This window comes from Numenius arquata, chromosome 8, assembly GCF_964106895.1.
Source record: "Numenius arquata chromosome 8, bNumArq3.hap1.1, whole genome shotgun sequence".
NCBI lineage: Eukaryota > Metazoa > Chordata > Aves > Charadriiformes > Scolopacidae > Numenius > Numenius arquata.
The window spans coordinates 37,337,998-37,470,075 of record NC_133583.1 but is presented as its reverse complement, the minus strand read 5'-3'; the positions used below and the strand labels follow the sequence as shown (position 1 = coordinate 37,470,075).

The 132,078-nt window shown below is 38.8% G+C and overlaps 2 protein-coding genes across 5 annotated transcripts; one reads left to right on the top strand and one right to left on the bottom strand.

The window, feature by feature from the left end:
- Positions 1-13,900: 13,900 nt before the first annotated feature.
- Positions 13,901-79,752, bottom strand: PTPRC (protein tyrosine phosphatase receptor type C). 4 transcript variants are annotated; one of them, XM_074151292.1, is made up of 32 exons: positions 79,710-79,731; positions 79,507-79,624; positions 45,008-45,103; positions 44,089-44,184; positions 43,700-43,726; positions 42,233-42,319; positions 40,814-40,846; positions 39,871-40,086; positions 39,293-39,394; positions 38,280-38,426; positions 37,317-37,445; positions 35,793-35,948; positions 32,983-33,176; positions 30,521-30,581; positions 29,660-29,768; positions 28,429-28,460; positions 27,022-27,137; positions 26,386-26,476; positions 26,213-26,289; positions 25,947-25,983; positions 25,411-25,508; positions 24,337-24,462; positions 21,296-21,453; positions 20,721-20,856; positions 19,882-20,031; positions 19,351-19,441; positions 18,856-18,989; positions 17,814-17,948; positions 17,366-17,488; positions 16,767-16,945; positions 15,961-16,096; positions 13,908-15,178 (listed from the first exon to the last, which is right to left on the bottom strand). In XM_074151292.1, exons 2-32 carry the CDS (start codon positions 79,571-79,573, stop codon positions 14,906-14,908), a joined length of 3,612 nt encoding a protein of 1,203 aa, XP_074007393.1. In that variant the 5' UTR covers positions 79,574-79,624; positions 79,710-79,731; the 3' UTR covers positions 13,908-14,905. The 4 variants fall into 4 exon arrangements, with proteins under 4 accessions (XP_074007394.1, XP_074007393.1, XP_074007392.1 ...); XM_074151291.1 differs by lacking the exon at positions 79,710-79,731 and adding an exon at positions 43,110-43,247 and having other exon boundaries at positions 79,507-79,573; XM_074151293.1 differs by lacking the exons at positions 44,089-44,184; positions 45,008-45,103 and having other exon boundaries at positions 13,901-15,178; positions 79,710-79,752.
- Positions 79,753-109,072: 29,320 nt separating this feature from the next.
- On the top strand, positions 109,073-121,336 carry ATP6V1G3 (ATPase H+ transporting V1 subunit G3). The gene is made up of 3 exons (XM_074152405.1): positions 109,073-109,154; positions 117,038-117,138; positions 121,163-121,336. Exons 1-3 carry the CDS (start codon positions 109,073-109,075, stop codon positions 121,334-121,336), a joined length of 357 nt encoding a protein of 118 aa, XP_074008506.1.
- The last annotated feature ends 10,742 nt before the right edge of the window (positions 121,337-132,078 follow it).

Below are 132,078 nucleotides of genomic sequence, written 5' to 3'. Positions count from 1 at the left end.
TCAAGCTCAAAACACCATGAATAGCAAAGGCATTTGGTTTGAAGAAAGCTTCCGTGAGATGGTCAGGGTAGACACAGCATAAAACTGTACCCTAGGGCAGAAAATAAGGTTATTCTGTCACATAATGATTTGTGTGTACATCTAAAACAATAGCTATGGGATCAGAAGGTTCTGTGAGCCTGACACAGACACCAGAAAGAGTCACTTATGACCAGTGTTATCTAGAAAGTATAATAGAAGAAAGATTAGGACCTAGAAGTCCTCTACTGTCTATCTAGCTGAGACAACATTAGCAAATCCTTTTTATTTAAGTGGTCAGATATACATATGTGGTGGGTCGACCATGGCTGGATGCCAAGTGCCCACCAAAGCCACTACTTCACTTTCCTCCTCAGCTGGACAGCAGAAAGAAAGTATAACATGATGCTCGTGGGTTGAGATAAGGACAGGGAGATCACTTAGCAATTACCATCGTAGACAAAACAGACTTAACTTGGAGAAATTAACTTAATTTATTCCAAATCAAATCAGAGTGGGATAATGAGAAATAAAACCAAACCTTAAAACACCTTTCCCCCACTCCTCTCTTCTTTCTGGGTTTAACTGTACTTCCGATCTCTCTACCTCTTTCCCCCAAGTGGTGTAGGGGGATAAGGAATGGGTCTTGGGTCAGTTCATCACACGTTATTTCTGCTGCTCTTCCTCTGAGGAGGAAGGACTCACACTCTTCCCCTGCTCCAGGGTGGGGTCCATCCCACAGGAGACAGTCCTTCATGAACTTCTCCAACATGAGTCCTTCACACAGGCTGCATGGGTCCCTTCCACAGGGTGCAGTCCTTCAGGAACAGACTGATCCAGTGTGGGTCCCCCACAGGATCATGAGTCCTGACAGCAAACCTGCTCCAGCGTGGGCTTCTCTCTGTGGGTCCACAGGACCTTCCAGGAGCCTGCTCCAGCACAGGTTTCCCGCTGGGTCAGAACCTCCTTCAGGTATCCACTAGCTCTGGCATGGGCTCCTCCAAGGTCTGCAGGTGGATGGATACCTGCTCCACTATGGACCTCCATGGGCTGCAGGGGGACAGCCTACCTCACCACCATGGGCTGCAGGGGAATCTCTGCTCTGGCACCTGGAGTACCTCCTCCCCCTTCTTCTTCATTGACCTTGGTGTCTGCAGAGCTGTTTTTCTCAAATATTCTCACTCCTCTTTTTGGCTGCAGTTGCTGTGTTGTGCAGTAATTTTTTTTCCTCCCATCCTAAATGTGTTATAGCAGAGGTGCTACCACCATTTCTGATGGGCTTGGCCTTGGCCAGTGGCAGATCCATCTTGGAGCTAGCTGGCATTAGTTCTATTGAACATGAGAGAAGTTTCTAACGGCTTCTCACAGCCATCCCTGTAGCCCCTCTGCTACCAAAACCTTACCACACAAACCCAATACAACATAATAGATTGTCATTTCATTTCTGATGCCATCTCTTCCCCAGAAAACACCACAGATACAGAGTCCAAGTATTGCCCAAATATCTACTGAAACTTATTGCATATTACATTGACATGAAAAAGTAATTTTCTCAGGCACTGACCAATTACATTCAGTAAATAAATTCCTATAATCTCTTTGATTCCATTACAGTAAGAAACTAATCCATAAATGAAAAACAATATAGCACTCAGAAAAGAAAAATAATAGAATATGTGGGGTTTTTTTCCCCAGTGAAATTAACATTATTCTAAAATATATCAAAAGAGAAGCAAATACAGGAAGATAGGAATTGCCACACCAGACCAGATCAAGATCCACTGTCCAATACAGAAAGCTTCACATGGAAAACAAAAAAGTTCTGCATTTAGAAAGTATAAGATGATCTTTCCACTCTCTCCATTACTGGTCCTTTTCTTAAACCAATCTGGAAGTCATTTATGTTTTCCCTGCTAATAAACGTTACTTTGCATGTGTATCCCAACTGACCTTCACTTCTGCTTACTGTCCCCTGTTCCTCTTGATGCTTAAGACTCTGTTTTCACTAAGAAATTAGAAATGCTTTTTTAGCTGTTAGTACTCATTAATAGTCATCTTTGAAATTTGTTACACCTGGGTTGCCAACACTATGAAACACATGTCTCTGACAGCCTTTTAATTTAGGTGTGTTCTCAAGAAAAGCATGTTCCAGCAGCTCTTTCACTCTTCACAGTTCCTGCCTGCCCACATTAATGATATGAATCAGCACTCCTGTTAACATGTCTCCCCATTAGTGCTGCTTCTCATAAAAATGTTTGGGTTTTTTGGGTTTTTTTAACACAGAATGTGTACAACACATTTTTGCTCAGAAAAATGTGGACATTATCTACTACTTTCTGAGCTACCTAAATCTTAGCTTGTATTTCTCCAGAGATTCCTGGTTGAGATCTTCAGCCTTGCATTTATATTCTATTAACTGAATGGAAACAGACATGTAAAGTTAATGGATAGCTCTGAAAGTCCTAATTCCTATTGTGTACTCGCTCTGCCAAAATACTGTAGCATCTAGCCCTGAGTACTTTATAGTACATCAGCAGCTGCATGGCATATAAAGCTATACAAAAGTTTCACCTATGAAACATAGACTTTGTTGTAGGCTCTAGAAATAACTGTACAATGTGAAGGATAGGGGCAGGGATTAGCTTGCCACAGCAAATCCTCTTTGCTTACCCCATCAGCTCTAGGTATGTATATAAAGCACTTTCTCTTATGCACATCTTGCTTCCTCTTTGGTTCCCATACAAACAAGCCACATAAACGTATTTTTTTTTCTGAAATGCTTGTTTGATCCCCATTACTGAAGATAATCTCACATTCTTTCAATGCTTTTTTATCTTACAATAACTTAACACTATTTCAAAGTATTCCTAACTTTCCAAATAGCCTTTGTGTCTTATTTCCCAGAGAGACTTGCCCAGAATCACACAGGAAGGCTATGGCAGAGGAAGGAGTTAAGCCTCCATCAGTGTTCCCTGGTGATTATACACCTCTCCAGGTTACTCTTATTTCCTCGAAGCTGGAGTTACAGTGCCTGGCAATAACAGATCTGATCCGAGAGAACCCCATTAGATGAAAGGCTCACGTTACCTGGAAAGATTATGTTCCCAAATTCCTTTCCCTTGGAAGCTAATGCATGTGAGTTTATATGCTTAACTATCACTTAGCTATTTAGACTTCAGAAATAAAATACAGACATACTGTTTACCAAACATTCATTTAAAGGATTCTGCTAAAGTAAAATCTAATTATTATAGATTAGTGAGTGTATAGATCAATCTTAGAGGAGATCTCTACTTTGATACACATCTACATTGTCCTACTTCTGTTTCCATTCTTAATATTTGCATGTGCAATGAGATGGGAAAAGGAAGTCAAGGGCAACATGAAAAGATTCTATAGGTACATCAGTGATAAAAGGAAGACTAGGGAAAATGTGGGCCCTCTCTGGAAGGAAATGGTAGACCTGTTTACCCAGGATATGGAGAAAGCTGAGGTACTCAATGACTTTTTTGCCTCAGTCTTCACCAGCAAGTGCTCTAGCCATACTGCCCAAGTCACAGAAGGCAAAGGCAGGGACTAGGAGAATGAGGAACCTCCCACAGTAGGAGAAGATCAGGTTCAATACTATCTAAGCACTTCCGTATTGCTCCAAATAAACTCAGTCGGGTACCAGGCACTATAGCTGCTCTGTCTTTGCAGTCTGCCCAGGCAAATCTGTCCTGCCTCTCAGCCAGGCTAATTTATTCTGATCAGAATGCTGGAATAACATTGCTATGTTGCATCTGACTCATGGCTCCAAGTTCAATGATTCAGCACTAGTTGAGATCTTACACTGCGTTCCACTGTATGATGCCTTCAGACACCCTCATTTCAGTGAACATACATTGTTCATAGACTCTTAATAACATTCCAGCTTTTGACAATTTTGCCCTAGTTATAGGGGAGATAAAAAGAAACTGCAAACCAATGTGTGACTCGTCATTTCCATTTTCCTCTCAAATTGTTAATTTCACATACATTCAGGAGGCCATGAAAGGTTTGGCACCAAATACCATGTTCTCCTTATCCAAGGCAACAAAGATTAAATAAGACTCTGCTTTATTTATGCAGAGAAAGCAAAGTCTGTTTGCTTTAGTAATATGTTCTTGTTATTTTTTTAGTTTGGGGGTAAAAGTTGGTGAAATTTAGTGCTCATAAAAACGAGAAATTACTTGTGGCCAGAGCAAGGTCTGGTGCAAGTGGACCCTGTGTAAACTCCCACACATGTCTCTGTCAATGCACCCCAGTCAGGAGTGGCAGTGAAGTCTGGCTGCTGTCCCAGTACTGGACCTCTTCTGAGGGGACAGTGCCAAATCTTCCGAAAAGGTCAGTGGTTTCCTTTATTGCAAATAGGTTTCAAGCCCACCAGAACAACGCATTTAATTACACTTCCCTGTTGCTTAACTCTGACAATGTTACAGGTACTTGTGTGTCCTCCAACTATGCTCATGTAATTGGCCCTATCTAAAAATAAATCATGAGGTAGCAGAAGTTGTATCTGTGATGATGGTTTGGGGGATTTTTTTGAATACATGCCAGTTTTTAATCTACTGGACAGAATTTTGATATAACAGGAGCCACTTCTAAGAGCAAATTCATGTTGTGTCTTGGTTTGATCTTTTACACACACAACAAAATCCCAAAAAACAACTGATGCAGAGGAAGAGAGCATTGAAAAAGAAACAGGTGTAAGACTGAAAAACAGTATAACCAGGTCAATAGGAATTTCCCACTTGCTGTTCAAACTGCGTGTCTGTTTGCCAGGCAATCAAGGCTAACCACTACAGATTCCCCACTATATATTACTGGCAGGGATCTTATCACTGAACCAAATTAGCAGGAAAGCATATTCTTAGATTGCCATTGGCTGAGGACCAATTTAACAGTAGGCTCCAGGTAAAACTTAAAACAGATTATTATTTGTACCTTTTTTTTTTCTTAAAGAAGCAGAATGTGAAAGTCAATACTGAGTCCACCACAAACATCCCCTGTGCTGTTCTCCACTTACAGGGCAGCAGAATCCAAGAGCTGAACTGTTCCAAGGCATAGTAGTGTGCCAAATGCACATTTTTATGTAGCTGACCTCTGTTTTCCCCTTGTTTTGGGGAAGAAGAAAGAGCTTATTACAGGAAGAAAACTTTCTGCGTAGAGGCAGTATTTGTGAGCGTCATTATCTCTGGTACTGAAGGGAAAAAAATATGTATATTGAATGTAATCTATTCATACTTGCTTCTCTTATTTAAGCCCCAACTTACTGCATAGCAAAATCTTTGGGAAAAATCCCACTAATTTCAGTTGATGTAGGGCAGAGTCCTGGCTCAGAAGAACTGTGTGGTCATATTGACATCACTGGACACGTCTAAGCAACTTTGTAAAAGCCATTTGTCCATAGAAGTGTTTTCCCTGTGCTCATAACATGCTTGTGGAGCAAAAACCCACTTTGGGAAAACTCAGGGAACTCAGGGAATTGCTTACACATTACCCTATTGGGTCAAAAATTTTGTTTTTCGAGAGAATGTGAAATGCATTGGGGTTAAAAAGCTCTTGTCTTATATAACAGATGCCAAAGGGCAGTCTATTCATTAGCCAAGACATAAAAGTAAAAAGGCTGCTCCAAGGCCTCAAGGCAGCACAGTTTCTTGAGCTGCACTTCATAACAGCTGCCCTGCAAAGTCTGGTTAACGTCATCAAAAATGCTCTTTAACAGAGAACTAAGATGACACACTTACTGTCACAGCTTCCCCTCTTTGGACAGAAAAAAACATCCTCAGTTTCCAGAGCTCTTCTTCCCAGTGCTGAACTCTGACACACTGGGCTAGTCCTTTACCTCAAAGTAATCACAGCAGGAAAATGTTCATTTAATATAACCTTCATCTCTCCTTAGTCCTTGATAAACAATGGATGCTCAGCTATTTGTTATAACATGTACTGCTGGCCCTGTACAGGTCAATCCTCTATGAGAAAGCTACCTTGATCATTTGAGGCAGCCTTGCAGAATGTCTATGCTTCAGTTCCAGAGGACAAGTAGGGAACCAGTATGAGGGAACAAAGAGATTGAATGTGTTCCTTCCTATCACATGTTTTTGTTAGGGAGCCGGTAAGAGGGAGCAAAGGGGCTGAACGTCTTCCATCTTATCACATGATTTTATTAATTTTTCATATAAGTGATTAGTGCATGCTGCATTTTTTTCTCTTAAATGCTGCTATAACATGATATAATTGGCTAAAAAAAATATTCATTTCTAAATCCGATGTATCCTTTTCCACTGAGAAGTCTGGCGGAACAGCCGGACACCTGCATTTATTTCTTGCATATAGCCCACTTCCCTGACATGGAGGCATAACCCACTCTCCTGGGCTGGGTTGCTCATGCTACCTTCTAACAGCCCTTTGTATGTGATCTCTGCCTGTGAACCACTTCAGAGGAGCCATCGGCACACAGCTGTAGCTGTTCAGAGCAGTTACCATCACACGGTCACTCGCTTGTGTTTGTGGTGTCTCTCAGCCAAGAGTGTCAGGTTGCAGGGGAAAGTACTGGCTGGGCTGTCTACTGTAGATCCAGCTCTTGCCAAGGAAACCTGAATAAACCCTATAAAAACATTCTTTCCTTCCTATTTATCTTAGATTTTTGAAGTTATAACTATTTAATTTATCAAACTTGATCTATTGAAGTATTTACCTTGGATGCTGTTGTACTTGATGGTTTTTGAGCAAAGAATTGACGAATTCATGATGACAGTTGGATGAAAAAAAATCGCAGCACCAGGAATTAAACTAAACAAACTCTTGATTTATTTATATTTTTAGTTACAAGCAAAAGCTTCAAGTTAAGTAATAGAGTGCTAAATGCAATTTAAAAAAATGCAAAGCAGAAAGAAACCAAAGCAAAAGAAAATTCCATAAATATGAGGAAAAACATAACCACCTGCTCCATCCAAACACTTTAGAGGAGAAAGGAAGAAGAGATTGAAATAGCTGTTGAATAGCAGTCATTTGATGACACCTAAGCATTTCTTTATAAAAAGAGCATGTGAGTGTGGGGCCATCTCAGTTCAAGCTGCCTTACTCCTTCCCCGACAGTGCCTCCTGCTAGAAGCATCCTGTCATGCAGCTAGCACCACTGCTGGCTTCATGCCTGCTCTGTTTTGGCTTAGCCAAGCTCCTCACTACAAAAAGGAGCCTACAGGAAGGCTATGGAGTGTATGCACCAAAGAAGAGATTTACAAGTACGCAAAACCTAGTCAATGGAGCCCAATATTCTTGAAACCAATCTACATTCATTTTGTCCATTTGTCCATGTATGGCAAGCTGTTTAATTTGCAGAGCACTGCTACTACTCTAAGAGTGGAACAGACTTTCCCATATGAATAGGACTCAGACCACTGTTTCACACGTTGTCATATCGTAATCATGCCTGTCACCCAGGCCTAGTGGCCTAGGCTTCAAGGTCTTTAAAACTCAAAACAGCTAAGACCAAAAAATTACTGTAGTCAAAACTTAACCACCTGTTTGTACTGTAGCTTGTCATGAGTTGTGATGTTGTCTAGATACATGTATCTATTGGGACAAGGAACCTTTTACTCCTCGCTTGGGCACAGGTGAGAAAAAAAGAGGAGTAACTTGTAGCTGAACTCTCATTAAAAACGAGAGAGAGAGACAGATGTCTCAGGAAATGACAACAATTATACAGCACATTACATAGCTTTGTCCTTCAACAAGAGACCAGAAAATGAGATGCGGTGCTTATTAATACATTTCTGTGCAGCAGTGCACACAGTTCGTGACTTCAAGGAGTACTGAATTAGGAATTCAAAATTAGCAAGCTTGAAACTGCGACTCTCCCAAAACACTGTCAGAAAACTGTTCCTGCAAGATGGAAATGTTGAGAACAAGATATCTGATTTGTGGGTATTTCTTTCGTATCTTATCTAAGATGAACTTTCAGAATAAAACCTCAGCTGATCAAATGACTGGAGGATTCACTTAGGATGCAGAAGATGCAGATATAGCTCACACAGTAGAAATGGGCCTTTAATGAAAATATACAGGAACATCCTACCTGTAAGTCAGTGAAGTCAGCTAACTTTCTTGTCTCTTACCTCTGTATACTTAATGCTTAACTTTAAATTCTGCACAGATCATCATAAACTAATACTTTTTATCAACAAAGTTTCAAGTTTTAGTCCAAATATTCAGTTGGCACTCAGATTCTGGCATTGATTTTACAAGGGTCAGTGGGTTTCTTGTCATCTCAGCATATAAGACCTAAAATATCAGCAGGCCTCAGAAATGATAAAGCAGAGCCCGTAGAATAATATCCCATGATACAACAGCTCAGCTGCTAAGATGCCGTGCTGACATCTGCTACCTTACCAACCAGGTATGAGGTCTTCATGAGTCAGTGTGTCACAGGCTCTAACAAATGCCATGTCATGACAAGTAATCAACCCCTGTGACATCTAGCCAGGTGGCATGAGCGCTTTACACAGCCAGCAGCTCCAAAGTGGAGTCTAAGACCATGAGAAAGAAGATGTAACAAAAACTTGTATCACGACACAGGCTAGGAAATGAGAGGCATTAAGGTAAGGAGCCCAGCGTAGACTTGCTGAGCAGGTATACCTGTACCTGGCCATGCTAATGGCTAAGCCTGACTCACCACCATGACTCCTTGGCCTCAGATCTGCTTCATCGCTTCATACCTGGCTGGCAAGCAGTCAACTGTGCCGGTTACTGTCACCAGACCTGCTCTGCTCACCTTATTTTGGCACTGTGCCCATGTGGTTGCCGTCCCTCCCCTGCCTGCCTTGCTTCACTCTCGAGCTGGGCTCTGCTCCCCTGCCAGGACAGCTGGTTCTTGCTTCTTCATGGAACCAAGGATAGGGGGGAAAGGAGCAGGGAGGATGCAGATAGAGACTGGGATGGGACAGGAAGGCTGTTGCAGAAAACAAATAACTCTTCAAGTCAATGAAATGCTGAATATCCAAATAATGAGAAAAACTAGAAAGCTGATATAAATATTCAAACAAGAAAAGACCACCATTCAGTAACTGAAGTGAGAGCTGCAATGGAAAAGGCAGAGACTTTGACTAATCGGACTGTGGAGATGAGAACGGGGCTATCCACTTGTGGGGGCAGAGCTGCCAGCCCTGCCTGGCCACAGAAAGAACCTTTCCACTCTGACTGGAGCAGGACAAGGCGCTATTTGGTAGTGGGAATGCCTTGCTCTCCTTGGAAGGAGGCATAATTCTTTATGGAATGATTTATTAATGCCATTTAAGAAATTGAATTCCTGTTCCATGACAATTTTATTTATGTTAAATCAATACATGAAGTCAGAATTTCATTTTATTGCTGAATAGAAATTATATTAAAAAAGCAGCATAGAAAAAGGAAACAATGATACTGAACTGGTTTAGTCTTGAAGTGGTTTCAATGACATAATGATATATTAAAAATAATATATGTAAATATTTCAGAGAAGAGCAGGAGTAAAAGGAATACAGTGCTCAGCTTAGAACAAGATATCGTTATTCTTAAAATGACATATTAACATTAGTAGAATAGGATGAAAATGATTCATAATTTCTTTATTTCCCCAAAAAAAGAAAATAAAAATTGTCATTTCTTGCCAAATGTCTGCATTTGGCAAGAACTCTATATTTGAGTGATAACTTTTTATTGTCATTTTTTTACCATTTTTCTCTGCAATTGAAGAACATGCACATTGACTTCTATGGCAACATCAGGAGACCTGACAAATAATTTTTTAGTAGCCACTGATGCCAGCACTGATTTAGTCTGTGACAACATGAGTGTTCTGTATGCATGTATACAGTCTCCTGTACCTCATCTGTAGTTTGGTTTTTGCAAATTCATTTTTGAAAACCACTCTTATGAAGCCCACCAGCCACACAATCCAATGTGGTTTCAGTGCTGTATTGCCCCATAAAAAAGTTAGCACAGGCCCATCATGTCATCCCTGTTTCTCCTATATTTCTTTTTTTATGCTGAGGAGCTGCCAAGTCAACAATTCACCGATTTCTGGTTGGGAATGTGATCTCACACTTAAGGCTATGAATGACGCACACACCCAAACTGTGGAGACTAAGTGTGTAGAGTTTGGCTAAAGCACACACACATGCTCTGAACTAGTGCTTGGTCTTGGATAGACACAATCTCTGCAGTTCTGTATAAACAAATGTCATCTCCGTTACCTCAAATGGCTCCGCGTTACGGAAATGGAGCAAGCTGAATGCATTGCGGTGGTGTTCTGAACAGAGCAAAATGTATTTGAAGAGTTTCAGCACAGCCTGGCGGGTAAGCTCTGAAAATACACCAGGTCCACCCCAAGGACTCTGTGGAGTATTGATGTGTGCGAGCTCTGGGTCTCGGCCACTGCCAGGCAAGGTCAGGCTGTCATGAGTTTTCATGTCCAAAACCAAAAATTTGATACTGAGTGTTAGAATTTGTGCAAAGTGAACTTCCTTTCTATTTCTTCCTATGAATGTTAGACTTATGACTACATTAGTACTGCCAGCCACGGTGGTGTGTAGTTGTGGGATTCAAGAGATAACCCAGCTGTAGTTATACGACTGTTCCTCTGAATAAGGTTTATTATATTAATTTCAAAAGTTCAGTAACATTATGCATTCCTGATGCTGACATTTCTGAGTCTGAGGACATAACTATTTAATAAAGTCCTATTTTTCACTAAGGTTAAAAATATAAGACTACTATTTTACAATAATTTGTACTAAGTATCTTTCCTGAATAATTATTTTTTGTCCCTAGGAAGGATATCTTCCGTTATAAATTTGCTTAGTACTTTTGTAGTCATCACCTTCCTTTTATTTGCATTGAAAAGGAAGATAGACTTATAAAGCTTTCGTATCAAAATTTATTTCTACCTTGCTGTACCTTTAAAATTATTGGACTCTGTTCTTCTTCAGAAGACTTACGTTTTTTTCTGAAGTAGAGTTGATGCATATAGATATGAGCTGTACTCCGTAACTGAAACTTTCCTTTGCTTCTATTTTGGTTTTCCCTACTCTAAACCACAGCACACTGGTTCTGGCAAACAGTTGCTCTATGTATGGAAAAATAGCTGGGTTACAGCTGTGTAGAGCCCTCGGGGAATTTCTGATATTCTTTTAGAGGCAATCTGGAGAATGTACAACGTCAAAAAACCTGGGCCTTTGCAAAAGCAAGATGCCTTGTCAAAGAGATAAGCACTGCTACTGCAGAGGGGTTTTTTTGAGGAATGTTAAATAAAGCATATAATTTCTAGCTTAATGAGACACCTGTCTTGAGCCACTATTCTTTCTTACTTTCTTTGCCATCTCACATACACAACTCATGAGGTTAATATTTCACTTCCCTTTGTAGCTCCTAGCTTCACCACAGCCCTGTGTCACAGACTCGCTAGCTGGCTCTGCTTGGGCCTCCCGTACAAGATTTAACTCGGCTTTCCTGCTCTGCAACGAAGTTTGAAACCCACTGCTTTTCTTCACTCTGGGCAAACTTCCTTTCCCCACCAGATGATGTCCTGATGGTGGCAGTGAGAGGTCAGGTAGGTGCAGACCCTCTGGGCTTGGTCCAGCCTCTCAGCCTCCTGCGTGTGGCCACCAGCTCCTTCCCAGCCCATCAGTTTAGGGTGAGGGCAAGGAAATGCTCCTTTCCTCAGTGGGGACCGAGCTCCCTGCCGCCGGGGACTGTGGGCTCTGACAGCGTCAGCCGCCTCAGGTGATGTGGAGAGGGTGGGTTCATGGACACCAGCTCCATGTGTGGGTAGGAAAAGGAGCAGGCACAAATGTGCCCCGCAAGAGCCCAAACACGGCAGGAGAAGCTGGGGTGCAGGAAAGTGACAGGGCTTTTGTCCTCTCCTTGAACAGCATCCCTGACCACCACAGTTCAGTGCGCTGGCCATTTTTTGTGTTGTATAACACTTATCTCAACAATCACAACGTGGCTGATTTTCATAATGTACAGTCTCTGAAACAGATTTTAATATCATTACCTTTTTTTCATTACAGAGCACAAGAAAACATATAAAAATCTAAACAAAAGCGAACACGCCATTCATTCCCCACTGCAGTTACCTGCCCAAGAAGAATCTTGTGGAGACTCTGGGATCCTTCCTCTTCCTGTCTTCCCACACCGGACTCCACTAACGCAGCACTGTCACTTTTCCATGCCCACTTTTCTATCAGCTTCTACCCTGCAAATTGTGGGAGCCATCCAGTCCCTTTGCTCACATAGGCCCTTGATCACTCTCATTTGTTGCTCAAAGTCCTCTCCCAGCTGAACTCTTGCTTAATTACTTTTATCCTGGACTTCAGATTATACAACACTTTCAAACAACAGCTAAGTCTTAGCTTGAGGCAGTGGTTAGCAGCCTTTGTTCAGCTTAGCTCTACTCGATAAAATAAAAATTTTGCATCTTACTTTGTGTGTTTGTTTCTCAGCTTTAAGGCTATGTTGTCTCCAGCCTGCTACAATGATGCTCTTGCCCTAACAGCCAGAACAGTTTCCTGGCAGAGCTTATTGGCTTGGCCTTCATGCCTCACCTGTAATATGCTTCACTGCATTCCTGGGAGACATAAAATTAAGCCTACAAGTGAATAAACCAAGTGACTATGGAGCATCCAGCATAATGACCACCTTCTACAAGCTCTGTGTCACCACCTTGTGGATTTTTGAAATTCAAATGACTATGGAGAAGGCCAAAACCATCCCTGGTACATACATAGAGAGTTCCTAGAAGGAATCAGAACTTCTTAAGACAGGTTCCCTCAATTTTCACACTGGGATTTAATGAGATTTAATTGTATGAAGTGTTATTTAATCTGAAAGTAATTAAAAGCCAAGAGCTCAGTTTATTCCCCTGTGACTGTATGGAACTTTACTCCATAAGTGGTTTACACTAGGCGAATGAGGGCAGTTTTAATGTAAGGCTCCATTTCTCTGATTAGGCTAAGAATTAAGACATGCATGAGGCAAAATTTAACATAGTTCAGGACTTTTCTTTCAAAATACATGTACAAATCAAGTGTTAATCTGTCAGGCATTTTTAAAAAAATATGCAGTCAAAAGAACATTGAAATCATTCTAGGAAACAATTTAAGCAAAACAAAATCCTCCAGAATTTTTACAGCCCAGGTGCTGTAGGAGCTTAAAAAGCTGCAGAACTATTTTTCAAGGAACTGAAGCGCATGAGTGCCCTCAGATTTACACAAATGAAAATTTGTGCCTAATTTTTGATTTGGGAAACATTTTCAGTTATTCCTAAAAGTGTGACTATTCTCTGTCTCCACACTTTTACAATAGGTAGCTGCACTGACTGCTTTACTTTATTGCCTAAAGTAGCTAGAAGAAAAAAAAAAAATTAGTTGTTTTCTGTCGTCCAGTGAGTGTTTGCTGCCATTTATTCATGCAATACTGCCGGGAAGTGCTTGTCTGAGCTGATAATTTTAAATTAAATATTTTATCTAGAGTAAAATTAAATTAATGTTTTAACCAAGTGTGACTGTATGTGTTGTTTACATGGCTCTCTAAGTATTTTCAATTATGTTTTGTAAAGAGGAGTACGCAGTGATAAACTAGGAGGACTGAATCTGCTGAGTGACTGCTCCTTTAATGACTTCAAGCAAAAGAAAAATGAAGTTTCTTTCCTCTCTAATGAGAGAATCATGACACTTACCTGGGCTCACACACAGTTCCCTAAGAATTAAATGGTGTGTTTTCCTACTGAAATTTGTAAATTTTATTGATTTATGGGATAGCACAATATTCTGTGCATTTAGAAGAAAATTATCAGTTTGCAGAATCCAATAGACAATAATTTCCACATTGCCAACTATTAATTATCCTTTTTATTTATTCTAGAAACAGCAGAATAAAATCCAGCAAGAAATACTAAAAATATCACAGCTGTAACATACAACACCTCATAATGAAAAAATAAAATTCTGTACCAATAAAAATCTACAAGGTTTGGAAGAAAAATATCTAAGTATTTTCCAATTCTGAAAACAGGTCAGATGTGTTCATAGAAGCAGTCCCTTTAAATAACAGTAAGCATAAGAAATAGATGTGCAAGCGTGCAGTATTTTAAGCTCTAAGAGTAAACAGAATGTGTTTTCTATCAGAATCGTTGCAATCATTCAAATGCCAAACTCCAAACCCTTCGAGTTTAACATTGAAATCTCAGATTAATATATGTGGAGCAACAAGGACACCTTGAGGCAAGTTAGAAAAATGCAAAAATTTCTATTCCACACTGATATGGGAGGACTTACAGATTTTCCATAAGCCTGAATTCCTTGGAATTGCCACATGATGTAGATGATAAACTCTTAAAACTGTTTGGCAAAGTCCCACAAATTCCACAGAGTATTATTAAAGCAGTGCTTGGTCATCACTCCTGAAATGCTAGAATGTATGCTTACCAATTAGGTTAATTTACTTCCTAATAGTTTTGAAGACAGACCTGTTTTTGCAACACACTAATCTTGTTCTGAGTTGCTTTTCTCCTTGTCACAGAAGTCAAAAAACTTTCTTCCCACTGCTCAGCATAGTATTGTACTGTACATATTTTTAAAAGTATAAAAATAGTGAAAAGGTTTCTGAAGAAGTATTAAATGCAAATCTAAACAAAAATTAAAATTTCACAGTTTTTTGTCACTCTCTAAAAGTTTCAAGTATTCCTTTAAATTTGTACCTTTGAAAAACTGATATAACATTAGGCACTTTCAAAGAAAAAGATGGGAAGAGGAAGAAATCTTATACTTCTTATTTTGATTAGATTGTTTGCAAATGGAAAAGCACTTTTTTTTTTTTAGTATAGCCTCTAGGTTAGAACTGGAGTTGTGGGCCCGTTTGTAGAGCTTTCTGCTCCCTTAGTGCTATCTGCAGCCTTAAAATCACCACATACTTCAGGAGCCTCATTTTCCCCTGGCGTTGGTGGGGTAAGATCAATAGTGATCAAATCAGTTTCCGGGTTAGTTTTTTCTACTTCACTGCAAAATTCAACTTTATCTTCCTGCTGGCTGTTCTTCTTTATTTGTCCATTCTGTGCAGGGTAGGTACTGGCAATGGTGTCATACAGAAATTGGTAATGTTCCTTAAATACAAAGAGAAGAGGTTAGCATGAATGGAATGCTCAGAGCCCAAGAATAAACCCACTCTTTCTCTGTTTTCTTAAATTTTAAAATGTAACGTAGTTGAACAGAAAAGACTGCGTATAAAGTAGCTTCCACAGTTTTTGGTGTACAGTGTTGCTTTTATGGTTTATTCTGATTCCATGTGTATATAGTCTCTGTAACTGCCTGTATCAGACATTCTAAGTTACCACTCAGTACCCTCTTGGTCCACAAAGTCCCCAAAATATGTTTTTTAGAGTACCTAAGTTGTAAACAACACATACTGTAAGAAGTCTAGGAAAGTCATCTAATGACATGCCCCATGTCAATGACACCTAGGTCTGGTTTGTTAGTAAATGTTTGTATGCCATAAAGACACAGTTCCTCTGGAGTGATTTAAACAAAAACAAGTTGATGGCTGCTAGCCTGTGAAATGGAGTTAGCCTCCTAACTCCACAGAATTTAAGGGACACTGTGCACGTACATCCCTGAAGCAACTGCAGAAACATCAATTTATGCAATTTGTAATTTTATAATATGCACCCGTCCACTAAGGTGTTACAGAATTGTAGCTCTGGACATCTCACAGACTCCTTCATTCTTATCAGTAACAGCCAGTTCCCAAGTAGTGGTGAGCAGCTGTGGATGTCCTGATTAGAATTAGTGTTTCCTACGCAGAAATGATACGTAAGGTTATGAGGATATTAGTGGCCATGATAGGCAGTATCACCATTTTTTCTGGTAATTCATAAGATTTACTTACAAAGGTGGAGACCACTCCCAGCCTGGTGCGACGCAGAGCTTTTACTACTTGGAAAACATCTATTACTTCTTCTACTTCTGCACTTTCCAAGAGGGTCATTAAAGCACAAAATACACCAGTCTTCTGTGACCCATCACTAGAAGATAACGCAAAATGTACATGTAAATTGAAAACGTAAAATCACAAGCCTTCTGACTAAATCTCTTTATTTCAAAGACTGCATAATGAATTGCATTTCCAAAACATTTTTTACTGGACTGAAATTGTTACAATTAAGAATATCTGTAGGACACTCACAAGACAGCTTATCTGGAGGCTACCTGGATCTCATGTGGCCACTTAAGAGGTATGAGAGAAATTAGAAACTTCAGACTTACAGCCTCAACAATTGTTAGTATGATCATCCTCTGGTTTAGACAGTATGTGAGGCTATTCCTGGAAATGGTCCTATAAAAGTGGGTTCATGTACTGGAGAGATGAACCTAAAAGCTCTGCTGGATCCTCATTAGTAGTATGCTACAAGAGCAGTTTGACCTAGCATTTCTTCTCAAAATATGTGTACCAGGCAAGAGCATCTAGCTCTAACCACCTACTCCACACCCATGCTTGCCGAAGAGACATGCTTGCTTTTCAGCATCACAATCAAAAAGGTCAAGCTTGAGCAATTCAAGGAGTCTTCTAGGCAGAGCTCAGTCTCCAGACACATGGAAAGACTTATGGGAAAAGGTAGGCATCCCAAGATTGCGGTTGCTACATATATCCAGACCTTAGAGCTAGGTTAAGGTATATGCTGAATTCAGACTCACCGGCAGTGGATAACAAGCGGGACACTGCGGGTACTCCTGTTGTCCTCAGTGACTGGTCTGACTGGGACTTTTTGTTTAAGGTTGAGAATCATGCTGACTAAATCTTTGGGGTTTTCTGGAACATCCAAGCCACTCCACTTGTGATACTGATACTGATACACCTTCTGTGTTTCTTTTGTCTGAAAAACATCAGTAGAGAGGTAGTCAACGTTCAGGTTAAAATAAAGATTTACGTAGTACATCTATTGCAGCTGATCTACAAAAGAAAAAATTTATTCCTGAGGAACTGCACATGGTGATGTGAGTTCTACCTCCTGAATATGAGGGAGGTAGATATCCAAGCTTTGCTCAAAGTACAAAAGACAGCTGACCTCCTGAGACTCCACTACCACCATCTCAGCAATTCACTAAATGGGAAATCAGAGCTATTTTACAGCATTTATCATGATTGGCTGCTGGTCTGGAAGATACAAATATTTCCGTTCCTTAGAGCAGGGGGAAAATGCAGTAGGAATTGTCCCTTCTCTTTCTTTAGATTAAATTTATAACAGGGAAACAAATTTAAAACTTCCTTTTGGAATTTGCAAAGAAGCTTTTACCTTCAGATGTGTAACATCAAATGCACGTATGGTATAGCTAGGACAACAGTTGACATCTGTCATTTGAACTTCTATTCCATCGTATGTTTGTTTTCCTTCTCCCCAGTACTGTGCACAGAGTTCCTAAAATGGATAAAAGTACAAGTCAGTGTTTACCATTCAAGCCTCTTTTCATTTTACTTCCACATGCACCTACAGAATGTATTGACTTTAAAGTAGTAGGAGCGTCATTGTATTTTATAATACAGCATCATATACTCTTTCCCTGAAAAAATTAATTAGAAAGTAAATTAAGAAGGTAAATAATAGAACAAATTATGTTGTAAATCCAAATCCCTCATCCTATGGAACACAGTTAACGGGAGGAAGGGAATGATAGAGTGCAGTGCAGTGTTTTCTTTGCATATAGAGGACCCTAAACATGTCAGTGTCAAGATGATGCCCTCACCTGATCTCCTTCTTTCAGGTCTGTCAGCATAACAATGACTTTGACTTTTCTTTGGAAGACCATTTCCCAGAAGTCACAGATAGTTTCCTGCAGTGGTCCCTGTGTTGCAATCATGGCTTTCGGACCCCAGTAACCCTAGAAAAGAAAATTTTAATATTTTTTCTTGAATTTATTTGAAAAGTGATTGTCAAGCAACAAAAATCATTGTCATTTAAAGAATGCCCAGTGAAATAAACTAATGAACCCTTTTGTTCACGGGGAAAACATCCCTACAACAGTAGGCAATGGTCTTACAAGAATTCTATGAGCCAAATGACATTAAACTCAAAAATTATTTCTACACAGCTGTCTAACTTGACCATTAAGAAGTTGAGTTTATACCACGCAAAGTTGGTGCACAAGTCAGTTTACACCAAGCTATCCAAAAGGAAAAATACATTTACTCTGAATAGATATCCTAACTGTGCAGCATTTTAAAGGATTCAGGTAAATAGAATTTAGCTACTAATTCCATTAAAATCAGTTACTTCATTAGTGACCAATACCTTCTCTCCTTCTTTTGGAGCTATATATTATACCAAAAAACTGATGGCCTCAGTTTTCACTAGTAGGGTTTTGTATACGTGAATAACTCTACCCCCATTTCACTAACAGGGAAAATATTAATATGTATCAACTTGTACATAGGCAGATGCTCACCAATAGAATTACGTGTCATCATGAGGCCAGTCTGAAAGCTAGTGGTTTTAAACATAACACACATACAGGCAAAAAATAAGTGTTTCTATGTTTAGTCTCACTATTTGAGACTGCACAGTCTAAGACCAAGTAAAGGGAAAAGATGCAGCAAAATGTAGCAGATAGAAGATTTTGATGATTAAAACTACAAATGGATTTGCCAATTGACTGTCAGATCTTTCTCCCTTATTGAAGTAAATGCTATTCTATTTGTGAAGCCATTAAGAGAATAAGAGCTCAAGCTAGAATATAGGTTTAGCTGAAGGATTGTGAAATATTTATATTGGATCCCCTAAATACATACAGTTATGAAGGAGGCATTGATGTATTTGCTTGATTCCTCACAGTCACTGTCCTCATCTGAGGAATCATCTGAATCATGGTCACCCTCCTTGTTGCATTCATCTTCATGCCTGATAGGCACTCGGTTAAAGTCATCTGCATGAGACAAAGTGTCACTGTCACACCACACTGCTGCTCAGGGATAGCATTAGAGGGGGGCTGTCCCTGCATGTGCAGGGGGAGAAAATAGAGAGGAAAAGGCCAGTCCTTTCACAACAGGCTGCAGAATAAAGGCCACTTTATTTGAAATAAACTCTCTCAATAATTCACATTTTTAAAAACTCATCTCTTCTTTTTAAACTTCTTTTATGAGAAGTTTCTAATTTTACAGTGTTGAGGAAATTAATAAAATACATCTCAGTAAGGTTATTTACTGTCCTTATTTTTTCAAAATTTAATAGGTTTTCTTACATAAGATAACAAATAAAATAAGGGAAGGTTAATGGAAAATACTTACATGGAATTATGTTGGCATTCCTATTTTTGCTTTTATTCTCCTCACGATTCCCAGTGTTCTGTGTCCGCCACCCTTTATAAGAAGGTAATCTCTAAAGAAAGAGGATGTTTGGTATTATGCTTGATTAAAATGTTTCCTGGGATCATTGTCCCCTCTGGACACCCACACCCAGTCTTCATCTCTCAGTGCCTCACTTCTTACTTTAATTCTTTAAACTTTGGTCACACCTGGACTATAGTTTAAAAATGCCTGCTATACTGGGCACAATGGCACAGGAAATCATGCACATAGACACAAGTAATTGTTGTGTGCTCCCCATCTTTGTTAAAAATATTAACATCAAAAGCAGGAATAAAATTTCATTGATTTACAACTTTTTTCATGAAGGTAAAGAAGCTGTTTCTGTGCCATAGAAATAAAATAGTACAAAAGTGATCTATTGTGTATTGTATCGGTTCCTCATGACTATTGTGCAAGGCACTTTTGAATGCAAGTGCGAGGCAAGGGCACTAGAATGCAATGCTTGTTTACCTGAAACTCTGCCTCCAGCAGGGAAGGATCACTCGGAGGATCTTTTCTTTTCAGATTGTTAAGATAGGAATGCAGTTCTGAGAGACTGACCTCTGTTTCTCCATACTGATTATATTCCACTAGTGCTTGATGGATAAGGATGTACTGTGACTGGTATTTCCCATTGGAAGCGTTTAAAAATGAAGTTATTAAAGAGTTAAAAAAAAAAATCATATCACTTTTTAAAACCATTATAAGAAACTATTATTCCCATGATGTTATAAGTGTTAATAATATTAAGCATTAACATTAGACATTCAATATAAGTATTAGAAATCAAAATGGCTTCCAAATAAGACATTTTGGAGCACATTTAGCGTGTTGGATGAAGTGTTCTGCAAATAAATCTAATGTCACTCAAGAAATATGCAACTGATTTTAAAGATCTGCAAAACACTTAAATACGTTAAAAAAGGGGAATTCCAGTCTGTAACTTTTTCTGTACTCTCAACTCAACTGAAAATCCCACCTAGATAGATAGCTTTTGGAATTTGATAATTAAGTTTGACTATGCAAGTTCAATTTTCCAGTTGTGAATTGTATGCCCAAAGCTGGATTATCAAATCTAAAATGTTCTTCTTGACTTCTTTTTTTAAAGCCTAAACTTAAAATGTTGAAGTTACTAAAACTGAAAAACTATGTTGGAAGTTTTTCTCTCGATATTTTTCAGAGCCATATTTTCTATGAAGAACTTCAATTGAACTGTAGCAGTAGCCAAGACTGAGCAGTGCACTTCTGAGAAATACTGATGAAGCCCTAGCAAAGGAAAGTCCTAAGTGAGAGGAGTTTTAGCAAGATACCTCAACTTGAACCATGAGGCACCGCTGCCGACGCAGCTTCACAACATAGCCATAAACATCCACTCTGCCTTCTGCATCCAGCCCCTCCAGCATGGCATCAATTCCTATATACGTCCCAGTGCGCCCAACACCAGCACTGCAAAGCACAAAGGGATTTGGTTATTGAAGGGAATGGCATCTCCCAGTCCCACTCTGAGAGCGGAGCAGTCAGTGCGAGAGCGAAAGTGAAAATGTGTAACAACGGGATATGGAGCAACTGAAAACAGTTCTTGCTGTAAATTAATTGGCAACACAAACAATGATGAGTTTGTATTTTGAATATCTTTTATTGACAGTAAGGCCAGGGTAGTCTCACATTTATCTGTCTGCTTTCCAAAAGTCCAAAGGTCTATGTGTCCTCAGATTTTATCGACCTGAATAACCTTCAGAAAACAGGCCTTTTTATGGATATTTGCTGCCTCATTCTCAAGTAATCACGTAACAAAATTTGGCATCAGCCAAATACCTTTACCAGCTCCCTGTTCATTTCACGTTCATTTAACATTAACATAATTTAAATATATATATATATTTACCTGCAATGAACCACTATGGGGCCACTAAAAAAGTTGCTGAGAGCATTAACTCTGCGTCGGAGTTTGAGAAGGAGATGAGGATCCTCAGGGACTCCGTGGTCTGGCCAGCTTGTGAACTGAATGTGAGTGACATCTCTTCCAGCTGTCCTTTCTCTTCCCTAGACAAAGTGAAGTTGTTTGGGTTTTTTATATATATATATATATATGTATGTATATATATATACACGTACACACAAAGCCAAAATCAAGTGCAGATATACAAAGCAGAAGAAAAATAACGGCAAATGTTGAAACGGAAATTTCAATCACTGTGTTGCAATGTTGTAAACCCAATGGTCTCTCAGCTTAAAACCTTTTTCATATTCAATATTCATTAAAAAATGTCCATGAATCAGGAATACACAATGCCTCCAACACAGGACAAGCAGGAGGTTCAAAGTGTTGCTAAAAATACTTTTTTCTCAGGTTAGCCTATGATCCAGAGTATAATAGGTCTCCCCAATCTATTAATAAACAACTTGGCTCTGCTTACTTCAAGGAATACAGGTTGGTAATTCTCTTATGTCTCCTAGGAGTAATCTGCTGAGGGTACAACAGATTTTAAGAAAAAAAAAAAAAAAAAAAAGACATTTAAACTGTAACTCAGACTTCTACGGTTTAGAAGTAGATAGAGGAAAACCTATGATTTTCAATGACACTGATTCTCCTAAGTCTCTTGATTAAAGCTGAAAGCATGTTAAGTCTTGAGTCCTACTTTCAACTGTTGGTGCTACATTAAAAGAGAGGACATACATTTTGATAACCACTATTATAAAAAACAAAGTGAGCAAGACCTCTTAATGGCATTCTTTTACTGGCCAAGTTTTAGTATGGCTATACGGGCATTTCCCCAGCAATTAACCCCCAAATTCTTACTCAAAGTTGAATTATCCAGTTGTGCCACAATTATTCATACAGTTATTTACCATTGTTTCAGAAATTATACATCGCTATTCCACCAGAACTGCACAAGCCTCCACTTTCTCACCAGGGACCACTCTTAAATTCCACAACCAAGATCAGTTTTATTTACATTAATATGATGTCAGCCAAACAGAAAGCAGACAGCTCTAAAAATATCAGTCCGCAACCTGCAGCAATCTCTCATTTCTAATGTCAGATTGTCCTAGTTACAGAGCAATATCTGTTAATAGCTAATTCTTAACAGCCTGATATTCTTACTGTCTTACACACTGAGTTACAACTTTCTTTTAATCAGACTTCTTCCTGAGTAAATTGTAATGCAACATGCATTAATAGGAAGAATCACAGAATCACAGAATCTTCTTGATTGGAAAGGACCTTTGAGATCATCGAGGCCAACCAACAACAACAACAACAAAAAAAAAAAAACCAAAACCCAAACCAAAACAAAACCCAAAACAAAACCAACCCCCCCCCCCCCCCCAAAAAAAAAAACCAACACCAAACCCAAACCAAACCAAACACCCACAACCACACACCACACCCACCCACAAACAGACACAAACCAACAGTCTCAGGCACTAGAGCATGCCCTGAAGTGCCATGTCTACACATTCCTTAAATACCTCCAGGGGTGGCGACTCCACCACCTCCCTGGGCAGGCTGTTCCAGTGCCTGACCACTCTCTCAGTAAAGTAATTCTTCCTAATATCTAATCTAAACCTCCCCTGCCGCAACTTTACACCATTTCCTCTGGTCCTGTCATTACTGGCTTGGGAGAAGAGGCCAACACCCACCTCTCTACAAACTCCTTTCAGGTAGTTGTAGAGGGCAATGAGGTCTCCCCTCAGCCTCCTCTTCTCCAAACTAAACATGCCCAGAAGAACAGGAAAAAGGCAGAATAGAAATTTCCAGCTGTAATCATGGATCAAGAGGAGTGGAGTCTGTTGCTTTGCTATTTTGCTGAAGATCTGCCAGCAGATTTACTCTTTGAGTCTTAATGCTTTTATCTATGACTTATGCTCCATTTATCCTCATTGATATATTTTTGCAAAGGGCCTGAAAGGAGCATTTAGCCTTAGACAGCAAATCTTGTTCTCAATTACACACAGAGCAACTAATGTGATTTTAGATGTATAAAAGAGAGCCATTAACCAGCCTTAATGATTCTACACAGAGCCAAACTGTAATTTTAAAACTTATGTGTATAAATGCACTCGAGATTACCAGAATTTGCAATTGTCCCACTGTACTATTGTCGTGAGGGTAGGTAATGGTGCTCTATGAGTCACATTGATTTTACTTGCAGAAGGTTATGCTGAGATACACCAAACCCATAAAATTTCTCTATGTAAGAACAAGCTAAATATCTAAGGAAACCACAGCGTACTAGTTTTCCATACTTAACAGCATATTAACAGTTTCTTCTTAAATGTAGATTCCAGGAAGGAAAATACATTTTTAAATTGGGAAATATGTCTAACATATTTCTTGTAAGGGATGACCCATCTAAGAAGTTTTCTCTTAAACTATATGCTGCTTACGGAAAAGCAGCAGAGTATCTTCCATTGATAGATGACTCTTCTCCACTTAAAAGGACAGAATCATAGAATTGTCTAGGCTGGAGGGGACCTTTCAGATCATCTAGTCCAACCATCAACGTAACACTGACAAAAACCATCACTAAACCGTGTCCCTAGAGCACTATTTCTACCTGTCTTTTATATACCTCCAGGGATGGTGCCTCAAGCACTTCCCTGGGCAGCCCATTCCAATGCTTAATAACCCTTTCAGTGTAAAAATTTTTCCTAATATCCATTCTATACCTCCCCTGGTGCAACTTGAGGCCATTTCCTCTTGTCCTATTGCCTGTAACTTGGGAGGAGAGACCAACCCCCACCTCTCTACAACCTTCTTTCAGGTAGTTGTAGAGAGCGATAAGGTCTCCCGTCAGTCTCCTTTTCTCTAGGCTAAACAATTCCAGTTCCCTCAGGTGCTCAATGATCTCTCAATGATACTTACAGACTCCAAATAGACCCCCCAATTCCAGTTAGTCTTGCACATTTGAATCAACTTACGTTTGTGATGTGTAGTTTCTGAATGATATAGTCTGGACACGTTTTACTTTCATTGATCTTCACAATGATGTCCCCATATGTTGCAGAACCATTCTCCATTGATGGCCAGTACTGGGCACATTTGTTCTATGAAGATAGGAAGCTAGGTGAGTGGCATGACAGCAAAGTGGCAGAAAGCTGAGAGCTATAAGAAAGTTTGATTTAAAATAGACAGCAACTCAGTATAGTATTTCTACCTTCTCACAAGTCTTGTTGTCTCCTGAAAAGGCTGTCACTGCTTAGGATGTCAGCGCTAAATAATTCCAAATATCTGACAATTCAGATCTCTGACCTGAAGTTTACACCCACATAAAGTGGCGAAAAAATCCTGTACACTAGTTGAAATAGTGAACAGCTACTGTTGCTGTTGAAGCCTGTAGAAAAGTTTTTAGCTGCTTTTATGGCTACTTTTTCAGTCTTCATGAGGGACGTTGCTCCTGCCTGGCTATAACATCGACTTGGGAATGCAGTAAATCTGCATGCTGCCAACCTTTTCATCTTTAAAAGCAGTTAAAACAGCAGTTCCCCTTCTTCCTGCTGTACCTGGAATAAGGAACAAAAGCAAGCCAGAAGCATCCAACCTTCCAGTTAAAGGAAGGGCAAAGACAATGGATAAAAAAAAAAAATATTCTGTCTAGCTTTTACTGGGGATGTTGCCAGGATATCAGAAAATAATAGACAGGAGAAAAATACAAACCATACTTTTTATGACAGGTCTGTAAGGAGCTAGAGTTCTACCTTGAGCCTTTCTCTGGGTTTATTAGCTGTAATTTGGAATCTCATCCTCTGCTACTTACAGCTGTGACTAAAGTGACATTTTCTGATAAGAGTAGTAATTCCATAAGGGAACACTATTTTGGCATGCTTTCCAACATAGATTCTGCCACAACAAGAGAACAACAAAGAATGAAAAAAAGTACTAAGAAGAAAAAGTAATTCACCACAGCACAGCAACCCATTCTATTTCAGACAAAAGAAGGATGGAAAGATGTATTAATGGAAGGATGGATGGATGGATGGATGGATATTTCTCACCCTCTTTCCTTCCTCACAGCGAGTCACCATGACAATAATTGTTGCCTTCTGTTCCCAGATCATTCTCCAGAAATCATCTGTGGTTTCATCCTTGGGGCCTAGCAGGAGGTATTTTAAGGGAGTTTTTCAAAGAGTGCAAGTACATGAAAAAACACTTGCCTTCTTGACATGCTTAGCCATGCAGTCTGAAAAGCTAACCAGAGCTCACACAAATAACAGCCACACGACTTGATTTCATTTTGACTGCTTGCCATTAGGATACAGCATTTTAAAAACCTCCTATACCCTTTTAGTGCCCAGCTGTGAAATCTGAAAACTTTCGGTGTAAAATTATACACCATGAGAAATCTGCCTTTGAAGTACAATTTATTCATCTTCACAAAATTCCCTAAGCAAAAGCTCATTGGTAACATTTTCATATTAAATTTCAAAATGTCATATTTTCAGTTTTTCTTTAAATTTACTAGTACTTTTTACTACTCTCGAAAAAAAATGGGTGAATAAAGAAAACATACTCTTTTGAGGTTAAAAATTACCTTGTGCAGCAATGTATTTTCTTGTTTCTTTAAAGCCCTATAAAAAGTACAATGTTATCAACTTTTAGAAAGGAAGCACAAACAATTTAAAAGATTTGCAATTTTAAAAATAAATTCAATATGCAACAGTCCAATAATACTGAATGCATTACAAAGATGGAAAGAACTCAAATGGAAATCTTCAAAGGCATTTGATGCATGAAATGTACAGACTACAGAATTTCTTCAATAGTGCCTAAGACTTTTTTGAAGTAGAAGTCACTCACATCAATATAACTTGCATTGATATAGTCTGATCCTGGGTCTCCTGGGATTTCTGAGAGCTCAACACGGTTATAATCATCTGTTTAAATCATTTGAAACAAAATAATTATATTATCTTATGGCACTGAGAAAACAAATATTTATAAAACATGCAAAAATTGTAACAAATACTCACATGGAAGGATATCAATGTAACGGTTTTTGTTCTGATTTTGGCTTTTTTTGGCCTCCTTTATTGAAAATTTAGTGAAAACTCTAGGAATACTCTGTAAAATACAATGTTTCTTTTATTAAGTAAATGTATATTTAAAAGAGCTTCTACTGACAGTCAAATGCATATGGAAGAAATTTGATACTATTGAGTCTGGAAGATAACATTCTGTCTCACATGATACTATTTCATGTATTTCCTACATTTAAAATAAACATTTTTTTCCCTTAATATAAATAATTTATATCTCCACAATTATATATTATTTATATCCCCATGTCTATGCAGTAAGGGAGAGTATTAAAAATATGCATTTAAAGGTAGTTTAGAATGGGAAGTATTTAGACTGTGTATTTTATACTTTTGCTGAAAAACACCTTCAGAGAAAAAAAGAAAATACCACCATCTTATAATGAGAGTTTGATAGCAAAATTAACTGAAGCCTTTCTGACCTTAGATGAGAATTCACTCAATTTTCTAGATTTTCTTTTTTTATTTTATTTATTTATACCCAGTGCATATACTTCAGTTGTGCTCTTGAACAGAATTCTTTCAAACACCTTGTCACAAATCTTGGTATATTTTGAGGCAATGACGAACCTGAAATTCATCCAAGAAAAGTCTTCCTTCATCAGCAATCTTCCTCTTGTACATGTCCAGCAATTGCTCTGAAGGTATTGGCTCTATGTTCAGAAGTTGCCTGTCATCATCTTTAACTGTGTAAATATGTTGAACATTTATCATTTTTGACTTTGAAAATGTGCATTACTTTTAAGTAAATGTGATTCTCAAATTGTCAGATAAAGTACCAAAAGGACAAATCTCTTTAACTATATGTGTGTTTATTTTAAAAAAAAATTGTGTTGTCTGAGCCAGCTGTGAGCAAACAGGCCCTGGGAATATTAGAACTTGTTCACCTCTGCTGCCCGACTGGAGACACCTCAGGAGGAGGCCACATGCTGGGACATTGCATTAACAGCGCTTTTGTACAACATGGCCATTGTCACATTCAGGTCACAGCAACAGCCCCAATACCCACAGCAGTTACATGGCCTTGCCCTCTACATCAATTTTGATCATTTATCATCACTCGTAAAACTGTGTAAACAGCCTACAAATGTAAAAACATATATTGCCTACTTTTCCAAATTTTCTCCAGCTTATTCTCTGAGTTGCAATAATCTGTAATATTATCTTCAATGATAAAGTAATGATTGAACAAGTTTTAACATCTCTAACTAGACATTTATTAGTTTTTCATTTACATTGAAAAGATATGTTTTTTAACAACCGTGTGCCTAAGTAAATGGATTTGAATATCAACACGGTATTACTTCCCATTTAATGTAGTTAATTTCTTGAATGTCATAAATTATTTTTTTCTTGAAGCTTTCTGGTAGTGACTGATTCTGTCTTTCTTTGTAGGCTTTGAAATGTGCAAAAACTTGCAGATAATGTTAGGTTTCAGTCTTTGAGATTTGAAAGCCTTCAAAATTTTACAGTAAAAAACAATTGGCTTATGTTTAAATTCTTGTTTGAAAAAGGTGCACAGGAAAACTAAATTCTGATTTGATTCTGAACTTACTCTCAGGGTTAAATATGTCACAACCATTGTCTGGGATAACAGACTCCTTCTCTATAGATATTCAAAACCCGCCTGCATGTCTTCCTGTCCAGCCTGCTCTAGGTGAACCTGCTTTAGCAGGGGGTTGGACTAGATGATCTCTGAAGGTCCCTTCCAACCCCTACAATTCTGAGATTCTGTGATAAAAAAATTGGGTTTGTAGTTAAATAATAAATGAGAGGTTTTCAAACACTAATAACCTTTCAGTTCATTTAAGTATAAATACTTCTGCTATGTATTTACTGAAGTATTTTCTCCAAATGAGGTGTTGCCATGTTGATATCTGTAATCTATGTATAGAACCTAGAATGTAAACAATCCAAAGGTGGCAACAACACGTGACTAACTTTATCTCCACTTGCTAAATATATAAAGATACTTACCTGCAACAAGGTTCACGCCTTCAGAAGAATTGCTGTAAGAAGCAAAAGCATCTGTAAAAGCTTTGACTAGTAAGACACAGATATGATAATGAGTTAAATATAAGTTTCATATGTAAACACCAAGACTACTCATAATGATCACATTAGAAGCTCGCTGTGAAACAAGAGTGCTACAACTGGGACTTACAGGCCCTATGCCTAGGTGGTTGCGGTGCTTGACTTCCTACTCTGAGCACTATTGAGAGGGAGAAGCAAGAGGGAGAAACATCAGACGACTTTACCACTTGCATTAATTTGTCTATACCACCTGTAGCAAATATGTCATTAATTTCTTCACTGGAGTGACTGCTCATACCACCTTTGTTTCTCTTGCTAAATAAGTGACAAAAAACTAACACATACCTAAAATATAATGAAATTAAGTTTAAATGCTAAGTAGCCTTGCTAAGAACAAGACAGACTCTCTGGAGCTGTACAAGAAAATTTAGTTTTTCTTCCCTAAGCATAACAGTTTGCATCTGAGCATGAGCAGTTCCCTGTACACCTAAGAGGAAGAGCAGGGGAAAACGAGGGGTTGGAAGAGACGAGTCCCCAAATTCTGCTGTTGCCAGAGGGCTGAGAGGTTTCTAAAGAAATTGCCACAACTCTTCCACCTCTACCAGCAGCTAATGCCCCCTCACACACTGCACCACCTCCCTTTGCAGCAACAGCAGCAGTCAGCCTGGCTTTCCAGGGCTCTGGCACAGTCGTCAGGGCAGGTACTGACCATTCTTCTATTGCAATCCACTGTCCTACCTAGAGATGACTTATATTAAACAAAGACTCCCTGAGAAACTGTTTTGGGTGAATAAGCATTTGAAAGAGTTCCAAGAGTGTGTATTAATTTCATTACTTTTAACTTAAATCATGAAGGAAAGGTATTCCAGATATTTGTGAATATTTTTTCACAAAACTAGTAACAAAACATTTTGTTCTATCAGATCAGTTCTTCTGTGCCCTAAGGAAGGGTATAGCAGAAAAATTTTAAATCCATTTAATTGTATTTGCATTTCCAGACAAACCACCAAAAATTGAGTTTCTTTCAAAAGGATTAAAAGAGAAAAGGATGTCTTTTCCCAGTATTAATGAAATACTGGGAACATTCTTGCACTACCCATTGGGAAATCTTGTGGAAAAACAGAAAGCCTCCTTCCCCATTTATATAAGAGAGGGAGAGAAACGTGAAGCTTACCCAAGCTTTTTTTTGTGAAGATCATAGATTTTGTACAGAACCAGTATTAAAGCAATTGATGTCACAATGATCAAGAACGCCAAGAATATAATCAGGGCTTTAGAATTATCTAGCAACAAAAAAAGAATACATTTATTATTTCTTGAATATATAATTAATGGCATTTTAAAAAATATTATTTTTTTTTAACCTGTGTACTTCCTAGAACAAAGGTTTATTGATTTATTTTATTATTTTTTTTTTTTGTAAAAGAACTAAACAATGAGTTTTAAGTGTTTAGTTTAAGTTTGGTATTCCAAAGTGCCCAAAACTTTTAAGCTTACAGAAAAGGAGGGAATTTTATTTCCTCACTAAGAAAATTTTCATTTCAACTCCTTATGTCCACCTGTCAAAATGCCACAACTCACTCACTGGTTCAGCATTACCATGGTTGTCTCCTGCTCTGTGTGACCTGTACACCTGAGCAGTGGAGCTCTCAGCAGTTCCCAATCTGGGAGCTGGGGATGCCTGACAAGTCACAGATATTCAGCTCCTGAAATGCAGGATCTGAACACAGGAAAAGAATCCTAAAGTGAATAATTCAAGTTAGAGAAATTAATTTCTAGTTGCAATATAAATTTTTCCTGAAGAAACCACAGCTGTGTAATAATTCTGAATTATGGTCAATGACTTGTCAACAGGAACTGTTACATTAATGCTGAATGAGGATATTATTTTTTCAAATGCAGATCGGCTATTAACTATAAAAAGAGGCAGTTTCAATTTCTACTTATGAGCAATCATAATGGAATTCACAATTTACAGTATTACTCTATACTATGCTAAAGTCTAAAAGTAAAAATGCTGCATATATTTACTTACATCTGGTTCTTATACTCTTCGTTACCGGTTGCCCTTTATGTTCTCCATTAGACACTAAGATCTGCGTGCAGTGGGTGAGAATAATAGAGATATTAAGATTTAACAAGGAAAAATTTCTGCATTTTTTTTAAAAGCAAAACACAATGGATATTCAAAATACATCCATCTATTTTCCACAAATTAGCGCCATTGACAGCAGGATCTGTTGTATGAATCTTTGTATAGGCATTTATAGTGCAGCTTGGGTTTCCATCTAAGTTATAGCAAGATCTAGATCCAAAAATCTGTAGATGACTGGGAAAAAAATTAGTGAAATAGGATATACACTTTACAAAATCAGAATCAGGTGTATCTCAAGGAAAAAATCAAATTTATCTCTTATCAAATCAAAATCAAATTTCCCAAATCCAAAAAATAACCACACAATATGTAGTAAAATGTCATTATTTTATTTGCTTCAACAGTAAACATACAAATAGTCTACTGAATTGGACATTGTAATACAAGTTCCTGTATGGGAAGTAATTAATAAAAGGTTAAATTATAGAAGTCAAAATAAACCTTTAACTAAGCTGCTTTCTTACACCATTAACTTTTGGGTATTTTAACTAGTGTTAAAATACTAACTTTGTTTAGATGTGTTTATATTTCATAGTATATTTTACATTTATCCAGTCATTTAAATTTCTTTAATAGAAATTCCTATCAGACCTAATAGGCAGGTTGAAGTTTGTACATCAAATATTTCACACTTTTCTTGTGAAGAAAAATTAAACTTAAAAATGTAATACTAAACAGTGAAGAATACTAACAGGATTGAATAATAGGGATTTTACTAGTAATATTCTTCTGCTGCAAATCATCCAAAAGGGGAGGAGAAAGGCTTTCAGCACCATTGGTGACTGCAGGCTGAGTTCTTACTGAGCCTACCCGATCCCTTAAGAGAAACCTCTCCGGAAGACTCAGAGGACTGTGTCCCAGCTCCCACCCTCTGCTCTAAAAGGCCGATGTGTTCAAGGGGTTGATGGTTTCTCAATTTTGCACCTGGGAAGACAGCCATGGTAGGCGGCAACATCCAGAGAAGTAGTAGAGGTGGCAGAAATTAGCAAGAAGCTTCTCAAATAACAAAAGCCAGAAACCTAGTGCAGCAGTCGGGGTAAAAATATCACTAAACCAAAAAGTATGCTGGGTAGACTCCTGTTTATTCCCCAAACAATTCAGTGTGCAGAGAGAAGGGAATTGTGACATCCACCAACTCTCGGGTGATCTGGTTGGTTTTTTTTCTTGAGCCTTCTGTAACTTGACCCAGAATCCTTTCATTACTATTTAAGACCATAAAACTTTCTCTTTTTTGAGAAGAATTGAGAAAAATAGGGCTCTAACCAGGGTTTAGAGCCAAGCAGAAGCCAATTTCTTCTATAGCATACCACTCACTGCAAGTGGTATATAAAAAAGCTTACAAGAGTGCAGGGGTCTCATACTATAGGGGCAACACAAGCATCTTTTTCTCCTACCTCATCTTTATTTTCCAAATACAAAGCTCTCTGAGAAGAATCCGTTGGACAGATACTGACAAAGCCTTGGAACAAAACCTAGATTACTCAAGTAGTAGTATCAAAATGATACTGCATTTTCTCAGAAAGACACAGAGAAAAGAGGAAAAGATTGTGGGAAATGAGTGAAACTGGTTCCTAAAAGCACTAAAACTACATCATTCCTACTGGGGACTTTCTTACCTAAACTTTACTGAGGGCAGCTATCAGAATATAAAAAATATTCCTACTGGCCACATTAAGGGGATCACACAGACCATTGGCTTTGCAAGCAACAAATGCCCAAAGGGTGAAATGCCTGTAGGAAGAGAAGGTAGCAGGAGACCTTCAGGAAAGTGAAGATTATAAAGAGAAGATGATATATTTTGTATAGAAACAAAGACTGGCTTGTAAAAGAGTGATGGAAGGACACCTGAAAGGATCTGAACTGGTTTACACTAACTAGTCCCTGAGACATCAAAAATCTTCACAGTGAAAAATTCTGCACAATTTCTTTCTGAGCAATTATCTCAAGACTTAAATCCCATATTTATCCTCTGATTGACAGACACATTCATTAAATGAAATGTGTTATAAACACTAAAATATCAGTTATACTTAAGAAACTATTCTAAAACTTATGGAAACCCCAAATTTCTCTCTGTCCCAAATGCAAACAATCTATTCACCTTGTATTTTTCATTCTGTCAGAACCTATGTGGAATAGCACACAAGGGACTGATTGATAGGCTAGGCACATATGCATTTTATTTCTGAGGTAATAGCTATTTCTTTGCATCTGTGGCCTCCAGATCCACAGGTTAACTCCTTTGCCACTATATTTGCCTCTTTTCCTAAAATCAAGTATAATATGCTTAAACAATGAAAATACAGCAATATTTTTATATTTAATTTAATAAGCCTACTTACCGTAAATGTATACGTTCTCAAGTACAAGAGATTGTCTTTTTTAAAATCACAATTATTGGATTTCTTTTCTCCATTATTTTCCCAAGTCAATTCAAATATTGTTTTTGGTCCATACACTTGTTGCTTTTTGCATGTAATTTGGACAGCATTATCAGCTGTCAATTTTGCATTAACTTCAGTCACTGGGTCCGGTTCTGTTCACAAAAGAAGTGTTACTGGTTCTATTCTCATCACTTCAAACCAAACATTCCAACAGCTGTACATGTTCATGTCTGTTTGTTACCTTCTCTCTTAATAATTTCATACATTTTTTCCCTTAAAAATTTCAGTCCCAATTTAACAAGATAAATAAAATCAATTTTGAGTTAACTGTAGGCTTATCAGAACTGGAAAAGATGTGAAGCAGAACTGAAAAAGCTGGGAAGATCAGAGCTCTACTGACAGCCAGCCTGCAAAGATAATATGATGGCAACTCTCTCTCTTGAATCTGACATCACTTTCTCATTTGAGAAACATGGGAGAACAGACAAGACGGGAGCAAACAGCTTTGTGTGTGAGTGTATGTTTCAAAACTTCTGTAAAAGAAATTTCCTACCAGGAGTTACCAGCATATTTTAGTATTTGGAATAGTATCCTTTGGCTTAAATTGTCATGTTGTCTTAAGGCTGGCCTAAAACCACAAAAACATTTTACTTTTTAATGATAAGGAATCTGTTAAATCTAATCTGCGTTTTCTAACTCTAATTTTGTATGTTCTAGCAAATGGGTTTCAGACTTGGGGCACAGCCCAAGGGACTTCTATTGAGAGCTTATAAAATCTTTCAGAAAGTAAATAAACTTCTGTGTAAGGCAGTTCCATTAGCCACATTTCAGTAGAACACCACCATGGAAATTTTCTTCAAAAAAATCACTTTAATTTGCAAGCTAGCATATTAAAAAAAGAAAAGTAAAAGGCAGTTGCTTTTTTCTTCATATGAAGAGCTAAGATGTGTGATGCTTTATGAGCAGATGAAATATCCCATGTGGGGAGTGGCAGGGTATTTTACTTGTCTGAGTGTGTGATTACAATGTATCTGCTAATTTTTATTCACAGGGCAGATTTGTTAGATTCCTATTCAGCATAATACTGAAAGACCTGTGACAGGGAGAAAGTGAGCATTTCTGGAGGCAATGTGTTTGTTGAAGATGAAAAAATATTTTATAAAATGTAGGTTTTTTCTACTTCTGAGGAGTTGTGCTCCACTGATATATTCTCTTGTTTAAGAAGCCATAAAATTCTTCCATTGTCTGCTTGATCATGTTATCAATTGCTGTAACTGTTGGAGAAGGTTTAACAAATACCATTAATTCATGAAGGCAAGCAGCTTGTTATTTTCTCAAAAAATAAGGGAACTGTGGTTCCCTTTTCCAGACCCATAAACTTATATTGTGGACTGTAATCTTCACCTGAGTTATTAAAATATGAGTGGAGCTGCAGAAAGTGGGGGCTCCAAAGTTTGATATGCTCAAACCAGATTGTCATACAAAGAAAAATCATGATCATGACCCAGAGTAATAGGGAGATTCCAACATTTTAATGGATTGTCTACAAAAATGCATAAAAATGCTCTGTATATTCCACAGAAAGGTAGGATTCAAATTTAAAAGAATAGTCTGCCAGAAGCCCCTGTATTTTCCCAAGCTTAACAAAAAAACCCAAATAATAAAAACAGAAGTCAGATTTAATGTTCTTATATATCCATTTCTATACACTTTTCAGAGTGCTAAAAGCAACAAAAGATTTATTTGTTCCTGCTACTAGGGAAAGAAGTCACCACTTTAAATTATCATTACATCATTAGCACAAAAATAATATTATCTTTTTTTAAAAATAAAAATCTTTTTCTTATTCAGTGGAATTAAAGGGAATACTAATTTAGTATCTTACCAGGTATAAACCATTATAGTTTCCCTATAGTTGTATGTCTATACTAGCTGAGTCTGGAGGTGGAAGAACTAGAGCTAAAAAAAGTACCAGAAGAAATTACATAAACATGGGGTTTTGAGTGGTTTTGGGTTTTGTTTCTCAAAGAAGGAATTAAAGCAGTATGAGGCTCTACATCTGAAGATTAAAAGTCTGTTGGGTTTGGAGGTTTTTTAGCTTTTCTTGTAGTTCTATGAATTGAACATATATGGCAAAGAATCAGGACAACAGGGCTAAGTTTTTGAAAGTATAGTCCCAAAAAGATGCGCAGACCTTTCTGACAGCATAAGGGTTGGCACACATTTGGCATTAACCTAATGTGGAATCTTAGAAGCTGACTGCATATGCGTACATCCAAACTAACCAAAACCCAGTACAGCCAACAGTATTGGTGTAGCCTGAGTAATGCAGCTCTGCTTTAAGCAAACAGGCAACTGCAGAACAGAAGGTACAGTCTGCATGTCTTTGTAGCTTTCATGCCACAAAGAAAAAGTTCATATTTTTCATTCTCTTTTTATTTAATTTGAATCTTTTCTTTAGAATTCAATCTTTAGACACAATGCTTTCTAAAATCTTATCAAGAATTTCAAATGAATGTAGATTTTTTTAAAAAAATCTAGTATATATAACATAATACTAATACTAAATGCATAATTAAAAATAGAATAACATTAAGTAATTGAAAGAGAAACACTAATTATATGAATGTCAATAAAATTCTTTTAATGTTAATCAGTTTCTTGGCTAGTAGTAGTACCATATAAAATACAATGAAGTACAGTAAGAAAGTACATATTCCTTGTGTTAAGCAGTATTGTTCATAACAGCGAGCAAACAAGAAACTTACTTGCTGATCTTGTTGTGAAGTTATGTCTTCCAGTTTTTCCCATAATTGTTCTATTATATTTGTTGATTGTATATGGAGTCACAGAAACCACACCCTTGGTATAAGGTTCTAATTCATAACAAACAGCGTCGTTGACATCTCTTGCGACGTCCTTCTCTTTAAGAAAAAATGAAAAATGAAATTAATTAATGAATTAATGAAATTTATGTTAGAAGCATGGGAAATCTTACACTTCATCAGAGCTACCTGAAACCATTGTCATGTGTACTTCTATTTTAATTACCTTTTACTTGGTTGTTTTGTCTTGTTTACTAATGCTAAGTGAAGGCTCAAGAGAAGAGGAAAAATTATATTCCCCAATCAAAAACGTAGAAAGTTGAGGTTTTCTTCTGTTTTGTCATTTAAATGGGTGTCATTGTGTCATTTAAATGGGTGCAATTAAAAACTAACATAAACTGCATTGATAAAGAGAGGCTGATTCTTCTGTGTTCAGTTTGGGAAGGGGTTAGTAGACAGATGACAAAAGGACAAGTCTGCTCTGGTATGACACGTGCAAGCAGTTAACGGCCAGCAGGACAGAAAGGAATTGCACAAGAAGCAACGCGAGCAAAGCTATTTCCCACACTGCAGCTGGGGCTTTGGTGGCTTCAGAAATGGGGGAGCAATGGCCTTTCCATGTTTCCTTCTGGCTGCTTCAGATGTGACCTCCCCACACCCAGCATACTACCTTGGTCTGCTACACTGGCCAAGCCAGACCAACCACAGAAACTGCTGCATGGGGCTGCCACCCTTGTGGGTAGTGGTCAAACTCAGGGCATGGAGAGTGGGAGAGATTATTTGTATCTGGGGAGCACATGAGCACGACAGCCTTTCCTGTAGCAGTCCAGGTTTACAAAACATGCAGTATGTGAACAGAAAGAATGAATTAACCCAGGACCAGCTTAAACCTAAAATATATTTCCTAGAATCATGTTTCAGGCTCTTAATTTTCAAAACATCATTTTCCAGTCCTTGTTTTGAAGAAAAGCTCACACTTTGAGGAAAGCTCACCATGGAAAACATGATCCCAGTACAATGGATACAGACTAAGCCATCTAAATGTAAGGTGGCCTAAAACACCATATTTGAAAGGTGTGACTGTTTAGTAGAAGACAACCAATTGGGTTTACCCATCTAAACATGTATACGCTAACTGCCGTACTTGGGACCACCGACTTTTACATACATTGCTGTTACTCAGAAGGCAGGTCCCTCTCTTCTCAGAGAATATATTAACCACCTATAGCAGCATTTTCTGAGACAGAGCGCTATGCTACAAACTGATCAGACAACTGATGATCTTGTCATAACTTATTCTTAATACAAGAATGAAGGGCGTCAGAGTTGTGTCCTGAAATGGTCAACTGAATAACCATATGGTTCTACTGGAAGAACTTAAAAAAAAAACAAACAGGTGCATCATGCTTGGTGCTCTGTAAATACTAAAACATGCAATGATTTATTTAATACTGAAGTGGCATATACCTGTGCTTTGGTTGCATCCCACCTTATAGCCGCTTATAGGACCCTTTGAAATGTCGCTAGGTTTCTCCCATCTAACTGATACATTTCTGGCATAAGGAACTACTGTAAGGTTTTCTGGTGCTTCTGGATCTGTTGTAAAAGAAAAATAATGGGGAGGGAAGGAAATGTTTGAATGAAAATGCAAAATACTCCTCTTCTTACCTACTTTGATTGAGTTAAATTTCATTGAATACTAAAGCAAGATACAAACAATAGGTAATATTTTTCATAGTCTGTTTCATTCAAAGAAATTTTACATATGTGTAAACTGAGTATATGTAAAAACATCATATTAGAGTAACTTCGTAAACTTAATTAATTCAGGACAAGGTGAATACAGTAATATCACATATTATTAAAATTGACCAACATTTCCAAATTTTATACATTATAATTTTAACAAACTTTAAATGTTTGGCCTGATTTTTGATTTGCGGGTTACTTGATTTCAGTTGATTTCCTTTTTAATTAAAAAAAAAAAGTTAAGCTATTTCCAAGGACAATGATTTGGAAAAACACATCATTTTATCTGGAGACATCCTTTGCAATTATCTCATGTTTATTCAAATCAAGAATTTAACACTTAATTTAGACCTGGCCTGCACCATGGTTTTTTTTTTTGGTTGGTTGGTTGGGTTTTTTTCAGTCGTCATTCAAACTTTCTTATATTTGGCCATCTTCTCACTCTCAAAAAAAACCCAAACACAATCTCCAAGAGAAGGAGAGTAAGGCATCTGTGACTGCAGTCAAAAAACAACCACAAGGGCAGGAGACCTGACAGGAGGAGCTGGAGGAGAACCTGAGAGTGGCTGAGCATGCTGCTCAAAATATATCTTCAACCCCAGGAAACACAGATAGCAGGATTCATAGGAGGGTTTTCCAGAAATATGTGGAACATAAAGCCAAAATAAACATTACACTTACCACCATAATCTGTTTCTATAGTCAAGCTTTGGTTGACAACCTCCTTTTTACAACAATGTATGGTACCATGGCAGTTGTACACACGGTTGGGTGACAGACCCTTCAGCTTTGCACAAGCTGTATTTAATTCTGTAAAAACTGTTACATCTGTAGACACAAAAAGAGTTTTAACAATATTTTTCACAACTCCAAAAATGGTACCTTTTTAACTGGGGTTTTCTCTACCATGTTTATTCAATATAATTTGTAATAAACTATCATAATATTTCGAACAGAAAAGTGTACAACTGAATCCAATGACTAGATTTAAGGTTCTTTTAGACTAACTTAGTTTGCATAGAGCTTTACTTTTCACCAGTAAAACTCATATGATTTTACTTTCTCAGAAAACAGTTTTCCCACAGAAATCAAAACATTTCATGGAAGTCTGGCAGAACCCTGGAATGGCTTCATAGCTCTTCAGCTCCCTGAAATGTGAAATCTCCAGCCCCAGACATTCATCATGCGTTTTTCTGGGACACATGAGGACATCCAGCATCCATATCATATCTTCCCTAGCACACTACCTGCCTTTGAGCCAGCATCCTCAGGCTGGCTGGCTCCAAGAGCAGAGAGACTCTCGCCATCTAGGAGCCTGCAAAACCAGCTGTCTGGGTAGTCTGCAAGGGGGGATCAGCTCATTGCAGACCCATGAATTGCAGGATTTCCAAACTCTAATCTCCCTTTCAGACCATCAAGCAGAACCTCAAAATCCTCAGAAGTCTTCAATTTGTGAAGCTGATAAACTCAGGAAATGAGCTCTTAGGGTTTGAACTTTCCCCAGATCTACAGTGTGTGGGGATGGTAGTCCCTAACCTGGTGATCCCAGAAATTCTGAACAGCCCTCCCCTCAAACGGCACAATTGATTTAAATCTGCCAATCTCTCATCAAAAAGGTAACATCAACATTGCTTTTAAAAACAAAAGAATAAATAAATAATCAATTTATTTAAAATATCTTAGAAGCGTCTTACCTTTGCAGTTAAAAGTCACATTAACACAGTTAAATGACTTTTCCCAACAAACCTCTGCAGATGTGTTAGTTATTTCCCCAACTTTGAAAGGATCTTTGCTTTCTGAAAAGGATTAATATTATATGTGACTGTGACATTGGCTATATTGATTCTTTAAATAGAAATTTGTTCTATTTGTTGACTTGTTCTGCAATATGAAGATACAATTGGCACAGAACAATATATAAAGAATTTAACAATAAGTGGAAAGTAAAAATTGAAAAAGCCTACATGAGATAAAGACAATGCTGGTATTCAAATAATAAATTAAACTTTTAATCCAACAATCTCTTTAGTGAACAAAATATCCAACATAAATAATAGCTTTCAAGTGCTGGCTGATCTTGCTATTGCTAGCCATGCTGCATATGGCCAATGTAGTTAAAGTTCCTGTATTTTTTTTTGTTTTACATTTTTTTACATTCTACGAGAATACGAGAATAGAAACAAGAATAGAATAAGAAATCCAGGAAAACCAAATTACTGCACATCAAAAAAAAAAAAAAAAAAAGAAACTACTACAGCCCTTCTGTACCTACCAGGCAGAATACAAAGACAAATGTCTGGGCAGTTTTTAACTTCAACTGTGTATTCCTTGCATCTCTGAAGTCTTATTGTGCTGGAATTCACACTGACGGTTTTGTTAACCTCTGAAATATTATATTCTCTGTTTTCTCTGAGATTTTCCAGTGTAACTTCAACCATATTTTCCTCATCTTCTACACTTCCAATTGACCTATATTCAATATGATCATCTAAAAAAAAAAGATAAATTAGCAAAAAATTATTTTATGACAATTTTTAAGAACCATTAAATGGTTTATGGCAGCCCCGGCATCATATGTGTTTTAAGAATCAGAAAATAAAATAACAGAAAATTTCCTTAGGAAAATATTCTTTTATGTAATTCTCCAGTTAGGAAAACTTAAGAATTAAAAAGATGAACATTCCAGAACCATTTTTTAATCTAAAATGTCAGTTCAAAGTGAAATACTTTGTTTTGACACATTGGATCATTTGAACAGAAATTTCATATTTCCTTATTCAAAGTATTTCATAGCCATCTCATAATTAATGGCTATAGTCTATTCCTGAAAATTAGAAAGGAGAGGTCTCTCATTCTGAAGAGATATAAACCAATGTCCAAACTTTAGTTTTACTTTAGCTATGAAATGCAGTTTGCAGCATGTGATTATCAGCATGATGGGGAAAAATTAGTGAGGGCCTAGTGGAATGAAGGCAGATCTTTTCTGCAGCCCTGATATCAACAGCCTAGTGCAATTTAACGGAACTGTAAATGGAGATGAGAAGTCTAGAAATGTAATATGTTTAATCCTACTCTTCCAGAATTGGAACACTGTTCATAAAAAAATTACTGAGATGCAAACTGATGAGTTTGCTTTACTGATCGTTTTTCTGTATTTGAGTTTACTGATTTGGTCAAATTTCAGGACTGAGAAAAATAAGGCATTTCGTTCTTACCACAAGGTTCTTCAGTTGTCACTATGGAAGTGCCTATAAGAAGACAAAACAAAATAAAGTTGCAGGTCAGCGAGTTTGGGGTTTTTTTTCAGAGACCATTAGAGGAGGGTGACCGGTGCTGCCCAAAACTATTCCTTCATTATATTCAATACAAGTAATATTATCTAGCACTCCACTCACGTTAAAAAAAAAGGAAGAAAACATCAGCTACATACAACCCCATTTTTTAACTAGTTACTTTAGGGATCACATGTCTTTCATCATTTTCCAGTGACATCACTGACTACAAATCAAACTGCTTATTAATAGCATTTCTGCATACAAAGTTACACAACAATATTCCCAAATCACACAATCTCATAGAGGTATGATAAGATATAGCAGTTTCCCAGGATACGTATGCTTTGGAATGGCTAACTATAGTTATGCAGTATGCAATATGCGGTATGCAATGTCACTAAAGAAACAAAATTTACCTGCTTTTTTGGACAGGTATCTCTTACCTTTAGAAAGAGATTTATGCAACAGTACAGACAGTTTTACAACTATTTTTACACTGAAATAACCAAAAGAAATTATGAGCCAGTATTCAGAAAACATCTACAGAAGCTTGAGCAAAGAACTTCACCCTGAAAACAATTTCTTACTGTATACTAACGCATAATGTTACCAAAAGAGACTAATACCTAATTTTTTTCTGTAGAAGACAAGCCCTAGATTTGCTTCCCTCTGGGTTAGGAGTCATCTGGCTGAGTTGTGCCCCTAATGAGAGGGTAAACTGAGAGGATCCAGTGGAGACTTACCAAGATGGCTAGGGGCAGAAGACCCACAAGTAAAAGCTAAGCTCAGTCTGGCAAAGAGCTGACAGCAGCTTACACCCACTTGAAGGGCAGTTACAAAGATGGTAAGAGTCCAACAGCTGGATGTACACATATATTTTATTGACCTGAGTAATTCCTTACAGCCCAATTGCAATAATATCGTGGGAAAGTGCTTGCAATATTGGATCCCAAGAAAATGTTAATGTTGAGTGAAATGAAAGGGAAGCCACTGGAAAACAGAGAAGCGCACAGATCTGTGGATGTATTCATACTCCTTTGCTGCTTGGGCAAATTTCTGTCAATATCAAGAGGAGTACTGACACAGTAATTGACAGACTTACCCTCCTACTATACCATTGTGTGGAAATAATCTCTATTTTTCACTTGCTTGACAAGTAGCAAATTTGGTATCTTTAATATTGCTCATAAACTGTTAATAAGATTCCTAAAATGATAAGATTCCCTGAAGTTTAATGCAGTTGTACACCTAATTTGTATGCTTGTTTGATAAAAGAAATTCAAAATGAATTCCCTCATTCTAACATATTTTCTGTGCTTGTAGTATCATAATTGTGATAACTGTGTGCAAGTTTGTCACCTATAGTGTGAGTGGGGAAGGTCCCAGTGTTTGCTGGCATGCTGACTGGTGAGATGGTGCTGTGCAAGGATGTTGAACTGTAATCATCTGTAAGGAAATAAACAATATATCAGCATTAAAAAGTAAAATTCTTTATTTCATACGACTATGTCATCAGAAATGTCTTACGCTACATCCTTTCTCTGCTTTTTTTTTTTTCTTCCAGGATTTTTGTAATTTAGGAAAGAGTGCTAACAGGAAAATCACGTAAATATATAAAAAAAAAAAAAAAAAAACAGAAAATGGGTATTTAAATAGAGAGCAAGGTTTTAGGAATACACCACTTACTAATGAATTTTGCAATGTACAAGCATAGGGTTATTTTGTCATTTACGCATAATCCAGGTTGGAGTCAACATAAAAATGGTATTGATAATTGTGAACTGGGAAAATCTAAAGCATTTTGCTATGTTCTTACAGGAAAACATAATCACAAATAGTGATTTTGCTCTTAGAAACAAGCATTCTGGTAGCGTTTGTTTGCCAGATCACACAATTTGATCACTGTATTACCTACTATATCTCAGTATTTATCTCCCTGCTTATAAATAACTGACAGGTTTTGACATTCTCTTTTAGATCCATTCCTATTGTTCTTGCTTTGGCAACAGCCTCGTTAACAGCAGCTAGCATTTTGGTACTACTGTGATGATCACAAGACTTGGCCATCACATACCAGGTCCTGGAACTAAATCTGGTATCGCCACTATGCCAAATTGTAGATACCTTTTCTATTTGATGAACCATTAGCTGGACAAGACTATCCTGAGGATGAATTACTTAGTTTTCCCCTACAGTTCAGAGAGCAGTGAGCGGCATCTAAAGAAAGATGGCAAACCTGATGAAGTATTCTTGAAGGCAGTGGGAGTGTGTGTGGTGAAGGCAGCAGTGCTGCTGTGTGGTGGGTTGCCAAGTCCCATGGCAGGGACAGAGCCTGCGTGCATGGAGAGGTATGTGCTGTCTGCAGGAGAGGCATCTGCGATGAGAGGTACAGCACTTTCATTAATGCTTCAGCGGCTGCCCGTTCAAGGACACAAAGCTGCACACAACACAGGGCTGCTGTGCTGGAGCACTCTCGTACTGATGCACTGTGAATTTATTAGTAAGCAAAGGCACACCAAGCACTCAAGGTGTTAGGGGGTCCAACAGGTGTCAGCTGACACCTTAGATGCCAGTCTAATGCTTTCTTGGCACTGACTGTACCTCTTTCATGCTAAATGTTGTATTTTAAAATATACTCAAATTCATGACTCAAAACCAGTCTTGTCTAGTATTCTTGCCTCTTAAGACAGTGTATTTCATTTCATTGGGCTGAATGAAAGGGCATTACACACTCTTTGAGATAACCGTGTACAGGAAAAGGAAAGAAGAAATGATCAGAAAAAAAACATCAGTGCAGTTCTGTCACGTAAATTAAAAGTTTCTTACCTGGTGTAGTCATTGCTGACTCGTATCCTTAAAAAAGGAAAGAGGGGGAGAAAGTGTGAATTAAACTTCCAAGGAATTAAACACAATCACATGTCAAAAATAAAAAAAAGAAACATTCCTTCCTCCCAGCTATCAGCTGAGCTTTCCCCAGGGAATTACACACTGTTAAGTAGTATGTAGTAGCATGTAGCAACAATCAGACCTCCAAAATACCAAGCATATGATATATAGACTGATACTGTCCACATTAAAAACCACTTTTTCCTTGAGCCAGGAGTTTGTGCTGTGCAGCCTTAGGGGTGGAGACGGCATCAGGAAGGCTGTGGTGGATGCCAGTTCAGCTGAAACAGGAAAAGAGCAGCAATGCTGCAGTCTGAATCCACCGTTACCTTCAGCGGTGCCTGGAGGTGAGAGTGATGTGGAGCGTGCAGGTGGAGGTGACATAGGGGAGTGAGAGCTGGTAGTTTCCAGATTTTCATCTCCTGCTGTACAGTGGAGAAAAATATCATCAGGTGAGCAATGCATGAAAGTGAGAAGTTCATTGGAACCAGAAAGGCTTCCAGCTGCTCTCTGAATTATATTTCTCCCTCCAGCACTGGCAAAAAGAACACATTTACATTGTTCTCCAGTTTGTGCACAGGCTGTGCAAAACATCTGCTTGGATTTATTGCAAGAGCATGACTTGTGATTAGGCCTGCAAGACCACTAATTCCAAATTTTCACCAATTTTTCTGAGATGCCTTTGTGGCGAAGAGATTTAATCATACTTTAGCAAGGTGGGGATGCACTGATTTTAGTTGTTTTAAAACACCAGCTGAAGGGGTTGAATTAATATGCAGCTTGCAAAAAGCCCAGACTGATTGCGGTGGTTTTATTTTGTGTTGTTGACCCAGGAAGGACCCTCTTCCCTCAACCATCAGATACTGCTGTGGTGCCTGAGGAGCTCTGTGAATTGCAGGAAAGTGCCACCATCACAGCTCAGCATGAAACTCTCATCTGAGAGCTCAAGGGGAAGGGCCATCCATAAAGAAAACATGAACTCATAACAACAGCATGCTATAGCTTGAATTCTAATCACTTTCTTTGAAAAGTATGTTTCAAATCCCCGACTTTGATTTAATTTAAATAAAAAATCCAAATATGTCTCCATCACATCAACAAATCTTGCTGTAATATAATTGACCTCAAACAACATAAATTACCAAATTGCTTTAACTGGGATGGAATTAACAAATGTATGATAGAAGTAGATGCCAGTTCAGCTAAAACAGAAGAGCAGCTATGCCGTAGTCCTGAATCCACCGTTACCTTCAGCGGTGCCTGGAGGTGAGAGTGATGTGGAGCGTGCAGGTGGAGGTGATGTAGGGGAGTGAGAGCTGGTAGTTTCCAGATTTTCATCTCCTGCTGCACAGTGGGGAAAAGATATCACCAGGTGAGCAATGCATGAAGGTGAGAAGTTCATCTATAGCAGAAAAAAGGCCAATGGTTTGTATGGCTTTCTCTGAACCATGTTTCTCAGGACAGATTTTACTGGGGGATACGATTCTACATTTAACAACGAGTTTTGCAATACCAAAAGCTAAAACCCTCAAAATCTTTTGCATCATCACACAGCAGTGTATACAAGTACAAGCAATATCAATGAATAGAGTGTGACTTTTTGCTGAATGAAGAATGATTTTATTGGTAAGAACAGCTACCAGTACTGATTCTGTTGTCAAGAAAAATCCTACCTGTCTATAATTGTCACTATACAAGAGCTGGAAAGCCAAGCCTCAGCATTCTTGAAAGCCATTTACTTTCCCTAATATTAATTTCTAAATGGCAGCAACCTTCCTGGACCATCCTGCTGGTATTTAAGAATCTCTCAAAATAACTCCTATGTCCAAGTTATAAATTACCTACTGACTTGAGCTGGGAGTGATGATCGTTTCACACCTATAAAAACAAGCCTTATTTTTACACTCTGCTTTGAAATCATTATCCAAAACATTTTGCATTTGTGTAATGTAAAATTTCTGTCACAACAAAGAGAGAGAAAAATGAATGGCAATGGCTGCAACCATGAGTTTTTTCATATCACTATATCCTTTACTCATTTAGAGGATTAGAAGCTTCGTCTTTGGCATAAGAATCCTGAAAGCCACCCTGAAAGCATGCGTGTTCTTATCTCTCTCACCCTGAAAGCCTGCTATGCTTTCAGCAAGGAACAAACCTCCACTTCTTCACACATTCCTTGCTGTGACCATCCACAAACTTTCATCCATCTGGCTCTTCCTTTATCTCCCATTTTCTACTAGTTCTTTCCCACTATGTTTCTTTCCTGGATTTTTTTTTTTTTTTTGGCATGTGTGTTTTCCAGACAGTACTTCACTGTTTACAATTTTTCTGTAACTTCCACTTCCCTACATGGTACTTCACAACTTTTGTAGCTCTACTCTTTTGAAAATAAACTCCTTCTACCTTCAAAACAAAAATCCAGGTTTATGTGAAAAACCGCAGTACTTTTGAAGGATACATGTTCTGTTGCCCTGTACATGTGCCAGGGTCAAAACCATGTCTCTCATCTCTGACGCAGAAGCTCAACACAGGCAGATCTCCGAGGACTCCAAAGATTTTCTCCCTAATGGCCTAACAAGCAGCAACACACGTGTTGGTTGTTAATAGCCACCATGGATTCTGCACCCCGTATAGTTTAATGTATACAGTTACATTATACAATTGCTGCTAATAAATGTTCCAGTCCTTATTGGAGATTTCAGATGCTGAAGATTGTTCAGAAGACAAACAACCGCCATTAAAAACCATGAACAGTGACAACAAAGTCACCTGTAGAGAATAAGCATTTTCTTTATGCCCTAAACTGTCATGAAATGTGTATAAGGCATAAAATAAAAACGAGTGTAAACAAAAGCTGAAATCTTGTAAGTACTTTTCCAGTGAGTAGTTAAATTTGTTGTGGACTGTACATTATTCAAGATATCTCCCTACAAATTCAAATCTGCAAAAAGCCAGTAGTCTGATATTTTAAAGAAAAAGTATCAACAGAAGTCAAATGAAGCTCAGGTAAAACTACTAATGCAGAGCTAGCTGCTTCATTCTTCATTTATACAAGTGGGGAGGTGTGTTGCCTAAAATCTGGCCTGCCTATAGTTTATCTGAAATCATATGAAACTGTCAAAATAATATTGCTCTTAACTGTAAGAATATAATCTGTAAAAAATGTAGTAGACAGCAGACTAAATAACACGAGTTTAGAAGCCACTATATTAACAGCACTAATATCCTAACCCATTTATCTATATATATCTCCACTAAAACACAGGACCACCCGTATTCTTCAGAGCTACAGAATGTTAGCAGATGAAGCCTCCTAACCTGAGAGATGTTACAGGTAAGAAACAACAAAAATGTAGATGATCTTTTGAACTATCAATGTATCTTCAGCATCTGAAATCTCCAATAAGGACTGGAACATTTATTAGCAGCAATTGTATAATGTAACTGTATACATTAAACTGCCAAGAAACCTTGTAAAAGCTAACGTGTATATTCATCCATATTTTCCATGAGCAATTCATTTTCAATGTATCTTCATGAATTTTTAAATTCAGTGTTTTAAAGCAGGCAGTTGGTCACTCTAAATTCCATAATATGATTTTTTTCTTTCTTCAACTGGCTTATCAGCTGAAGAATCAATTATTCCCCCTCCTTCCCAAATCTTATTTTGGTTTAGCACATTAAATATACCTCAAGCTCAAAATTAACTTTCTGTGAGCATCTACACAGATCAACTTTCACTTAAATGACTTTTTCCAAGAAGAGAATGTAAGGAGCTGCAGAAAAAGCCCTAAGTGAAGCTCTGCTCAGAGATTAGTGGAACATTTAGAAATACTTTTTCTATTTCCTGGTCTGTAATGCAAACGTGATGGAGACAAAAATATATATTTCAAGATTCCCTTTTCCAAGTGAAGTAAGATAATATGGGCAAAAGAGGGCTCATAAGGTTGTCACAGTGTTGTATTTATGGTTACCTCATTCACTTCCTTAAGATTCCTGTGAAAGTCATTTTCCCCATCTTCTCCCTCGTAAAGTTAGGAATAATGTTACCAGCTTAAATATAAAGTGAGGTTTATTGCTCACTCACAGTGACAGAGGCTAAACGTTACACAAGATCATAGAACTCAAGGTGGGAAGTGACCTCAAGAGTCAGTCCAGCTGACCCTGCTCAGGCCAGTGTCAACTAGAGCAGATCACTTCTCAAAACAGTTTGGAAAATAATAGTCCTAGATTTCCCATTTTTCCCTCTAAATAATCACCGGCATTTTAACAACATTTCATGGCAGTTTTATGTCCTTCTAAGCATTTTAAAGGTCTCCTGCTCTTCTATAATTCCATTCTATTATATGATTTATTATAGCATTGGAATAGGATGCAGTTGAAAAGAATTCAATAGGTGGCACCAAAACACTAAAAAACTCCTCTCAAACAGCAAAGCGGATACATTTACCCATATAACCTTATTGAGAGATACTACGTAAATTGAAAGATAATGAAGAAGGATCCCAACACACCAGACTGTGTTACTCCAATATTAATAGGCATATTGATACAATTAATTTATTTTTCAAAAAATGTCCCACAGCTAACATATATGTCTGACTTAACCTCGGGTTAACAAAGTTAAAGTCAAAGTCAAAACCACGTGCTCATGTTTATATTCTAAAACATATCCCTGGAATCTTGAAGGCTGAAATATAAGACTGTCTTTAAAATTTAACAAGGATGTGCAACCCCAAAAAAACATGCTGTGTGGTAGAAAAGCCTGGTGACTACCAAACTAAGCAAGTTGGTCTGGGTTTAAACAGGAACTATCCCAAATCTTTTCTCAAATCTTAAACTGCATCCAGCCATAAGACATTTTTAAGATAATATGCATAGAATAGGCTCAAATAACCCAAGTGGAAGAATTAAAGTGTATGAAAAGTTCCTACTACTGAAGGAACTACTACTACTTTTCTAAGCTTTCCCTGTCCCTTTCTTTTGATTTGGCCACGAGTTGGTTCCTGCTTACTTACCCAAAAGATTACCAACTCATCAGTAAAGTTCGAGTGGATCCGGCCTTAGTCAGGTCCCCTGCAAAAAGATACAAGCAGCTCATCCTACGGGGGGATGGGAACTTGGCTAATTGCTTTCTTTCCCTTTCCTCTCTGGCTACCAGTCGGCAGACAGAGTGCAGCTGCTGCTTGAAAGAAAGGTTTTAGGTGGGATGACAGGCTGTCAATGAAATACATCTAAAACGGATGAGCTGACCACCTTTTGTCCTGAAAGTTCAAAGATAAACAGGCCCTGGGATTGGAACATGGGACTACCGTATTTTGAAGAAATCTTTCAATGTTCAACGAGAAGAGTAAATGGGAAAACTGTGAAAGAAACCAGGCCACAAAGAAAAGCCAAACACTCCAAACCCTAATGACAGCAGGCTGTACAGTTCACATTTGGAGGTACAGGAGCTGCTATATCACTGCTGCAGTAGTGATTCTGCGCTTGCTGCAGTGAACTGTGGTTGCACCAGTATAAGAAGTTACTGTTTACTGCTGTCTTCTCAGAAAAGTCAGAATAAAGTGAAAATGCTTTCCATTTGGCAGGACCAAGTGACTCAACAGAAGACAACTCAGACCTAGGATATGCTAAAAGACATTGTGTTCCAAGTAACTCCAGGCTCTGATCTTCTCGAGCAGAAGGAAGTGCCAGCATACATTTCCTGCGTGTGTGTGTTATTAAAGGAAACTCCAGCTGATAAGATGGAGATACTGTTGGACCTGCATTAAGAGCCTAAAAACATTGTCCTGCTTATATGGGCAAAAATACATTAGCTGATAACAGGGAACATACCTTTTAACTCTGTTCTGCTGCTTAATTTGCACAGTGAGTAAAATGGACTCAGGTTTGTATCTCCTGCTGGGCTGGGCAGGGGACTGCACTTAGAATCATGGAATCATAGAATGGTTAGAGTTGGAAGGGACCTTAAAGATCATTGAGTTCCAGCCCCCCCGCCATGGACAGGGACACCTCTCACTAGACCAGGTTGCTCAAATCCCTATCCAGCCTGGTCTTGAACACTTGCAGGGATGCGGTATCCATGACTTCTGTGGGAAAAATCTTCCAGTGTTTTACCACCCTCACAGTAAAGAATTTCTTCTTAATATGTAATCTAAAACTCCCCTTTTCAATTTAAAAACATTACCCCTCGTCCTATCGCTACACTCCCTGACAGAGAGTCCCTTCCCACCTCTCCTGTAGACCCCTTTAGGTATCCAAAGGCCGCTATAAAGTCTCCCCGGAGCCTTCTCTTCTCCAGGCTGAAAAACCCCAACTCTCTCAGCCTGCCTTCATAGAAGTGCTCCAGCCCTCTGATCATCTTCATGGCCCTCCGCTGGACCTGTTCCAACAGGTCCATGTCCTTCCTGTGCTGATGACTCCAGAGCTGGATGCAGTACTCCAGGTGGGGTCTCACCAGAGCAGAGTAGAGGGGCAGAATCACCTCCCTTGATCTGCTGGCCACACTTCTTTTGATGCAGCCCAGGATGTGGTTGGCTCTCTGGGCTGCCAGTGTGCATTGCTGGCTCATGTCAAGCTTCTCATCCACGAGCATTCCCTTCTCCTCAGAGCTGCTCTCCAGCCATTCTCCGCCCAACCTGTACTTGCATGCCATTAGCTCCAGCTGTCCCCTCTGGAGCATGGCAATATTGCATTCCTTGATGCACACAGCATAGAGAAATGTGGAAGCAAAGAAGATATCTTTCTACTAAAAGTGCATTTGGTCTAGCCTGGTACCATAGCAGCTGGCTCTTCACATCCAGCTGCACTCAGCGTGTTTTTGCCAGACCTGGGCAGGGGGCAGAGGAAGTAATTCTTCCTCTCAGCTTCATGTTTGCAAAACCATTGGCAGTCAGGTTTTTTTCTGTCAGGAAAAATGCTTAGTGATTCTGCAGAGCTGCTGCCCTTTTCCCAGGCTCTCTCCACCCTTCAGCATATTGGACAGACCCCAGCAACCCCCACCGAGCAGCGCTTCACACAAAGCAGCTAGTGTAGGTCCAGATTCTGTCTTCCCGCTTTTTACAGCTGAACGGCACTGTTTCAGCAGGGTCAGAGCTCTTCACATCTGCACAGAAAGCAACAGGATGTGGTCTACTTGTTCAGATGGAGTAAAGCTCTTTGAGGGGGTCTTCTAGCAAACAGCACAGACATTACTCAGCTCCACTGCAAGCCAATACTAAATTGCAAAAAAAAGAACAGTTCCTGGTGGGAGGTGAAGGGTGAGTAAGGCAAGGAGCCTTACAAAATGCTGCCAGCCACCCTTCTTTGATTTATTTTTAAACTTCAAGTGGGATAGGATGTAATTCACACCTACTTTAAGGCTCCCTTGTGCTGCCAGAACCAGCTAAAGGGACCTTAAAGTAAATGAGCATCAGGGCCAGAGATGTTACTGCTTCTTTTTCCTGCAAACATGAAATAAAGGGATCCATTGCTACTTTATAAATAAATCTGGGCAGACCTATGAATAGGCTGGCAAACACTTAAACATCTGAGTAATTCTATACCACAGAGGACCCCTCAAATTTTATAGGTAGGATCATGTGTGCTGAAGTGCTTTCATAATCACAGACTGCAGAATTGCACTTTATTCTTTATCACTAACTCGGGGGAAGAAAAAAAAATACACACAAAATTGTGCCTAGTTTCTGGACAAACTGCTGCTTTTTGAAAATTGATTAAAAGAATGCCATATAAAGTTCACATTAAAAATATATGAAATTTTTCATGCTCTAAGACAAAAACCAAATTAGTCATTTGAGTTTAATATGTAGAAAGTTGTCAGGTAACTTGGACATTTCAGAGGCTCCTAAAAAAAACCCTGTGCTCTTAGTCATTGAAGATGCAGCCATGAAATCACTTCAAAATTATCCATAATCTAATTGGTAAAAATCTTCATAGCCCTACAGCAATCATAGGAATGCTATATATTTACTGTAGCTGAGAATTAATACTAAATAAATGTTAGAATTATAATTCTCACATACAATATTGACAATATTTATTTTCACCAGAAATTAGGGATAAAAAGTTGAAACTGTAAATTTTAATTTGGCAGAAATTCTAAAATGCTTTGATTGATGCCATTTGTTTCCTTTTGGCATCAGGATGTAATATTCATTCTGACTGTTCAAAATTATAATTAAAAAAAAATTTCCATTTCAATTTCTTAAAATATTTCCTTTTATACAATTTCATTATTATTTGCCCTCCATAGTGGCTCCTTAACACACTGCAAACATCTCCAAAGGGCCTGATCCTGTCTCTCTTTCCTGGCACTTTTAATATTTGGTTGAAGTATGTATCTGGCGAGCCAAAGGCTTTTTCATTCTCAAGACATCTACCAGCACTCAGATCTGAATTGTACTGTGGAAGTACATAGTCTTCCTGCAAACCACACCTCAGGAATAAGCGCAGAGCTACACTGCAGCTAAATATGACAGGATGTGGTCTTATTTCTTTTATGAAAGTTGACCTTTGAAATTGATGCTTGTTCTTGGTTCCCAAGATCTAGGACCCTCTCCTTGCTGTCCAGCTTCCAGGATGGGAGTTGTCTCTCTCTCTCAATTTCAGAGTGAACTATAAGTGTTAAGCAGCATTTACAGCATTGGAGAAGGCAAAAAATTAACCAGCAAACAAGTACAAGGGCAACATCCAGAAGAAACAGATGGAATTAAGAAGAATTTATAGCTGGCAGATGCAAGGAGGAACACAATCTTGCAGGCTCAAGAAAGAGGAGGAAATGCAAACGTCAAAGTTTGTCAACATTCATCAGCTAAAACAAATTAATACTGATCTAACTTCTACTAACATGCAGAGCCTGTCTTAAGGAAAGGATAAGAAGAAAAGCACAAGAAAAACACTGAAATAATAGTTTTTTCTCAACTAACTTGAAATCTAATGAAATATTTCTGTGTGTAAAAAAAAGAATTTTCTGATTCTGATTATGCAAAATAAACGTAAGACTTCAATTTTTCCAGAGGAAAAAAAAAAAAAAAGCATAAAACCAGACATTTCCCTCAAGAAATATTAATTTCATGGAAACAACATTTGTTACCAATGATATCTATAATTTCTCAAAACCATAAACCTGAAGTAGAACAAAAACTAAAAGCAGAAAATCAAAAACGTTTTGCCTTGTACTCAGTTCTTGCAAACTTAAAATAAATATTCAGGAATATTGTGTATTTAGCAGGCAGAAGGAAGGTATTTCTATCAATTGCCCTGCACTTTAAATGACATCCTCAGACTTCATAGGGGAACTTTAACTACAGTAACCCACTTGTACAACTACAGCTAACGATGCCTTTGCTGCTCTGTGGTTTCTCTCATGCTGTTTACTTCTGTTTTTCTTCTACAGAACCCTACTCAAAAGGAAGAGGGTGCAGCGTACTGTGGTTTAGATCTTAAATGCTTCCAAATGGTGAAACTGAGTTACCATAGCACCCACATGCTCAAGCAATCAGACCTATCTTAGCGCTAAACCACAACTTCTCTAGAGCAGTCATGAAATTTCCCTATTAAACTCCTTTTCATCAAATTTGCATTTGTAATTATTTTTAGTTGTACAGGTTCATTAAGATGATACAGTGGGCGGTGGCAATCACTGGGATACAGTCCAGGCTGATTTACAGAGAGTACTTGTCATCACGTGAATTGTCTCCAAGAGGGAAGAATACCAGAGCCTGATGTAGCAGTTACTTCAGCTGTGAAACTTTGGCTTCTATCCACAGTCATTAAGAAACACCTATACCTGAGGAATGGAAGATTGTCTGTCATATTTGCTTGGCAATTTTGTGCTTCAAAGAAAAGCTGTGTTTGCTTTGCCTTTTGTATATTTTCAATATTTGTACATGTATGAAGTCAAGACCCAGATACCGTGCTTAAGTTGTCTGTTCTCAAGAGCCAGTCGCTAATTTTAGTTATGACTTTTCTAGCCCTATTCCTTGATAGCCCTTTCCCACATCCATCACGATCAGAAAGAAACACTTTCTCCATATTGCCCTGCTTAATGATACCAACAGGCTGGTTCTGGATTTGCTGAATGCATATTGTTTATGGCAAGCAGAAGGAGGAAAGAACATGCAACTATGACATTGTCCTCTCAATTCCTACTTGCATGTTTTTGCAGTTGTGGCCTCTATTAGTGCTGGTGAGCTACTGAGCACAGCTGAAGGCAGCTCAGTTTTGACCAGAAAAGGAGGCTGCAGCCTAGAACCGATTGACTACTGGTGAGAGTGTGAGGTAGAGAAAAACTTCTTCATCTCAGACTATCTCATTGAACCGTGGTTTATTTAAATACCTGACTTACTTCTCTACCTATCTCTGAGTTCCTTCAAGATAAAAGCATTATCTGGTATTGTGGATCTCTTCCTGACTGCACATTACTTTTTACATAATTTTGCCAGCAAAAGAAAACGGGTCCTTTCCTCTGCAAAACAGAAACAACTTGAAAATGTTTCTCTAAGCTATCTCTAATCAGCTCAAATATCAAACCATAAACAGTTTAGTACTGTATGAATAGCAGTATTTCAGCCACTGACAATATAAAACCTGTTGAAATCAGAAATGTCTTCTGTTTGGTAGAGAACTATTAGCATGAAGTCCTTGGATCAGCTTGTTACTTACTGGGAGCATTATGTCAGTGGGGACTGTAATCAGTGATTTTCAAAGAGATGCAGGTAGTGATTTTTAAAAAGAAATGAACATATATTTTTCTTTCAAGAAATGACATCTGTCTATGAGCTTTTCCTTTTTGTAATAATATTTTTCTCTGATTTGTTGCTATGTTAAAGACCTAAACAAAAATAGCTAACAGGCCTGGGGGAGCTGAGGGAGGAGTGCAGATGACAGAGATAAATAGTTGATATTCAGGTGCTCTGAACATCTATGTCTCCAACTGACATCACCTGGATTTGCAAATACTTAGCTTTTCTACAAAATAGGATCAAAGCACAATCCAAATGGAAAGAAAACACATAGGTTCTGAAAAGAGACCATAACATTTACTTTAATCTTTTTCTTTTTCTTTTTTTTGGAGGGAGAGGGGGACCTTAGATGCATGTTGTATTCTGAGCCAGTAGAGAGTTTTAGATGGAAGTCTGACTTTCAAGGTGAGGTTACTTCTTCTTAATTTAATTTTATTTATAATACAGAAATATCAGTATTCCTTAATCCCAAACATAACTGCTTGGTGCTGTGTTCTATGGATGCTGTATAAGACAACTTATGCCTCAAAAGGTTTCAGTCAGACAAGACGGAGAAATGGAAAGCAACATTTCCAGTGTTACAAAGGGAATATTAAGATTAAAAACCAAACTAACCACACCACCACAAAATTTGAGACAGGCATTCACAAATTCTTAGACAAAGTCTAAGCTACAAACAGGATCCCCAAATAACAATCTGGTGTTGTGTAAATTCACAAATCCGCCTTTTACTATCACAAATGGCTAGTCTATAACAAACCACTTCTTTGGTTTTTATGCATTGCAGTTTTTGTTTGTTTTTGTTTGTTTGTTTGTTTGTTTTTTAATTAAAAAGGTCATATAAAGGTGCCACAGGAATGCCATGGCTTAGCCTTGGCCAAGGACTGAGGGCAGGGCAAGCAGGGCTGAGTGGCCATGCCAGCGAGACCAGAGTGTGATGAACCATCATACTCTGCAACAATCCATCAGAGAGTAACACTCAATCCTGCTGCAAAGGTGTAGCGGGGTGTTCTGGGGGCTGCTCTGACACTCTGACAGCACCTGTCTCTCAAGACCCTCAGCAGTAGGGGCTGGGGACAGAAAGATCCCAGAGCCCCACAGGTCTTTCCAAAGATGCAGTCACAGAATACCTCTGTGTTAGTGACACAGGTAAATGTACAGGCAGTAGCTGCACTGTTCCCACAGGGCAGTTCTTCCCCTCACCAAAGGTGAAGCTCCCAGTAATTCAGCATTACTGCAAAAATCACACACTTCAGGTAGTGCCCTGTATACAAAAATTTCTCACACTTGCAGGAGATGCCAAGTGGCTCACAGGAGTGATGATCTGAGGACTGCAGTGATGTTTGCTGCTACTGAAGCATCCCTGTTATACAGCCCAAGGCTGGTGCTGGGAGAGTCAGCTGCTGTCTTTGATGAGAACAGGTCCCGTGGTTCAGATGAGCACACTGGAGTCAGAGTGAGGACCTGACATTATCTGCTCACAAGAATGACATGACCATTTAATTGAATTCACTGATGATTGTGCAGTTCAGGCTTCAAGAAAACTAGCTGCCTTATTCCACAGCAATGTGCTGTTGGTCTGTACCTCCAGTGCACAGTGATGGGTTTTACTGTGCTTAGTTACTCTGCCTGCACAGCCCTGGCCTTTGAAAGACCTTTAACTGCAGCAGAGGGGCACAAACCAGAATAAAGATGTAGTTATAGCAAACCCTCCACAAAAATTTCATTTTTCAGTGATCTGTCATTCGTGTTTCTACGAAAGCTTGCTCCGAGCTTAACAGGACCCTCAGCAGTCCCTGTGCTCCATGAGCCAAAGTCCCAGCCTCACATCTCCAAGCAGCAATGCTCTAAACTATCCTGCTAGTCTCAGTCATCTCTCATGACCCAGATTTCTTCCAGCATTAAGAGAAGATCCTAACCAGCACTGGCTGATAGACATCTAGCTTCTGTTTCTTAAAAGGGTAAGAAAGTACATAGAAAAAAAAAGAAAATCAGCCAGCTCAGTGGAGAACTGTTCCCATACCAACTCTGCCTGCTGGGCAGCTTCCTCGCCCTCCCGGGGCTGCCAGCTGCAGCCAGCAAACTCTGTTTTGTTTCAAGGGAGAATGATTTTACTTAGTTACTATCCTGACTTTTCAGGTCAGAAATGATCAGAATTTAATATCATTCATCAAATATGCTACTGAATAATATTTTTGTTGTTCATAAAATACTGTGACAAACAGTATTCACTGATCAACAGCTAAATCAACTGTATACTTGTTAGGGTATAATTTAAAACACTGTAAAATATACACACAAAATGTTGATAGGAAGCATTATATAAGGGTCAGATTCTACTACCATTACTCATGCAAAAATAATTTGAAAAGTAAATCATTCAGTGAAGCATATCAATAATTTTTATAATAATTGACCATTAAAAATTATTTTATATATTCCTATATAAATTAATATGGAATCATTCATTTTTTATCAAAAGCAAAAATTACCAATATTTACATTAATCAAAATTTCCTATATTTGATATATAACCTGAAATCCATCTTGTACTCAGCCAGTATGAGGAAAGTTGGGACTGTGACCAAGTCCTACCCAGGGATTCCACATTTTACTACTGTGTGAGTGATCGGACATACCCTCCATCTCTGTGCCTCTGTAACATCCCCTGCAAAGTGGAGATAATGGCACTATTCTACTAAGATGGCATATTGCAATTAGAAATTCATTAAAAATTATTACGTTTGCAGACAAGGGATCTGAAAGTGCTATAAAAAAAACAACCCACAAATGCTCACATCCATCTGATCACATAAACAGGAGCAGTTGTAGGGCTGCAAAGAGAGAAAATCCTAGAACTCAAGTCCCCCCCCGACTGCCATGCACGCACATACAACAGCCTCTCACCATATCAAAATCTGGATTGCAAAACCTGCACTCTGCCCTTTCAGGGAAGCTGAGCCAGTGCTATCAAGAAGGCATGTGTACTTCATGTCATGCCAGAAACAACGATGAACAGATTTCAGCAAGGAGCTGAGCACGCACAACTCCTGAATTCAAATAAAACTTTGAGTGAAAGTGGTTTCTCAATTCCCTCTCCTTCTGTATTTTTCTTTTGAAAACCAGATCATCAATTTTGGTGCCCAACTCTGGGCAGTTAACTGCATTTTAAATGTGTCTTTTTTTCCTCTTTCTTTATTTGCTATTTTCATTATGACAAACATGAGATGTGAGATCCAACTTTAACTAACAAACTATTGGATAATCATAAACAAAAAAAGGGGAAAACAGTTAATCTGATTTTGCTTTAAATCCTGTGCTGACCATTCTTTTCTGAAAGTCAGTATCTGCTGAAAGTTCCAGGAGATGAAAATAGAGGCTCAGAAGGGAAGGATTCCACTCTGCTCACAGGGATTGTGTGCCTCATATTCCAGCAAAGAACCTGAGAAAGCTAAAGCTCATGCTCCTCAGGATTTGAACAAGACTAAATTCAGTATTGCTTCAAATAATTCAAGGTAAAAGGAACATAAATAGCCTATGCTTCCATCTTTTGTACATGGCAAGCAATTTTCATTAACATTTCATAAATATTTTCCTTTTCTCCATTTTTATTATAATTTTTTATTTTAAAAATATTAAGTGAGCATTCTGGGAAAGAAAAGTAAAATAAAAGATACTAGATAAAGATGCTAGACAAAAATTTATTTAGGAAAGGAATTTTATGGACCTTTTAAAGTATAGGGACCCAGGGAAAGCCCTCAGGCCAAAGCTAAGAGAACATTAAATTTCATGCTCCAAATAATTTTATGCTCTTTGTATAGGCACAGCAATGCACAAGCCAGGAAATTCACCAGACCTGTAAACATTTCTGATGTCTAATAATAAGAAAGATGTATATAGTGGCCTTATACATCTTATGACAATAGCAAGAACAACTCTCACTTGGAAGTGGCAAGTCAGAAACCCAATTTGATCTGTAAAACAAGTATCAGTTTGTATACACACATAGATAGAGCAGTTTGGAAGTAGCATGTGTAACATCTTCTGTGAGGACAGATGGAAAAGCTGAAGCAGAAAGACACAGTATGTGCAAATGTGGGTAAGACTTTATTCTTTCAAGGTCTATAGCAGCATTTGGTTGAAATAGTGATTAATTTATGACCATGTGACCTGGTAAAATTAACTGCTCTTTCATATTTAACTAAGGGAACATATGAGAAATGTTGTGTAGATTAATACACTTGGAGATATTATTTAGCACCTATACAGCATTTCGTACATACGCCACACAAATTTGATAATATGTACAAACCAAAAAAGACAAAAAGTTCTGGTAGGTGTTCAAGAAAGCACTTCTGCACACAAATTCATCATTGACTTCAGTAGGAATTAAGCCATAGTTTGAATTAAGATGATGTTCTGAATCAGGGCTGTTACAGAGTCTGGCGTGTAAGCATGTAACAGATCCTTAATACCACCCCAGCAACAAATACAAATAGGAAGTAGCGACTGACTTTGTTTAATTCAGCATTCAGCTCTGCTGGCTCAGGAAGGCACGTGGGCCTTTCCTCTGCCTGCCACTTTGTGCAAGTAGATCGGCTCCCATGTGGAATCACCTGGATTTCCACAGGCTGCTCTGCACCAATGCACATGCTGTTGGGAGTACTTGCATAAACTCATCTATGGCCAAAACCCTGCAGGATCTACAGCACCCACAGCCAAGCTCTATGTCAATTTATCTGTTTTAACAACATTTCATACTGCAAACTGAAAATTTCAAGGCAGTTTCATTCATATTAAAATTCTGAAAGACAATTTATAATGGTGCCCAACATTAGCAAGGCAATTGAGACCACTCTACCTGAAGACTCAAACAGGCTGCAGCCTTTCAGTTAGGATTTTCAAGATTACCCTCACATTCAGAAAGTTTGAAAAAAATCTATAAAAAAAAGTAAAATTCTGGCTTCTAGATCCCCACTTTGTTGCACAAGACAGTTTTGTAGGAAATTCCATTGTCAAGAATGCATAATGCTCTGCCTATTGAAATGTCTGCTGCAAAATCAATCAGTTGTGCATTGTTAACACAATGTCATGTCTGGCTTTCCTTTTGGAAATAAATTATGTTCTTTATGTTCATTTACATAACCAAGACCCAAAGAATTAAGGACAGACCAACAGCATCTGCAGCCATGATGGTGTAAAGCAATCTGAAATAGTGTAGTGCAAGATAAGGCAGTAAACAACCAACCTTCTTTAGGTTGACAGGGCCAAATAAAACCTTGACAAAAATTAGTAAACTCCTAAGAAAATAAGGCACAAAGTTATCAGGGAATGGAACTCCGTACCCAGGATATAATGTGTTTCTGTTAGGGTATGAGTAGCCAGTCCTCTAGCTCCACAGCAGATGGTATAAAAGACAACTGAATTAAAGGCAGTCAATTCATTTTGGCAGACGTCTGGGGCAGATAGCTTCTTTTTTTGCTATGAAACCATTCTCCAAAGAATGTAGGAAATGGCACTGAGGTCCCTAATATCGGCTGCATGAGTTTACATCCCCCTGCTCAACCCTCCATCATGGGCTCAACCCTCCATCATGGATGACTGGGAAACTGGCTCTAGAGCAGGAGCTGGCTCTGCAGAGGTGAGTGGCTGATGGTTGAGTGGGATCCCACTGCATTGGTATCGTGGGGAACTTCTCAAATTAGACCAATTACACTCTATTTGACCATGGCTTTCTCCCTGTGAACAAAGGTCTACATTACATGAGGAATGTGGGTCTCCTGCCAGAGCATCTGCTCTCCAGCGAGGAGTGCAGGTGCTTTTACTTGTGCAAAAGTACACAATGCTAAAATGGCTTAATCACAAACCATGTTTTGTCTTTCAGTTTTAAGTTATTGTCAGTTCCTAATGAAAGTCGTGTTTTACCTCATCAATGTTAATGAGCTTCTGCACTATGCTATCAAACATGGTTGTAAAAATCCTGCTTCTGCAACTCGTTGTGTTACTGCCTGTTCAAGGACCTCTCTGTCTTTCTTTGCTGTACCCCGTAGTCATGTCCTTTTTGGATATGAGTCATTACAGTTAATCAGCCACATGGTCAAACTTCCATTTCAGTATAAATCAACTTCAGTTTAGATTTGAGTGGCTTAACCATGGGAGGGTTCCCATTGTCTTGTTAAGTTTCTGCCTTTGGACCTCAGGAGACAAAATTGAGAAGTCAATGTTGGTATTTACCCATTAGTTGCCCTGAAGTTTCACTTACTCTTCACATGCTGGTTTGGCAGAGATATAGAGATATCACATAGAGCAAATGAACCCCACTGCAATCCACCACGTCACTAGGAAGGGACAGAAGAATTATTTGAACACTTAAAAGTAACAAAACTGTTAAATGTGTTTGATCTCTAGTAGTTAACTTTGTCCAACAAAATGTCTTCATGTGTTCCTTCCCAGTCTCTGCATTAATGCTGACACAACAGCTTATGATGCAGTGCTGATACATCAATGGACACGGAGAGAGCTTTGGGGCTAGCTGTCTGCACATGCACCAGACAATGCTATTCTCTGCTTGGAAGACTTAAATTGCAAAAGCCATATGTGATTGGCTACTTCTTGCCTTTTGTTTTTCTGCCTTCCTCCTCACCCCCAGATGGCTAGAAGTTCCTGATTCTCTGCTTCTTCTGAAGCAGTTTCAGCAGCCTGCCTCTAAACTGCAATGGTCCTGTGTTCAAGGGGCTGATCCCTTCGTGTCTGACATTGTTCATTATCTTATCACCATGCATCTGCTTATGTCACACTCCAGGAAACTGGTCCATGACTCTGATGATGCCTCCACAGCACAAATATCCCCACCTAAAAGATGAGTCCAGTCTCCATAGCCTGAACACTGACCCAGTCTTACACCAGAATTTCACTATGAACTTGCAGTTGGGATGCCTTGATAATTTGCTATCTTTCTGCCAACTTGATCAGGAATTCTGAGATTTAGAGGTGACAAGATCAAAAAGATTGGTTCAGCCTTCTACAGAGATAGTGATTTAGATCTGCGTGCATGTCTGTGACATGCGACCATGGTACAACGTTTATCTTCCTGGTCTTGACCAAATTTCACTGGGGGAACAGTGTTTGATTTCAGGTAAACTAACAAGCTTAATAAAAATTTCTGTTTCTTTTCAGATGATAACCTACTAACTTCAGAGGACTTTCCTAAATAGACAGCCCCATTTAATAGTGTATTGCTAAAGACAGTTAAAAATTTAAGTTCCTACCATTATTCCTGCCAAGCACAAGAATAAAAAGAAAATTTCCATTTCCACCTAGTCTATAACTTTCTCTGAAATGTACATGTATTCTAGAAATAGAACACAGGTGAATGTTTTTAATAATTTAAGGCTGCATATTTAGTGTTTTTTGAACAAGGGTAAGAACAAACACAGGAACTAACAACAAGTAGAGATTGTAGATGTACAATAAGAGTTGCATTAGCTACGAGTTATGGGGATGTACTCATGGTCACCTGCAAAACTAATATGGCAGACAAGTAGCCAGAGCTTGTTTTTGCTGCTACTCTGACACCACCAGGAAGAGGCTGAGTTGCATCAGCAGAACTAGCTCACGAGGCACGCTTTCAACTGTACACAGTATAAGGGAAATCAAGCATAACTTTTTGAGCATTTTGATGTTTTAACAGTGTTTGGAACTAATGGACTTCTTTCAATTTCCTGGTAAATGGCAGCCTGCAAGAACTATATGGTGTCACAGGATGTGGGTGCCTTAATTTTATCTCCATTTTGCAGAGCACTGGTCTGTAGTTAGCAAACCAGCTCTCACCTCGCATTTTAAGCAAGCGCCTTCCCGTTCCCATGGCAAGGCTGCCTGTCAACCCGCAAATGAGTAAACTTCCTCACTGAGGTAAGGTGAATAGTAGCAGTGCAAAAAAATACCAACACTTCAGCCTACATCGTTTGAAAACATAAAATTTTGCAAAAGTAAACTATCAGAAAGTGTAGTTGCCCTAATGACTCATCTTTCATTTTTAGCATGCTCCTTTAACTACAAAACACCATATAAGCAGCCTCTACAATGACACAAGCCTCATGGTAGATCACGGTATGAGACAGTTATTATCTAAGAAATAAGACTCTTTGTAGGTTAGCTCCCGTGAGCATTTCACTGTACATAGAAGATCCAGTGGCTGTCCTGGATTAGGATGATCTGAGTTGCTCAGTACAGACATCCAAAGTACTTTTTCCTTTTATATTTCAGCTATTGCTATTTCAAGTATTCTTTAATTACTGGAGGTTGATTGATCTAAAGTCCAAAGAGCCTCCCTTTAAAAAGATGTTTACTGTAGTACACTGACTACCTCCACCTTAGCAACTGATGCTTAGGGACTTGGCTTTTATTTTTATTGTAAACTCATATTCATTAGTCCTTCAAGAAATTTTGGGTGAATCCCACATCATTCAGCTCTGAAGCTTACTTCCTAAAGACAACATAAACAAAATTTACGCTATTTCTTTCCTAAAAGGAAATCTAGCATCAAAGAAAAAAAAGGCAATGGGTCCCATTTCCTCTCTTGCCCACTGCTCACAGAAGCAAACACCCTGTGCAGCGCTGCTGCGCCCCCTTTCCCACACCACTAAGAGATTGTAGCCAACCCTGGTTTCTAACATTGCCTCACAGTTTCAAGCAGTGAACATTAATTTCTCCAGGGCCCAATGCATGAAAACTTTGTAAAAAGGTGGTCTTCTGTTTGATTGCTCCTATTACTTTTTAACAATCTAGCAGACCCACCGAATTATTCACAGATTTTCTCATACATTGGAATAATTTGTTAATTTATTATGGTTTATGTTATTTCCTGAATTCATTTCTTCTTCATTTTGGTAACTACAGCAGTTGATATTAACTTCAGTTAGCATCACTTCAGAAGGATTTCCGACTTCAGAAGAACACCACCTCTAGTACCTAAACAAACACCCATAACTCAGCTTTTATTTTTTTCTCTGGCATTACTGCTCCCTCTCCATTTAGGCTCAGGCACACACTTGCACAGCATGTTAACATAATTTCCTTACAGGTTCTGGGATCGCAGGTTTGGGGCTTTCTATATTTTCTTTCAATTCATTCTAAAATGCTTTCTCCTAGACCTAACTTCCAAACATTCGTCCCAGAGAACACTACTCTGCAGTAATAGCACTGGGGGTTTCAGAGGAGATCTTCTACTCTGTTTAAATTATACCTAGAAGATAGCATATTTATTTGCAAGACATTACATTTATGTAACATCCTCACATTTCTCACTTTCTAATACCAACTGTGCAGAGATTTATAAGACTAACTCTAAATACCTAGTTATAAGACAGGAGCTCTTTATGGTAAATCTCTACCAAGGCCTCAAACTGTGCATGGAGTCCTTTGGTTAGGTATACTGGGAGCTTGATATAACTGAGTGAATTAACTTTGTTTCTTTGTATGCCAGTTTCAGTCTAACTTAGTGGTATTTGCAGTGAGACTTTATGAATGTGTGCCTTGTCCTCAACAAAGAAGAATACCAACTCGATTACTGAATTTCAAAGTACTGGGAATGAAATGGAGAAGAATTTTTCAGACCAACTGTAAAATTGACAGAGGTAAAAACAAATTACTGCATCTGCATATTGTTACCTGTGCTTTTCTTAAAATAATATATATAGTCTGTAAAAAAGTGTCAGTTACAATATGACATTAAACTAAGTCTGTATTTAGATAAAAAGTGGTGACACTGCAACGAGAACAATCACTGGAAAAAGTACAGATTGTCTATCAGGCTTAGATACAGTATGACAAGAGGCATCCAAGTGACTTCAGATTTCATCCTTAATGCATCAATAGAAATGCATGACTATGTCTATACCAACAAACCTGAACACACTTCCAAGATTACAGGTCCAGATCAAGCATACCAGACACCAAAGGGGAAGCACCACCATCTGCCATACTTCAGTTGCTACGTGAACGAAGTCTAAATCTGCAGGGGGGAAGAGAGCAGCAACATGTGCTACGATGGCCCCCTGGACAGTTAGAGGGCCAAGGCTGCAAGGGGCACCTTAGAGCATATTACTACCTGCAGAAGAGATCCAGTCAAAGATGGTCACACCTGGGCATTTCACATCGTATTTCTTATCTACCTTATAATTTTTTAAGAATATTTTTTATTTCATAGCTTACGTTATTGAGCTTATGAAAAAGATTCTTATCAATACAAACAGGTTCTTTAATGTAAATCTAAAAAAAATCAAAAACCAATAAATAATTCTGTTTGCTTAACAGAATTACAAAAATTAGAGAACAGTAAAAAAATCTGTTGATTTCAATAAAGTTGCCCTGATAGACAGATCACAAGTATCATTGAAAATAAGGGTTCCTACCCTGGATTAAAGCTATATTTATATGAAGAAATACAGAAAGCTCATCCTGATTAATTATTGGTCTACTGACAATACAAAGCTACCGCAATGGACCTGGAAGTGTCCTTGAAATTCCTCTGGCGTGTAAATCAAGAAAGTGGCAGGAATTGGGTTTTGCAGAAGATGAACAACCTTTGCATCTCCAGAGAATTCTATTAACCACCCCCTAGTCCTGGAGAATCTGTACTGTATGATGTTTAAGCCTTTTTCTTTTTTTCTGTAGCATGCAGACAAGTCCTGTCCAACTCTAAGGAATCTTTTTGACTTCCTCTATTTTCCTCTTAGCAAGGCTTCACCTATGAAGAAGGCAGGAGCTGGGAGGGTGCTTACCAATTTGATAATTACATTAATAAATCCCTCAAAAGAAATATTAAAAACATGCACCAATAAGATTGTAAACACTGGACACTTAAATAATATTAATCTAATTATTTTTAGCAAAGAATCATCAAAGAACTGAAATTCAGAAAGCATTCTGGATATTATAACAACAGCAGGCATATGAAAAGTGCATGTGTCACAAAGATAATGAGCAGAGAGAACGAGCTGGGATCTATTTGCAATCAAACTGGTTTCTTCTCCAGCAACTGCATTGTGAAGCTTCTGGATGGAAACTGCAAACAAGAAATCAACATCCAACACTTCAAATACTCAGCATCACACACTGTCAGTCATTCCCAGCATTCTTCATTATGAGTGAAATCTCCTGTCTCAGTATGAGAAGAAGTCATAGGGATTTGGTTTTGAGTTTGTTTTTGAGCTAAAAGCTTTGAAGCACTTTTTGTTCTGAAACGTGGCATTACAATGAATTTCATGACAGATCATTTCCCTAATGATCACATTTCCTGTAGTGAGGTTTCTCATCTGCCTGTATGACTGCACCAACACTGCAATCACACGCACTCTGCAACACATTCCATCTCCAGTGCAGACGTTATTGTACGCTCACAGATTGAAACAGGACTCAAAGATATGTGTCCCTCTGACCTAAGACGTAGATTAGGAGTCTGCATGACCAGCAAGGCTAAACTGGTTTGATTTTGGGTTTGGATTTCTTTTACAAGGAGAGTAGATGGCAACTTTTATAGAAATCTGCCTCACTAAGACCTATCACTATAGTCTTGATCATGTTAAATCTCATTTGCATTTGCCTCCTGCAGTACCACAGTAATTCCAGATCATAAAATTAAATGCAGCTGCTAAATGTACTGACCCCTCCTGAAAAATTACTAGTGCATTGTTGTTTTTCCCTGCTCTTGATTTACTCTTGCTCATGCTCCAGAACATCTTAAACGTGCCACCCTTTGATCTCACCCAACTGTCCAAGCAACCCTTTTATTTGTGCTTCAACTTGATACTCCTGCCTGGAAGCAGGCAGAAATTTTCTTTTGAAGCTGACACTCATCTTCTCCCAGGAAGAAAGATCAGTATTTTCCCTCATGTCTTCCTCCACTAGTCTTTGCTGAATATCAGATTAAGTTCTTGTGTCCACTCTTTGGTAGGGTGACAAGTACTTTATGCAGAAGGTTAACCCGTTATTTCTGCAACTAACTGAGGTGATATACAGGCCTCCCTACCACTTTGCTTTTACAGGAAGTCATGGCTAACTGGGGAGGTCCCAATGGACTGAAGGGTGGCAAATGTAACACCCATCTACAAGAAAGGCAAAAAGGAGGATCCAGGAAACTATAGACCTGTCAGTCTAACCTCGATACCAGGGAAGGTCATGGAGCAGGTCATCTTGAGAGCCATCAAAACCCACATAATGGGCAACCAGGGGATCAGGCCTAGTCAGCATGGGTTTATAGAAGGCAGGTCCTGCCAGATGAACCTGATCTCCTTCTATGACAAGATAACCAGATTATTGGACGAGGGAAAGGCTGTTGATATTGTATACCTGGACTTTTGATACTGTCCCCCATACAATTCTCGTGGAAAAACTGGCTTCACATGGCCTGGATGAGCATACGATCTGCTGGATCAAGCACTGGCTGACTGGAAGGTCCCAAAGAGTGGTGCTCAATGGATTTAAATCCAGCTGGCAGCCGGTCACAAGTGGTGTGCCTCAGGGCTCAGTGTTAGGACCATTTCTGTTTAACGTCTTTATTGATGATCTCGACAAGGACATAGGGTGTATCATCAGCAAGTTTGCAGATTACACCAAGTTAAGCAGGAGTGTTGATTCCCAGGAGGATAGGGAAGCTCTACAGAGAGACCTAGATAGATTGGATCATTGGGCCAACATCAATGGTATGAATTTCAACAAGGGCAAGTGCCAGGTTCTGCACTTGGGCCACAATAACCCCAAGCAGCACTACAGGCTTGGGAAAGTGTGGCTGGAAAGCTGCCTGGAAGAAAGAGACCTGGGGGTTTTAATTGACAAGCGGCTGAATATGAGCCGGCAGTGTGCCCAGGTGGCCAAGAAAGCCAACGGCATCCTGGCTTGTATTAGAAATAGCGTGACCAGCAGAAGTAGGGAGGTGATTGTGCCCCTGTACTCAGCACTGGTGAGGCCACACCTCGAGTATTGTGTCCAGTTTTGGGCACCTCAATACAGGAGAGATATCGAGGTGCTGGAGCGAGTTCAGAGGAGGGCAACGAAGCTGGTGAAGGGCCTGGAAAACAAATCATATGAAGAGCGGTTGAAGGAGCTGGGACTGTTTAGTATGAGGAAGAGGAGGCTGAGGGGAGACCTCATCACTCTCTACAACTACTTGAAAGGACACTGTAGAGAGGTTGGTGCTGGTCTCTTCGCACAGGTAATTAATGACAGAACGGGAGGGAATGGCTTCAAGCTCCAACAGGGTAGGTTTAGACTGAACATTAGGAAAGAATTTTTCACAGAAAGAGTGGTCGGGCATTGGAATAGGCTACCCAGGGAGGTGGTTGAGTCACCATCCCTGGATGTGTTTAAGAGGCGTTTAGATGTGGTGTTGGAGGATATGGTATAGGGGAGAACTTTGTAGAGTAGGGTAGATGGTTGGACTCAATGATCCCAAGGGTCTCTTCCAACCTAGATGATTCTATGATTCTATGAATAACTCCGCTTTCTCAAAGGTACTGATTTAAATAAGTAAAATTAGTAAAATCTTAGTAACATATATTTTTTCTCAGGCAAAAGTCTCACAAACATAGTTTGAAAGCTTCTCTGGGTAAGAATTTTCTGAAGGAACACTGTAATCATTTCAGTACTGCAGCTCTAACCATTATTAGGATATGAATGAGATGCCTTCCTGACTGGAAAAAAAAAATAATGTATTTTTCTTAATTAGACATTGCTTCTTACCCTCTGCATTCGTTCTGCACAATATGCTTTATCCCTAGAAAAGAGAGATATTCTCAGGGACTTCCCTGAGCAAGAATTCCTCCCTCTCTCCTTTAAGAATTTCCTTTAATCTTTGTTATAAGTGGAAGAATGATAGTATTCTGCCTACACTTCCTGGAAACTCAGTCTAGGCCTGTGTGTCTGCTTTTTTCAAAATATCCATCAAAGGTCAGGTAATTTTCCATACTCATCTAGAGACAAAGATGCTACCTATCTTGATGAATCAGTTCAAGAGTGTTAATGCTTCTCCCTCAAAATGAATCAGATATAGTCACTAAGAAAATGAAGGACTTTATTTCCATGACTATAAGTATGCCCAGAATTACAATCTTATCAGATTTCACAGCTTCTTCCACTGTGGTCCCCAACTCTATGAGAGGGCACAGTGCTGCACTCCCCAGGCTTTATCAGCTGGACTGGGATGTGTGTATCTCCTTGCTCAGATCCACCCCTTGGGGTTAAGGGAGTACTGATAGCATTAGGACATTTTCATCTTCTGTGTAGGACAGTGCTAGAAGACTTTCTTCAATGAGTTTTACAGATATTTGCTGACAGCACAGAAGTGGTGAAACGCAGGGTGTCTGGCTGCTATTTCAGGCTTTGCAGTATGATGTAAAGGCTTTCTATCAGTTTTTCATGTCTTTCTCCCCATCCTTTCAGCTGCTCTCTTCCCCACTGCCATCTCAAGTCCCAGCATCCAATCTCTTCTCCCAAATCAGTTTCAACATTCTTCCCCTGATGCTTTGTGGTAGCAATAGCTGTACCATCACATCCTGACTCCTTGTCCCACAACATTGATCTCCCCTCATTCAGCTTCATTTCTGATCAGAATTTCTTTCTGAATGTTAATTCTTATAACTACAGAAAATTTCACTAAAATCACACCTATTGCATCCACTAACACTGAGTGTTAGTGACAACACTAAGTTCTGATATCAGCCATAAATTAAAAGATTTATCATACTATTAATGATTGCAGTGCTCTTCAAAGACTACAATAAAGACTTTAAGTGATTTTTTTTAAAAAGGATGTAGGGTTACATACCTGTTTCCTGCTACCTATGGTTGCTCATTGCCACAAGGACAAGCTGACAAAACAGATAGAGCTCAGATTTTACCGAAAAACAATATTATTAAACAGTTATTACACAATACATCAGCTTTGTTCAAGACTCTACTCACAGCTGTGTCTTACAATCAACTACTGTAAAGGCAAACACAGCCATTCCAAACCCTTAGCATTTCACAACAACATCTTTTCCTTTAAACTTGCAGCCATCTAGAACCCAAAGTCCTCATGATCCTAAACTCCAACTCAGCAAATGAATCACAACCAATTCCAGAAAAAAAAAAAAATCCCTCTGTAGAGTTCAATAAATATTTCAAAAATACTGTAATATGGATCCAGGTCACAGTTGAATTAATTGCAGGCAATTCCCAGACCCTGTGTCTACAGAGTTCACCATCTGATATTTAGGAAACATGATGTCGTTCTCTGCAACCCTGAAGATCAGTTCTGTATTTCTTTCTCCTTGCTTTTTTCAAGGGAAAAGAGTCAGTGTGTGATTTAATTTTTTTTCAGTCTAAATAAATCTGTTAGGTCAATTACAGGTTAAAATTAATTTGTTATTGTTATTACTATTTATGAGCACTTAGATATGAAAGTGCTGAACACAACATAAAAATTTTCTTAACTGAACAGAATGTGATCCCTCTCTTTCATATATAGATGCTGTTCATGTTACCTCAGCACCTGCTACAAGAATTGAGAATCAGTGGTGAAATTACATGCTCTCCCATACAAGAGAGTGAACGCACATGTGTGTTTGTAACACATCATCTACACATTTTGTTCTTTGTTTACTGTATTTCACTCATGGGTGAGAGAATGCAATATGTTAATGAAAGGATTAAACAGCTAGAGAAAATAATCACTGCAAATAAATATAGTGCCTTTTATGTGACCTGTTTTTTTACTGTTTCTATATAGCAAGAGAGGAGCTTTGGAGGACTGTAAGTTTTTACCTGCAGCAGTTTTATCATTAAGAATTATCTTCCAGGAAGGTGTGCATCAGTTGTTGTCATGAAAAGAAGTTATATGAGCACAACGTGAGATCTGCAATACATGGACCTAAGTAGGAGAGTTTATTTTGGATCCAGGGAATAATTTATTCAGTTGCATGCTGCTTTGAAAAAGAAGTTGTATGTCCCTTTCTCAGAAAAGGAAATAAATAGCACCAGGGGATTATGTAAGCTCTTTGGCTGGGCACATACACTACTATTACTTTTTCCCTTATCTGGCTTTCCTGTTGCCTCTGTACTGTTCCTTTTTAAGAAGTATCCATGATGTCCAGAGTCAGATCATTAATGCTTTGAGGACAAGATCATATTTCATCCTACATTTGTACAGCACCTGGCCCAATGAGAATGCTTGATCATGGCTGTGACCATTAGCCCTACTATACACACAGTCACACATGCACAGAAGCAGCTCCTTCCCGACTTTCCAAGTGTTCAGTATTCACAACCTCAGAAAAAGTTTCAGAAAAGATTAACTTGCAGCTGCACACTCCAATTTTTCACATAATCTCAGTGACCAACACATGGAGGTCTGCTGAAAATCTGATCACTTTCTTCTATGAAAAAACAGTTCTCAAGTGTTTTGGAGCTTACAGTCAAAACTGGGGGTGTCTCCTCCAAACAGCTTTCTCAGGGCAGCTAACAGGAAAAGCAGAACTTTGAGGCTGAAGACCCCCAGTAGGTTTTAAAAAAAAATAAATAAAAAAAAAGGTGGACTTTATTTTCTTGTTCTAATATAAAGCCAAAGAAAATTCAACAAAATACAGTAAAAAAAAAATCTTTATGAAGATAAAATAAATCCTGTAAGACACTTGAAAGCCTTTTCAGACTTTCCACTGACGTCACCACTGAGGTGAGACATAGGCAAACAGCAATTCTGTCACAAAGAGAAACAGAGCATCAACTGCGGAGAGAGCAGCTTAAAATGGCCTATCTGACATGCTCAGCATTATTAAACTGTCTTCATTGCTCAGTGAAGAGTGTTTTTAGCAGCTGTGGTTTGCAAGCAATCCTTCCCTTACCATTTAAGGCACACTTCTGCAATGACGACACACTTGTTGACACATCTGGAGCAGAATCACTTCCACATTGTAAATGGCCGTTTTCCCAACATTAACACAAAAACTTAAACCAGCTACTGCGCCAAACACTTGTCTGTTTATTCTGGGTGGTGCAAAACAGCATCTTGGCAGGCCCTTAAGCCTAGTACTAACCACAGCAGGAAGACAAATGCAGCTGTTGCTTTTTTATTAGCTTTTGGAATAGTCTGATCCTTAAATCTTGGAATTCTTCCTGAACTATTCTATGATTTCTAATGAACTTAATACATCCTGTGTTGATTCAAAAGGCATCTGAAGGTGAGATTTCCATAAATGATATGCCTCTATTATCTATTTTAATACTTCTAAATCCTCATGGCCAAACTGGTCGATCTTCAGAAAAGTATAAAGTGCTAAATTCAGGAGGCCAAACACTACTGGATTTTATGAAAGTTTCACCTCCAAGTATTACAAAACCTCCAGGTATCACAAAACCTTGATCCATTAATATCAAAGATAAATAACTTTTTATAGATCTCACATTCCTTTCCTTGAACTGCCTCCCTCGCCTTCAATGCCATTCCACTGTAAACCTTCTGAACTGTAAGTGTGTGAGTTGACACTTGGTTAAGGATTTATTATTCCTAACGTTTTCTAAGAGTGAGAGTGAGTGCACAGGGCAGCTCTCAGAAATGTTTGTTTCTAAGTCATTTGATTAGCAGACTAGGTCAGCAAAATCAGAAATGCTACTAAGTTGTACTAAAGCATATTTCTTACTGCTGTTTCATATCTTTCCCTCAAACCTCAGCCACATTTCATACTTCAGACCAACACACTAGACAACAGATGCATGGAGGATGTAGAGAAGTCTTTCAGTTCTGTTGAGGCAGCACAGTTGAGTAAAGAAGCATTAATGAAACTGCAAACAAGGCCAAGTTTTATTGGGCAGTCCCAAGTATCATAAAAGTTATACTTACACACACAGACACAGATACATGGCACAGGCGTGTACACTGACACACATTATTTGGGGGTGAGGGAACTTGTATATTGCTTACAAGAGACCTAGGGCAACAATCTCTCACTGCCATCAGGGACCAAGTAAAAAAATTACACATAATTTTAAAAATCTTTCATTATCATTTAAATTCTTCCAAGAAAGAGTGGTATGAATAAAGAAAGTCTCCAGATACTCTATCCAAAACTCATTAAAACCAAAAGATTTCTCTAACATATAGGCATGTGATTCTGCATTTATTTTAGACGTCTGAGGTCTATCTCAAGAAGATTAACTAAACTGCTGCAGTAGCAGCAATGGTCATCTTCCCTTGGATTATGCAAGCATACATTTTTAAATCATATGCTGATAGAATCAGCTTGGCCTGCATTTCTCTAGAATAGTTGGTTTACGTTTCTAAATGCTACCATTGAGACTCCTAAAACACCTAATTTACTAGACAGGTTCACTATTATATTTACCCCTAAGTGTGGAGGATGCTTTGTAACATGAAGCCTGTTGCAGCTACGGTCCATTCAGCACACCTTCTCATCTCATCCACAGACACAAGAAGTAAAAATCTGGCAGTCCTGTTCTTGTGTCTCATAAGGACTCATTGACCAACTTCAGTTATTTCACCCAATATTGGTTAAAATGGAGGCTACAGTTGATGTGATCATGTTTTAGAGAATTTCAGATTTGCTGACAATAAGCACAGTATGGGTTGTTCTTACTCAGCACAAAGTATCAGCTCCCCATTGACAACACCTGTGTTTTAAGACTGAGAACAAGGTAGAAATTTATGCACAGGTCACTTGTTTGATACTTTTCACTTTCCTTGCTCAGATACACTATTCAAAATAATCTAATGCACAACCAGTTTCCTCAGATTAATTTGTGGTAGTTTACAGGTTGCAAGAGACAAGTGTCCTTCAGAATATTTAAGGAATTTGGACTACATTTTGTAACAAGGTATGCGATACTATCTTCAATTTAACAGATGATGAAACTGAGATCTGGAGAAATGAAAACGACTTAACACTTCACACCAGGAGTTTCAGAGACAGCCTAGACTGCAGATGACTTCTGTCTCTTAGATCTTATTCTAGAAGCTTGACTATGCTCTGCCGTTTATCTTGCACTTTTTTTTTCACCTACTAAGGTCTTAGCTCACAAGCATCCAGAAATAGTTCAGGGACTAATGCTATCTTAAATATTCATTCACAGCTTCTGCAATGTATAACATTACCTGGACAGGCTTTACTAACCATATATTTTTGTACCATCTCAGCTGAGGCTCTGCATTGTACTACATTTCCCTGACCGTAAAATCTTTCAGCTGATCTAGGATGTATATGCTTTATTTAACAAACTGCTATTTCCTTATACGTTGTACACAAAGCTTCATTGTATGGCTTCATTTTTCTGTTACATAGCTAGTTTGATTATTTCTTTTTTTGTCAGGAAAAGAATTTATTTCAAAAGGCAATTAAAAATATTGGTCCATGGAGTCCAAAAAATGTCATTCATGCACAACAAAAGATACCTCTAGAGTTCTGTGCAGGGAGGTGGGATTATGAATGAAGAACAGACAGATTGTAAGAGAAGTCTTTGAAACTAGAGAATAGAAACCCAAGCAAGCAGGCTAGCCGAGGAGGCACTGACACAGAGGGAATAACTGGAAGAACAGTACTGCAAAGTAGTGGTATAAAAGAAAAGAAAAGAAGTGGATCCTGTTAGCTATACAACAGTATGGATAATATAAGCTGGCACTGAAGTGCTCACAGCTAGTTTCTAAAATCCTGGCACTGAAGGCCCCAAACAGCTTTACTTGAAAGGGAAAGAAGCCTGGAAATAGATAAAATGCTGTAACAGTTACTGAAACACCAGTGAACAAGATCTGTTTGTCAGTGTACAGATAGCCTGGAAATACATCAGGACACACTGCACAACAGCTACAGACAGTAAAGTTGCCAGGGAAAAAATAGCTTTTGCAACTGTATCTGTTACTTTAATCTTGATATTTACAGAAGGAAGTTAGAGTTTTGCCACTTCAAAGCTTTTTACCATTTTTTGCACAGAAGTGCTTTGGGGCCTAATCTGAGCTTTGAAGAAAGTAAACTATTCCCCAAAAAATGTTTTGGATGTTCTGTATTTGCTAATTTTACCTGAAATAAATACCTTCTTGATTTCTAGTTATGCACAATTAAAGATGAATAAATGTGAACAACACCTCCACATGGTGCAGAAAGCAGCAGAGCTTAGGGACAATTGCTGTCTCCCAGGCAGTACTGGCAGTCACAGCTCCAGCAGCCACCTCAAAGGGCACAGACATCCAAGCCCAGCCCTATCTAAGCTGCCACATTCCTGTAACGCCAATGTTCTTGCTAGGGTTTGAAAGGAGTTCACTTACAGCCACAAAGACCTGAACTCAGGCTAGCGAGCCTTGCCCAGCACCTGATGCTTTCCTACAGTGCCTTTCAGTCCTCTGCTGTCTCGGGTCCCTTTCTGCAGCCCCTCACCGCACTGAGCTCCTCTGTGGTCCTCACCCCCAGGGCAGGCAGCACAGGAGGAACAGCCACCCAAAGAAAGGTGAATGACAGTGCCAAGACCCGGGGCACGTCTGTGCTGCAAAACACGGGGTAATGCAGACATGCTCAAGCTAACTATAAATGAAGTAGTTTAAAGAGTACGCAGAGAAGTCAAGCCATGACAGCAGAGAGCTCATTGTGGGTTAATTTACTCTGCCTTCCTGGTGGGCCAGAAGTATGCTTATGAATATTAACTCTTAAAACCAGATCAAGAACGTAAACAGAGGACAGAACATTTTCATGGCCTGCTGTTCTTGTTTCCTTGCTCCCAGCATGGTACAGTATATACCACAATGCAGCTGCAAAGAAAGAGAAAACAGGATAATTTTCATGCACTGTATACAATGCATTCACAATTTCAACGTGGAGACTGCCTACTCGTTTAACGCATACACAGACTCCCAGGGAGGCAGGCAGTTCTGCAGATAGGTCACAGGAGTCAGAAAAACAGAGCTTGATTCCTCATAGTAGGAACATTTTGAAGTCACTTCATCCTGTTTCCTCCCCCCACTTCTTCTGTCTTATCTCAGTATATGTGCAATGTTTCTAACCCACTCATTGTTGATTTGCACTTCAGAACCTAAATATACAGATGTAAGGTCACCAAATTAAAACTAAAACTAGAGGAAATGGTTCCAACATAGCATGCCCCTAAGAGCTTGAGGATTTTCTTTAGAACTGGTCTCTGCATGGCAGTTTTGCAGCCTTAGGTCCATACTGGTAAAACATTCTCAGTATGTTAATATACTGATGTGAGTGAATACAGAAGGACTAGCAAATGCCTTTTCCATACTATGTAAGAAAGACCCATTAGTCCAGAACCGAAGTCTCTTGTCCTATCTGCAGTTAAAATTAATATACCACATCAACAACCCAGCCATCTGCTCAGTAGGTTTGTGCAGGTCTAGGTGAATGGGTAAAGAAAATTACATGTTTAGTCCAAATCACTAGCTAATTCTAGTCCAGAAACCATGTAGCTATGCTAGTGTGCTGCTGTGCTCTGATTAACGTGTCCTGCTGGTGGCTGAAGTCCACCACCATAATGAAACTCAATGGCTTCCAGTTTAGAACTGGCTTGGGCCCTGCCAGCCCAGCAAGTGGGCAGGACTGCCTGCACCTCTGTGCATACAGAAACTCTGTCTCTGTTGATTTTGAATAAAGTATGGGGACTGTGCAAGATGTGAAAAGCAGGCAATTTGTTTCAAATGATTAAGAGGTCCCTGAGTGCAGGACTGTGGTGTATGTATTTCAGACAGCCTTAAGTGCGCCACTAAAAAAAAATATGATACAGCCCTAAACAGAACCTGCAGTTGGGCATCCATAAGAAGAAAACATCAGAGGTGGTACTCTAAAGCCTTCACTTCTCTTTCTTTTACCTTATACCTATCTCCTGCCAGAGCAATTCCCCTTCTCCTTCATCCTACACACAGAATGATCCAAGACCACTAAGTTCCGCTACTTAAAAATTAGGTCTGCCAGAATCTTTTCAAAAGGATAGACCAATCTGTGGAAAACCTGTTCACTGACAGTCAAATCTATAAGATTAGCTACACTGATGCTGATGTCTGTGTGAAGAAAACATAACACTTCTAGGTGGAAACCTCCACAGCTGTTGGGCATGGAGACTGCACGGCCCCAGGTTTCATGTGCTTGCCAAAGCTTAGTACTTTTAACCTGGAAAATAAAAAAGTCACACCCAAAACTATCAAGCAATTATTTAGTTTCCTGAAATAAAGGATGTGGCTCAGAAGTGGGTGAAGGCTTTTGAAAGCTGTCAAATTGCTAATATTCTTGTGGAGGGCGGGGGAGGAACCTGAATTAATGATCTCATGGAAAAAAAAGTGCTTTTCCTGCAAACATTTCATTTTTTTTTTTTTTCTAAATGGAAGCAAATGTTTTTTCCTGTTGTGTTTTTGGGGTTGTTGTTTTTTGTTGGTTTTTTTTTGGGGGGGTGTTGGGGTTGGGTTTTACTGGCTGGGTTTTTTTAACTGCGTTGTTTTGGGGGCTTTGTTTGGTTTGGTGTTTTTTTTCATAAACAGGCATTGATGCACTGTATCAGGTAAGTTAGCATAACTTTTTTGATTGGGAAGTCAGCCTAGATATTAGAAGGTGTTATGTTACCGATCTTAGACTAATGATTTTAAGAAGCACACATCTGGCAACTAAAGATTGACTAAAGAACTAAACTAAAGGACTAAGAACTAAAGAACTAAAGCTAGCTATTCCATGTAGGTAGAGATGAAAGACTGACAAATAGCGCACAAAACACTGCTGAATTTAATGGCGTGTTTCAGCAGTGCAAACGTTTACAAGGACAGATCGAACTCCAAGTTTGGTGTTTATTGGTACCATATATTGGTATGTGTGGGTACATCCACAAATACTACTAGTCTTCTATTTCTTACCAGGATAACCAGATGGATAAGTGTCTTTTATCTGGGGGATTTAGATAGTGAAACAGCCTTTTTACAGGATCTCGATATTCCTAACTTGTTTGTTTGTTTGTTTTAATGTAGTTTGATGCTCTTAAAAGTCGCCTGGTGACTACAGGAAATTAGAGATGTTTCATTGGATGGCTGTGCTTGTGGTGGAAGTCAGACAGCCTTAAAATTTCTCCTGCTAGGTCTTCAAAATCACTAGGTACAATAGGCTCTCAGAGAATAATAATAACAATAATGACACAAATCCCAAAGCCCACCCAACACTTACTAGCAAGTGCCTGAAAATTGTTCTTGCCATAAAACCAAAGGCTACACCACCTTTTCCAAATGTTGCTCTTCCATTAACAAACTCCTCCCTAGAAAATTGCCCAGTCTCCCAGGCAGAGTACGAGGTAATCTACATAGCAAAGATGAAGTATAATGGTTCTGTCACCCTGACAGGAGAATCAATCCCTATGCCAAACTAGATAGTGAAAACAAGATCTGTGAGGTTGAGCACTTGATACTACAGCACGAGACTGCTAATTGGTTTAAAAGTTCTAGACAGGAGTTAAAACTTATAATTTCTTTGAGACTATTCTGTTTAGTAGACGTGTGTAGAGAGGAGCTGGCTTGAGCTAGACTACTGCGTGTGGACAGAGAAAATAACTACTACTTGAAATAAAATACTGCTTCCCCTCTTTGTGTCTTCCAGCCCTGTCTGTTAGCTACCACATTGACTGATTGCGGAGGTGGCTGAGAGAGCAGACAGTAACCTGCCCTTTCTGGAGAAAAGAGAGCGGTGGGAAGTCTCAGAAAGATATAAAATGGAAAGTAGGACAGCAGATTTAAAAAAAAAAATAATAAAAAGGACGGGAAAAGCAAGAGATTTTTTTCTTTTCCTCTACAGTATAGCATTCACTTGTTTTCTTACAATACCCAACAGCTACCAACCAGATTTATTCAGTGCTGCCTCTCTTCAGAGACTTTGAAGGACAAGAGAACTAATGCTCAGGCTTCAAATGCTCTTCTTAGCTGGTTATCAACTAAAAGCAGATCATTTTCTTGCTTGCATCAGTATAAACCTGGAGTTACTATAGTGACATGATGATAGAAGCACGCATAAATTCAATGTATGTGAAAAGAGGTTTCAGCCCTGCATATAATTTGCTGCCATTTCAGAATATATGTTTCAAGCCACTTTTTAGGGTGAACATTACTTTAGAGAAAAGCTTTTTTGTCAGCCCACAAACTATCCCAAATTACACGAACTACCTAAACTGATGGGAGGTAAATATACACAGAATGCTGCATGTTCTTTTCAAGAAAATATTTTTTTAAACATAGATCCATTTTTTGTCTTTATATAAAGTGTTACCTTGAAATTAATTGCTGTTCTTGCTACTCACATTATCTGTCACACCTAGTGTGTTTTGCAAGATCAACCTCTTGGCCTCTAACTTTCTCTTATAAAATTTTAAAAAGTCAAGGAAAAAATTAACCTGCAGTGGGGTAACTAGACAGTTAAAAATTTTGAAGACTCTTTAAGAAGAAGTTTTTATAACATCAATAAATAATTTCTATTTTATAAAATTAATATAAAATAAGTAATTTCCCAACTGTAGTGATTAACTTACGATGTTTAGATTTTTTTAATAACCCTTCTGCAGCAAAAATCAAAATTTGAGGAACTGCAAGCAGATTCTGAGATCAGGGAGTGGCTAAAATGGATGGAAAGATTTTTTTCTTGATGGATTTAAACACAGAAAACAGAGTACTGCATCATGAGATGAAACCAAACATAAAGACTGTATTGAACAGGTTCACATAAGATGTATTCTTTTTCAAATACCACAACAAATATTTCTTTTTAAATGGTTCACATAACTCTTGTGTACGACCATGCGGAAGACATTTTAGCCTTGTACGCTGTACATCGATCTTCCTGATCTAGGTTCTGACACCTTTGCATACGAATGTATTCTAGTTTCTGAAGAAAGATGTTATTTCTCCACTTTGCAAAACTTTTCATTTGTTTTACTTCTACAGAGGACATTAAAGGATCAAAATGAGAGAAAGAAATATCAATTGCTACGTACCTTTGACAAAAGCATCCTGTCTCAGAAATGCAACACCAAATGCTAAGAGTTTAAGCCACAAAAACATGGTTACTTCTGGAAATCAGGCGTATCCTTATGAAACAGCATGTGTCTCTTTCTGGAAAGCAAAATAAGTGTTATCTGTCTGCAAAAGAATTTCTCAGCAATACTTGAACCAAAAAGGAGAATTACTAGGCACTTACAATGCACTGCCTGCTTATCTGTGAAGGAGTTGCTTCCTCTGTTACCCCAAACTAACCACTCGCAAACTCGCTATGCAGTTTAGTGATGTCAGAGACAACTACTTCTTCAAAAAAAATTCTTTCAGTTTCCAGGAAGTCAAGAGGGTTTTTCTTAAGTTGCTGCAGTAATGCTCAGCTTCCTTAATTCAAACGAAATAGATTATTTTCAGCCATTTCTTTCCACTGAGGAGCTAAACAAGACTTAACTTTTCAAAGGACTGGATTTAACAAACAGTAATTCTTCCTTTTTGTATTCACCTTTCTATTGCCTACATGCACCAACTCCCTGCTATGTTATGGATGCTTCTTGGCAGTCCTGTTGAGAGAAAGAAACCCAAACCATCAGTCAACAAAACCCTTATACTGGCAACAAGACCTTCATAAAAAGATGCATCCTGAAGTGGAGTGACTGCTGATTAAATGAAAACCCTTTAAACATGGAATATACTTCTGAATCGTTCTGCAAGAATGCTATTCTAGATATGACAGTAATGCATAACAAACGGATAGAGAGAGTCTAATTCTGTTTTCTGTAACGTTCAGTGACTAATTAGGTAGCTCAACGCAATTCTTTACCATGACAGTGCCAAAGGATTGTGGTCCCTTTCCTGGAGTTGATGCAAGGCATGCCAAAGATATTTTCCCTGACTGCATGCACTGATATGGTACTCAACAACTTGATAACAAATGCCCGCTATACAGTAGATTACAAAGGGAATAAATATTGGGATTGCTTCTCTTATTGGACGTCTCAAAGGTTTTAAAAGGACCAGCAGAACCCTATCAGCAGAACCTTCCCTGATATAGAAGGGAAGAGAATGTATTTATGCTTATTCTTCATATCATTAAGTCTTTCAGAGAGTTTCTAAGCATCATACTTGAAAAAGTTGCACAAATTCACATAACAATTCACAGATGACAGGAGCCAATCAAACTCCTCATGAGATTAAACCCAGCTTCCACACACCCAACTTTGTCTTATAACACAGGCCAAAATCATAGCTTCCATTAAGAAATATATCTCCATATGAACTGACTGTAATAATAATTATATTGCAATGTGTTCAGAACAAAACTGACATAGTGATATCACTCTGACACTCCAGAGACTGCAACTTTGATATACAATAACTTCATCATCCTGGAGCTGTTGCAAATTGAGTTTGGACTGTAGCCATACATTGTCTGCAGCACTGACATCTTAGTCCCAAAGAATAAAGACAAAACCAGGATAAGAGAAGGGCTGAAGTGTGCCCTCTGATGAATAGAGTTCATGATATCCTGTGGAGAATTTCACATAAAGGCTCTCAACAAAAACCAGGCTCCATTTGTACCTAATCTTCCCCAGCACTTTTATACAACCTTCACTCAACTTTTCAAGCCATGTCCCCAAGACAAATTCCTGCACAGTGGACCTTTTCTGGCTGTGTGATATTTTCAAAGTCTCCATAGCGCTTAAATATTGCAACATATCATGTGTATTATTTAGTGATAACATCACACATTCTAGCCATCATACAATTTGGGTATAATATTATTATACTCATTTAACAGTTGAGAAACCATAAGCCATCACCTGTTAAAATTACAGAACAAAGTTACAAATGAAATTTATGGAGGATTCAGAGACTCAAATCATATATTGTAAGTCTCAGTGAAGTACTAAAAAGAAAAATCTCTCTTTCTGAGGGCAGATCCTTCAATCAGCACATTATTTCGGTGTCCATTTTCTGTCAATGAACCATTGCCCTGTAACTGAGAGAGAATAAACACCTTCACAGAAATTACATAGCATCTTTGACTTCAGATAAGTCTCAAATGTTTTAAAATTCCATCTGCTCACAGTGCATTTGAAATACAAATCTCAGTCTGTCTCTTTGATATTTGTCTGTACGGACGACTGAGGAAGAAATAAAGAATATTGTGGTACTAAAACAGTAGCTTTTCAAAGACTAATAAAAAAGCCAATATTTCTACTAAGAGAAATATGTGCATTTTAGTAATAAAGTCCTCAAAGCAGCTGCGAAGCTGGCCTAAAGAGGAAGGAACTGTGTGACAAGAAGCAAACTTGCTCAAGATTTCTCCCCTCATAGTAAGTCTTTTAGAGTAGGTAATTATCAATTACATACACAAAGCTAGAAGTTACACAAATGAAAGTTCAAATTTAAGCAAAAAACACAGAATCAGCCAAAGGGAATCAGTATACTCTGCCAGCATTTTCGTTAGTCAGAAAAACCTAAATGTCGAGGGATACAAAGCTGGGTGTATCGGAGGACTTCAGAACTGATGGGGCAGTCTCAGCTCCAGCGGTTAATAAAGGAGGGCAGTTTAGTTCCTCTCAGCCACAGGGAAGGTCAGGATATGCTTGCTGTAGACTTGCTGAGTGGAAAACCTGGTCCATAAAAGCAGTTGCTCCAGTAAAAGAAAGAAAAGAAAATGGTTTGAAAGGGAAATTCCTACAGTATAGGGCTGGCTGATGGAGAGGATATAAACCTGTTTCATTCTTCTGTCAAGAAGAGATTGCTTGGTTTTTCCAGCTAAGGTCACTGCATTATGAGCAAGCCAAAGAACAGCCTACAAAGTATGGAAATTTCAGTTCTAGTGTGGTTCAGATCTGTGCTGGAAACAATACTATAAAGATGCTATAGTAGGATTTTATACTCATCATCTTATATTGTGCTCCATATCACATAGATTCAGTCAGCAGCTTTCTATAAATTGATATATTATGGCTACACCAATGTATTTACATCCCATATATTATTTCCTATCCATGGCTCAGTCAGAATTAAACACAAATGTGTTTACGGCTATTAGAATACATACAGTCTTTTCCTAAACATAAACCACAGTCTTCTTCCCAAGGATAAACCCAAAAACCCACTTTTGGGGGAGATGGAGTGGATTAATTTACTCTGCTTGCAGATTAAGCAATGAGCTACTAAAAGAAATCCTTTCTCAGGACACAGATTTAATTTTCAATCAGCTAAATGATTATGTCAGTACGTAACTATAGTAGTATACTTCACCTGCACTGGAAAGAATTAAGGCCAGAACCATCAATTTTTTGCTACTAAGGATATCTAAAATGGCATTAAAAAATAGTGTAGATACTTAAGTTACCCATCTGTTTGGAAGTCTCTCTCTTTTGTAAGTTATCAAAAGAGCCAAAATACCCAAAACAAAAAATCAAACCTGTAAGAAACAAATCTTTCCTTGTCTGATTCACATATCTTGCAACACAGTACATTTATTAAATTACCATAAATGTCTCCATATTATATGCAGTTAAACACCAGCTCAAAGGGCAATTGTATCACAATTACAATAAAATTCTAAAAATATGAAGTGCCAATAACAGTTTTCTTCTCAATTTACGTCTGAAAGTTTTGAAAAAGATCACAAATAAATGTCTCTTGCTTCATACCAAAAATTTAAAGCACAGAGCCCTTGAAATATAGAGAAAAAAAGGGCAAAGTAGAAAGAATTAAAGCAATATGTTCTTGCTCCAGATGAGTTGCAAATTTTGTTATGAAGCAATTCACATAAATTTACATGAAAATACATTGAAATCATAATCATAAAATAATCAGTCTATACTAATTAATTTCAAATGGTTTATGACATAAATGTTTGTTATATGACATTAATTATTCCATTTGAAAATATTTCTATGCTGAAACTACCATATATTTGCAGATAAATTAACTATCCCAGGTCTATTCTAAACCTTTTTAAATAAAAAAAAAAATTCAAAAAGGAAACAACAAATGAGAAACAACAAATAACAGAAACCTAAAACGAGGCTATATGTAGGCTATATTCAGCTTCAACATCTAAAATACACCACAACTGGGTTTGGTTGACAATCGCCAAAAAAAATGTTTGGCTCTATTGTAAGAGTGAAATTAAGTCTCAAAGAAACATACTATTAGATTCTGTATATTCTGATACTCTATCCTTGCAATAGATTTCTGAAACAGATAATGTAAGGGACGGGGAGGGGGGGATCAAGTTATTCTCTGGAAAGATGCAATGAAAATTCCCACAGTTTTTGATTTGCATTGATTTACACATGATTCAGATGTCCCACATGAGAATAATAAATGTTGAATAAGGAGATGATGATAAAGATATCATCAACCCTCATTCCCAATTTTCTTTCTCTCCCACCTTTGTAGTCCTTGGCCAGGTCTAATAAATGATCACAGCATTTCATACAAGCCCTTGAAGGAAGAGTCCCCCTCTGGAAGGGAAGTATTTCCCTTCTAACCATGTATCCAGAGTTCTTGGCAGAGTGACTTCAGATAGATGCAAAGAGGAGTCTCAGCACAGATGTACCTTTCAGTGCCAGCGCTAAACTGTTTCCCTAAGCAGGGAAAGGGTGAGGGCAAATGTTCCTCCTCCCAGGGCTGAGCCTTAGCCCTAGGCCTAGTCAGTTGTTCCCTGGTTAAGCCAGGATGGAGGTCTCGTTCTCTCACTGCTAATGAGACCGCAGCATCAGAGCAAGGAGTTGTGATCCTCAAAACACTACACACGCCCATCCTCTTGCACAATCTCTCATAATACATCAGGCAAAAATGCTCTAGTTAGTGATTGGTCCTAATAGTGCAAAAGCTCTGCCCAGATCTCAAACAATCTTAGAACTTGCTGAAAGAGATCAAGATCTCTAATAGCCTCCACAGTCACTGCCGACTTCCTTCCTACCAAGGGGTGTTTCTGTGGCTCTGTTTTGTAAGTTGTGCTGCACAAAGGCATTAGATTAAATACTGCACGGGGCATGGTGTGATACTCAAACACTACTACATAAAGCATTTCACACTTTTTGCTTCTGAAGGCATCATTACTTAGTGCTGGTCCCGCTTGGCCAGGTCTTATCACTGTGTGTAGGCAAAAGCAAAGCAAAGGAAGAAAAATTCATCTCAACATGCTTAATTCTGTGCAGATTTCATTTCCCAGAGTATTTCACCAAGCTCACGGGGAATTAAGTCATCCATTAAGGCAATTGTACTCAAGTGGGAAACTTGCAAAAAGGGGCCACAGCACTGTCAAATACATTGAAGAAAAGGGAAGGACAAGCAACAACTGGAGAGTAAAAAGGTACTCACGTAGGCCAGATTAACATAAGCACATTTTCATAGCTCCTATTGCTCTACAATAACTTTACTTGGGAACAGTTCAGGGTGTGTAGCATCTCGCTCTTTTCAGTACAGACTCCTGCCTTATTTCCTCCCTCTAAGTAACAGTGACGTGTGTTTGTGTGAGAGAGAAAGCGAGGGAGAGAGGATGGCTGACCCCTCTGCCCTTGAACAACTCCATTGTATGCTAATACAGATAAAAAAATCCCTTACTGTTCTTTGGGGAATCGTAGGAGCTGGTTCCTATTCCAATGAAGAGTTAAAGTAGAGAACAACCATAAAAATCACTACTTTCTACCCTAGAGGCAGGGAGAGCACGAATTCTTCATCCACGTAGACTTTGAGATTCCCGTCTTCTACCTCACAGAGTGTTCTCCAAGCCATTCCCTATCTCTGCCTGGTACCACAGGGCTGGGAAGAAACAGACTGGAAAGATGGAGTGGAGTGAAGGCAAGAGTAATAGTAACTAGGGTATGAGTAGTGTTTTCATATAGTCAAAAGTCAAATAAATTTGTGTCTCAGGTTGGATTGTCACGGTTTGCCCCCAGAGGATCAGGCCCTGTATTTGTCACCAGGTACCAAATAATAACCATGCTTACCCTGCACACTAACACCTACGGGGCCCGTGTCACCCCAATGCTATCACTCCTGCTGCTTGCTGTGTCCAGTGCCATAGGAACCATGACAAAAAGATGTCAATAAAGCCACACTCTTTTTGTTCTTTCTTCACAAGATTTCATGCTGCTCAGTTTCACCATATTCATTTCCCTAAGAGTTTAGCCAAATAATAATGGGACATTCATCTTCCTCACCTAACACAACTTCCAAGTCCCGATTCTCAAAGTCAACATGGTGTCACTTTTGCATTCATCACAAAGAATTTTAACTGGGATGCATTTTTGTGGTTTTTTGTTTGGTTTTTTAATTCAGGAAATGGTGTTCTTCACTGGTACCTAAACCTCATTGCTGTTTTGCATTAACATGTTTACAAAATGTTGTATAAATTAGTTTTCTCAAGAAATGTGTTCTTAGGAAGCTAGCTTTGTTTTCTTTTTGTCTAGAGACCTTGAAAGAATAAAGTACAGAGCATGTAATTCAATAAAAATTAAATTCTCTCCATACTCCATACATCACTTGGATTTAAAGTTATTTCACTGAATTTCACTGAATTTTTTAGAGTTGGAAGGGACCATAAAGATCATCTAGTCCAACTCCCCTGCCGAAGCAGGATGATTATGCACACTTTCTTTGTTTTGCATAATTTTCCTTGCATAGAAGTCAGCTTTTATGCCTCAGCTCAGTTACACTGATATTCACAATGGCTGCACATCAGAATTAAACAGTTTCACAGAATCTGAAGGCACACACCTTAAGCAAACACTAATGACACTGGATAAATTCATCCCAAGGGCAATTCTGTTAGATCAAGGGAGGTACCTCCATTATGCATTTCATCCTGTAAAATTAATTTGACAGCCTTACTGTGAAAACATTGTTCATGCTAAAGAATATATGTTATAATGTTCTTAAATTTATGTTGAATATTTGCTAAGGAACTCATTTTGCACATACTTTTTCAGGCTTGTTGGCAATTGCCAAGAACTATTTCTGGAAGAAAGAAAACATTTTTACTTAATATGTCATATTGGATTGAATTTTTTTAAGGTCAAGAGTAAACAATACAGCTCTTTGTGCAGGCATCCTGCTATGCTGCAATCCACCCCCAGGCAATGATGATTTGACATCTTCACTTCATATGTTGCCTGCATGATCTATGCTGTACCTGCTCCGGACAGAGATTGTATTTTGGTATCCCTGAGGCACTATTCACAGTCTGGCCCAAAATGAGCAATAAGTCTATGATAAGCTCTCAGAAATGCCAGACACTTACTTCTTGCTTACATATAAAATCATTCCAGGGTAACACTAGGCACAGTTACTGTGAAATGGGTGTTCTTGTATAGCTCCATTTAACATGCCCCTGTAGAATTTGGTACCCTTAAGACAACATAGCCATAAGCACTGAGTCAGATTTCTGCTGAACATCTGATCCTCCTCCTGGTTTTGAATGGGTGCTGGATGCTGAGAACAACTCAGGATTTAGCTTCATATACGGCATTCAAACACTGCATAATGAATTAGTTCATTTCACACTATGAAACATCAAATAGACATTTTTACACACAGTCTCTTTTTTTCATGTCCTTCCATCATCCATTTTGAAAGGGATAATGAAAAGGAGGGACAATTATTTAAATATTTGTTATCCATGGACCACTCCTTGTTGAACTCTCATTCAGAGAAGCTCTTCACCATTGGCAGATTTTTCCTTCTCTTACTCCAATTCTCCTTTGTTTTCCAGTTTCATTTCTCCTAGTGCTAACCTCTAGATTTCTTATAGACATTCACATAACTTCATCTCAGCAAATGAACAACCACAGCTTTAAAAAGCAGTGAGCTGAATGTCAGGCAGGGAGCTGTGCTCTGCACAATCACACTGAAACTCAGGAGTTGTACCGCAGCTGGAGGTGAGAAATAAACTCCCTCTGTGCAGGTTCCCCCCATATCACCTTCACCAAATCCACCCTGCCTTTAGCAAAACTGATTACTTCCTTGCTGATTGCTTCTTATTAGCTAACCTGTGTCTGCTAGTTAATCTTCCCAAATTATATGCAAAATTATACACAACTACATGACATCCTGCAGTAAATGCTGTCTTACCTGCACCATACAGAAAGCCATAGTTGTTCCATGTTTGTAGAAGACCTCATGTAGAACATGACTCAAAGCAATAGTAACACCAGCCAACACAAAAGAGCCACACAGGAAAAAAAAATGCCTACAGAAACAATCTTTCCCAAAGTATTTCCATTCTGGTTTCAAAATAGCACTTGTGTGCTTCATTGCAGTTCACTGGGCCTTCCCTTATCTCTTGGACATTGTTTCCTGAGTGCTCTGTAGCATACTTGAAGACAGGTCTGTTTATTCTGAAGCTAGTGTTTGAAATAACCAAACAGGGTGGGAATTTTAATTTTTTTAATTTTTTTTTTTTTTCTTAAATACAACTTTGCCTGGAGTAAGCCAGAATCGGTGTCAGGGCAGGCTACTGAACCTGTGCTTTGGGCTATCTTTCTACAATATAATACTTCTAAGCTAACTGCTGGTTAGTCTGTGTTGTAAATGAATGGGCCACCTTGCTTTCTGTGAGTTCTCTGTACATTTTTCAGTTTTTCCCAAGTCTCTTCTGTGACATTAACTTATGTATTACTTGATTCTAGTACTGTGTTATGCTTCCACCTGGACTTCTTCCACCAAGGAGACCAGATTCATTGTCATACGCTATTAGCTGTGGTCTGCAAGTCTTCCCAGTGTTTTGCTATCTGTCAGATAACAGTACTTATACCCAAGAGTATTTGTCTTCATATTTCCAATATGATATAAGATAACTTTTTATCAAATGTTTTCCTAACATCCAAACTATGATTATTTTTTGGATGGAAATGTATTTCCACAGCTGATTGCAGTCATTATGGTACAGAAGCACAAAAATAGCCATGAGCAATGTATATACAAGCATAAACCACAAATATTTACCTAGAAGGCTGGTCTGCTTACAGTGATGCTGTTGGTCATCTTCTGATAGTCCATATCTTACCCTTCTCCACATTTTGACACGATTTTTCTCTCTGGGGCTGTCCAAATGAGTTAGATAGATGTCTCCAAAGATAAGCATGTGGCAGGCATTACTTCTTCCTCAGTGGCTTGTCAAGAAACTGCTTCTGTAAAGCTAAAATAATCCAGAAGATTTCTATAATCTTAACTGATAATATGCATCTTTGAATTTGAAACAGTTAGGAAACCAGACTGATCCCATAAACGTACCCTGGACATCAGGGTCTATGTCACATCTACCTCCCTCAGTTTCCTTCCTTTAAGCTCTTCATTTTATGTTTCACACACACACACTGTAAACCATTTTAAAATGTGACAACTTCATAATCTGATACTCAGAAAAAGTCTGCCTAAAGATACATTGGATGTCTTTTGTTCATTCTCATGCTATAAACAATGAAATAATTAGCACAGGCAGTAAATTCAAAGCTTCTTTAAAGAAAGAGTTATCAAAACTGGAAGGAAACATTGACAAAAAGTTCACTATAAGTGAAGATAAACTTTTCTGAGAAGTTTCTGTTGCATGCAAAGACTTCTGAAACATTGAAAATCCCATAAAGCTACATCCTGGGACACACATTTTTGAAAAATATTTTTAATGTATTGCCCCAGAAACACTTTCTTGGACACCTTCAGTCTTGTGAAAGTCCATGTACCTTGCTTATTTGCTCCTTTAGTAGAAGTGCTAAAAAAATCTGATATTACCAACCATCTTCCCTCACTGATATAAAATGAGTCAGTGTTAAAAAAAAAAAAAAATTTCTCAATACAGGTAAGAAATGAGGGAAGGGGGGGGCAGAAGTAAAAAATACACAAGATGTATTGCAGTAGCATGGAAAGAAGGTTACTTGCTGCATGTTATATGTACTTCTTGACCAAATATTTCAAATTGATTAGTTGTCTGCAATAACAGTTACATTAAACCCAAGTTTACCAAACTATCAGCCTTCTCATTTTCTCTGCTACCTCCATACTGATTTTATCCTTTCTTTTAATCAAGAATTTTATTTGTCCTGGGGCACAGAAAAAACTTACTGCACATTAAAAATTACAATGGAAGAGGAAAACTGAAGACAATACTATATTATTCTGGAAAAATGAGATCTGCAGTTAGGACCTGGCTTATCTTTTTAGATGTCTAGTCTGAATGAGAACTGCAGAAGGTAAATCTCAGCAAAACTGACAGAGAGACTCAATTAAGCATTTCAATTTTATTAAAAGGATTAAAATGAGTATTATATAAAGTCATTTACACAATTTCAAATGCTTCTCTCTCACTTCTTGATAATGGACACAATTAAAGTCAGCTAACAGAAGTGTAGAAATATTGGAAATATATACTTTTAAAGCAAGAGCCAAGTAAACAGTAGGCTCTTGTGGGAGACACAAACTGTGGCAGAGAGCCAAGTAAGTACTTGAGTGATTTTTAAAGACAGGTAACAGAAAAGGCTGTACTCAGAAATTAAACACTCTGAAATAAAAAGATTTGTTTCATTATTTTTGTTTTATAGCTCATTTTTATTTCACTGTAGTATATTTTGTAATAAACACTCAAAAATGTTTAGCACAAATTAGTTATTTTAATTGTGTCAGAAAAGCTCAATAAACATATTGCTGGGGCCCTATAAACACAAACAATATGTTTACTGTATACAATGCAATGGAATAGCCAAAAATAGCCAAAAGAGATAGGGAGGAGGGAAAGCTTGTAGAGTCTATCATCCTGAAACAGTCCATGCTGTGATATTCCCAAAATACCTGGAATTCTCAGAGTATGTAAACAATTGACTCACAGCAGGAGTAAAACAGTATCAGATTCCTTTAGTTCAGGAAAAAAAAACCCTTTCATGTGTCTCACAAATAAATATCACAATTTCACAACAGCTAATTTTATAATTTGTGCTCATGTGTATGCTGCCAAAAATCTAGTCTCTGACAAAAAAAAAAAAAAAAAGGTCTAGTATCGCTATTGTTTCTTCAGTTTGTTTTAAAAAGTGATAAAGTCTTAGTAATATAAATTCTGGCATAGCAAGAACAGCTCATTTTGCCCACATCTAGCTCAGGCTGATATACAAACTGAGGTAATGTGCTCTTCCCCTCCCAAGATCAGCATAAAACATTTGCACATCCTCTTTCTGCCTTATAGTAAGTGTTATTTCCTATACTTACTAAGTTAGGAAATATCACAGAAGATGAAACTCCATGCAACAATTATTTGGCAAGAGGCTCTGTCTGTCCTCTTCTCATAAGAGGATCAGCTTTAGAGCTTGTGACATTCTGAGTTAAAATACAGGGGCATTATTTAAAACTGGGTTTTACTCAAAACAAGAAAAACTTCTTAGATAAACATTGCAAGTTCCTAGAGCAAAGTCAGTCTATCAAGCCTGTAAACTGGTAAACAAAAAATAAGGATTTTTCTTCAGACAAAAGTATAGTGAGAAAGATACCAACCTTATTTAAATTTGACACACACCTTTGTTTTCAGTTTGCTGATGTTCAGCAAGTTGCCCTGCACTGATCAATGGAGACTCATTCTGGAGGGGTGAAGTTTCTGTGACGGATTTTACCCCCTCATCCAGCACAACGTCATTTTAGGTAGAAGAGACCAACCACTATGAAAAAATACAGATTCACAAAGAAGCTTTTTCTAAGAAAAGTAATTAATCTGTTAATTTTCCTTTACTACTTCTACTGTAAACAGGAACATAATTTAAAGACAGATGATGACAGCGAACAAAATAGGACCAGCCTGCCCTCCACTGTCTCTGACCCAGAAAATCCTTTGTGTTATTCCTTGCCTTTGGAACCCTCCTTTCTCCAGGTTTCCCGTATTAGCATGAAAAAAAAATACCTATCAATGTCTAAACTTTCTCACTACTGTTCACAGATAGCTCCCCTTCTTAAAACATAAACATTTAAGGTCAGACTTATACATCCTTCTAGCTGGAAATAATATCTTTTGCATATTATTACAATATTTGGACAGCAAGAGCGCCAAATACTAGTCCTGTGGAAACCAAGTTCTAATCAAACGCTTGAGTTTGGGGTGAGGTTGGGAGTTCAGTCTTCATTCCCTTTTGTCTGCATGAGGAACACAAGCAGTGTGAGAAAAGAGAAGTTCCAAAACGAGGTGGGAAGAGCTTTTCTCTGCTCTTTCCACAGTGGCCTCTGCTCTGCTCCAAGGGGTAACGGGAAGTAGAAAAAGTGTTTTTGAGAAAGCCTGTTTTTGATATATGTCCTAGGTCAGTGCTGAACAGTTGAGCAGGCTGAAAATGTACATATTCTTTGTACAACCATCCAACCATATGAACTTTCTGAAGATCATGCAGGAATCAGCACAAATCTGACTCAGTGCGTATGGCACTGTCTCAGGGGCAGCAAATTCTAAGGGGGCATGTTAAATGGAGCTATTCAAGAACACCCATTTCACAATGCCCACTTAAACCACTTTACTGCTGATAATACTTTTTATGCTGTGTTTATCAATAGTTTATGTATTGGAAGGAAGTTTTGTTTAACTGCAACATTAGGTACATTTAATGCCTTTACTGTCATTTAAGCCATGAAAGATCACCAGTGGTTTTTCAAGACTGTCAGGTTAAGACTGTAACACCCCGAAAAAAACTGTAACTGAAGTTGATGTAAGTGAAAAACAGTAAAAACTCCTGACTGCTGTTTTCTCCTTCGCCTCAGCTTGGCCTGCAAAGTGATGCTGCTCTCAGCTTTCCAAGATGGTTTCATTTTCTGGTTCCTGTATGATAATTACCAAGGCCCAGTAAAGAGGCAGAGTTGCAAATGCACAGCTGAGGACCTGAATATAACCTTTTTTCCAGCTAAGTAAAATCCAAGCTACAACGGTGAAGCCACAGTTTTGCTCATGTTGTCTTCTGTAGATGTCTTTGAAGACAGACTTTCTGGAGATCCGCTAAGGCATTTTGTTGCAGCCCACTGCAGGCCCCTGAAGTTAAGAAATACTTTAGGAGCTGAAAACAGCAGTGTTAATATCCAGCCCCCTGATCCCCAACCTCAATTTAATATATTGAAACCGTTATGTCAGTGCATGCCTTCTTACCTTTGGATTGTTCGGATAAAAAGGTTGGTCCTTTGGGGACAATCTAATTAATATCTTAGATTTCATTTTGTACACCAGAGGTACCAAGCTCCTTGTCACCAGTCTGGCTTTGTACCTGAAGTGCCACAGGAGCCAGCGCCTTCTTACTGGAAGTAGAAAAATTCAGTGACAGATAAATACTACCCAAATTCCTCATCTAAGGATACTTCAAAGATTCAGCAAAACTTTTTCAGTCAGTGCCTCAGGTTCTTCTAAATTGATAAGCTGGTTTCTTAGCTCTTGTCATGATACATTGGGTGATTTGAAGTTTGCACTGAACTAAAGCACACATGACACTTACTCCCAGGTCCTGCAGGACCAACGAACCCTGCTCTGGGGCAGTGGAGGGGTTGCAGAAGTGTGCAGAAATTTCAAGTTCTGTCCAGTCCAAGTGCTGAGAGCACATCTCTTGCTCTGCCTGGCCCTCCAGCAGCTTTTTCAGCTTGTTGATGGCTTCCAGTTGACAAGATAGAACTTGAACAAAATGCTCCATTAGATAGCCCTCCCTAATACCCCTTTTTCAGCAGTACATTTGATGGCATGTATGTTATGTCTCAGTGTGTTTTGGTTTGTAGTTTAATCGCACATTTCAATCTACTTATTGTATACAGAATTGCTTGTATCTCCTCCTTCCCTTACCAGCTAGTGAGGCATGAGGTTGGGTTTTCTACGTTTAGAAAGCCATAGCTGTTGCTTTATGGCGATTTCTGCAGGATTCTTTGGAATAATTTGAACATCTTCATCTTTGAAAGACATACTGTATTACTAGTGCAGAGATCTGTGTTAACCTCCTTGTGAGCTGGGGACAAACGCTGACAGAGTCTGTCTTTTTTCACCGGATGTCCCCTAACCATACTACTGTTCAGGGAAATGCACACTTTGATTAATCCAGCTCTGTGCAGCACACGTGTTCTGTATGAAAAATGCAAATGTGTGTGGGAAGGAAGTGGGAGGAGGAGAGCAGAGGAGAAAAGTAGATCATGAAGTAAGAAGTGGTGATCACTCAGAACAATGGAGATGAAAGTAAGATGCTGGTAATAATCCCAGCAGAGAAAGCATGAATGCTGGTACAATGAGCTTCACTATATCCAACTCCATCTAGGTGTCAGATTATTGTGCCCTATACTCACCTCTAAAGGCATTTAGGAACTCATAAGGAGTGTTCCAAAGGTGCACAAAGATGCATCCAGTGATGCACAGGATCCTCAGTGTGTGTGCAGTTGTAGATAGGAACATGTATGAGTATGTACACATGTACAAAGTTGCAAAATAGTTGTTATTTTTAGCTGGAAGGGTTATCAGGCTAAGGGGATCCTTTATGTGTTCCATGTTACACAAAAAACTCCCATCATATACTTGTTTTAAGCAACTCATATTGCCCAGCTCAGCAATGTTAATGTTCACATTTGCCACAAAAATGAATGTTGATAGCATTTAAAGGATCACTTCTTGGAAGATTTAAGCTCTAAGAACCAGAGAAATTACATATCTAGCAAGAGACCTGGTAACTTAGATTTATAGCTTGACCTTGAATGATGGGAAAAGATTTTATGACATTCCAGATTTATGATTCTCCTTCCTGGAGACCCTGACTAAAAATGAGGCTGGACTTCAAGAAGCAAGTTCACTTCTGGTTTTCTTAACAAGATGGTGTCCTTGAGCTGTAGGAATCTTGCAACAATTCAACATAAACCAGACAAGCTTTCAAGTAATCTATGTGGTCCCTTAATTGTCTTATAGCTAAAGGCTTTAAATACAAGGTGAGGCACGTACTTCCTTATGTCCACAACTGCATACAGACACTGAGCAAAACTTCTAGCTTTCATTGTGAGGCTTTCTTGGGATTATAATATTCTTTTTCTCCACATCCAAACTTGAAAAGTCCTTTTTTCTTTCCATATTTGTAGCCCACAAAACCTTTGCACTATAGCATATTGGAATTTTCAAAATTATGTCAAAATAGCCATGCTTAGCTACAGAAAGAAATTCAGAGATCAATGTTTTAAAACCTTATGGCTTCACTCCTGCATAATGTGTAAAACAGAATCCTTGTCCTGCAATCAATAAAATCTTCTAGATAGAAGATTTCACTATAGAAAACTTACATACAACCTATTCACTTGACAGCTTAAACTGATAATGACAGACATGCTTCTAATGAATTATTTTATCTATTTGGGACTCAAGACAAAAGCCTACCTATATGTTATCACAGTTTTTTCTGCTACAGAGTTTTGCACCTCTCATTTATTTTATTTATAAAAGTACTGGAGCACATGATGAAGCAGCAGAGAATGAGAAAACTAAGTTTGTCAACGTAGACCAAAACAAAGCTCAAGGGGATGTTATTGCTGTCTTCTGCTACCTGGTGGGTGGTTATAGAGAAGACAGAGACAAGCGCTTCTCAGAGGCGCAAAATGATGAGGAAGAACAAGCGCCAATTGCATAGAGAAGAATTATGACTCTCTATTAAGAACCAAAATTTCACAAGGACAGTCATCCAGTGGAATGAGCTGCCCAGAGCAGCTGTGGAACATCCATCCTCAGAGTCAAAACTCAATTAGAAAAGATTGTGAACAACTATCATTGAAATAAGCCCTCCTCTAAGCAAGGAATACCGGCAGATGATGTCCCGAAAGCTTTGCTAGCCTAGGTTATTCTGTAACTCTGTAACACCATTACATAAATATGAACCAGAAGAGTTTCACCAAGTGCTGACCAAGGAGTGAGGAGTTGGTTTCTGAAATTTGATTGGGGGGAGAGAAAGGGAAAGTTGTGGGACTGTTTGGGGTTTTTTTTTTAACAGCTTCAAAAATTGAAAGATTACTTTACAGTTACTTTGCCTTTCTTAGTTTCCAGGATTAACTATAAAAACCTCAGATTGTTGTATTTGGTTTTGTTTTGGTTTGGTTTTTTGCAAAGGGTTGCTAGGAATAGATTTCAGATTATCAGAGGTTCTCTTTCTTATTTAGGGCCACTGACTGACCATAAGAAAAATGTATTGAGGCATTAGATGTATTTGTTTGAAATACCTGATACTGAAATTCAAACAATTCTTGAAGCAGAATTCCTAACAAGAAGGATTTGTGACAGGGAGTCTACAAGATTTAATTTGAAGAAAAAAATATGTGTTTAAGAGACCCACAAACCTTCAAAAGAACACCTCCTTCAAAAGGCCCCGCCTCACAGCTATAAGGGATTTTTTCAGAAGTTAAGGTATTTACATAAAGTGGAAAGACTTGCAAACTGTACAAGGCAATTACTGGAAACAGTGGTGTAGTACTGAACAAAATGGTCCTGATTTTTCTTGTTTTTTCAAAGAAATCCATTATTTCTTTCATCTAGACTAAAACTATAGGCCAAATCCTGTAGTCCTCACTAAAAAAAAAAAAAAAAAAAGTCATTTTACAGACCTCCTGCTGGTCTTCTGCACAAAGAAAATGAATACTCCAATGAGGTGAAGGGCAGAAAGAAAAGGAGCTTGAAAATGCAGTCCATATGGAAAGGAAAACTGCATTTAAAATGCACCCAATAAACACTAGAGATCTATTACTGTGTATCTGAGAAGCTTTGAAATTTTCACACTATTACTGACATTTATATAACTATCTATATGTGTCTATACAGGCACATACATGCACATGGATACACACACACTTCATTCCACAAATAACTATCCAGATTAAAAATCCTGCCCCTTCTTATTTTTAGTCATAACACATTGAAATGTACATACTCTTTTGTATCATTAGCTAATAGTTCCCTGAGACGGTGCTCTATAGTCTCTTATTGATGCATGTTTCAAATCAACTTTGTGAACATATTAAAACTATATTTCAGGAAGAGAAGGGTAGAAAAGATAAAAGATATAGATAAGCAGTATCGTCTAGTTAGGTAATTCAAAGTGATCATTGCATTTATTTCTGTTTTTTCTTTTAAAAACATTTTTTCCCCCCATTCTGGTTTACACATAAATACTTCTGCCTTCTGCATCCCACATTTATGTTTCTCATTATCTCTGAAATTAGCCCTAAAATGCTTCAGGAAGAGGGAGAAAGACTTCAAAACTATTATTGCAGCAAAGAGGGACTGGTAGAAGTTTTCATCAACATGTGTGTGCTTGTGTACGCACCAACACGTGTACACACCAACCACCACATTTCCACTGAAGATTCTTTCCTGATCTGCAGCTGCCTGTAAAGACTAAAGAAAATTCCACAGTGCAAAACATGGTAGAAAGAGTGTCTGATATTATTTTACAGCATCTCTCTAGATTTCATCAAGGGAATCTCTTCCCACTATGAATACAGTATTATCATTAGGCCTGCACACAATAATATATTTTACATTTTAATCTGGCAATGCTTTCCAGTGTGGCAAGACACCTAAAAAGTAAGATAAGTAAGATAAGGCTACAATATCTGCATTCATTCCCATTCACCTCCTTTAGTAACTATGAATTTTTAATTAATTAAAAATTTGATTCATTTTTAAAACTATCTTAAATAATTTAAAAATATTACTAACCATCAGTCAGTTCACACTAAATCAAATACACTAGCTCAATGCTTCATACTGTTTAAAATCATGTCACGTATTTGACCAACAAAAAATATAAGAATCCATTTTTCTATACGTCATGTCCAACATACAAAAGTTATGAAGAAAATAAAGCTTCTGTAGTTGCAAATATCTATATAGCTCAGAAATTTACATACATAAGTATCTCCTAATTATTAATTATCCTCCTAATTATAATTAACAAGTTAACTCTGAAATGCGAGGACTCTGAATTGACGCTATTTCTTGTGGGCACTTGGATGGTGAATTCTGATGGTTATGAATCAGTAAGTGAATACAGCTTTTTTTTTAATATCTAGAGTTTATAGATTTGCATACAGAGCTATAACTGAAATTAGTTTGTAGAGTTGTGCATGAAATTTTTTGGGGCACTTTAAATTTATATTTTTTTTCTTCTGAAAAGCCAGTCCTCCATAATCAATGCTATGCTTTTTATTGTTTCTACCATAAACTCCAATTTGCTCTTTTGATTTTTGGATAGATAAATGTAGATATTTCCTGTTTGTTTGATATGGTGTTTTGGAGATTAAAATATTTCCAGTATTTATTTTGTTTCCAAAAACAAAAGTATATATTTCTGATACCTTTATTTTATCAGTAATGATACCATGGATGATAATATAAAGACAGCAGAGCTAGATACCCCAAACCATGCAGTAGGGGGCGGGGGGAAAGTTTTTCAAAACTAATCTCTTAAGACAGCAGCACAACACAATAATCAAGTTGTAGGTAGAGGGAAAGATAGGTAATATGATCTTTAAAAAGTCAGTACCAATCACTGATAGAGACCTAGGCACATTCCATACTGAAACTGTTAGAAATTCTTCCAATTTTTATGGTATTTCACTAGAAAACAAACAAGAACAAAAAAAAAAACCACCCCTGGAACAGTCTATGAAAAAGAAATTTTTTACTTTATGATATCAAAAGTGAGGCAAAGATTTTCATTTATGCCACTCTGGACTGACCCTAACTGGCTTTTTTTCCCCCAATCATTCCATTCTTATGGGAATCTGAAATATTTCTGCTTTGAAATATTCTTTTTAATGTGAGGGTTTCCTCCAAACATGGAGCCTACTGCCACTCACATTCTACTAAAACTCTGAGAATTAAGAGTCTGTGTAATCACTGCAGTAAACGTAATGAAATCTTCTAGCCATTTCCCGATATTTTGACTTTCATTTTCTCAAATTTTGAAGTCTGACACTTCAAGGTTTCTGTGCGGAGGCTGTGATTTAGTAACATTACTGAAAAACGTAGGCCTGAAAACATTTAACGGAGCTCTTAGTGATTTCATAGGAGGAAATACTGGGGCCTAGCCATCTTCACCCGTGGATATTAGTGCAAGCTAGAGAACGCTAGCTCTAGAAAGCATTTAGAGACTAGATATATGCAGCAGTTTTCCCACTTTACATCCCTTGAACAAGTGCTAGAAATGAAACTTCACTCGTTAAAGTAATGTGGGTGCACTGGTTGCTCCCTGCAGCTGTTAGACAACCTGAAAGATATCATGCAGTATACAAAGGAACCAGGTCATCTCTGGATCATCTCTAGACCAGGACACAGATGGGCTACCTGTAGACTGTGTGGCAGAGGTCCTGTCATGCCACAGGACCCATGGTTCTTGCCTCTGGGGACTGAGGACGCTTCTTTGCTGCACCACTAATATGCTCCTTCAGAGCTCAAGCAAACTGCTGGTAGACAAGGAACTAAAGCATCTTCATCCTCAAATGTTGGTAGGATTCAATATGCTCAAATAGTGTTCCTGCAGAGAACTGTGAGCGTTCTCCTTGCAAAAGTATTTTTCAGATCAGTTTTCTGAAGTAAACACAGATTCTTTGACAAGGGAATGTGTTAAGATGTTATTAAGATTTGTGAGCCCAATAACAGCACAGCATACATCTAGCCACAGGCATAAGTATATTTTCACACAAACCCTTGGTTTATTGGTAACAAGCCTATCAGATACCGTCTGGGGAGGGGGAAAGTTCCCATAACCAAGTCATCCCTTTATATTTTTAATCTGCAAACTTCAAAACAGCAAGAATTTGTATAGAGGAAGTCAAAGTTACTGTAAAGCATCAGGTTTCTGAACTTCTTACCGCCAGCTCCCCTCCCACCCTTTAATTCACATACCTATTGACATAACTTTCTATTCTGTAGAGCCTTGCTATTTCTTCAGTACCATCATTGCTGTAATAACAAATGTTTCACATACTGTAGAACTACAAAAACAGAAATGTGAGAGGGTCAGAAGAAAACAGTGATATCAAAGATATTACAATGAGAGGAGGTAATTTGTACTGGGAAATTACAGGGAAATTATAGTGTTCTACCTGCAATGTTTCAAAACAGTGCCCAGTGTAATAACACATTCGTGTTTTTTTCTGGAGTACATAGTACACACATTTTTAAAAATACGTCAACTTGTTGATATTAAAGTTAGTTTGTACAACATCCAAAAAGCTTGACACTGTAACGTAACAGTTATTTGATGTACCCAGGTGAGTGCTCCCCCCCCCCCGGCCCCGACAAGGTGAAAGCCTTGCCTTTTCATCACCCTTTCTATCTCACTCCTTCTCAGGTGGGATTCATAGAAACACAGCTGTAGGAGCAAACGGAAGGGCTGGCAGTGCTATGCGTGCAGGTGGATGCAGAAGCCTGCCTGAAGGTCGTACTAGGCATGAGGCTCTGTTCAGCCTCTACTGGCACCTGCAAAATGCAGGCGCTGCTCTCCATACTATCACAGGTTATTTCATAAAGCCAGAGTCATTTTTGTTTTGAAGGCAAGGATGAGTCAAGTGGCCAGAAAGAGGTAGAAGAATAGTTTCTGAGATTCTCAGTACTTTGGCATAAGGTGTTTACCCCTACCTAGAAAAGGGGGAGAAGTAAAATGGGCAGCTGAACTGCTGTAATATTCTGAATTCTAGGACACATATCTACAATCGCTTCTGCCATTAAGAAGAAGATCTCAGGTGGCTTGGAAGGAAAAGATCCAGTAGGGCACACTGGCAGAATAAAAACTAGTACTTGTTAGGTCTTTACTAAGAATTTCAATAGATTTAATTTAATTTCAAGAGGGTTTTGAGAACCAATATTGTGTAGCCTTTTATAAGGGGTTATCTTACCATAAGCATGAAGCTGGTTTTTTTTAATGTATCTTTTGATGTTTTTCAAAGCAATGATTTTTCTTCTTTTGAGAGACTTCTATTATAGCCTGGGCCATGCTCTATGAGAGGAGGTTTAATCCATGCTGCTTCTGCTGTTACTCGTAGTGTCAAAAAAGAGCAATGTAAATATTCACAATATCCTCAGACAGAAATACAGAGAATAATTTCCTGCTTTCATAGTAGTGCAATTCCAATTCTTTCTCTAACAGCTGCCTAATTCATCTTCTCAAAGATGAACTAGGCAGCTGCTCAATTCTATAATAATTTTATCAATTATAATAAAATTATTATTGATAATATTTTATCTATATTGTCATTTCCAGCATCTTGTCTGACAATATATTTACTAGAGAAAACTTTTCATATTAACATTAACTGCATGTTAATGATGTTCCATTTTATACTAAAAATATAAATAATTAAAAGATTAGTAATCCTCCTTTCTCCTGTGATGACTTCAAAACAGCACAGATCAGCAGTCAGACATTCTCCTTTAAAATGCTGTGTGGCACCAGAAATCTTGTGGTTCTCCACAGGGCCAGAAAATACTCCCTGTGGGTAGACAAGAACTTCCAAAAAGTTCCCTACTGTTCAACACTTTGTTCCTCTATGTTCTTTGCATCTTCCAAGCAAAGTTTGACCCATAAAACTTCTGTGCAATAACCACAGAAATACAGAGCCAACATCTTCACACAGGAGCTGTGAGGGAGACATATGAGGCGCTCTTCCGTGGTGACCCCTGCTCCAAGATGCACTATTAAAAGCACAACTCCTGTTAGAAATGCACCTTTTCAGTCTATAACACTTCCAGGACAGTGATACACATCATTTTTGACCTATCTCTGCATCACCACTTCTGTTATTTTCCATCCCACACAGAGGACAATCTCAAACACTGGGCCAAATGCAAAGTTCAGAGCTGAGTCTCACCCTTCCCCTGAAATGTTGTTATGAGGGCCCCAGCTTCTCTGCAGCTGGCTCCCACCAGCTTCACCTTCATATCCCAGTCCCCCTACCTCAGACCAGGCCCATAACCCCATGTCTTGCTCCCTCACCTCACATCTTCCCCATCGGGTTAGGCCGGCAGTTCAATGCCTGACTAGGAGGTGGCTAGTGGCCTGTGACACAAGTAGTACAAGGAGAAGGGGGGTCTCTGCTAGGCCCCAAGCTTTACTGTGAGACTGGTCACCTCCTGCATTTAACCGAGAGCAGATAATCTATGTGGTGACTTTTGGATCCAGCGGCAATAGCTTCACAGAATCATAACATCGTTACAGATTGTCAAGTCAAACAGTAAATGTAAGAGTGCCAAGTCCACCACTAAACCATGTCCCTCAGCACTACATCTACATGTCTTTTAAATACCTTCAGGGATGGTGACTTGAACACTTCCCTGGGCAGCCGGTTCCAACGCTTGACAACCCTTTCAGTGAAGAAATTTTTCCTAATATCCAGCCTAAACCTCCCCTGGTGCAACTCAAGGCCATTTCCTCTCATCCTGTCACTTGTTACATGGTTGAAGAGACCGACAGCCACCTGGCTACAACCTCCGTTTAGGTAGCTGTAGAGACCAATAAGGTCTCCCCTCAGCCTCCTTTTCTCCAGACTAAACAATGGCAGTTCCCTCAGCCGCTCCTCATAAGACTTGTGCTCCAGACCCCTCAGCAGCTTCATTGCACTTCTCTGGACGTGTTCAATGTATCCGTGCACAAGTGCTACTGTTCTGTCAGCTGTAAGCATTAGCTAGCTCTAACTCTCCAATTGTGGTTCCCATATTTCCCTTCACAAGTTCTGCCATAGTATTTGCATCTTGAAGAGTACTATATGCATAAAGTAATGCTTTAAAAATGATAGTACTCTATTAGAAACACTGACCAGTTGATGACACATTGTGCCATTGCCCAAAATATGCACCAAAGCTGGATTAGACAAAATAATCTGATGCAATTTTTGCAGTGGCAGCCCTGAAAATATAAGGAAAATCTATCAGGACTGCCTTAAATACATGTCCTTGCTGTATAAAGCAGCAAAGTTCCTCACGGTAGGAAAACGTGAAGCGTCCTGCGCACAGACGTGCTGGCATTTTTTACATCCTGCATGCAGCAGCATAAATCGACCAGCTGTTAAAGAAGTCTGACACTAGAAGTTAGAACACATTCAACATGCTATAACTGTGCTTTGTTTAGCTAAGCTCTGAAATTACTTGCAAGTGAAGCATTCAAAAGAAAAGCAAAACTAATGGTGAATTTCAACCTTTTTTCCAAGCCCATAAGAGGAACAAATGTTTTTACATAAAACGTACAGAGAGCCCCACCAGCAGAATTGCTTTCTGCAAAGCAAAACTCAAACCCCTCTGGGTTACCAAGGTACTGGTTAAAAAACTTTAAAAAAAAAAAAAAAGTGTGTTTATTGCATGAAGGCTTGACAAGAAAAGTCCTTCCCTGTCTAAGATGAGGAACTGCCTGACATGCAAGAATTGCTACTCTTGCAACCACGTGAGGAGTGAGAGAAACAGAAAACAGAAATACCAGAGACATGATGTAAAGTGGTGAATAGGCTAAAATTAGTTAATGTTCTGATTTCTTTTATGAACGGAGGGTAAGTTCTATTTATTATTTTTTTTTATTAAACCAAAAATCCTAGAGGGCACTGGAAAGTGAAGAACTAGAGATTTTAAATCTCAATGCACAAACACATGCGTGTGTACATACATGTGTACTAGCATAAGTGCATGTCTCTTGTTTTAGGAACACTAATTCAAAAGTAGGTCTTAGAAAATAAGGAGAAAAAAAAAACCATCATCTTCATAATTGTATCAGGAATAATATCAGGAAATTTTACAGGGACTAGCTTAGCTAAGGCAACATCTACTCTGGTCTTAAAGACAGATTGCCAGTATCAGTCATTTTTCCACACCAAATTTTGTGTCTTACCTTTCCAAATAATCACTTGGTTTATGAGGACTGAAAAAAAAGCAAGCTTTCCTTCTTCCTATTGTAGTACTGGTATTTTCACTAGAAGAAATAAAATTCTTCTTATTCTTTTTATTCACTTTCAGGTTAAGCTGGTGTTGCTCAGACCTGGAATGAAATACAATGAAATGACTGAGTAGAAAATTAAGATTTTGTCAAAGGTCAGCAAATTGGTTAAATGACCTTGAGCTGTATACAAAGCAGCAGCACATACGTACAGTACAGAGGACTACAGGTTCAGCTCCTCTAGGCTGCAAAGTTGAAATATTTTCATTGTGCTATCTTTGTTGATCTTGCTAAATCTAATTTGAGAAAGCACTGGAATTTTCTTATATACTATGTTCGGTTTTCTTCAAGTGAATGTTGAGCTGTGACATGGATGAGAGTTGTTGGTTAGCCTATGTAGTTCAAAATATAGTTACACAACTCCCCACTTCCCCTCCCCTCCCTGCACACATACGCTGATGAGGCTGCAAACTTCTTTTGGGGAAGGCAGCAACACCAAAAATCATCAGGAAGATGTAATAAGGGAAGAGACATGCTCTTGTGCAGAAGGGTGGGAAAGAAGATAGCAAATAGCTGCACTGGGAAAAGAAAAACGAGGAAACGTTATTTGAAATTAAACAATGCTGAGTCTGGCTGGGATGGAATTAATTGCTTCATCACAGCCCACACCTTGTAGGCTCGTGACTATAATTGTGTTGATAGCACACCGATATTTTAAGCGCTGCTGAACAGTGCCTTGCAGGGTGTCAAGGCTTTCTCCGTTCCTCCCTCTGCCCCCCTAAGGGAGTAGGCTGGGGTGGGCAAGAGGCGGGAGGGGACGCAACCAGGACAGCAACCCGGACTGACCGAAGGGATACTGCATGTCGTGCAATGCCAGGCTCAGCAATAAAACCAGGGATCTGGTCTTTCCAACCAAACTAGCCACTATTTGGAGGCTGACTGGTTATTGGTCTGCTCGTGGGAGGTGATGAGCAACTGCCTTGGCATCACTTTTCTTCCCCCCACAACTTCCCCTCACTTTTTAAACTGTTTTTATCTTGACCCACAAGTTTTCTTGCTTTTGCTCTTTTGACTCTGCACCCTATGCCACTGTGGGGGAGTGAGAAAACTGCTGGATGGGGGCTTACCTGCTGGCTGGGATGAACACACCATACACTGAGAATAGGAAATAATTACAGCCATACTGATGGTCAAGTTACAAATTAACCTGGAAGTTTTAGAGACTAGGGCACTTTTTTTGCCCCTTTTTTCCACCCCCCCCATTTATTTTTATTATTTACTTTACCTGAATTATCACATAGGCAGTGAAAAAAAAAAAAGGAAAAAGAAAAAAAAAGGATACATATTTTTTCTTCAATTTTTCTCCTGGGAGTTGAAGATATTTTTAGAAAAAAAAATAATTAAATACACTGACTTTCTCTGAATACCATACCAACTATAGTTGCAAACATAATTACTCATATCTAGACACAAGCCAAATTTAGGAAAAAATATGAGTCGGTTTACAGGTAGGTGTTCAATATAGGGTAGGCAGACTGCTATGCCAGCTGAATGTGCCAGCTGAAGCTGAGGCTGTGTCAACAGACTTGGCCAGCAGTCAATAAGCTCACCCAGACAGTATGGCAGCAACCTGCCTCTGGCAATATTTTATTATTTATTCATCTTTGTTTACCTATTTGTTCTCATATTTTTCAGGCCTCTGTGTGAAATTCAGGCTGCCGAGGTCAACTACACTGATGTCAACAGAGCGAGAACGTCACTGTTAGAAAATGCTATAGCAAGATTCCTAGCTTACAGACATAATTACAACTTCAGTACACAGTTCATAACTATTTTTCTTTTAATATAAGAGAACACGGTTTCTGAATTCAGAGAGAGAAGGCCATGATTTTGAGAAATGCATGGTGGTTTTCACTGCATACATTATAATTTATGCAAAAAGACCTCTTGACATTAACACTCACAGGAGCCCACTACTCTTTCACAACATGATAGATCTTACTCCATTTGAAGGCGTTCCATTTTCATCAGAGAAAGCAGTCCCCATTGTGATGTAGGAAGCTATGCAGGTGTATACCTTGCTTTTCCTTACTTAGGCCTTTCTAGAACAGCAAAACAAAAGGCGTGCACTGACACACAAAAGCATCCGTGCCAGCTGCCCTGCCTGACATGCTGCTGATTTTAACGCTTTATCATTGAATCAATGTCACCGCTTTGAAGCTGTAACCTGAACAAAGAGTACTACTTGGTAGTCATAGCAGCTTATTTGGAAAGAATATTTTTTTATAATAAAAAAGTGATTAAAAAAAAAGAACTGTGTGCTTTGGGAAATACAGCCCCAGAGGCAATGCATGGGAGACCTTCAACTTAAACACATTTCAGCGGAAACTCTGCCTGCTGCCCTCCTACATACAGAAGAGCCTGTGCACACTTAAACCACAATAAAAGGATGCCACAGCACTGCCTTTACTGCTCAGTGGTAGACAGACTGAGAAGTTGTTATATTCATGCTAGGTAAGGCTCAATCTGAGTAACAGCAAGCAGACTTTTTTCCAAATAAAATAATCTGAACTACTTGGGGTGAATTTACCCACTGGCCCTGACCTTCCCACTGCAGAGAGAAGGCAGCAGCCGCACAGCCTCCATCTGCACTAGAAATGCCTGATTTGGAGTTTTTCTGCTGGTTACATTGTGGATGAGCAGGGGGAGCTCAGCAGGGTTCTCGTCCCTTGTAAGACTCTTCATTTCCTTGCTCCACAGCTTTAGGGGAGCGAGAATACCAGAACTGAGCCTGTTTTTCCCCTTCTGTCAGTGGTGATAACCAGAAAAGGCTCAGGAAATTCTGGGAACTGAGATAGCTGCATGAGATGCTGCAAAGAAAAAGGAGGAGTCTTTAAAAAAAAGAAAGCACAAAACTTCGCTCTGCTCTCTCTCCCTCTGGTAACATCTCTCTTTGCCCCCATCACCAGTCACCACATTGGCTTCTCTTCCCTAATTAGAGTCTGGAGCTAGTGTGGAAAGAAAGCCAGCAACTATGACACAGAGAAGTTTCTTATTAGCTTGTGTGATGAAGTAGGAGCCTGTCTGGTCAGTTGGTGGCTTAACCTACTTTATTTTAATGAATTATCTATGAAGTGGGATACACAGAGTTGCCATGTCGACATAGTCTGAGATCAACACCGTCATCATCAGACAAGGTTTGAAATTAGTTCTAAGTGGCAGTACTTTGTGTGGAGTCTTACAAGATGTGTATAAGCACCAGCCAAAAAAAAAACCATCTTCTCCCCTGTAGAGGTGTACCAGTACCTCCTGATGCCGTGAGGAATGCCAGCATGGCATGCCACCACACTGTATATGAACTAACTGGTAGGAAAATTATAAACTGAGATTTGTTTTGATTCAGAAAAACATTGAAATATGTGAACTATGACATCTGCAGGTCAAATGATCTGCTTCAGAAATATATGAATTTCTTAACAATGGAAGAGTTTTGTAATCTGTTCAAGGGTGGATTTTTTCCATGAAAATTCATCATCTAGAACTATTTTCTGTGAAATATTAATTAAAATTAACAGATTGTAAATATCAAAATTCAGATCATTACTGAGGCCTATGTAACATAATTACAGCATTGAGAACTGCTCTGAAAAAATCAAAGGGTCTAATGCTTTCAGTTAACTCCAGAAACTCTGAAACAGTTTAGTTTGCTAGCAGTTTTGTAACATTTCTTGTAGCGCAGAGATTTGCTTGACAAGACCCTTTGCCTAGAATGCACTTTTGATGTCTGAGACAAGCTTGACATTTCCACTTCCTATTTAATTTTTAAGTAACTACTGCTTTAAAGTTCTGAGCCCAAGTTTCCTGCCCCAAGTAAACCAAATCTCTTCATTTTTTACTTTCATTTTCCACTTCTGCTTTTCTTTGCCGGTCAGAACACTTGGACCTGAGCCCCAGTGGCACAACAGGCTTCCTAACCCTAGAGTTTCCACGTTTTTTTGTACAATTGATCATCACTTCTTCTCATATGTCTGAATAAAATAAGCTTCAAGGCCATGCATTAAAATTTTCTAAAAATAGTGGCATGTCTGCTCTCTTGCAGCTAGAGATCTCTGATTTCAGTGCTGGAGATGAGGAGACACCTCACATGGTTTCTGGATGAAGGAAGAGACTCAAGTGACTAATATGCTGTAAGAAATAGGCATTTTCCCAAGAGGGAGCCTGGGCAGAATATGACTTCACAATATCACAAATCAGAAAACAAAACAACTTCCTTTTCAAAGTCTCAGGGCTACTGTCATTCAGAGCACAGCTGAAGACAGTAACAGGGCGAGAGGCTTCTTCCTCCGTTTTCACTCAAGCCCGCAGCTATTTGGGGGGGGGAAAAAAACCCAACCTTCATAACAACAGTACACATTTCCTCATAAGGACCAGGTAACAGCCTTGCAGCAAGCAAGTAGCATGGCACAGCTGCCCTAGGAAGCCCCAGAAAAGAAAGGACCCTACAGCAAGGGCCATTCACAGACAGCAACAAATAATTTTATATATATATATTATTATATATATGCAGAAATCATATATATACACACATATATTTGTATAAAAAAAATATATATATAAACAATTGCAGCCAGAAAAACCTAGTTACATCAGAAGGTGATCTCTGGTCCTGACATAACTGTGTTAGAAGAACTTGCAATAAATATGCTTTACTCATGCTATGAAGTATTTGAAAAAAATTCTAATTTAATTATGCATCTTGACATGTGCCCCTCCTCTGCAAGGGCTGAAACACCTTTGACAATGGTATTTGTCATGGTTTTTTATAAGTATTCAAAATATAAATGTGCACATTTGTGCAGTAGCTCACAAAACACTTTTCTATCGTAGGGAACAGGATGTGCATCTACAGCCATGCTCACATGTCCGCTTGACTGTTGTGTGTGTTAGTAGGGTTTGAAAGCAAGACCTAGACCACCAGTCATACCTTCCTAAAGTCTCTATCTTCAAGCTAATCCCACAGCTTCCCACCACAGCACTCATCTCCCTTGTGGAAGATTAAAAGACAGAGCACACCTCAACTACCACGTACTTTTTTTTAAACTTTAGTCCCTAATGAATTAATTTTCAATTATTTCTTTTTAAAGTGAAAAAACTCTAATGAATAATGTTAAAAAGTAACACCAAACAGAAGCCTATAATCAGTTCACTGTGTTCAACCACAACTACTTGCTGACCGAGTCTGATTCTTCACATGCATAGGAAGTTTTATTAAAAGGAAATTCCAAGAAACACCTTTTTTTTTTCCTGAGTTCCTCTGACAAGATTAACTACATTCTGCTTCAGCAACAGAAGATCAAAAAAACCTGAAACCCCCATTAAAGTACAAGCCACTTGGAGTACTCTTCTCTTCTTTTCCCAATGTGTTAATCGGAAACTTCAGATTTTCGGTGACCCTGAGGAGGGAAGAACATTCCTTTCAACCTTGCTGCTGTGTTTTCCTGATTACGCTAGCAGGCCTTTTTGCCCAGCAGCAATCCAGGCAGAGCCGGCTGGTTTGGTGCAATCTGGAAGGCTGTTGTAATAACAGACAGAACAAAAAGCACAAGGAAGAACCTAACGACTGTATAAAACTCCCTCTGAGCTCCGCAGAAGTGCACTGGGCTCAGCAATCAGCATGACCAGCCAGTCTCAGGGAATCCAGCAGCTTCTGCAGGCAGAAAAACGTGCCAAGGACAAACTGGAGGAAGCTAAAAAAAGTGAGTAGCTGGCCTGCTTTTACTGTAGTTTTCTATTGTAAGATCTTCAGAATTACAGTGGCTCACAGAAAAACACATTATCTCATCTGTATACAACACAGCTGTGCTGCTCCTGTTCTTTCTCCTCACTTGCATTAGTGCTGTGCCTTGACTGCAGCCAGGCATTTAACCAAACCTGAACATTCAAAGTTTGCTTAAAATTCTGTGTGCACGTGTGTGCTTGAGTGTGTGCACATGCATGTGCCTTATTACATTAAACAAGGTTTTCTTTGTTATATTCATCCCATCAGCTAGATTTATCCTTGCTTTATCTCAATGCCAATTACATTTACATTACATCATTACAGCCTTCCTTAGGAATTTAAACTAGAAACCTACAGACCTCGTGCTGCCAGCTCTGGAGCACCAGACTCCAGGCTATTTCTCTTTATAGGTCTTGTATAAATTTTTAAGTGTTCCTCTTTACTTACAAAATATAGTAATTTGCCTTTTAATCTCAGCTGGGCTTCAAAAAAATTATACAAAAACAAAGGAAAACTTTGGCAAAATAATAGTAATGAAAGTCACAGTACAATCACAAGAACTGTCAGTACTGCGATAGGTCACGCCTGTAAGCCTTGTTACCTGGTACAAGCAATCAGCAAGTGATTAAATGTTCAATTTAAAATAAACATCTTGTTTGCTAAGTGCCTAAATGCCGAGGGCAAAGCATGTGTAGATATCCAATAATAATAAATTCGTATATTTTTATTGCAGTCAAATACAAGCAAAAAAGTAATAATAACAAATATAAAAATGAATGTATCTGCTAAAATAATTTAAATCAAAGAAATAATTCTCCTGGCAGTCATTCCATTATCTATTTCCTTCATTTTCTGCATTCATCTCCCAGTGCTTTAATGCAAAATACGGTGACCTTATTCTCCGGATCGCAGATACCAACCACAAGAGTCACTGACCTGCATTAACAGTGAAACATTAATACTGTTTCATGGAGTTATCTTGATTTAGGAACCAGTAGCAGGAAACAACGTTGTCCTGCAGGACTCAACTAAAATGCATGAAGATGATATCATGTGCTTCAAGAGTATGATGAAGGAATATATTTTGTTTTCCAAGGAGAACTAGAAACTGAACAAAAATAATCTGTGTAATTCCTGTCATCCTTCTGCACAGAAATCAGCATTGTTGTGTGTTCATTAATTATTAGTGGCATACTAATTTGTACAACTGCACACAGAAAATAAGTAGGAAGGCAATACCCCTTCCCTGAGCACCCAGCCATTGCCTGTGCCTTGCGAAAGGAACGGGGAGCGGAGGGGGGGGGACGGGGGTGGGGGGGACGGGAATATCTCCCATCTTCATAAAAGAGAAGGCTCATAAAATGGTGTTTGAAAGCCCAAAAGCAAGGAATAATTAAGTGATTTGACCCTAATATAACCAAACGAGGTGCTCTAAGTGGGATGGTTCTTCCATTCTCATGTAGGGCAGAGGAAATGCACAGTTCCCAGGAGCAAGAAGCAAGAAAGTGTGTGACCTGGAAAGGCACAGCCGCCAGCGGAGGGAGTGGGGATTCGGTCTGAACGCAGGCTGCAGAATCAGGCCTCTAGCTACAATAGCCTGATGTACCCTTTACTTTTGGTTTTGATTTTTTTTTTGTTTGGTTTGCTTTGCTTTTGTTTTTACAAAAAAAAAAAAAAAAAAAAAAAAATCAGATTTTCTTTTTCTAAACAGCCAGTTAAAAAGAGGTTTCATAAATTAAGAAACTCAAAAAATAAAAAACATTGTTGTAACATAAAAATAATGACCAAAGATGAGTGTCTTGTGGAATCCAGACATGGTTACAGGTGCATTTACTCAACTCTGCAAAAACCACACTTGCCTGTCACCACCTCAGCCCCACACAGAGTGCTTCTGGTAACCACAGGGCTTCTTACAGATAGAGTATCTTTTGGACACCTCTGAGTCAGAAACTTGACTTAAACCGCTGCCTGCACAACCAGTATATTAGTGCTGAGGTAGGAGTAGTTCAGCAACTACAGAAAAACAGCTATTAAGAATCTTGCTATCAGTAAAAATATTTAGAGTAAAAATATTTCATCAGTATGACTTTCTTCTCTATTAATTTTAAAGTGAAATGGTTTTTTGCCTTTATAAAAATTACAAGGGAAAATAAAAATTTCTCATACAGAAAAAATCTGGAAAAAAAAAAGAAATTAAAAAAAAAGATGGGAGAGGGGTAAAAAGACAGTCAGACTCCAGTGGTATCCACTGAAAGGGCAAGAGACAATGGCATGAACTTAAACATAAGAAAACAACTCTCTAACTGTGAGGGAGGTCAAACCCAGGAAGAGGCTGCCCTGAGAGGCTGTGGAGCCTCCTCTGTACCGAGGCATTCAAAACCCACTGGATGTGGCCCTGATCAAGCCGCCCTTGCCAAGCGTGCTCTCAGCAGAACGTTTGAGTAAACTCTGGAGGCTCCTTCCAGCCTCAGCAGCTCTGTACAATCCCATGAAAAACCTCAAGCATTTCTAAGAGATTTTATTCCAAGGTATAAGCAGATCAAGCGCAAAAGGTTCAAATAACTGCTGACGTGGCGTATTCATCTATAGCCTAAAGACTTTGGTGGATCTTTTTGTTCATGTTAAATACTGCCAACAGTTTCTACTAGGTTGTGAACAGCAAAGCTCTTGTGAATTTTAGATCTCGCAGATCACACGAGCAAGGTCAGGCCTTAATGTTTCTAATTCTGATTTTTCTAAGGACTACTCCAACATGGATTTTGTGCTAAACCAAGCATTATAGTAATCTAACAGAAAAATTATACCTAGAAAATAATTTTTATATTAAACATTACAATAGATTTGCAGAGAATCTACAAAAAAATTTTAAAATTTCCATGTTGTCCTTAATGTTTTTCATAGTAATGTCACCACACCACCCTAGATACAAGGACAAAAGGGATCCTTTTAATGCCAAATCTGGTCATGCCAAGTCAGAATTACTCAAATAGTCTCATCCCCACAATGATTCTGCAGTTAAATCAGCATAAAGGACTGTATAGTTTGTCTCTGAGTATAAAAACTAAAATAAAAGGAAATACATGAAATGCAATCAATCTATCCAGTGCAGTCTGTTAACCTGTGCACACACAGTTCAGAGAAACGAGGCAAGGACGTGCTGCTTCACCCCAGGAAACACCAGCCCAGATCCACCTGGTACCAGTTCAGATCAGCAGCTTCTGCTCAGGACCTGGCACCCTGCAGATCCGGGCTGGAAGCAAGAGCAGGGAACCTGTACGGCCAGTGCTAATGCAGTCCCCTCCCTGCCACACCGCTCCTGTGACCTCCTCTGCCACCGCAAACAACCATTGCACAACACCGCCATACCAATGAGCCCGACTATTCTATTTACATTGTCATGTGAGAGGAACAAGAGGCAGATCGTTCATGGGACACAACCAGGAAAAGCCATTTTCAAGGAAACGTGATAAGCAAAACTACCCTTATGCAAACCCTTCAGTGTTTACAGTTGATACTCACACAACCAGATCAAAACGTAGCGTGAACACACGTATATAAACAGGTATATATATAAACAGATAATGGGCTGAGTTTTTGCTGACATATGAGCAGCTGTTTGTAATGCAAAATCCACTTTGGATAACTGAAAAATTAGCAAATAGACAAAATTATATTTATAGACATGAAGCAAACAAAAAAGATAGTGCTAAACGTCTGCTATTCAGGCTTTTTCATACTTCTTGCTCAATAACCTTTATCCTGGCTTGCAATACCTTTACTGTATCATTGGCTGATGTCATTTAATACCTGATAAATTATTAATAGTTTGATGGTAAATGTACACATGCAAGGCTGAAACTATTAAACTGATTAAACACAAACCAAAACAGTCTGAATCTTTTGGCCTTTTATACACAGCACTGTTTTATCTATCATTTTTGCTTTAAGCATAATTTGGATCCCAGAAATAACTAAGCATTGTCAGAGCCAAGACATCAATTCCTGAAAATCCTTTTGAGTAAAACAAGGGAAACAAACGTGTCATGAACGCTGGATGTAGCAAAACTTGTTTTGCTAAAGATTTTTATATCTTGGCTTGAATTTCTAGTGCCTAATAAAATGAAAACTCAGATGAAAGATTTCAGGAAATCAGATTAAAACCAAATGTTAATCAAAATAAGATACTGTATATCTATGGCACTGTCTTGGATAATATCCAGAGTGTATTTTATCTACTGAAAAAATTATACATACTGATCAGCTGCTTCTACTGTATTTTATTAAAAGTGCAAAATAGTCTGCTCAAAATGAACATCCCTAAATCCCATTTTGCAGAAAATGTAACGCTCTTGAAAACAACAGAAATGGTCGTATTTAAAGAAAATATGACTAATTTTTGGCAACTTCTTCACATGACGTGATTTCTATGCAGAAATTCACCTAGAAGCCTAGATGATATGTTTGAAAACAGTAAACCAATTTTAGCATGGTAGTTTTTGGAAAGTAAGATAACTTTTGTTGTTCAAGCAAATTAGAATGCAACATTTTTGCTTTCTACTATCTTTTTCTTGCAAGATGTAAAAACCCCAAACATTCTAAAAAACCTCACCAGTTCTTTTCAATCTAACCAGATCTAGGTGTTTCATTAACATCACAGAAATACCTAGAAAGAAGAATACAACCTTTCTCCCTGCTAATAATGCCTTCCCAGGTTAGGTAAGAAAATCTAATACAGGGCTGACTGGTTGCAGAAAGTTGATTAAGATTTGGCCAATATAATGTCATACCTAGAAATGAATAGGCTGTCAGCTACTGTAATCATGGACAACAGTGGACAAGGAGACCAGGCATAGCACAGCTGCTTTGCTGCTCCCCGTCTTCAAGGATGGGAAGGAGGGACAAAGTGGCAGCAGCAAACCTGGCCCCCACAGGATGCTCTTTGGGGCAAAAGTCTCTTCAAACTTGGAGCTGTCTGTACCTCACTTTTCTGGTCCTAGAGGAAATGTCATACGGACAAGTTGGTTTATCCATCCTCCTGTATGTCTTGCCCTCTTTTTGCATGATCTTGGATGAATTTCAATGCTCTGCCACCCTTCAGGGTGTAAGGTTTGATTTCAGCTCGGCTCTGCAGAGAATCCCATCCAGAAGATCAGCAAGACTTTGAAAAGGCAATCCCGTATTGCACAACTAAGGTAGCAGACAAGTGGTTAATAATAGACCAATTAATTAATTTTGGTTTGTCTCTAGTGAAACAGCAGGTTAAGCTCTAGTTTCTGCTTAACTTAATCAGGTGCAGCATATGCACTATCGCATATGTTGGCAGTTGCCGATTCTGTCCACAACGTTGTTGAACTAGCAGTAATTTACTCACAGCTTTTCCACTTAATTAAATAGGAAGCAGCAGGTTCCTGCTGTGCCAATCCTAAAGGCATCATGGAAAAATGAAATGGCTGCCATCCTACAGTGACACCCTATGTATTGTGCTCACTCCAGTGCACTATAAAGAGCTGACATGTATGTATATATATACTTTTTGGTTCACCAGCTACATTGTCAGAGGCAAATGAACTGTTGTTTTACAGTTAATCTCTTTCTATTTAGTGCATTTTAAATGGATTTATTTAACTATCTGGTGGCCAAATATGCAACATATTTACTACAGATGGCCCCCCAGATGGAATTTGAAATTAAAATCCCACTGATTTTGAAATAATTTAATTTGCTATAGAGATCCAGTTCCTCAGCTGGTGAAATTGGCAGAGCTTCATTGTAGTCACTCCCCCCAACTTCCAGCTCCAGAGAATCACCCCACGGCTCCATTCCTAGAGGAAAATTCTTTAAAAGGTTGATCAGGTCCAAAATTGGAGGGGAAAATAAGGGAAACTTCAAAAATACAAACCTAAACCTGGTTCCAAATTTTGTTGTCCAGACTGATGTCAGGCTCTTACACAAATCTGTCAGTTCACACATACTGGTCCGAAGACTTCATACAGTGAGCAGCAGAAGCTGAGGGGATCAGCCCTTATCAAACAAATACAAAATCTGGGAAAGTACATCCCAGGATTTAAACTGCCTCTCTGCTCCTTTATATATAAGCACAGTGCCTTGGTGGCAGAAGGACTCCAAAAATCGTAATTAACTACACAAGAGAACACTGCACTGGTGGAACTGAGAGTCAGTAAAGCTATCTAGTTTCTCACCAGGTTGCTCCTGCCTGTAAAAAGCCTTTATGCAATCACACACCCTAGTTCCCACAATAAGCACACCCACAATATTAAACAGTCCAGGAATCAACACATTAAAATGAAATTCACATTTCAGGCATCTCTCTGCTTCTACTCACCCATCTGCAACAAATGACTTCAGAAGGAGCCATCAACTAGGCAAATAATTTACTGCTGAATCAGGCATTTTACCCAGGCTTTTGTTGAATCTCAGATGTATCAAAGACAACAGTCTTTCTCCCAAGATTCAGTTTCCTCATTGTGCCATGCTCAGTGGAACCAGATTGCTGTATGCCACACCTGATAAGGCTTCAGAAGCCCAGCACACGTGTAACCAATCCAATGTAGCAGCCTGGAGAAAATAAATCAGAATTACTACTGCTTGTCTTTCTAGCCTATTGAAGAATGTTCCTTAGGATTTCAGAAAAGGCACGGTTTTCAACTTTAGTGCTTGAATTGAAAGACTTTTTTTAAAATAAAAAACTTACAAAAATATTCCTCAGTGATGTTAAGTATGTATTTACAATAAGTAAATAAATAAATGGATGTTTCATGCATCAGATCAAGACGTGTTTTTTAGTTGTCTAGCTGCCACTCTCTCATTCTTGTGATATCCTAATTTAAGCAACTAAGCAATACCTTTTTCAGCCATCAAAGACATTTCTCCCATTAAAAAGGAGCAAGCTTATCCCCTCTCACTCCAAAAATTCTAGCTGTGCAGTGGAAAGAGACACCCAAAATCAATATCAGGCCAGGTGTCTCAAATATAACATGTCAACTTTCAATGCAAGAGGTTTACAGCCCCATCAGTTAGAAAGTGACTTTTTCCTCACAAAGTAGTATAGCAGAGCCCTGGGGAGATCCATGCAACTTTACTGACATTATACAAAACAGGCAGACAGAGATGTGACATGTTCAACACTTGCTTCGCATAAAAACATTTTAATCACTTTCACATTTTCTATGCATTGGTAGAGAATACCATTGACCTTCTTTTTCTCTTGGTCACTCACCTCCCCATTCAACAAATGTTAGGGGGAAAGAGTAGGGGAGAAGAGGACAAAGCATGAAGGTTGTAACTCAGTTTGGTAGTGGTTAAGACATATCTTGCAGTATTTTGGAAATCTGCCAGCTCTAAACAGAATCCAGTTGGTGTGGGATGAAGGGACGCTGGCAACCAATCAATACAGCAAATCTTACAGAATAACGTCTTTTCCCATCAGTGACAACTAAAATCTGTTATCTGGCTGCTACTATTGCTGATGAAAGAAAGATAGATATTTATTTAAACACCAAGCTGTGATTTTTAAAAAAAAAAAAAAAAGGCATTTGTGTTTGAGAAAATGTGTAGTTGCAAAAAGACTCGTGTTGTTAGCAAACCAACAAGCTTTTCATTTGATGTGTGCTTTCGAACAGGGATTTGGTCTCCGAAGATGGGTATGTGTGTGACTGGCCTTCACTTAACAAGTACCCTACCTAAATCACTTTGGCTCTTCTGACCATTATTGTGCAGTTGACTTTGCTCAAAGTTTTGTCCTTTTTACTATGCCATGTAAAATACCTCTGATTTAGAGAGATTAATCTTTTAGGATACAGTGACACGTGTGAAGTAAATTCGTGTTTCTTGCCCCATTAGGAAAGGGAAAGAGGCTGAGGCAGGCCAAAGAAGAAGCCATAGCTGAGATAGACCACTACCGGTTACAGAGGGAGAAGGAATTTAGGAACAAGCAAACAAATGTGAGTAAGAAACCAGCATATGTTCTTTTATAGTGCCAAGCTAGTCAATGGTAACACAAATTGCTTCAAACAGTGTTACATGGAAGACTTCTGCAAAGCAATGCAATCATACTGATTAAACAGAGAGATCACCTCTGATGTGTATTTGCTTCATTTTTACCTCTTCACAGGCTTTGAATGCATTTGTAGAAGGTGGTGTGGACTTTCACCACTACAATTTTCCAGATTCTGTATTTGGTTCATGCTTGTCCTTTGAAGATGTATCTCCCTTAAGGAAAAATACCTTTGGGTCCTCTTTATTTAACTCCAGACAGAACTCGTTCCTGTCGTGAAACTGGAGGTTTCAGTAAGGTGGAGGTTTCAGTAAGGTGAAGGTTTCAGTAAAAGCAAAGATTTAAAAATCTTTCTTTCTATTTCTGTTCCACTTTAGCTGACTTTTTTGACTGCATACAAGACTCATCTTTGATGAACTGAAATCATCAAAACTTTGGAGTTTTTCCACTATGTTTTCATAAGTAAAAGTGGTCTGGCTGATACTTTCGTATCTGAATTGTAGTACATTTTATACATTTATGCCATCTTGCAGTCTTCTCTGGTATTTCCATGAAGGTTCACAAACTGTTCTCTTTTTACTTTGTAACCTTCCCCTTGCGTTTTTTGTTCTTGTTTTTGTCCCTACTTGTTTCATGCAAAGGCACAAACTACATGTGCAAAAGCAGCCACATAAAAAAAAGCCAAAGAGGTCAAATAAAAACTGCTTTACAAAACTGCCATTGCAGTCACACTTCACATAAAACATTTTCCAGCAGAGATCACAAGCCTTAGGAACAGATATACACACAAAGTCTCTAACATACACTGCCAGCCCCCCAGACACTGTCACACAGCCAAGCCAGGTAGAATTGTCTCATAGGTACAATTTCAGATGTTTACTGACACTAAAATAAAGTTAAAACACCTCTAAAGTTAAAACACCTCTAAAATTTGTCCACCTTTTCATTCAAGACAGACTTCTTGTTTTAGGTCTGAAACAGCAGAAAAGAAAAGATGTTACCTTGGTGTGAACTCAATTTTTTCATCCCAAGCAAAATTAAAGCTGCAGGGAAAGGCCACTGTTTGTCGACTGAACATTTCACACAAGCAGGACAGAGCACATATTGCTCCTCAAATGACAGCATGTTGTACAAGATCATTGCAGTCCTCCTTCACATTCCCTGACCCCATTGTGTCGAACACTTATCTACCCAGACAAATGTCATCATTATTAACCTGTGCCTGGAAGGCAGTCAGGAGTTCCAGCTAAGCCAGTGCAGAGGGAAGTCTGACGCCCAGTTCAGTTTACTGGATAAGGTGTTCGGACACAAATATTTTTAATTCTTTGTCAGTCTCATTTAATGCTACTCCTTCTCTTACTTTGTGTCGCTGTATCCAATCTAGGGTAAATTTTCTCATACTATGAGATGTTCCACATGAGTCCAGAATGAACAACAGCAACAATAGAAAAAAAAAACAATTAATTTGAGGTTAGACTGACAATGCACAAGATCTTTTTTCAAAATATACGGAATTTAAGCCCAAATCTCAAAGCAATTTTGCTAGTGCTTGTGGTGTTTGTATTGAGGGTCTGAGATCACTGAACTGGAGATGTGCAGCCTAGTTCTGAATTTTGTGGCTTCCAAGTCAATGTAACATTTTAGCGACTTTAGAATGACACTAGCATAAAACCAGTATGGGCAAAATAAGGGACAGACCTTCAAGGTCAGCAGAAATCACAGACTAAGTAGAGCATTGTCTGCATTCTGACAAGAAAAAGGTCTTCAAATTCAGAAGCAAAAGAAGGGAAAAAAGAATATGTAGAAGAGTAGGAATCAACTATCTCCAGTTACAGTATCAGCATGAACTGTGAGAGCAGGTTCCCCGTCTGCAGAGGCTCTTCTTAAAATTACAGTACTTTTCCTGAGGTTTTCCAAAAGTATTTAGTAGCTGGATAACAAGCAACCATCTGGGATCTCTAGAAATTTATTTTCCCCAGTAGAAAAAATCAGCTTCATAAATCTGGTCTAAGCTGTACAATCTTTCTCACATGGGACCCTTACAACTTGTCTAAAAGCTAACATAAAAGGCCAGCTAAAAATAGGTACTATGGCAAACTATAATCTTTTCCCAATATTTACAATTATGTCTACAGAATCACAGAATTGTAGGGGTTGGAAGGGACATTCAGAGATCATCTAGTCCAACACCCCTGCCAAAACAGGTTCTCCTAGAGCAGGCTGGACAGGAATGCATTCAGGCGGGTTTTGAATATCTCCAGAGAAGGAGACTCCACAACCTCTCTGAGCAGCCTGTTCCAGTGCTCTGGCACCCTAAAAGTAACGACGTTTTTCCGCATGTTCAGACAGAAATTCCTGCATTCCAGCTTGTGTCTGTTGCCACTTGTCCTGTCGCTGGGAACCACTGAAAAGAATCCAGCTCCATCCTCCTTCAGCCCACCCTTTAGATACTTGTAAGCATTAATAAGGTCTCCCCTCAGCCTTGTCTTCTCCGGGTTAGAGTCCCAGCTCTCTCAGCCTTTCCTCATAAGGGAGATGCTCTAATCCCTTAATCATCTTCATAGCCCTCCACTAGACTCTTTCCAGTAGTTCCCTGTCCTTCTTGGACTGGAGAGCCCAGAACTGGACACAGTACTCCAAATGCGGCTTCACCAGGGCAGAGTAGATGGGAGGTAATAACCTCCTTTGACCTGCTGGCCACGGTCTTTTTAATGCACCCCAGGAGACCACTGACCTTCTTGGCTGCAAGGGAACATTTGCTGGCTCATGGTCAACTTGTTGTCCACCAGGACTCCAAGGTCTCTCCCTACAGAGCTGCTTTCCAGCAGGTCAGTCCCTAACCTCTACCTCCCTAGGTGCAGGACCCTAACACTTGCCCTTGTTGAATTTTTACATCCTGTATTTCATCCAAATTGGAAATCTGGATTACAGAAAAATTTCTTACTACATTGCCAGGTACGGATAAATAGAATTGCAAAGGTAATTTGTGCAAAAGATCTTAACTCAGCTGCTTTTCCTTCTTTTGAGGACTAAGTTGGGCTGAAATCACACAGGAAATAAAGCTAATGACTCCTCCCTTGTTTCTGGTCATCCTTGAGGTATCCCACTAACATCCCAGGTTAGCTTCAGCTGCTAGTCCACCCCAGAGAACCATGGCATGAACAAGAAGAATATGTTACTTATTCCTTTCTTACTCTTGTCAAAGTGCAGCAATGTCTTCCGCTCTCCCCCATGGAATTCTTTAGCTGGAAACCAATTTTTCTGCCAATATCTGAAGGACTTTTCCATAAGAGAAGAATTCAAGGGATGTTGGGGCAGTGGGGGAGGAGGGAGCAAAGTCACAGATTTGGAACGCATACATCTGTTTATAACATAACCTTGCTAAAATGTTCAGCGAGTCTAAAGTCAATTAAATTCTAAGCGAATGTCCTGATATTAACTGTGCCAGAAGCTGTCTGGTATTTTGCCAGATAAGAAAATGAAACATTAAAAGACCTTGTCTGAGGCCTGTTGAGGGTTATACATCACTAACTGCTGAAGACATTTCAAGTACTCTGAAACTGTAATTATGCATTGTCAGGAAGGCTTTGTCATGTTTTGCTCCTTAGCCACACTCACATTCATTCTCAGTGAGGCCAAACGAAGCACATTGGTGATAGAACTTAGTTCACTAGTCATTAAAATAGGAAACAAATTAAAATGAGCGATATAAAAGACAAAGCATGTACAATGTTGTTCCCCACAGTGAGCTGGGAAACTTTCATTACATGGGGAGATTCCCCTTGCTAATGAGCATATGAAAGAGTTCCCTTTAATCCTATTTGTACGCATACAGTTCAACCTAGATCATACCCTTACTGTTAGGAAGCACTGTGATGTGTTTGCGTTATGTTTATGCCAGATGAAGAAAAGTACAATAAACATAGTCATATATAACCCTTTATGTTGCTCAGAGAACTTCTGTTTTTCAGGTAATGGGCTCCCAAGGTAACCTCTCTGCTAAAATAGAAGAGCAAACAAAGGAAACCGTCCGAAACCTCACTAGCAGCTACCACAAGAACATGGAGAGCATGATGAAAAAGCTTTTGAGCACAATATGTGACATCAACCCTGAAGTTCACCCAAACTTCAGACACGCAACTTAAGATCTATTGATAGCTGGGGAAGAATGTTTGTAAAAAGCAGCCTTCTTTCTTGATAAGCATAAATATTTTCTCATCTATTGTTTCTGTATGTGTGAGTAAAAAGAACACTAAAGCCAAAAGCACACAGTTCCACTTAGGCTTTTGATGTGACAAGAATTATATAGGGTTTCACAAGCATTTGTTGGAATATTGTTTCCTGTTGGTAGCTAAGCCCCTGTCATTTAGATGGGGGTAAGTCAACAACAGCAGAATAAATGATTATTTGACACCAGCAGCTTTTCAGTGGGAGTCTTTATTCCTTTTCTCTTATAAAATGTTCTGTACTGGGATGTAGTGTTGCATAAAGTTTATTTATCCCAGTCTTTATTGTAGTTCAAGTCATGTGAAATAGAATATCACAAAAACTTAAAATAAAGCATTTCTGTTTTCCTTGTCACACACAGAGTGGTCAGGTTATGGAACATATAGGAACCGTGTAGCTTCTGGTCAAAAAGAATAGGTGAAAACATTTCCCATTTTTCTACACTAATTTAAAGCAAAATATAGACGAGTTGTACAGAATTATGTTCAAAAGCCATACTCAAAGCATTGTCCTGTTGTTTAACTACACCACAAACTTTATATACCTTTGTTAAGTCTGAAAAACGAGAACAGGAGTAATCATTATTTACAAAATTGCTTTGGTGCAAGGTGCAGACTAGCACATCCACTATTATCTATACAGTTACACCAAAAGCACAGAAATCCATGGGCTCAAACTCTATACCAGTTATGCTAAATGGTACCTTAATCCACAGGTTGTTCACAGAAATCATGTCAGTTAAAGCTCATTTCTGTTACTGTAAGTGACCTCAAGTAATAACTTCCCTCTGCAATGGCACCGATTTCCCTTGGAATAAATTCTACTGAAGTTAGGAAAATACAATATGATCTGGTGCTTTCAAGGTGAAGCCCATTAAATCTGATGGGAGGCAGTGATGAAGTGAGGGTCTGGCACACACTTGCATCATGTACCCCTTTGATGCCTTGTCTCCACTACAAAATTACACTGAATTAGAAAAGAAGCTTGAGAAATTGCAATGACTAGCAAACAATAGCCATGATTTTCAGTCCACGTAGACACAGACAAATCATTTCAATTTTACAGCAGCTAGTCATAGGCAATCTCCTGCTCCGGCGAGGTTTACACAGCTGACATGCTGTCATGTGTAAAATGACCGTAAAGCTGTAGTCAACTTAATGTCAGCAAACATGACTCCTCAAAGCTGCGCCTGGATGCTACATAATCTCCAAGCCCTGATTGTTACAGTCTCCTGTGCTTGATTATATTCTCTGGGGATGTGAGGATGCCGAGGAATGGGAAAGAGACTAGAAATCCTATTGACATCAGCTGAAAGGCTCATTTATTTAGGAGTGCCTTGAATCAAGTTGTAATAGGCTTTGATTTACTGCGGGGATGAAGGAACTCCAGTCCCAGCCTATGCACACGAGCCAGCGCAGGCACCCTCCTGCGTGGCACGGTGCAGTCAGGACTGCCTTATTGCCAAGGCCACCTGCCTCCTGACCAGTTTGGGTCATGGCTGCAGTCCCAGTGCAGCCCTCAGCTGGGAAGCATATATTTTCTGTAAACTTAAACGGTCACCAAGGTGGATGCTAATCTCTCACAAGAACTCACTAATGTTCAGGACTGCTCCTCTTTCCCTTCTGGGCCACCTCAGCACCCTTTCCACCAGCTATCAGTTCTAAACACACAGAAATGTTGCAGGTTCAGCTGCAGAACTAAAGCAATGGGGTTCCCATTGCCAGCTGTAGGGGATAACAATACACACCCCTGTACAGAGACAGCAGAATTGCCACAGCCTGGTGGGCAGCAAACTAGAGAAGCAGCTTTTCGGGAGGCCAGCAACCCAGATTATGTGAAATGAAGCTTTGTCTTCCTGCACTGCCCTGCTGCTTTTTGTTACATTCCACTTTCCCTCACTCCTGCCAAAATCCGTCCGCTGTCACCAACTGCTTCTCTTGCAAAGCTTCCGCCCTCCTTTCAAGGCTACTCTGCCCTTCTGGTCCTGATGGCCATGAACACATCTCTTATTTAAACTTTCTTTAAAATACATTATCCCATGAATACACCCTCCTTGACAAAAAAAAACTCAAGCACATTGTGGGGGACAGCAGAAGTCACCAGCAGCATGGATGAGCACTGCCTGGAGGGGACAGTACATCTGTACCATCTCTTACGTGGTGCCACTGCGCTGCAGTCATGGCAACGTCCTGTCTGTCCCCTTGCCATCTCCTGCATACCTGAGGTATAAATTGGGTCTTAGGTACTCAGACTTTCTGAACATGATTATTTTCTTGAACTGTGGCCAGAATGAAGAGGTACCACTCATGAAAAAGGAATTAATTCATTATGATTAGCTCTTTGATCTTGAAAGATATAAATCCAAGAGCTTTGAGCACTGTGCATTTGCACTCTTCTACATTCATTCCTACTTCTGGACAGGGAAAGGGTGGATACACCACTACTTTTAGCTGTACGAAGGTAAAGGCCATATTAGACTTCATGTAATTTGGCAAGATATTGTGGGGCTTTTTTAAATGACGAGTGTAAAGTACCAGCTGCATTAATGGAATATTGAGCTGCCAAGAAAATGCCTGCTGAATTTACAAGTGCACAAAACATCTTATATGTGACATTCACGTATTCAGGACAACGGCAAATAATCATTCCATACAAAAGAAAAAGAAACAATAGAAGGAAGGAGGTTTAATTTCAAAATGCTCTCAAATGCATAAAAAAGTAAAAATGCTTACTCTGTATTAGCACTTTCCTAACACGGATGATTACAAATGACTGGTTAGATCACCCGTAAGCAAAGCAAGCCCTCAAGGTTTAACCATTCAGTTCAATGATGTGTGTAAGGGCCCTGACTACACGTTCTTTTCCCCCCATGACGTGCTTCTCACCATGACTCATGTTCCCAGCTTGTCCTCAGCCCGTCCCAGTACCCAGGGAGGTGCCAAATGCTGCCCCTTGCCTGCCCTGGCTGGGGTGGGACAGGCCCTGGTTGCCAGGTCCTGCCCTGCCATCCCCTGGGGAGCATCCCTGGCCCCAGGGAGCCCTCAACCCTCACAGTGCCCTGACACATAGTTACCAATTATGTACCAATGCAATTGCCAAATAAAATGGCAACATCTCACATATCACAACACAAGCAAATGTAAGAAATAGAAAGATGCATATAGATAGCAGACATACCTTTGTAAATCTTATTTTCATAAATACCTCTGAAATCAGGGTCTTAGCAAATCCCTGAGGAGCTCCTGTGAAGGTTTACATCTCTCAGGCCACACTATTCCTTTGAAAATGGTGGTTACCTGACCGTAACACCACTTCAGACACACGGATTTCCCTCACGTCCTTGGAAGTCAAACTCTGGAAGGAGTAACTATCATCCTTCCCACCTATATATAGTTATAACTATACATAGCAACAGTGATTAACACATCTAGGATTTCAATTAGTATCTTCTAATTATCAGCAAATCAGTAATCAATAAAATTAATGGAGCTGATTCAAGGTCTATATTTGATCCCACCAAAATCAACTGCAAAACACCCACAATGTGAGACGTTGGGACTGAAACAACAAATTCAGGGAGTTTCCTACATTGGCCAAATTCTGCACTTCCTTACAAGAGAGGTTAGCAATGCTTTTGATGTCTGAAAAAGAATACAATAAATTCCACATCCACTGATTCAAGTGCCTCAAACAACAAGTAGTAGAAAAGGTCAGACCAGTGGAAAGTACCAGAACTGTTTTATACAACTCATGACATGGTTTGGGCTGATTTTCTTTAGCTCTTTTCCCTGAGTATTCTCCTTTGAGTTATAATATATGAGGACACAGTGATGTGATTCCCATTCATGGATGATGAGGGAAGATATCTGAACTTATGCAGGTAAGATAGAATATCTTTCAAGTCTAAATAAAATAAAATGAAACAGACATGAAGAATTAATACAATGCTCTATGTAGAGGCTTTCTACTGACTTTCATATTAATTTCTGAAAAGTTTGGAAGCTGAGATTTGGAAAGTCAGAACCAGATATTGAACTATTACATGGATTATGATATTAACTGAAATCAGATTTCATTCCTTGTATACAGTTGCATCAATTATATTTTCCGTAATAAAATATATCTGGAAGTTCATACAATCTGTAAAACATGTCATGCTTGTAAATGATTATCTGTATAATATAAGCATATGTGTGAAGCTCTTTACAGAACAAATTATTTCGGTCCTTGACTTAAAAGCTTTTGTAGCTCAAGGACTGTGAGCAATCTCTCCCTGTAAGATGGGATGAGATGACCTGCTGTTGCAGAGCTCAGGAACTACAGCAGGACAGGTGACAACAGGCTGCCATGACGTACAATCACTGGAGATGTGAACCCACAGATATGTACTTTCACAAGCAGCCTTGCCCAGAAGCATCCTTAACTGCAGACAAAGCAGGAAAGACACCTGCGAATAAAGATTAATTGAGCAACCCTGAAGCAAGGGGCTATGTCAAATTTTGGGCACACAGCTAGGCAGGGTGACACTTCTGACTGAGTCTGGGGATGAAATATAAAGATGATTTTAGGCTACTAAGCAACACCTTCCAACATTTGCAGTGGCATTGGCTATTAGCTATTTTGACAGGCAGGTTATACTGTCATCAATTAAAGATACAGCTTTTGTGAAATAGTAACAGTTCTTAAGAACAAAACAGTGACCCTTGCTCTTATGGTCCCTGTAATGGGAGGATATTACCTTCAACTGGAATTTTCTTAACTAAAATTGTATGACAGTGTTCTGTATCTTTCAACTACAGATTTGTTTTTTCTCATATAAGAACATCCAGATTAATCACATTATCTAAACACAATTCTTCTTCAGTCCCAGCCACTTGCCAGGTTCCAACTTTAGGATGTCCTCGCCAAAAGACTAACCTGTGAGAATCATACCTGTGTGCTATCTCATCGACACCTTCTCCATATCCTGGTGGAAAGAACATTCCCTGACTGTCCAACAACTGCATAGGGAGCCAGGTGCTACTGAGAATAGGCATAAAGGGGAGGGAAGGATACCGGGCAAAGATTTTGGGGTGAGAGCAGCAATTCCAGTTATTTTCCATTCCAGGAATGCACCACAGTCTTGAGTTGATTAGGTAAGAAACTTGAATGTTATGTAAAGTTGTGTTCTGCTTCGTATATACCATGCATATACATCAAAATAATTTTCTCCAGCTCGTCACAGAAATAGAGGAAACGCCTGTTACACAATACACAAGTGTCATATATTCCTGTCAGGTTCACAGTGGCCTGTCCTTCACAGATTTGATTATTCCGCATTTTATGGTAGTATAAGGCACTTCAAACCCTGAGTCTTCCCTGAGGAATGTTAGCGCTTGTTAGAAGTACATGACCCAACCAGTATTACTACGAAGCACTTGGAAAATGTTACATCGGAGTACTATTAATACACTCTATTGCACTTACAGGACATGACTGCATGCGGAAAATCTGATGACTTGCAAGCTTATTAACTTACTGAGGTTCCTCGTTACTTTTATGAAAGATATGCCACAACTGAATTACTTGACCCAGGGTGGTTCCTGAAAGTCCCTCTTGCCCCAGATACCTGATTTATTCACAGGTACTCCAGACTCCTTATCACTTCTTGAAACAGAAATTTTGAGTAGAACTGTGCCCCAAAAACTGCTAGTTTGGTTAAAAACAAGTTTTCCATGAAATATCATGCCAGAAAAAATTATCTCAATACTTGCTATTAAAGAGACTTTGCTTTAAGAAACACTGTATTTTTAATTCAATTCACTTGTAACAAACCAAATAGCATAAATAGCAATATAAAACAGATCAGCAATGTCAATATAGCCCCCTCTATAAATTTCATGAAAATATTTATTTTACAATCCTGTGGCATTGATTTATTACAGAAAATAGACAGATAGATAAAAATGGATATGTAACATCAATGTAATTTAACCATGCACGTGTCACTTTGGAAAATAAATCTAGCATTTTGTGGCAGTGGTCTTTCAGACTTACTTGGAAATAGTGCAAATACATGAGCAATCCCATTGTTGGCAGTGGGATAATTTATACATGTGCTTAAAATAAAGCAAAGGTGAAGCATGGTGGCAGCTCAGAGAGCAGAAGCGAGACCTACCAGCAAGGACAGGATGCCAGGGCAATGCCAGGGCATTGCTCCTGCTGTGAATTCTGATCCACATCTCTCTGCACCCAGTGGCTGCCCTCTGCCTCACAACAGCAGGGCTGTTCTACCATCCCAGCAACATACACTGTGACTCTTCAATAACCTCAGGAGCTATTTTATAACCTACTTTATAACCCTGGCTCCCCATGCATCAGGAGGATGTATTTTACCTCTTACTCCTGGTTTCCCACCTGTTCGCAGTAGTGAAGAACATTTAGTAAATGAAATAATTGTGTCTTATATCAGATTAACACTTCTTAACAGCGTATCTACAAATATCGGTTTCAAGGAAAAGAACCAGCATTGTTTCCTATTAACACTTAACTGCTCTGTCTACATGTGCTGCGGGAAACGTTTCTCATGGCACAGGCTGCCAAACCTGTTCAGCATATTTTCCCTAATGGCTTTTCCATTCAGCTCTGGAATAAGTAAATTAACATTCAGCACTTTTCTTTTTTTAAATCATTTTTTCTTCTATATAATTTCTTAAATACCCTTTGGAGTCACCCACAAAAGTGACACTGAGACAATAATTTACTCAAAGATAACGCATGTGCACAATCTTCACACATTTCTGAAAGTACTCAAATTCCTACTAACATACACAATTAATTTTTACTTACAGATATGCATGTATAGAAGCACAAATATGTCCTATATGTATCCTTTATATTAAAAAAGTAATTTTCATTATTCATTCAGTTTCCAGTTTTGACCATAATTATTTATCTACCCTGGAAAAAAATAAACAAAAACTACTTTCCTACCTGCTGTTTGTGTCAAATTCAAGCCTGAATTGTTCATCAGTTTCCATTTAATCACTGCCAAAAATAGCCAATATTCATCAAAAAGGTTTTTAGACCTGACCTAGGAGAATGCTCTCCAAAGCAATTTCAGGTTTCCTGGAAATATTATTTCCAAACTTTTGGTTATGTAGAACTGTTGTGAGAAAAACATCTTAGACTGGATTGGGAGCTGCTGGGAATCCCTGTAAGTCAGATGATACCAACGGAGCCGCAATCAACTCTGTTTTGTGAAAATTTCTGAGCTCTGCATTGGCGTATATCTCTGGCACTTACTGTGCTGTGTTGCTCCATAGTGCCCCAGCGCTTCTGCTGCTCTGCTGACACTACTGCTCCTATCTGAAACCAGATTCAGAAAGAAAAACACCTTGTGATGGAGGGAGTTGCTAGACTAACCGGGCACAAGAATGAGGACAATGTGCATGGTCACTGTTTGTTCTAGGCCTGTGTGCAGTCACTTTGACTCCCAAAATAGCCTGTTATCAGTGAAATGAGCCACAGAGAATAAAGAGAATTTCAAAGCAGTATTGTGTCTCAGTAAAATCGGCATTTTCTAAAAAAATTTTCCATGAAAAGTTTTTCAGTCAGCTCAAGCTTTAAATTGTGATGCTGTATTATTTTCAATGACAATAACTTTAAGAAGAGAACTTATTCTGAGCCACATTGTGATAGCTCCTGGAATACTGTCTGCTTGGACAGAACAAGTGGATACGGCCACATTCAAGGCAACATGAAAATTTGTCACAGCTTTGATCTGTACAGACATCCAGTAATTCCAGTATACAGCATGGTGCTTTAAAAATGTGATTCACTTGTTTGAGATGTGACTCGTTCAAGCACTAAGACCAGTATTTATACTCTTTGGTGGTTAAGAAAGATGTCATATTCAGAAGAAAATATGTTCTACACAGAAGCATGTGGACTTGTCAGCAAACACTGAATGCAGTCAAATATACTAATACGTTATTAATTGCTTTGTGGATAGTAAAATCAAGTCCCTGATGTGCTTCAGAATGAAAATATCTTTCTACTCCTTGAAATGGTGAGCAAACTCGTATCCTACACAAAAACAGGTACTCCAGCATTCCTCAATATCTTGTGCGGACTTTAATTTAAACTTGAGATTCATTCTCTAATACCAGCTGGAAAAAGATACGATTAGATATGTACTAGTTAAGGCAGCATGCAATTAAAATTAAAAGCATTAACAAAAGCTGCACTATGCTGTTTATAGGTGAGATGCAGGCATAAAGTTTAATGAGCCTCTTTGTTTTCTCACCCCCCTGCGACTTGTTCAAACTCCTTTAACTATTCTTTTGCCTTGTAAACCTCAGGTCTGCGAGAGGTGAAGATCAGTTTGAAGGTGCGTATAACATAACGAGCATGTCTGAGTTTGTGTTTCACTGCCGTGCTTCTGCTCAGCTGCTCTTGTGAGGCTGGAGTCTTGCCGGGTACTAACAGCAACCAAGTTCAGAAGTCAACCAATAAACTGGCACTGCAGTGGTTACAAATGCATAGGAAACACATTAGTAGCACATGCACAAGCATTTGCTGACCTTGTAGGCTGCTACTGGAGCTCAGACTTCAGTACGTCAATGAAAGAGCTGGGAACTGAAAGAGCAGTCTTAACAGAGAACTAGAAACGAAAGGAAGCACATTCCAACAACACGGGTTTCAAGAGGGCCAGTTCTTGACTTAAAGAGCTTGTGGTTCTATTGTGCCAAGCCCTACACAGAGTGAGGAAGACCAATCCCTGCCTTGAGCTGGTTTGCCAGGCTGCTGCATGTGTTTGGGCGCCGATGAATGCATTCTGACTGTTGCCCACTGTTGCACATGTGAATCTGACTTTCCTGAAGTATCATGCAACAATTATTTTACAGCCTGCTTATGTTGACCTGGACCAAATTGCTTACGACTTGAACAAAAGTTTTGCTAAAATCAGCTTAGACTGTAAAGGGGGGCAGGCTGAACTAGGGCATTAGCCTTTCTAAACAGGAAGCAGTGGGCAATTCTGACCTGTCTCTCTTACATTTGGTAGAAAGCAAGAATATTCCTTGTGTTTATCCCTAGGGTGGGATTAAAAGGCACACTATAAACAAAAAAAAAAAAAAAAAAAAATCCCATTTGCGTTGTTTTTACTGAAAGATTTTAATTTAGCAGGTCTGACCTGGTTTAAAAATAATGACCCTCCAAACTCCAAACCTTCTTCATATAAATTCCAGCTGTCCATTTACAGCATCATTTGAGCCAGTTCTTAACTTGTAGCTGGCTCCCTACCACCTGCCATTAACAGCTTGTGCAAAGCTGTACCTAATTGTACAAGGAGAGAAGGAAACCATCTAAATTATTTCTTAACCAACCTATGATCTAAAGCCTAACTGCAGCATGCCTCTCTCTAAGCGTGCCACTGCCCTCCCAGGTGGGCAGACTAATCTATCAGATATACAAAGAAGGAAAGGGTCTACTGCTTTGCCACTACTGCTGGCTAATCTTATTAAAATAACAATATCTATACAATAATTAGATGTTGGAAATAATGGGTACTGCTCTAGTTCTGCCCTCTTCTTTCTTTATCTGACTCAGTGGTTTCAAGAGAAAGTGATCCAGCAGCCTCTAGTTCTGACCTTTATCAAGTATTCCTGAGATCTGCAGCTCAGCTTTTCTAATCTTACCTTGACTCCTCTCCGGTGACCCCCCCCTTACAGACTTCCCAATTACCTCAATATTTGCAGTATTCCCTAAAGCACCACTACATCGAACACTATTATCTCTTATCTATTTTATCCATTAACCTTATGAACATTGGCAAGCTATTATGGGCAATCACTGTGCTTAGAGAAAAAGGACAGAAAATGGGCTGTGCTTTAAAAGTGTATGTGGAAATTGTTTGCCCTTTAGGATACATTTTGCATTTTCTTCCAAAGGAAAAAGAACTAGGTATTTCAGAAGCAGAGCCAGTGTATCTCAATTAAGCCTCTCAGCTGTTTTGCGTTCTGTGAAGTACTCATATATTTTTTAAAGATGTTTCTGCTTGCTTGTATTTTTCTCACAGATTTTCTGTTGCTCACTCCTCAGAGTCCTTCAAACGGCAAGAGCCACCTGGGGATGAAGATGTCCTGGATCTCTAACTCTAGGCCTATACCCTGTTTTCCAGATTGACTGCCAGGTTCTTAGGTTGGTGATGCTGTGCATCTGCCTGGGGATGGGAAACAGACTCCTGGAGAGAAGGATGCTTCAGGAGAAAGAGATAGTCTGGGAGAGAAGGAGCGATCAGCATGGAAGAGACAATAATAGCATGAGACAGTACTTAAAGCTGGAGGAGAGATCTTCAGGAGCAAAGCTCATCCCCGTTCACATACCATCAGTAGAACTAGCGCATTATTTACCGATTTATTCATTTATTTTCTAATCCAAAACTTTGGGACTTTTTGAAATCTGGAATTCAGAAATATCATGCATAAAGACAGCTGAGATCGCTTCCCCCCTCCTCCCACTTACTGGTAGTTTGTTTGGGGTTTTTTTGGTTTGATTTTTTTTTTTTTTTTTTTTTTTAAATTGTGGATTTGGTCATGCGACCAGATTGTGTAACATTGCTGCTTCCAGATAAAAGGGGAAAGAATTTTTCTGCTTCACAAACAAGCTCAAACCATAA

Bases quoted from the DNA above. Each gene is read 5' to 3' on its own strand.
- PTPRC (XM_074151291.1), bottom strand. From the start codon at position 79,573: ATGTTTTTGTGGCTTAAACTCTTAGCATTTGGTGTTGCATTTCTGAGA. The intron at 43,727-44,088 runs GTAACGGTGGAT...TCCTTTTTTAAG, and splicing joins ACCTCCAGGCACCGCTGAAG to GATACGAGTCAGCAATGACT. The intron at 43,248-43,699 runs GTAAGAAACTTT...CTCTCATCGCAG, and splicing joins GTCAGCAATGACTACACCAG to ATGCCTCTCCTGCAGACAGC.
- ATP6V1G3 (XM_074152405.1), top strand. From the start codon at position 109,073: ATGACCAGCCAGTCTCAGGGAATCCAGCAGCTTCTGCAGGCAGAAAAA. The intron at 109,155-117,037 runs GTGAGTAGCTGG...TTGCCCCATTAG, and splicing joins ACTGGAGGAAGCTAAAAAAA to GAAAGGGAAAGAGGCTGAGG. The intron at 117,139-121,162 runs GTGAGTAAGAAA...TCTGTTTTTCAG, and splicing joins TTAGGAACAAGCAAACAAAT to GTAATGGGCTCCCAAGGTAA.